At 41.1% G+C, this 144,179-nt stretch overlaps 2 protein-coding genes and 3 long non-coding RNA genes across 15 annotated transcripts in view; 2 read left to right on the forward strand and 3 right to left on the reverse strand.

Moving 5' to 3' along the window:
- Positions 1-21,348: 21,348 nt before the first annotated feature.
- Positions 21,349-80,434, reverse strand: LOC144314572 (uncharacterized). 7 transcript variants are annotated; one of them, XR_013380470.1, is made up of 7 exons: positions 68,878-80,434; positions 67,295-67,438; positions 37,462-38,090; positions 36,702-36,879; positions 35,845-35,999; positions 34,017-35,287; positions 21,349-28,436 (listed from the first exon to the last, which is right to left on the reverse strand). It is a non-coding gene; the product is annotated as an uncharacterized LOC144314572 (long non-coding RNA). The 7 variants fall into 7 exon arrangements; XR_013380469.1 differs by having other exon boundaries at positions 34,017-34,098; positions 35,223-35,999; XR_013380459.1 differs by having other exon boundaries at positions 21,349-27,856; positions 28,273-28,436; positions 34,017-35,999.
- A 14,984-nt stretch (positions 80,435-95,418) lies between these two features.
- On the reverse strand, positions 95,419-107,032 carry SOD2 (superoxide dismutase 2). The gene is made up of 5 exons (XM_077898906.1): positions 106,873-107,032; positions 106,377-106,579; positions 102,212-102,328; positions 100,303-100,482; positions 95,419-98,425 (listed from the first exon to the last, which is right to left on the reverse strand). The coding sequence occupies exons 1-5, from the start codon at positions 106,893-106,895 to the stop codon at positions 98,280-98,282; spliced, it is 669 nt and encodes a 222-aa protein (XP_077755032.1). The 5' UTR covers positions 106,896-107,032; the 3' UTR covers positions 95,419-98,279.
- A 286-nt stretch (positions 107,033-107,318) lies between these two features.
- Positions 107,319-115,683, forward strand: LOC144314638 (uncharacterized). Its single transcript, XR_013380493.1, has 3 exons — positions 107,319-107,642; positions 113,605-113,676; positions 114,535-115,683. It is a non-coding gene; the product is annotated as an uncharacterized LOC144314638 (long non-coding RNA).
- On the reverse strand, positions 113,628-127,951 carry LOC144314634 (uncharacterized). The gene is made up of 4 exons (XR_013380491.1): positions 127,480-127,951; positions 125,295-125,406; positions 115,144-115,298; positions 113,628-113,977 (listed from the first exon to the last, which is right to left on the reverse strand). It is a non-coding gene; the product is annotated as an uncharacterized LOC144314634 (long non-coding RNA).
- Positions 127,952-128,192: 241 nt separating this feature from the next.
- Positions 128,193-144,179, forward strand: part of WTAP (WT1 associated protein) — a 28,404-nt gene continuing 12,417 nt past the window's right edge. Inside the window, exons 1-4 of one of the 5 annotated variants that reach the window (XM_077898971.1) lie at positions 128,193-128,310; positions 136,078-136,115; positions 138,374-138,429; positions 142,851-142,909. In XM_077898971.1, coding sequence (XP_077755097.1) covers positions 136,086-136,115; positions 138,374-138,429; positions 142,851-142,909 — 145 coding nt within the window. In that variant the 5' untranslated portion in view covers positions 128,193-128,310; positions 136,078-136,085. Of the gene's footprint in view, positions 128,311-128,438; positions 128,610-129,651; positions 129,918-131,305; positions 131,514-136,077; positions 136,116-138,373; positions 138,430-142,850; positions 142,910-144,179 lie in introns of those variants that run through there. The other 4 variants (XM_077898979.1, XM_077898943.1, XM_077898963.1 and 1 more) reach the window with 4 other exon arrangements.

Below are 144,179 nucleotides of genomic sequence, written 5' to 3' on the forward strand. Positions count from 1 at the left end.
AACTACTATAGAAAAGAAATGACATGAGAAAACCTAACCAATCAATCCAAATGAAGATAAGAAAAGACAAGAAAAGGAATATGGAAATGGTAGAACAAGCAGAAATCACAAAATAATATAATAATATGGGAAATATAAACACTTCATTAATTACAATAAATAAACATTAATTTCCCCAGTTAAAAGACAATGATTAAGAGACATTTTAAAAAGAAATACATTAAAAATATATAGATACAGGAAATCAACATTAAATAAAAGGTTAAAAACATATATACAGGTCATTACCAGTTTATTTTTTTTTTAATTTTTTTATTTATTTATGATAGTTACAGAGAGAGAGAGAGAGGCAGAGACACAGGGAGAAGCAGGCTCCATGCACCGGGAGCCCGATGTGGGATTCGATCCCGGGTCTCCAGGATCGCGCCCTGGGCCGAAGGCAGGCGCCAAACCGCTGCGCCACCCAGGGATCCCCTCATTACCAGTTTAAAAAAAAACTATTACAATTACTTGTAGTAATTTTAGAAAAAAACTGAATTTTAAAGCAAAAAAAATTTCTTGAGGTAAAGAGGATCACTGCATAATGATAGGTTTAATTTGCTAGAAAATTAAAATAATTTTAGACTATTGTGCCCCTAATTACAAGGCTTCCAAATAGATAAAGCAAAAATAGAACATGTAAGTCTACCACCATTGTGATAGATTTTCATATAACACTTTCATAAGTTGTGAGCCCAAACTTTCAAAATATCAGCAAAGACATTGTGTTATTTGAAAATAACACAATTAAAAAAGTTTTACCTAACTGGCATAAAAACAGACACATAGATAAATAGAATAGAACAGAAAACCCATAAATAAACCCATGATTATATGGCCAATTAATCTTCAACAAAGGGGCAAGAATAACAATGGGAAAAAGTCTTTCCAACAAATGGTTTTGGGAAAACTGGACAGCTACATGCCAAAGAATGAACTTAGACCATTTTCTTACACCATACACAAAAGTAAGCTCAAAATGGATTAAAGACCTAAATGTGAAGCCTGAAACCATAAAAATCCTTGAAGAGAGCACAAGCAAAAGTCTCTCTGACATCAGCTGTAGCAACATCTTTCTAGATATGTCTCTGGAGGCAAAGGAAATAAAAGCAAAAATGGAATAAAGTGTAGGGACTTCATCAAAATAAAAAGCTTCTGCACAGCAAAGGAAACAGTCAACAAAACTAAAGGACAACCTATTGAATGGGAAAAGTTATTTGCAAATGACATATCTGATAAAAGGTTAATATCCAAAATATATAAAAGAACTGATATAACTCAATATCCAAAAAACAAATAATCCAATTAAAAAATGGGCAGAAGACATGAACAGACATTTCTCCAGTGAAGACATCCAGATGGCCAACAGGCACATGAAAAGATGCTCAACATCACTCATCACCAGGGAAACACAAATCAAAACCAACACAAGATATCACCTCACGCCTGTCAGAATGGCTAAAATTAACAACACAAGAAACAACAAAGGTTGACAAGAATATGGAAAAAAAGGAACCCTCTTATACTGTCGGTAGAAATGCAAACCGGTGCAGCCACTGTAGAAAACAGTATGGAGTTTCCTCAGAAAGTTAAAAATAAAACTGCTCTATGATCCAGTAATCACACTATTGGGTATTTACAAAAAAAAAAAAAAAAAAAAAAAAAAACACAAAAACAAAAACAAAAACACTAATTCAAAGGGATACATGCAATCCTATGCTTATTGCAGCATTATTTATAATAGCCAAACTATGGAAGCAGCCCAAGTGTCCATTGACTAATGAATGGATAAAAAAAGATGTGGTATATATACAATGGAATATTACTGAGCTGTAAAAAAAAAAAATGAGTGGAACTTTGCCATTTGCAACAACAGAGATTAAGCTAGAGAGTATAATGCTGAGAGAAATAAGTCAGTCAGAGAAGGACAAATACCATATAATCTCACTTGTAGGTAGAATTTAAGAAACAAAGCAAATGAGCAAAGGAAAAAAGAGAGAGACAAACCAAGAAACAGACTCTTTACTATAGAGGATGAACTAATGGTTATCAGAGGGGAAGTGGGGGGAAGGATGAAGGAAATAGAGGATGGGGAGTAAAGTGTACAGGGTGCCTGGGTGGCTCAGTCAGTTAAGTGTCCAACTCTTGATTTTGGCTTAGGTCATTTTCTCAGGGTCGTGAGACAGTGCTCCACACTGGGCTCCGTGCTGAGCCTGGAGCCTGCTTAAGACTCTCCCTCTCCTTCTCGCTCTGCCCCTCCCCATCTACACTATAAATAAATAGATTAATTAATTGATTAATTAATTAATTAATTAAACTTTTATCATACTGAAAAAACAAAATGATTAAAATTTTTTACCTAATGAACAGATAGAATATTGTACCCAATAGCTACTGGACTATTTATAAATACTGACCATATAGTGTGTCATACAGCAAGACAACACATTTAAAAGAACTGGTATCATACAGAACTTATTTTATAACAATGCTACCAGTAAAAATCAATAGCAAAGACATTACTGAAATTGCCATATTGTTTGAATTAAAAAACCCTTTTCAATAATGTATACATTTAAAAAAAAAAACTAAAAGTTGAAAATATATTAACTGAATGATAATGAAAATTCTAATGAAGATATACCAAAGTTTCCAGGGTGCAGTTGAAGAAGAGCTGAGATGGAAATTCATGGCCTTACACATTTAGATAAACAAGTAAAAAAGGAAGACCGAGAATGAACAATGCAAGTACACATCTCCGGAGGCAGGAAGAGAGCTCCAAAAGAAATTCATATTGGAAAAAAAAAATTCATATTGAGTAGAAAGAAGAAAACAACGAATATAATAAAACATTATGAAACTAAAGAGAAGAGCGCAAGAGAGAGCAACAAATTGAGTGCTTTGTAAAGACTAATACAATACCATTTTACTCTGAGTAAAAGTAATAAAGAAAAAAGAGAAATCATGAACACTAATAGGGACATAGCTTCAAGGACTGCCAATATTAAAAAACATAAGAGCAGATTAGCAACAATATTGAGAAACAAAATTGTACAAATAAAAATTGTAATGTGAATGAAATAGTCCAACTTCTAGAAAATTATTACCAAAACTAAATTAAGAAAAACTGGAAGAAATTCATAGGCCATTGAGCATTGAAGAAAATGGAATCAGGAGTTCAGTCAAGGAACAGCTAATTACATCTTTGCACAAACTATTCTAGAAGGTGGAAAATAAGGGAATGCCTCTGAACTCATTTTGTGAAGTCAGTAGGACATAGGCAAGTGAAAGAGAGGGCAGAAAGAGTGAGATAAGCACTATACAGTATATGATTAAGAATAAAGGGTCTGCTATAAATACAGAGAACAAACTGGTGTTTGCCAGAAGACCGGATGATGGGCAAAATGGATGAAGGGAGGTGGGGGATCCAAGCTCCTAGTTATGGAGTAAATGGCAGGAATGAAGGCAGAGCACAGGGAATAGTCAGTGGTATTGTAATGGCAGCATGTGGTGCCAGATGGGAACTACTCTTGTGCTGAGCACAGCATAATATATGGAGCTGTTGAATCACTACGTTATACACTTGAAACTAGTGTAACATTGGGGTCAACTATACACAAATTTTTAAAAAACTGAAAAGAGGAATAAGGGATCTGGAGTTATATCTACTGAGTTGGATTCTTAGGTTTGGTCAATTACAAGCCAATTTTATGTGTAAAATAAGTAGTTGTGACCAACGTACATTGGATTGAGGATTTTGAGGGGATTAAACGTGTTGTCACAAGGACTTAGAAAAACAAGCATCCAACCATATATGCTGCTGCTGTTGTTATGAATTATTACTAGCTTATTGATATGAAGTCTGCCAAGGACTATAATATGAAGAAAGAAAATTACAAGTCAATCCTAGTCATGAAAATGGATGCAAATAACCCAAACAAAAAAAAAATAGCAGAAGGAAAAGATTGTATAAATAATACAATGATCTAACTAGGTTTATTCTAGAAATTCATGGTTGATTTAACATTAGCATATCAATTAATGTAACTGGCCACATCAGCAGCTTAAAGAAGAAAATCATACATTTATCTTAATAAATGTACAAAAACCTTCTGACAATAATCAACATTCTTTCATGATTTAAAAATATCTCCCAGCAAACTTGGAACAGAGTACTTCCTTATTCTGCTGAAGAGTATCTAAAACAAAACCAACGGAATGCTCACTTTTAATGGCAAAACAGTGGAATTTCTTTAAGATCAAAAATGAGATCTAAATCCTAAGTCCACTGGGCACTTCTGGAAAATTGACCACTGCTTCACCCCATGTCACCGTGGATTCTCAGAAATGGGCCACGGTTGCTATCAGTTTCTTGCCCTGCTGGGCAAACAGGCAAGAAGCCAGACTGGCGGGTAAAAACCCTGGTGTGAGTGGAATGAGGCCCTGTGGTAGAGCCTGACAGTCTCTTCACCCCCCAACAGGCAGGATTAGCTACAGCCACGGTCTTCTGGGGACAGGAAGGCCTGCAAAGCTTGTGTCTTGTCATTTCCATCATGCCACGGTGAACATTAGCTTTAAGTGAAACGTGGAAGCAAATCACCAGGACCTGAACGTGCTTTAATTCAGATGTTAGGATGTAAAATGACTTAGTCTTTGTTGAAAAGAAACTTGAATATTTACAATGAACAAAGTAAACAAAGAATCTTGATGAGTTGATGTATCAGCTGGAGGCAGCTCCCAAGCAAGATAAAACGTGTCCATATCCTAGTCTCCATCACAATTAGGAAGGGTTTGTTTTTTTTTTTTTTTAACTTTTTCTATTGTAGTTTCCCCTTATTAAGTTGTTCTACTATAAGACACGGTGTCCACCCATCTGAAATATAAACTACCTCTACTGGAATGCACATTCAAGCTGAATAGAGAAGTGTGTTTTAAGTGATTATATGACAGTTGAAGTAGTGGAGGAAATAGAGACCATTTATAAACTGTGCTGATTGAACAATCGGACAGAGTATCCAAGTCTGTCTTGTCCCCTGGGCAGTGCTTTCAGTGAGAGCACTTCTAGACAGTTTCAAATCCTAAAACTGAACACAAATCTATGCAATTCCAAGGGGGTGTGGGAAGTTGAGGGGGTCCTCTGTTCCATACCAGCTGTCACTAAGACATCTGCATCCTCTCTACATATGGCCCCTCTGCTCTTGAGTGTCACATCTGGGACACAGTAATTTTTAACAAAGCTCAGGACACCTGTCCAGTTATACTCCAAGACCATGCCTTTCCAAGGTCCTGCCATCTTCCTCGGGCACCATCAGAAACTCAAAGATCTGCCCCTGCTTTCATTACAGGGCAACATCTACTCCTGTTTCTCCAAAATAAATTGATTCTTTCCTCAAAGCCTTTTCTTCTCTCTTGTTCTTGCCCTGGTGGATATTAACATCCTATTAAATCCAGATTCTTGGGGCGTCTGGGTGGCTTAGTCGGTTGAGCGACCGACTCTTGATTTTGGATCAGGTCTTGATCTGTAGGCCGTGAGTTCAAGCTCCACATTGGGCTCCTTGCTGGGCATGGAGCTTCGTGTAAAATAAATAAATAAATCCAGATTCTAAACCATTACTACCCAAAAAAAAAAAAAAAAAAAAAAAAAAAAACAAGTTGCTTTATCCTCAAGGGCAAAGAGAATTTAATTTTTAAAATCCCCTAGGAAGTAAAGAGAAATATTTATGTTCCATCCTTCTAGCACATCAAAGAATGAACAAACGCAAAACAAAACAAAACAAAATTGTTTCACTTCCTATTAAAACAGTCCACACATTCATTTACTGTCACACTATGGTCATGAGCATTTACTGAAATCAGCAATGAGAAGCTTCACCCCCACCCCCATCCCCGCCCCCGCCCCTGCAACTGTGCCCTCCTGCTGTTCATGGTAGAGTGAACCCAGGGAGGGTGTGGTGACACTGCTGGAGGCAGGGATGCCTCCATGTTCCGTGGCTTGTGCGCTAAGGACCCCTGGAAAGGCAAATGGGCAAGGGGGTAGTGGATTCTACAAAAATCATACTAAATAGAGTGTTGTAAGCTTGTTTCCACTTGAAATATATTGCAGACATTTTCCCATCATTAAGTAATCTTCAACATTACTTTCAGTGGCCACTTAATAATCCATCTATGTGTATATTTAATTTGTTACCAAACAAGTCCTTATTGTTAGATATTCTCACTGTTTCTTATTTCTGACTATTATAGGTAATGAATGCTTCAATGACCACCTTGTGAATAAATATCCTTGCATCCTTGGTATTTCATTTGGATGCATTCCTAGAAGTAAAATTGCCAGGCCAAAGGATACAGCATTAAAAAAAAAAAAAAAAGGAATAGAACTGGTAAACGTCACCAAAATGCCCTTCAAAGACTTGTGCCAATTTCTAATCCTACTATCAAAAGAGGATGCTAGATTGCAGTCCTCAAAAGGCAATGTCTCGGGCTCATGAACTCAGTCCTCAGTCTGACAAGACTTTCCTTGCAAGTTGATTGTTACCACAGTCTCTCATGCTTTTAGATGTCATTAGTTTCTTCATTTCCAGATTGGAAGTACTCTGCTGAAACAATTTCTCAATCTGATAAATGCTAATAAACTGATATATACGATGCACTCTCATTCAAAGGAATAATTAAAGCTAACCTGTAAGTATATCAAATACCTCATGCCAGCTCTCATTCTTAGCACTACATATGCATATATCTAAATCTTCACAACTCGGGATCCCTGGGTGGTGCAGCGGTTTGGCGCCTGCCTTTGGCCCAGGGCATGATCCTGGAGACCTGGGATCAAATCCCACATCAGGCTCCCAGTGCATGGAGCCTGCTTCTCCCTCTGCCTGTGTCTCTGCCTCTCTCTCTCTGTGACTATCATAAATAAATAAAAAAAATAAATAAATCTTCACAACTCAATCAAGTAGGTGCTATTATTATTTTTTTTTTTTTTTTTACAGATGAGGGATCTGAGACACAAAGAGACCTGAGACACAAGTAGCTGAGCTGAGAATAAAATTCAGGTGTTCTAGCTCCAGAGTCCAGAGTCTAACTGCTATATTATACTCCCCCTGTCAAAATTAGCTGTAAATTGGCCTCTTAGAAGTAACACAAATAACCTTTTTGGAAGCACCTGAGTATCTCGGTTGGTTAAGCATCTGACTCTTGATTTAGGCTCAGGTCATGATCTCAGGATGGTGGGATTGAGCCCTGCGTCAGGCTCCCCTCTCAGTGCAGAGTCTGCTTGAGTTTCTCGCCCTCTGCCCCTCCCCTCACTCTCTCTCTCTCTGTCAAAGAAATAAATAAATCTTTTTTTAAAAGGAAGAAATAACACAAATAACCTTTTTGACTGATTATTTCCTAAACATTGAGGACACAAATCTCATCCAAAGAAGAAGTATAATTTAACATCCAGATATCCCAGTCCAAAAGTTCCTCCTGCCAATGTACTCACTGGCTAGCCTCTGTCTAGATTTAAGTTTAGTGCTCTAAATTTTAAACTTTGCTTTAAATATATACTCCATTCAGATGGCTCTTAATATCAGGTAACCATAGAAGGTCTGCCCTTTCTCCAAATGTATCAGCAATGGTTTTAAATGTTGCTAGGATATATCAGCAAAGCTAAGGAAGGTAAATGTTAATCTCAAGTTATTCTAGAACATAGTTGGTCTGGTTCCTATTATATCCATGGAGGGCATTTCTCTACATATCAAAGCCAAGATTGTATCTGGAAAAGTCAGGGGGTCCTTCTCTATGGTATTTATTACAAAGTATAAATAATTGCCATCAAATAAAGCCATATTGATCAAGACTTAGCAGGCTTGGAGGATCTGATAGGTAATTGTTAGGCAGGATTCATCCTTATTCAGCCCTTAAAACATCTGACTTGGAGATTTTTAAAGGAAGGAGCAAGTTCTGCGATAAGCGCCAAGTGACTTTAAGGTAAATTCTAAGCCTTGGAGAGATAAGAGACGTGTGGTCAGAAGCATCATCTGCTTCTAAAAGTGAGAATCTTGTGAGAACCAACAGCAGAGAATCTTAGAGACACTAATGCACTAAATCCTAACAGGAGCTACTGGCCTTTGCAGGAGGTCAACTAACCATCCCTCAAAAGTAAGGAAAGAAGCTTAGGCTGGGGAAGATCAGCCCCTGCTTCCTTTTTTTTTTTTTTTTTTTAAGATTTTATTTATTTATTCATGAGAGACAGAGAGAGGCAGAGACATAAGCAGAGAGCGAAGCAAGCTCCCTGCAGGGAGCCTGATACAGGACTTGATCCCAAGACCCTGGGATCATGATCTGAGCCGAAGGCAGATGCTCAACCACTGAGCCACCCAGGTGCCCCCAGTCCCTGCTTCCAATGTCATCTTCTCTGGCCCTGCTTGGGTGCTATCACCAGATGGGAAAAGGACAAGCACAGAGATTACACAGTAGAGGCCAAGAGAAGAAACTGACCCTTAACACCATCTGGTAGAATTAGGCCCCTAAAATTTTGGGTCAGACTTGAGTAAAAATAACAAAGTGACTCCTATTTGAGATTATCCAGGAACAAGGAAATAAAGCTACAGACCATAGGTTCTGTTTTTGTGTCGGTTGCTCAGGTATCCCGATAGCATCCTCTTTCACTCTAAAGTGTCCCAGTTTGGCTGACAAATTGTACTATCAGACTTACATTTCTAGTCAAGATGTAGTAGCCTAATTCCTTGCTAGTCTTCCCTCTTACAACTCAAAACCCCTGGACATAATACAACAAACAAACATAGAAGGACTGAAAGTAGAAAGAAGAAAGAGAACTGACTAGGAACTACAAATATCTAGGTTTCTTTTAGCTTCCTATATATCTTGGATGGGTGCTAGAGGAGGCTGCAATTCAAATCTCCCAAAAGGGGCACAGAAGCTTACCCTCTAGCCAAAGGACAAGGAAAGAAGCATAATAGAAATCTTCTTTTTTTTTTAATATTTATTTATTCATGAGAGACATAGACTGAGAGAGAGAGAGAGGGGCAGAGACATAGGCAGAAGGAGAAGCAGGCTCCTCGCAGAGATCCCGGATCCCAGGATCACAAGCTGAGCCGAAGGCAGGCATCCAACTGTTGAGCCACCCAGACATCCTAGAAATCTTTTTGGTAATACCCACCCACCCAAACACCAAAGGAAAACTACCTACCACTCCTAACCAAAGGTCAACGGGGTTGAGCAGGGAACTGAAATTCTATCCACATGTGGCAGCAAACCAGAGTAAGGGTGTGAGTTGGTGCTCTGCTTTTGCAGGGCACACAGGGGTGTCAGTAGTGCCCACAGGGTTGTCAGCAGGGCCCACAGGGGAACTTTCACCATCGCACAACAGGAACAAGATCTAATGAAGCAATGCAGAGAAATCACCCACCTCAACACCAACTGGTGTCCTGCAATTTTGTTCTGGTGCTAACCACTCAGAGTTAGTAGAGACCCTGTAAGTTAAAGGGCATGGTCCTAAACAAGACTACCCTCACTCCAGATGCCAACTGCCAACTTCAGCAATCCCCAGGCCATCCACCCTTATTACCAACAAATATTAGGGGTCCCACAACCCCTCTCAGTTTGATAATTCACTACAATGACTTGCAGAACTGAGGAAAACACCATAATTATGACTAGTTTTATTATAAAGGATAAAAATTAGGATGAGCCAAATGAAGAGATACATAGGGCAAGCTCTGGAAGAACCTCAAACTCAGAGCTTCTATGCCCTCCCTCCATGGAGTCAGGGCATGTCACCCTCCAGCACGTCAATGTGGTCACCAAACAGAAAGCTCCACTGAACTGTGGTGTCCAGAGTTTTTATTGGGGTTGCCTATTCAAGATTGATTGAATCATTGGCCCCATTACTCAACTCAATCTCCAGCAGCTCTCCATTCCCAGAGGTTGAGCTGGCTCAAAGCCCCACACTCATAATCACAAGATTAGTCTTAATGGTGAATAGCCACCATCTTGAGTCACCTCAGCTTCTAGAATAAATTCAGGTGTGATCCCAGGGGCTCATGATGAACAGATGCTCCTTTTACTGAGGAATTTCCAAGGATTTAGAACTTCTTCCCAGGAACCAAGGACAAAAGCCAATCAAATTATTTAATACACAACACCTTCCTCTGCCTACTCTTCCTCCACTACACCCCTGAAGTTCAGTACAGCACTGAACTTCCATGTCCATGCGTCAGCTACAAAGCAGGGTGAAGCGAGCAAGACAGGACCCTCTGGCACTCCACTTTTGTTGGAGTGATGTCAGTGAGCCCAGGGGGACCTGAAAATCCATTCCCTTCTGGACCTGCATACTCTAAGAGGGTGACCGCCTGCAAAAGCAGAATATTAAATGAGATCCAGACTCTCACAACATACTACTCCAAGTGTCTAGAACACAATCAAAAATCACTTGCCATACCAAGAACCAGAGAAATCTCTACTTGAAAGAGGAAAGATAATCAACAGACACCAACACTAAGATGACACAGATGTTGGAAGGACTTTAATTGTGCGATCATCCTAACTACAAGCATAATCCAGGAGAATAGTTCACTTTTGGAAATAAGTGCCATGAGGAATGGTTTCTGAGCAGTGGCAGTGTCAGCCTTAGAGTTTTCCAGAATCAGAATGAAGTTGAGGGGGAAGGGAAGAAACAAAAAACAACTATGGTAGAGTTAAGATCCCTCTGTTGACCAACTGGTGGTGCAGCCAGATTTTATAACTTTTGTAGTATATGCTAAAGGCCCTGGAAGCAAAACTAAGAAGTCTGTGGAGCCAAAAATAGTCATTCTGGCACAAGGAATGACGATTTTTGACATTTCCTGTAATGTACTATAACGTGAATACACACACACACACACACACACACACACGCACACCAGGTTAGATCTCCCTAACTTCCTGATGGCAAAGATTTTGTATTCTAGCTCATAGAAAAACCACTCAAAATACCTCACTGTCACAATTTATCCTGTGCTTAGAGTCACCTCATAGATGTGGGTTGTGTTCCTGACCTCTCCTCATCCCTCACTGAACTCTCCTCTGCAGGCATCTGCCCAGTCTGCACCATCCCTGAACACTGTCTTGGCCCCATGTCACTTGCTCCTCACAGTGGTGATGCTTCCCACATCTCCAGACTGGTCTGTGCAGAATCGAGGTGCAGGTCACTCATTGCCCTTGGCCTAAGACAGTTTCAACACCTATGTCACATTGGTATTGATTTTCTTTTCTCGTTCAAGTCAAGATTTTCCTGTTTCCTGGTGTGATGAGTGATTTTTTTTTATTGTATTCTGGACACTTAAGGGTCATGGTCCCAAAAGTATGTGATCTTGGAAACTCCTGAAGGTACCTAAACTTCTACCCACACCACACTCCACTTGGAAGATCTGTCATCACTTTACCACAACACTCACAGGGACAGACCCATCAATCTTCCCATGAGAATTTCAAAGTAGGGAGATCACAAGGTAAGGATCATTTATTTTTTTTCCCTCCAATGAGTATCAAATATCATAAGGAAAAATCTAAGAAAAAATAACTTTAAATTCCCCCAAGCTTCTCAAGTTTGAAACACACATTTCTCAAAGGAAAGCCTCCCAGTTCTTGTTTCCATACCTCCAACCTATAAAGCAGAGAAAACACTGAGTTTGCCAGGCCTTCTGCTAAGAGCTATTTATTATGACAGAGCCAGTTGTCACTGTCCACATGAAGTCATCTGGGCCTTAGCATGTTAGGCGCCTGGCTTAGAAGGCCGTATCATTCCTTGAGCTATGGAATATTGTTTTGGCAAAAAGCAGCTAGCTGTATGCTCTCACCCTTAGGAAACTATCCAACGCCTCCCCTCATCCAGTTCATCATAAGCACGCCATCCCCTAAACATCCTCCCCCAGCCCTGGATGTTTTCTGCAGACACATTCTCCTTCTGGGGGGGTTGGGGGAAGTGGGGGCAATGCACCTCTTGATGGAGCAAAAAAGATATCAGACGACCCGAGCCCCAGTGAAGCTTGATGCAGGAAGGTCTACAGCCTAGACTGGCATCCCTCAGAAGCTGATGGTGAAGATAAACATGAGGTGTTCTTGGGAGCCCAGGACTCTGAAACCCTTCCCAAGTATCCGGGCCTGTGTGCATCCTGCCAGCTCGTACTTTTTCAGCTGAATCTACTTGAGAGCAAACTTGCCAGAGAAAACGGAAAAACACATCTTAGAGATAAATCAACATCAGTTCCAAGTTTTTGTTTCAGTTGTTTTGCTTCAGGGGCTGCCCTTGCTCATGATTGTGTTGCAATGACCTACTTGCTGCATGTTCTCTTAGGTCAAACAATGAGGTATACTCTAGAGAGTTAACTTTTCACCTGGGTGGTCTGTTATAAAATAGGGCTCCTATGAGAGAAACATAGGATTGTATAGTAGAAAGAAGATTAGATACCAACTATTCCAATAATTTCCCTTTATTGATGAAAAGATGAGGCCTAGAGAGGTTAAATAACTTCTGCAAGTTCACATAGCAATCAAGCTACAGAGCCAGGAATGGTGCAGGGTCTCTAGAAGGTACAGGAACCTTTCTACTTCAACATGGTAAATGCCCAGACTCTAGTTTTTAGTTGAGCTTGATTTCAAATATTTTCATTTTAGATGGAGATACCCCAAAATAACTTGAATCTCTGGGTACCTTTCTAAATTTTTCAACTTCTTTGGATCAAATAATATACCATTTTATAATATAAGCTATCAAATTTTGAAGAATGCCTAACCTAATCTTATTCAACTGAACCAAAGGGTTGCAGACTTTGAGATATTTAAAATGGTATTTCAAGTCAATTTCTGGTTTGAGTTTAGCATCATAAGTAAACATGTCATGTTTGTCATCTCCTTTGATGTATTTGGAGCCTGGAATTTATAGTCATAAACTATTCACCCAGTACGTCATCCTCATAACAGGAATCAATCAAATCATCATGGTAAAGATGGGATTGGTATGTCAGATATACTGATGACATTCTAGGCCAATAACACAAAGCCAAGAAAGCAATTACTAGATAGGACATATGTTCATATAATGTAGAACATTCTCAAACAATATACAGGCAGTACTTGATCATGTGTGTTTTGCATAAAGCAATAATTGGTCAACACCTCTACTAATAGTTTTCATATTTCTTAAAGAATATGTTCTTTAGATAAGGGCAAACTGCTCATTGAATAAAATCTTTCACTGAATTGTTTTGGAGACCCAACCTGTCCCAGACTTGCTTTTTGAGATGTTAGCATCTCTAGTTGGTTGAATACTGGCCCCCAAAAGTATGTCTACCCAGAATCTGTGTATGTGACCTTATTTGGAAAAAAAAAAAAAAAGAGTCGTTGCAGATGTGATTGAATTCAGGTTCTCAAGATGAAAAGATAATCCTGGATTATCTGGATGGGGCCTAAGTCCAATTATGTGTCTTTATGAGAAAAGAAGACACAGAGGTATGGAAGAAGACATGGAAAAGAAGCTCACAAGAAGTCTAACATGCAGTTTGGAGTCATGCAGCCACAAGTTGAGGAATGCTTGGAGCCATGAGAAGCTAAAAGAGGCAAGGAAAAGCTTCCCCTCAGAGCTAAAAGGAAATGGGGCCCTATAGACATCTTCATTTTGGATTTCAGAAGATTTCAGACTTCTGGCTTTCAGAGCTGTGAGAAAATACATTTCCTTGACTTGTGGCCATATCACTCCAATCTTTGCCCCCATATTCACAGCACCTTTTCCTCTGGATGTATGTCTAAACTTCCTCCGCTTCTCACCTATCAGGACACTTATGATGGTAGTTGGAACTCATCCAGACAATCCAGAATAATCTCCTTATCTCAAGGTTCTAAATTTAATCACACCTGCAAAAACCCTTTTTTCCAATTACAGGTTCCAGAGATTAGAACCTAATATCTTGGGAGAGGGCCATTAGTCCACCTACTACTCTCCCAAGTCTCATTGGTTTAACACAGTAAAGACTAACATGAAAAAGTGGCCGTCTCCATCTTGTGGTATGCCATTGAGAACATGTGGCTGTCAAGGGCATAGTAGCAAAGAAAGAAAAGAGATGGGAAAGGAACCCAGGCACTTGTCCTTTGCCAAGGTGGTACAGTGCAATTCTAACTACTCAGAGTCAGGTCAAAGTTTCTAGGTTAAGAGCACAGTCTTGTAACCATCACCCTCAGCTCAGAAGTCAGCTGCAAGTTGGAGGTCTTGACTGCTACAAATTCAAGGATTCCCACCATCTCTTCAGGTTTGATAATTCATAGAATGATTCACAGAACTTGGGAAAACACTATACAGCTTTATTATAGTACAAAAATACCAATCAATACCAGCCAAATAGACACACAAGACAATATCTGAAAGGGTTCCAAATACAAAACCCCCATGTCCTCAGGTTGTGTCACTCTCCCAGAACACTGATGTACTATAATTACCAGAGTTTTTACTGGGGTTTCATCCTGTAGGTATGATTGATTGATGGGGTCATTGGCCTTGTGATTGAACCGTCTCCATCCACCTTTCCTCCGCAGGAAGTCAGGCTGATACTGTCTGGATCACAGCCCCAACTCTTTAACCCCATGGTTGGCCTTTCTGGCATGGCCAGCGCCTGTCCTGAAACTATTTAGGGGATGACCATGAGTCACCTCACTAATATAAACTCAGGTGTGGTCTTAGAAATCCACATTTAATTACAAAGACACTCCTATCACTTGGGAAATTCCAAGAGGTTAGAGGCTTTCTTTCAGGAACCATGGACAAAGGCCAGCCAAATTCAGCATATAACAGCTGGAATGATAAAAGTCTGTCTGCTACTAGGTTTCTTCCTCCCCATTCATTCCTTCTGTCCACCCCCATCACCTACCACATAGAGGAAAAGCCTTGTAATAAGAGTTGGTTATAATAAAAACCAACACAAAGAGAGAAGATGAGATGAGAGATGGGGAGTGAGAACAAGCCCTGACAACATCGTTTGATTCCTTCAGTGCAGCCTTCTCTTTCCCAAGTACAGTAGTCAGTAAATCTCAGCTCTTGCTTAAGCTACATGGATTTGAATTACTATCACTTGGCACCCAAATAAGCTAATATCCCTGCCCTCCAGAAGCATACTATTTAATTGAGGGATGAGACATACAAATGAAAAATTAAATAACATTTGCCAGGCAATAATTTAAAAATAATCACATTTAAGCAGGTACCAAAAGTGGAAGACAGTGATATTCTTCCCAAGGAAGTGTCCAGAGCTAGGACACTTGCTTAGGTTCCTGTTCCCATTTATTTACTCAACAATATGCCAGAACTTGAGATGTCAGGACAAAATTACTAGGAAACATATCTAAGAGCAGAAAGAACACAGGAAGAGAGTTGGATCTTATTTTATACCTTAAGGGGTTTCCCATTTTCTTCAAGGGAGGGACAGTCAGCTGGAAGAACAAGTGGAGGGCAGCCCAGGTGGCTCAGTGGTTTAGCACTGCCTTCAGCCCAGGGTGTGATCCTGGAGACCCGGGATGGAGTCCCACGTCAGGCTCCCTCCATGGAGCCTGCTTCTCCCTCTGCCTGTGTCTCTGCCTCTCTCTGTGTCTCTCTCATGAATAAAGTCTTAAAAAAGGGGGGGAGGGGGAGAACAAGTGGAGTCACAAAATTCTAAAAAACTGTGTTGATTTTAAAACTGAAAACCACCATTAAGTGTCAACCACTTTTTCAAAATATTAGTTATAATATTTATAATTCCCAAACTAGACTGAAAGGTGTATTTCAGTGAATTAAAGGTGGAGAATGATTACGGCAAATCACACAAAGTAACAACTTCCACTTCTCAAAACACTGGAAATCACTACTTCATACAAGAGGTGTCTTTCTGAGAATCTCTGTGACAATCCATGATTCAGGTCCTATTTTAGTATTGACTACCATGACTGTCTCAGAGCAACAGTCTGCCCCACTCAACCTGGCAATCAGCTGTATGTGATCTCCCCACCAGCCTCTACTGGGCCAGCGAGTAAAGCAAAAGCAAGTATTATTAAACTAGCATAGCTTCTCCAAAAAGTATGTTTAGTAGCACCCACTGAGTCCTGTCTGTTGTGGGTGTGGCCCATGTAGACAGCCTGGCAGGCCTGTGTTGAGCTCATCTCATCTCCTTAATGTACAGAAAGCTTCCTTTCGTGGAGGTAAACCATAAGCTTCAGTGTGAGTTGGCAGGGATCAGAGACAGGCTTCACCTCCTGTAACAGTTCACAGAGCTTTGACAAGGAGCTTTAGTTCTAAGGGTCCTTCAACCTGAGAGACTGGACAGGCTCTGAAAACCCCTGAGGGCAAGTGGGAGTGGGATTGACAGCTGACAGGCTCAGAGACCAACAACTTTTAGCATCTGGCAAATTTATCTGTTGAATGAACTCTCCAAACACACTGGGATATCCTTTTGTGGTGCAAAGAATCCTTTTGCTAAAATGACATCACCCCCATATGCCTGTGATTTTGGTAAATTCTGAATCCTGGGAATAATATACCTCACATCTACCCAAGCTAATGTTTCAATAAGTCAGAAACAAGTTTCCATGGAGATGATGTGCTTCCAACACTAGGTTTAGAAAACTGGAGCTTCAGAACATTGCCAACAGCACCTGGGAATGCCAGCCAAGGACAGTCTAACCAGTGGTGGGGCCAGGCAACTTGAGAAATAAGGATAATAACTACCATTGATTTGTGCCCACAATGTGCCAGCTCCTGTGTTAAGAATTGTGTAAATATCATCTCATTAATTCTCACAGTGGCCTTACATGCTAAATACTGTTACCCCCATTTCACTGATGAGAAACTAAGGCTCAGAGATGTTACCCACTGATTAGTGGGACTAGAATGCAAGGCCTGTCTAGCTCAAACCCCATATTCCAAACACCTGCAAACACTGTTGATTGTCTTCTAACTGCCATTCCCCAATTCGTCAATATTTGCAGTACCCCAATTTTATATGAATGAGCACCCCTTCTCTGCCATGCGTCAAGTAAAACATTATTGGTCTAAGCCAGCACTGTGCAAGAGAAACTGAATGTGAGCCACAAATGCAAGCTACACATGTAATTTCAAATTTTCTAGTAGGCACAGTGAAAAAGATAAATGAAACTATTATATTAGGTTTTACTTAACCCAACATATTCAAAATATTATCCTTTTAATATGCAATCAATTTTTAAAATTCGAAATGAAACCCTATAAAATTATCCATGTAAGGACAATAAAGAAAAGTAAACAAAGCATATGGATGGAGAGTGATGGTGAGGAGGGTGGTCAGCACTAACTTTGAGCAGATGCAAGAGGGAAGCGAGGAGTGAGCTATGTGAATATCTGGGATAAGCATCTGAAGCCGAGAGAAAAGCAAGTACCAAGATCTTGGGGGCAGGGGAGGGTGGTGAGGGAAGAGGGATGACTGGGGAATAGCAAGGAGGTGGACACAGCCTGAAAGAAGTAAGTGGAGGGAATGAAGTAAGGGCTGTGGTCAGAGGCAGATGGGAATATGGTAGGGCCTCCAGTCTGCTGTAAGGACTCTGGCTGTGGATCTGAGCAAGGCCAGAAGCCACTGGAGGGCTTTGAGAGGGAAAAAAGCACACATTGCCGTTACATTTTAACAATCTCACTGCTGAAGAAGAGCAAGAGTAGAATCACAGAAGCTAGGTAGGAGGTCACAGCCACATCCCAGGTGAGAACAGGTAATGGCTTGAACTAGGCTGGTCAGAAGCTGTCAGGATCTAGATATAATTTGAAGATTTGTGGGTGCTTGGGGAGATGTTGGAGAAAGAGTCAAGAAGAACTCCCAGGTTTGAGGGCAGAAGAAATGAAAGAATGGAGTTGCCATTCACAGAGATGGGACAACTGGAGGAAGAGTGCTTTGAGGCAAAGAAGAAATCAGGACTTGGTTTTGATGCTTTAAGTTTAAGATGCCAATTGGACATTCCATACCCAAGTGGGATGGATTTGTGGATTTATGAGTCTAGAGTTTGGTGGAGAGTCCCAAGTTGGAGATCTAAACTTGGAAGTCATTAGCACATAAGTGACATTTAGAGCCAGGAGATAAAATGAGATCACCAAGAGAGAGAACATGGGTAGAGAAGAAAGATCTGAGGACTGATCCAGTTTATGTCAATGCTTGAGGTCCAGAAAACCAGAAGAACCCCAAAAAGAGACTAAGAAGAATATCAGTGCTATAGAAAGGGAACAAAAGCCAAGTAAAAAGTATTTCAAAGCAAAAAAGAGAGATCGGTTATGTCAAATGCTGAGGAGTCAAGAAAAGAACATTATTTGCTCAATCTGTCAACATTTCTGGGACTTTGATGAGAGTAGATTCAGAGTAAAGGGCATGAAATCCTGATTATGCTCAACACCACTACTCACCAGGGAAACGCACATCAGCACCGTAATGGGACATCACGTATACTGGTTAGTATGGCTAGAATCAAAAAGGCAAAAAATAAGTTTTAAGGAGAATGAAGAGAAAAAATGAGCCATTGCACACCGTTGGCGGGAATGTGATTGGTGCAGCCACTATGAAAAACAGTATGAAGGGGCAGCCCGGGTGACTCGGGGGTTTGGCGCCGCCTTCAGCCCAGGGCCTAATCCTGGAGACCCCGGATCGAGTCCCGCCTCGGGCTCCCTGCGTGGAGCCTGCTTCTCCCTCTGCCTCTCTCTCTCTCTGTCTCTCGTGAATAAATAAATAAAATTTTTAAAAAAACAGTATGAAGGTTCCTCCAAAAATTAAAAATAGAACTATCATATGACCCATCAATTTTACTTCTGGCTATTTACTCAAAGAAAATGAAAACACTAACTCAAAAAGATATATATACATCATGTTCATTGCAGAATTGTTTATAATAGCCAAGAGATGGAAGCAACCCAAATGTCCATCATCAGATGCATGGATAAAGAAAATGTGGTATTTATATTCGATAGAATATTATCCAACCATAAAAAAAGGAAATCCTGCCATTTTTCATGATATGGATAGACCTTGAGAACATTATGCTAAATGAAATAAGTCAGACATAGATAAATACTCTATGATCTCACTTATATGTGAAGTTTAAAAAAAAAAAAACTCAGAAACAGAGAACAGATTGATGGTTGCCAGAGGCAGGGAGTCGGGAGTGGACAAAATGAGTGAAGTTAGTCAAACATCAATTATAAAATAAATAGGGAAATAAATAAATAAATAAATAAATAAATAAATAAAATAGGGGTGCATGGGTGGCTCAGTCAAGTGTCTAACTCAAGGTCATGAGATCAGGCCCCACGACAAGCTCTGTGTTCAGTGCAGAGTCTGCTTCAGATTCTCTCTCCTCCCTCTGCCCCTCACACTTGTGCTCCTTGCTCGCTCACTCTCTCTCAAATCAATCAATAAGTCACAAAGATAAAATGTACAGCAAGGCAACCATAGTTAATACCGTATTGCATATTTGAAAGTTGCTAGGAGAGTAAACCTTAAGAGTTCTCGTCACAAGAAAAAAAAATTGTATGTATGTGTGGTGCTGAACGCTAACTAGACTTATTGTGGTGATCCTTTCCCAGTATATGTAAATATTGAATCATTGTGTTGTACACCTGTAACTAATATGCTATATGTTAATTATACCTCAATTTTTTTTTGAAAGGCTGGTTGGAGAAGATTCCAAACAAACTTGAAGGAAGTCAATGAGTAGGGACAACCATTTGAAGGAGTTTTGCTGTACGGAAATAAGAGAAATAGGACATCTGGGTGGCTCAGTGGTTGAGCCTTTGGCTCAGGGTGTGATCCCGGGGTCCTGGGATCCTGGGATCAAGTCCTACACTGGGACCTGGGATCAAGTCCTACACTGGGCTCCCCACGGGGAGCCTGCTTTGCCCTCTGCCTGTGTCTCTGTCTCTCTGTCTCTCTGTCTGTCTCCCTCATGAATAAACAAATAAAATCTTTAAAAAAGAGAGAGAGAGAAATTGTGTTTCTAGGATGAGGGAGGTTTCAGGGCTTTTGTATGTGCTCCCCTGTGTGTGTGTTGCTCAGGAGAAGGAAAACATGATTTTGAAGCAGACAGGTGATAGCAGCACACGTGAGATCCTTAGATGGGCAAGGTGGGAGGACACCAAGCCATGCTTGCAAGAGTGGGATTTAAGCAGGAACACAAACAGCTCCCCCATGGCCTTTTGTTATGAAAGGGGATAAATCTTAATGTTTAAGCCATTTTGTTCAGGTTTTCTGCTGTCTACACGTGAAACAACATTCTAACAAATACACTTCACTAGGATACCCTAAAGGATTATACCCAGTGACTTACATGATCAATCAAGATGTAGGCTTTGAAACAAATAGACCAACCGCCAATGCAGATTCAGACCTTTAGAGCAATGACTCTCAGCTGTCATAGATTGCAACCGGATTGAAGCTCAAAGCAAGAGGGTTTCATATGCTTTAAGAATTTCTGATTTAGGGGATCCCTGGGTGGTTTAGTGCCTGCCTTTGGCCCAGGGCGTAATCCTGGAGTCCTGGGATTGAGTCCCACATCGGGCTCCCTGCATGGAGCCTGCTTCTCCCTCTCCCTTTGCCTCTCTCTCTCTCTCTCTCTCTATCATGAATAAATTAAAAAAAGAATTTCTGATTTAACTGTTACCCATTTTTCCTATCCTAATAAATCTCTCATTAAAAACAAAGGGCTGAACCTCTCCAGCACACTCATGCTATTCTGAGATAATTTCCCTTGAGTAAGAAGCTCCCCTGGAATTAGATGTCCTGTTTGGCAGGAGAGAGCAAGGAGTCATCCCACATTCCTGTTAATAAAAGTCCCCTGTCTCCTGCTTAAGCTCCATGGGACTTCCCATAGTTAGTAGAGGCAGGTCAGTTTTAAGGATAGGGAAATGAGATGGCATGAGGAAATTAAGGGCTCTGAACCCACGGTTTTAAGGGCTCTTCCAACATGTAGGGTGCAGTTCTCCCTTTACCACTAAGCAATGCTCCAAGACACTAGTTAGGTGTCCCACCATTCAACTCAAATTTGACACTATCTACCACTATGTACCTGGAGACAGCATCAGATTCCACAGGTAAAGTGTTCAGTCCTACCAGGCTGCCCTCCACTTGAGACACCAGTCACAAGCCCGGCTTGTTGCGTGTGCTTCTGAACAACTGCCTATAAATTCCCATGAACCCCAACTTGGTTCAATTAATTTGCTAGAGTGGCTCACAGAACTCAGAAAACACATTTACTCACTAGATTACCCACTTATAAAATGATATTGAAGGATACAAATCAACAGTAAAGACAGTAAAAAGTATTTTACTGGTGAACAGATTTTATTTATATTCTGAAGTAATAATAGTACTCCAAACAATCATCTGAACTAACAAGTACAAAGCAAATAGTAGAGATTTAATTTAATTTAAAAAATTTTCCTCCAACATACATATATAGACTGTAACATAAATATATAAATATGGTAATATATAAATCATTTTTTCTTGGACCCCTTTTAGCCAATAACCACACATATTGGTAATCTCTCAATCTAATATCTGCTTTTCTAATTTTTTTCTCTAAATTTATACTGATCTCCTAAGCATTATAGACTATGTGGCAAACAAGTTCCTGTGCTAGTTGAGCTTACCTTCTTGAATTACATACACTTAACACTTATAAACATGTACTATGTACATATACTGTGAAGATATTTCTAATTCGTCATTTTCTCACTCATTACTATCAGGTCCACTGGTACATTTCCCTTCACTCTCTTTCATGCTTGTATAATACTTCAATCTATCCCATAAACTGTTTGACTACTTCCCTGATAGTAAATATTCCTTTTGTTTCCTTTTTTTTTTTTTTATCACTATTGACATCCTTACACATGTGTTATTACTTCCCAGTGTTTTTATTTCTATAGACTCAGTTCCTAGAAGTACAACTGTCAGGTCTGGATGTACATATTTATATCCAGAGTATACAAAGATTTGTTAAGGGAAAAGAGCCATGATAAAGGAAGGACACTAAACAGGCAGACATGCAGGAACCATGATAGGAATATCAAGGAGATGAATGATCAGCTGTGTCACATGTGAAGTCCACAGCAGAGCTGACTCTTTCCTAATTCTTTCTGCCTAGAGGCACTTAGAAAAATATTTTTCCTTCTATTCTTAGAATTCTGTATTGTTACTAGAAAATGCCTGGACATGTGCTTCTTCTCAACAAATTGGCCTCAAACCTGGCTAACTCTTTTAAAAAGGCAGACTTTCAAGAAAATGAGAAGACAAGCCACAGACTGGGAGAAAACATTTGCAAAAGACATATCTGATAAAAGACTGTTATCAAAAATATACAAAGAAATTTCAAACTCACCACTAAAAAAACAAACAACTCAATTTTAAAATAGGCCAAAGAAAAAAAAATAAATAAAATAGGCCAAAGATCTGAAAAGATATTTCACCAAAGAAGATTATCCAAATGGCAAACAAGCTGGGACACCTGGGTGGCTCAGAGGCTGAGTGTCTGCCTTTGGCTCAGGGTGGGATCCCAGGGTCCTGGGATCGAGTCCTGTTTCAGGCTCCCTGCAGGGAACCTGCTTCTGCCTCTGCCTATGTCTCTGCCTTTCTCTCTCTCTCTCTGTGTCTCTCATGAATAAGTAAATAAATCTTTTTTTAAAAAGTGGCAAACATGCATATGAAAAAATGCTCCACATTGAATGTCATTAGAGAGATACAACTTAAAACAATGATGAGATACCACTACATACCTACTAGAATGGGCAAAATCTGGAACACTGACAATAATAAATGCTGGCGAGGATATGGAGCAACACAAGCTCTCATTCACTGCTGGTGGGCATGCAACACAGTGCAACCACTTTGGAAGACTCTTTGGCAATTTCTTCCAAAACTAAGCATACTCTTATCATACATACAATCTAACAATTGCACTCCTTAATATTTACCCCAGTGAACTGAAAACTTATCTCCTCATTTAAAAAACCCACGTTCAGATATCTATGTAACTTTGTTCATAATTGTCAAAACTTGGAAACAACTAAGATGTTGCTCAGGTAGGTGAAGAGATATACAAACATGGTATGTCCAGGCAATGGAATATTATTCAGGAATTAAAATACAGGAGACACTGAGCCATGAAAAAACATAGAAGAACCTTAAATGCATGTTACTAAGTGAAAAAAAAAAACAATCTGAAAAAGCTACAGACTATTTAATTCCAACTATATGATATTTTGGAGAAGGCAAAACTATGGAGGCAGTAAAAAGTACCAGGAGTTGGTAGAGGATGAAAAGATGGAATACAGGGGATTTGTAGGGCAATGAAGCTACTCTATATGATACTGTAATGATGGATATGAGTCATTGTGCATTTGTCCAAACTCACGGAATGCACACCACAAGTGAAGCCCAATGTGAACTATGGACTTTGGTTGATGATAAGATCAGTGTAGGTTCGAACACTTAATGGGGCATGTTGATGGTCAGGGAAGTTCTGGGGTGGTAAGGAGTGAGTCTCTGGGAACTCTCTGTGCCATCTGTTCAATTTTGCTGTAAACCTAAAACTATTCTAAAAAATAAAATCTATTAAAATTTTTAAAAAGAAAGAAAGAAACAGGCCCAAGTTTGCTTCAGTTCAGAGAAGTCTTCTGTTATCGTTAGTATAATAGTTGTCCCTCCTCTGTTGCTCCTTTCCCTCTTTCTGCTCCCACTACTCACAGTCCACAGTTTTAGGATCTATCTTCCAGGCTTCTTATCCTTTCCTACTTGTGTTCTATCTCTTCTTATCTTTGCTCTATGTCAAGATATTTCTTGCCTTCAATTTTCCTAGGATGTTAATTCAGATCGCCTGGTGATCTTCCTCTCCCTTAATTAATCTCTTGAATTGTATTGGCTAGGAATTTATGATTTTTAGCTTCAGAAAGTCTTTTTGTGCTATATTTAAATCTCCTTCAATATGCAAGTTTTTTAAAAATTCAAGTTGCCTTGCAACAGCTGTTTGTTTTGCTGTGTCTTCCTCTCTCTAAAGCAAGTCCCTGAGAAGAGATATTGTTTTTCATTGTTGGCTCCTGGTTTCATGTGCCCTGATGGCAGCTGCACTCTCACCTGTGTGGTCCAGGTCACAAAAAGAAAGGTGCTCAGTCTCTGCTGAGGCCAAAGCCTCCATGTCCAGGGTCAAAGGCAGGAAAGACTCAACCCACCCATTCAGTTGCCCCTTGGCCTCCTTAGGGCCAGATAACTCAGGCACACTAGTGACTATTCCCCACTAATAGTCATTTGCCTCAGAATAAGGGCAGGGAGACTGGAATGGCAACAGAAGGTCGGGAGCTCTCTGTTCATGGGGGTCTTCCCAGAGTCCCAGCATGAACTCTCAGACAAATAATGACTTCAAATGCAAGTCCAAGCAGCATCAGGAAGCCCCCAAGCATTCCAGTAGTACAAACTGTTCTCTCTCTACAGTTGATAGTGTTTTTCTGGGAACAGTTGAGAAAATGGAGCCAATGAAACCTGGAAGAACAGGGAAGTGAGAATGGTCAGATACACTGAAACAAATGCTTGAAAAACAAAGGTCTTTAACACACAGCTAATATCATCCTCAGAAACACAACAGGGATGTCCACTCTAACCACTGTTGTTCAACATAGTACTAGAAGTCCTAGCCTCAGCAATCAGACAACAAAAAGAAATAAAAGGCATACAAACTGGCAAAGAAGAAATCAAACTTTCTCTCTTCGCCAATGACATGATACTCTATGTAGAAAATCCACAAGACTCCACAAAAAAAATTGCTCGAACTGATACAGGAATTCAGCAAAGTTGCAGGATATAAAAATCAAGGCACAGAATTCTGCTGCATTTCTATATACTAACATGAAGCAGAAGAAAGAGAAATCAAGGAATCAATCCCATTTACAATTGCACCAAAAACCATAAGATACCTAGGAATATACCTAACAAAAAAAATAAAAGATCTGTGCTCTGAAAACTATAGAACCTTATGAAAGAAACTGAGGAAGACATAAAGAAATAGAAAAATATTCCATGTTCATGCATCTGAAGAACAAATATTGTTAAAATGTCTATGCTACTCAAAGTAATCTATGCATTCAATGCAATACCTGTGAAAATACTACCAGCATTTTTTTTAAAGAGCTAGAACAAACAATCCTAAAATTTGTATGAAAACAGAAAAGACTCCAAATAGCCAAGGTAATGTTGGAAAAGAAAACCAAAGCTGAAGGCATCATAATTTCAGACTTCAAGCTATATTACAAAGCTGTAATTATCAAGACAGTATGGTACCGGCACAAAAACAGACACCTAGATCAATGGAACAGAAGAGAGAACCCAGAAATGGGCTGTCATGGTCAACCAAGTTTTGACAAAGCAGGAAAGAATATCCAGTGGAAAAAAAAGACAATCTCTTCAACAAATGGTGTTGGACAAATTGTACAGCCACATATAGAAGAATGAAACTATGAAACTGCGCCGCTTTCTTACACCATACACAAAAATAAACTCAAAATGGATGAGAGACCTAAACATGAGACAGGAATCCATCAAAATCCTAGAGGACAACATAGGTAGCAACCTCTTTGACCTCAGCCACAGCAACTTCTTGCTAGACCTGTCTCCAAAGGCAAGGGAAACAAAAGCAGAAATGAATTATTAGGACTTCATCAGGATAAAGCTTTTGCACAGCAAAGGAAACAATCACCAAATTAAAAGGCAACCTACTGAATGGGAGAAAATATTTGCAGATGACATATCAGATAAAGGTCTAGTATCCAAAATCTATAAAGGTCTTATCAAACTCAACACCCAAAAACCAAAAAAATCCAGTCACAAGATGGGCAGAAGACATGAATAGACATTTCTCCAGAGAAGAAATCCAGATGGCCAACAGACACATGAAAAGATGCTCAACATCACTCATCATCAGGGAAATGCAGATCAAAACTGCAATGAGGTATCACCTCACACCTGTCAGAATGGCTAAAATTAACAACTCAGGAAACAACAGATGATGGCAAAGATGTGGAGAAAGAGAAACCCTTTTACACTGTCAGTGGGAATGCAAACTGTTGCAGCCACTCTGGAAAACAGTATGAAGTTTCCTCAAAAAGTTAAAAATAGAACTACCCTACAACCCAGCAATTGCACTAGAAGGTATTTATCCAAAGTATACAAAAATAGTCATAGCAGCAATGTCCACAATAGCCAAACTATGGAAGGAGTCCAGATGTCCACTGACAGATGAATGGATGATGTAGATGTGATATACATATATATATACATATATATACATATATATAGTGGGATATTTTTCATTCATCAAAAAGAATGAAATCTTGCATTTGCAACGATGGATAGAACTAGAGAGTATTATGCTAAGCAAAACAAGTCAGTCAGAGAAAGACAAATACCATATGATTTCACTCCTATGTGGAATTTAAGAAACAAAACAGATGACCATAAGGGAAGGAAGAGAAAAATAAAATAAGATAAAAACAGAGAAGGAAACAAACCACAAGAGACTCAACTCTAGGGAACAAACTGAGGGCTTCTGGAGGGGAGATAAGTGGGGAGATGGGTAACTGGATGATGGGCAGTAAGGAGGGCATATGATGTAATGAGCACTGGGTGTTATACGCAATGATGAATCACTAAATTCTACCCTTGACACTAATAATACAGTATATGTTAACTAAATTGAATTTAAATTATTAAAAAAATCTTTAAAAGGAATTCTCAGAATGTGACTACCTGGTTCAATTGTACTTAGCTGGTCAGATTGATGTGTTGCTTGGGCTGCTTTAACAAAATAACAGACTGGGAAGCTTAAAGAACAAACATTTAGGACAGCCCAGGTGGCTCAGCAGTTTAGCGCCCTCTCTCTCTCTCTCTCTCTCTCTCTCTCTCTCCCTCCCTCCTCTCATGAATAAATAAATAAAAATAAAATAAAATAAAAAAGAGCAAACATTTATTTCCCAAAGTTCTAGAGGCTGGGAAGCAAAAATCAAGGTGCCAGCCAATTCAGCCCCGGTGAAAGCTGTCTTGCTATCTTGCAGACAATTGCCTTCTCACTGTGTGCTCACGTGGCAGACAGAGAAATCTTTCTCTCCTCCTTTTCTTATAAACTGCTAATGCCATCATGAGAGCCCCAACCTTATGACCTCAAACCTAATCCTAATTACTGCCAAAGGGCCTCATCTCCAAATGCCATTCCACAGGTGTTAGGGCTTCATAGATGAATGGGGGAACCACAGTTCAGTGCACAGCAGAGTATTGCAGCTACCTGCTAGAAAACGAACTCCCAACTTCCAGTGCCTTAATATTATAGAAGCTGGGGATCCCTGGGTGGGTCAGTGGTTTAGCATCTGCCTTCGGCCTGGGGTATGATCCTGGAGTCCCATGCATCGGGCTTCGTGCATGGAGCCTGCTTCTCCCTCTGCTGTGTCTCTGTCTGTCTGTCTCCCTCATGAATAAATTTTAAAAATCTAAAAAATATTTATGTATTACAGAAGCTCATTTCTCGTGTATATGAAATCCAGCTGGAAGTGAGGTCTGGTTCAAGTAGATGTTTAGGGTCTGAGCTGAAAGTCTCTGTCATCTTCGACAGCTGGTTCCCCAGGGCTTTTGAGGACGCAACATCCAGTCAGCAGGAAGGAGGAAAGATCAGGCTCCAGCATGGGAAGGTTTTCTGGACCAGTCCTGGTAATTATCCACATTAATTCCATCCATATTCCATTGCTATAACTCAGTCATGTGGCCTTACCTAACTGCAAGAGAGATTTGGAATTTAGTCTGACTGTGCACCCGGGAGAAATGTAGTCTACCTGCAACCAAGTTCAAGGTTTGTGAGCATCTGGTACATCCTCCCAAAAAGCCCTATTCATGAAGGTAATTGCTAAGATTCACTTCCCCAAACTGTATTAATTACCCAGACCTCCAAAATTAGCATATAATTACTCAGATTTGGACTTTAACAGAGCACATATGTTTTATAAGTTTCATCATTGTTGTCAACCTCAAGGTAAGTCTTGAATTTATAAAGTTAATGTAATGAAAATCCTAAATAATAAATTTTTTCAACAAGTATACTATTATCTTTGGGACTTATTATTAAAAGTTTAATAATGTACAGTGGGCCTTTGGCTATATTACATCACTATAAAAAGGAAGAAAATTAGATCACCAGAGCAGTAGTTCAAGCACCCAACTTTTCCCAGAAAATGGAACAGGACTATCCTCATCAGAGAAGGTAGACCAAAGGCGTAGACTTATGTCACAGCCAGCAGGTGAACAGCCTTGTTGTCTTCTGACCCCAGGTGCATAAGGACAGCATTTCAGGGCCCCTGTCTGGGAGATAAGCTGGTAGATGTACATGCAAAGACTGTATGCCAGGGAGGCAGCCCTCAGATCATCCCTTTCAATGGGGGCCAGTAGGTGTCTGGACCTATATCCCTCATCTCTAGATTTTATCAAAATCACTCCAACACACCTCTTCTCCCCATCTCTTCCCCCCACCATCTTCATCCCAGCAGCCATCAGCTCACGTCTCACCTAGACCTCAGGTAGGCCTTCTAAATAGTCCCCCTATGTTCATTCTGCCTTCTTCCCACCCATTCCGTGCCCCTAATTAAAATACTGCTGCTCTTTCCCATTGCTCTTACAAAGCAAAACTCTCAACAGGGCCTATCAGCGCCCACGTGGCTCCTTCCTACCTGTGGCCCCGTCCCCCTACCCAGTCCACTGGGCTCCAGCCACACTGGTCCTTTCTGTCCCACATTCTCTTCTCTGCACCTAGCACAGTTCTCCCTCCATCCCACCTCCTGACCTCTGCTTCAACCTCATTTGCTGGCATCGCCTGCCTAACATCTTTGAGTAAGTGTAGGGGATCAAAATATGCCACCCCCAGATAGGTATCTTTGGCATAAGGATTATTTTAAGCTGATTGTTTTTAAGAAATTGTAAACACAAGAGAAGCTGTGAAAACCAAGTCAAAATTACCCTTTTATAAGGGACATTTATGTGTCTAAGGGGAATCTCCCTCCTGTACCAGGAACAGGGAGATGACTCTAAGCCCCTAGAAACTCTTATCCATGGAGAAGACAGCAACTTAAATCTGCATAACAACCTTACCTTTGTTTACTGTGCTTTTCCTGGGCACCTAGTCACCTCCCCTAACAACTCCTACCCCACCCCCAATACACACACACACACACACACACACACATCTTTTGTCTTTCACTGAAGGTAATATTTAAAGTGATGGCTTTAAAAAATAAAAAAATAAAAAAAAAATAAAGTGATGGCTTTGGCCATTTTGCAGAGTTTTTCTCTTCCTCTACTCTTCAAAGTTTTCCAACTGACCTAAAAATTAAATTTTACATGAGATGTGCTAACAAGAGGGAAAAAAAACAAAGTTTTATTACATGCACATGAAGGCCCAATGAAATTGAGATCTAAAGAAAGGACCAAGGCAGGTAGTTTTTATACATTTTGAACAGAAACAATAAATTTGTGAATAATTAACAGAATAAAGAAAAGAGGTATTTGGGAGCTTTAATTAGTAGGGAATTCTAAGCAGATTTAGGCTAAAGTAATAGATTAAAAAGAAATGAGATTTATTTCTACAGCTTTCTTGGGATATCTTTTCCCTTCTTAGTATAGGGAGGGTATTTTTCATATAAGAAATTTGTTTCTTGCTTTCAGGGGGACAGAGGAGGGTCTGAGTGCAACTAGCTGTTTCTTAAGTAACTTTATTTAAAATAATAAAAAAAAATTAAATAATCAATGTGCCAAGAGGGGCATATTTTGGGGCAACCTGACCTTGGTGCCTACATACACGTTACTAAACTTTTGTTTTTCTCCTTAATCTGTTAATCTGTCTTGCATAAATTTAATTACTAGACCAGTTGAAGAACCTGGAAGGGAAGAAGAGAAAACTTCCACCCCAATATGTAACCTATAGTCTCCCTCATAGGCTCTATTACATGGTGCATGTCTCCTTTGCCACTCACATTGATTTGGGTCATATTGGGTAGATATTATGATTTCCACTAGGGCTATGGAGAGTAAGTTCCCAGCAGGCATGCCCCCCATACCCAAGCAAGCTATCTGGCACTGAGCAGATAGGTAGTAAGTATGTGCTGGAAAAATGAAAGAAGGACAGAAGTGCATACGAATAGTTCTCTGTCATTTACAAAGTGCTTTTGTACAAAGTATGACATGTGACCTTCACAACTTCACTTTCAAGTTGATTTTAGCACTTCCTTTCTTCAGAGGAGAAAGCTTAGTTTCATTCTACTCCCCTGTGGGTTTTTAAAATGCTATTTTATTATTCCTAGTCTTACCTTTATTAATTGTCTTTATCTTTTTTGGGATTTACTCTATTGTTCCTTTCCTTCTTAAGTTGAAACTCAGCTCATTGATCTACGAAACTTTTTTTATGTGTACATTTAAAGCCAAAAATTTCCCTGTATACAGATTGCTTCAGCTACATTCCACAATTTTTGGTAGTGGTTTTATTGTTATTCAGTTCAAAATATTTAAATACTCCATTATGATATTTTCTTTGACCTATGAATCATTTAGAAGTATTTGTTTAATTTTTTAAATACTTATACCACACATTTTGGATGTCTTTTGAGTTGTCACTCTCAAATTTTGTTATATTTTGGTCAGTTTTTTAATTACTGATGATGCCAAAACTTTGGTTTTGTTGAGATTTCCCTTATGGTCAAGTATGTAAGTAGCTTTTTGTGTTTTTTAAAGATTTTATTTATTTATTCATGAGAGACAGAGGCAGAGGCAGAGGGAGAAGTAGGTTCCCTGTGGGGAGCCCAATGCCAGACTCAATCCCAGGACTGCAGGATCATGCCCTGAGCCTAAGGCAGATGTTCAACCACTGAGCCACCCAGGCATCCAGCTTTTTTTTTTTTTAAGTATTATTTATTTTAGAGAGGCAGGCAGAGGGAGAGAGAGAAACTTTAAGCAGGCTCCCTGCCAAGCATGGAGACCACCTCGGGGCTCAATCCCAGGACCCTGAGATCATTACCTGAGCCGAAACCAAAAGCCAGAGGCTTAACCAACTGTGCCACCCAGGCACCAAGTGACTAGCTATTTTTAAATGTCCCTGGAGTGCTTGGAGCCTGAAAATTATATCTGGGAAGGCCCAGGTTGACAGTAGCAACATGGGGGAAGGGACCACTGAGCCACCTTCGAGGGTCTGCTTCAAGCAGGGCAGTGAGGTGGGGCTGCAGGAGTAAAGGATCCTCAGGGCATCTAAAATGTCATCTAGAGACAAAATTACCCATCCCACTGTGTCATTACTATTGTTTCTAATTAATTCCATGAAACCATCAGGGTCTTTGAGGTTACTTTGAAAGGAAGCATTGGAGAAGTGGGTGTTTTTCTCCTTTCATTGTTGGGTGACTAATGGAGCAATCTTGTTTTGTTTTCTGGCTTGAGATCCTGTGAATATTTTAAGAAAGAATAGAGACCTTTTCATAAAACCCAGAGCCTGTTTTTAAGCTCCTCAGGAGCTCCCAGGAGGAAAGCATCTCCTCAGCTCTCTTCCACTCAAACAAGAAAAACAAGATTTCCACATGTGAGACACACACCCCCACATAAAATAGAGATGTTAAGTTCATTCATGATTTTTAAAGCATGATCTCAAAAATCCTCAGAAAATGAAGCTAATGGCCTATGTGTTTACCTTTGTCATTGGAAGACCAAAAAGGAGCATCTTTTGATGAAATTCAACCCTTTGGGTTCTAGTGGCTTCACACACGGCGGGGGGGGGGGGTGGGGGGTGGGGGGGCTCATGTGGTGGATTCTGCAATGGGAGCTGCCATGAGTCCAGAGACTCAGTCACCAAAGTTAGGAGGAAAATCCAGGAGAGAGGAAGGTGAAGTACTGCCCAAATAAATTGGCACCAGGCTGGGTGGGCTTTCAGGTGCCAAGCAATGACTGAAGAAGGATTGCCAGAGTTCCCAGAATCTCACTCACCCTCATGATTGGGGGCACAAAACAATTTGTGAGTCTGGAAGGATACATATGCTCATATCACAGTGAGAATTATGTTTAATCACTCAGAGCTATAATGACCTCATGATTACTAAAAACAGGGTTCAAATTAAATGAACCCACTTTTGTAGAAACCATATCTTCTGGCTGAAATATTCAGTTGTCAATTTTTAGTTTATCATTACTTCTTCCCAAAATCATGCAAGTTGAAAGTTTGATTGCAACCAATCAGTTATTTCCAAAGGAATAATGGCCTTAATGCCCTTATTTTCCAAAAATGCCACAACACGCCCAACGTGTCATTCAATCAACAAACATTTTTGCATGCATCTACTTTACTTAGGCGACTGAGCCAAGAATGGAGTAATGTAAACAAAACATAAGCACATGAAAATGTTAGCAACAATGCCAAACATTGAATACTGGAGGTGCATTAAGAAATCTGTTTAATTTGCAAATAGAGCTGGAAAAGATACAGGCTTGAGTTCAGAGCAGAATGTCAGCAATTTTGCCTAGAGGGGTCAAAAGTCTTATGAGACAGATGAGTCTTGATATGAGCCCTAAAAAAAGAGAGAAGTTGGAAAATCAGATAGTCCAGTAGAAGACATTCCAAGACAGACAAAATGATGTGAATAAAGTCAAGAAATCTGAACCGTGTCGATAAAGTTTCTTAAAGGTAAATTTCATTACCTGAGATCAGGGCCAACTGGTGATGGAATTAATACATAAGAAGAATTGATCTGCTGCCCTACTTCCTCTCCTCTCTGCTTAACTGCCCTAGGTTCCCAGCATGCAAGGCCAGCTACAGAATTTGCAGAACCCAATGCCAGATGAAAATCAGAATACCAGTGGAGAGCGTAAGTGGGCCTCCCCCTTCCCTTGGGCTCCTGGCCCCAATCCTCAGGGAAATGGGTGACTCCAAAGGATTGCAACCTTCATGCAAGAATGCACTGGGTCCCTGGACCAAGTAGCAAGGACCCCACTCAAGTTGAGCATGGCCAGCCCAGGGAAGGACAGCCACTGCCTTGCCCAATCTGAGAGGCTGAAGCTGTGGAGGGCAGCAGCAGAACCTGGACCTCCCCAACCAATGCCCCAGGATAGAGAGTAACATGGGTTTGAAGCAAGGATGGGGATAGAGCCCTGGGCAGGATCCAGGTTCCAAGAGTCAGAGTGCAGGCTACTGCAAACGTGTCCCAGGGAGGCAGTGGGAGGCTCCTGACCATGCTGCATCATCCTCCTGGACTTCACTTACAAAACATAAACTCAGATAAAACTATTAAGAATTTCAAGATGGAGGGACACTTGAGTGGCTCAGTGGTTGAGCTTCTGCCGTTGGCTCAGGTTGTGATCCTGGGGTCCCGGGATCGAGTCCTGCATTGGGGAGTCCAATTGGGAGAGTCTGGTTGTGTCTCTCCCTCTGGTTGTGTCTCTGCCTGTCTCTGTGTGTCTCTCATAAATAAATAAATAAATAAATAAATAAATAAATAAATAAATAAATAAAATCTTCAAAAAAAAAAAAAAGAATTTCAAGATGGCAACCAAAGGACAAGGATCTCTAAGGGCCGGGCCCCATGTGACAGCACAAGTCTCTGGTCGATGAAGCCAGCCCTACTGGCATCCCACAAGGATCTGCCCTCCCTAGACATCTCCCCATCTTGCAGAACTTTCTCTACACTCACCACCCAAAGTTATATTACAGTCACATTCTAAACTAGTCTGAAAAACTCCTGCTAATCCTTTATGAGCAGAGGTCCTACCTATGTTAAGCTACATTCACCATGAGTCAGACCTGACCAAGTGTGTCTGCAAAACCAGAAGCAAGTCAGCCCAGACTCTTTCCCAGAGAGAATGAGGAACCTGCTAGATAGGAAGGTTTCCGGAGGAGCTGGTAGTCCAGCATTAACTCACCCAGTCCTGTAAAGAGAGATCCTCAGGCAATGGATTTGCCTACAGCATCCACAATGACCAGTGAAGATAGAGATGGTTATTCCTGTGCAAACATAAGTCACCCTTGAAGATTCCAAGCAGCTGGGTGACACTCTGAAAGGAGCTGGAGTTTTGACAAGTTCACTGGTAGCTTCCAGGGTCAGAGAAATACAGTTGGTGAAATGATGACCTCACTCTCACTTTTTTGGTTCAAGTGTCCAGGGGTTTCTGGAGTTCTAGCAAACCCACCTGCCCTTTAACACTGGCTTTCTGGAGGCAAACATTTTCTAACACAGAGGGACAACCATGTATGAGATCTCAAGGCATTATTACATTTTGGAAAGAAGGATCATTTTTTTATGTTTATTTTATTTTATTTTATTTAAGAGAGAGAGAACAAAAGAGAGAGCACCAGCAGGGGTGGAAGGGGCAGAGGGAGAGGGAGGAGCAGACTCCCCGCTGAGCAGCCAGCCCAAAGCAGGCCCACTCCCAGGACCCTGGGATCATGACCTGAGCCAAAAAGCAGATGCTTAACTGACTGAGCCACCCAGGGCCCCAGAAGGATCAATTTTTAAAATAAACTTTTATACTCCACCATATTATAGCAGAATTCCTAGTCCCATTGCTCCAAGGACAGAAATGTTGATGCTATGTGACACAGAGAGACATCATAACCCAAGTTTAATTTCTCTCTTCGAGAAATTACAGGACACTACAGGACAGTCAGGCAAAAATGGTGGAGGGTCAAGCTGTCCTTTCAATACACAACATAAATGGGTTCTGGTCACTCCAGGGACAACCAGAACAGTAACTCTTTCTACCCAGCTGGCCATATCCTGTGCTTTGTAAGAAATAAACATCTACCAGTTAAGAGATGATGAGTAAAATTAAGTTCTCTTCATATATCATCAAGCAATTTAATGTGTAAAGCCCATATGATAATATTAAATCTCAACTCGATCTGTCACTGTTGAAGTAACTTTGAGAATTTTCCCATTTTTGTGCCTCTCCTTTTGTGTATCCTACCAAGACAAAAAGCCAACTATCATATTTGGAACAGAGTCCTTGAGAAAATGAGGATACATCTTTCTGAGCAATTTCTTTCATCTCATCCGATTATTGGTGGATTCCTTAATTTTTATGCAATTTAATGTCTCCCAAAAAAATGTTAATTTTTTTCCATCATACCTGAGAGAATTCTAGAATTTATGTTTCAGCTGTCCAGACAGGAGAACAGGAGACCCAGTAGCTTCCTAAAAGTGAGACAGAGTCCTGATTCTTGAGTCTGGGATCACCTGACTCAGCTCCAGGAGGAGTACCTAGATATACACCTAAAGCTCCCCAGAGCTAGGTCCTCCTTGAGAGACTCTGATGGCTGAGGTCCCTTTGGAGACAAGTACCATTCACTCATGTATTTTAACTATACTTTGAGTTTTCCACAGCAGGAGAAAGACAACTGTGACATGCAAATTTTGCCCTGGTTTGTTGCAAAGACCTCTGACTCACCTTAAAAATATATAAAATATACACATGGGCCCAGAAATGCATCGTATTCATGAATTAACCAAATAGTCCACAGTCAATTCTCTACTCCAAACCTGCCTGTAGTCTTAAAACAGAAATTTTTTCTAAAGGCAATTTTAAATCATACAGTATATTTTTTGGCTAATTTTTTTCCAACTCTTTATTTTGAAAATGTTCAAGCCTAGAGTCAAATGACAGAATGATGCACTGAGAACCTTTATACCCTTCACCTACAAGTACTGACTGTTAACACTTGGTCACATTTTTTTGACTGAGCAGTATTTACCTTTGTTGCCAGCATGGCATGGCCCTTGGAAAGGGTGAAATGAGCCTCTCTTAGACCGAGACACTCTTGTTTCGTGTCAGAGCAGGTATTTGCCTAGACACCAGGTGTGGTGAGATGTCTCTGGGCCTCCCCCCAGTGAGGTTTGACTGCTTTTTCTGAATTAAGAAACAAGGGAGATTGGTTGAAGAAAAGCATGAATTGCACTTATGTATGCATACTTAAGAAAATGTCAATAAATTCGGTAAATATAAAGTTTTGTTTCATTTACTGGTGTCCATTATAAAAGCAAAACCCTTCTCTAAACATTGTCTCGGATCATACATCCATTCACCAAACATGCAGGAAACGCCTGCTCTGGGAGTGCAGGGCGCTGTTCTGGATGCTGGAGACAGAGCCCTGCACAGACAAGGCTGACATCTCACGAGCTCCCCCTAGAGGGGCGAGGACCAACAATGAACTAGCACAGAACTGTCACATGGGGACAGGTGCCCTGAACAAAATGAAACAGGGTAATATGCAGGGTGGGGTTAGTGACTCCAGCTGATTCTTTTGGGGTCACAGGACCAGCAAGTAAAGAGACCCCACATTAGCAAGTGAGATTCCAGAAGCAAACAGGCTGCTGGAGCTGAAAATAACAGCAGAGGAAGGGGTAAGGGATGAGGTCAGAGATAATGGGGCCAGATGTGCCAGGCCTCAGGTCACCCAGGTCACCCAGGTCACCACTGGACATGTAAATCCGGGAATAAGCACCATATGGATCCTCATATGAAATTGAATTTCCTAATAGGGCCGTTGAGACTTTGAACGAGAAAATCATTTTGAAATCATTGATAAAGACTGTTTTGATCATTTCTTACATTTCCAGAGAGTCACAACTTGAGGCTTCACGATGACAGGAGTGCGGGGATGTCACCTGCTGGCACCTTAGTTCACGTGGGGCGTCTGAGGAAGTGAGGTGGGCTGTGCTGCTGGCTTTGTTGCCCGTGGACTTCCAAATGCTCGACTCATTATCAGTTAAGGACAGGTAAATCTTGTCTGAGGTGACAAAATGTTTCTGTAGTTTGAACAATTGTGCTTAAAGCCAAAATAAACTTATAATAAAAAGTATGGCTCCCCTTTTTGATGGTCCTGACAGCCTTTAAGCCTCAGCCTCCCACTCTGCCTCCATCCACACCTGAGCAAGCTGAGAAGGCCCCAGGGCTCCCTCCTCCACCCGCATGGGAGAGTCCAACACTCCAGCCTCTCCCTGGGCTTGGGAACCCTCACCCCAGCGGTCCCCTTAACCGTCCTGAGCCCCCAAGCCAAGGCCCTCCCTTCTTCTCTCCATATCTGTGTGATCCACTTCTCATATACCCTCTTGGTGTGAGTGTGGGTGGCATCAGCCCTCTCCACATCCAAGTCAAATTTGGGGGGCGGGGGGGATCCCTCTTCTTCAAAATGGTTAAAACAAAACCCAGGAATCAATCATAAAGTCCTGTTTCTAGCAGAAAAGAAAGGCTTGGCACTACAATCAAAAAGAGGAAAAGCAGTTTGGGGACTGAGGAACAGTGACCCATACAGAGCTGATCCTGGACAAAGGCACCCACCACCTTCCCGGGGTGGGGGGGGGGGTGTCACACAGAGCAGGGCGGGCAAAGCCTGGCCGGAGGCAGGCCTGGAGCTGGCGCCACTCCTCGGGCAATTGTCTTCCACCACCACTCTTACCACTCGGAGGCTACACTGGAAAGAGGGATGTTAGTAAATTCTAGAAACTCGCTTCCTGCGCAGGGGCCCAAGGGCCGGCAGGGAGGAGAGGGGACGGAGGAAGGGCGTGAGGCGCGGCCGGTGGAAGGTCCAAGGCCACACGCTCCGCTCGCCCGGGAAGCCGGCGCGGCCGGGTGTGCAGAGCGGCTGCTCCTGACCTCGCGCCGTTCGGGTCCTCGGGGTCCCAAACCCAGGCTGTCCCGCCCCCACGCCCTGCTTTGTCCTTGGGCGGGAGGAAGCTCCTGGGCCCGTGGGAAGGCCTGGTGCGTGCATCTCCTCTGCGCAGGTGCAGGGGTGGGGGCAGGTGCAGCTCCGGGGGACTCCGCAGGTGGGCGGGGGGCGGGCGCAGCCCTTGGCCATCGCTGATCGTGGGAGACTCGTCTAACATCTCGCCTCCTCGGGTTGTCCTCCAAGAACCAGCGAGGGTAGGTGGATGGTGGCCGGGGTCTGAAATCACCCTGGTGTGAATTCCGTCTCTAAGTCCCAGACTGCGGGCTCTCCGTCTGTAATTAGAAAGGGGGCAGGGAGGGCACGTGGCCACTCAATTCCCCACCAGCATGATTTTTGTTCTTTAAACCTGTGAACCCATCCCAGTGAGATTCCAAGTCTCCCACCCTACAAGATCCCCCAGTAAATCCTGGGGTGGGGGGCAGCAGCCACTGTTACTTCCAGGGCTGGCATCCAGGGGGCCCACACCCCTTTGGAAAACAGCAGTCAGGAGGCAGCTGGGCAGTGACTTGATCCTTCCAGTCCCGGGGACGTTGCTCAGGGTTTCTCCACGTGGGCTGCCAAAGGCACTGAGCCCCGTTCCCACAGGTTCGCATGGCTGCTCCCCACGGAAGGGGGACCGAACAGGACAAGACAGGCTGCAAGGCCGGGCCCAGAGGCCGCTGAAGCCCAAGCCAGCCCCCGAGATGTGCACCAGGAAAGCGCTGCTTTCCTCTCCCCCTGTAAGGGGTGCAGGCAGCTGCTGAGAACTGAGCAGTAAAGCTAAGCAGACTTTGGAGAATATGTATTTCAGTGTTTTTTACATTATGCCATTGACTAACAAGCCACCTGGAACATCTGTTTCTAGCTCTGAAATCGTTTGCAGAAAACATTCTGGCAAATGCTCTGCTCCTAGAGCTCTCCTCTGCCCTCAAGCCACCCACGCCCCCCACCTCTGGGACCACAGGAAAACCAAGGCAAAGGTGACCCACCTATTCCTGAAGATTAACTGAGCAAGGTTCCATTGACTAAGTGTAACGACTGTAGAAGTTACCATTAATTCACACCTAAGCGGAATGCAATCATACCAGGAAATAGATTTAAGTTTGCCTCCTTGACATTATGGGTTTCTCTCCTTTATGCAGAATATCATACATCTTGTACGAGAGCCATACTTTCCTCCCTAGCCGTGGATATATTGCTATGGCATTAGCTTTTCCCCTCGTCTTTGCAAATAGAGAGGTCTCTCCCCCCTCCAGTTTTTTTTTTTAATTTTTATTTATTTATGATAGTCACACAGAGAGAGAGAGAGAGAGAGAGAGAGAGAGGCAGAGACACAGGCAGAGGGAGAAGCAGGCTCCATGCACCGGGAGCCCGATGTAGGATTCGATCCCGGGTCTCCAGGATCGCGCCCTGGGCCAAAGGCAGGCGCCAAACCGCTGCGCCACCCAGGGATCCCACCCCCCTCCAGTTTTTAAGCCCTTTTATCCCTTCTTGTTGAGAAGGTCATCATCTACCTCGAATAGGGTGACAGGCCTGGGACCATGCCTGGCTAAGAGAGAAATAACACTTTCACTTCCAGTTGCAAAGTATACCTATAGGATTAATATTTCCCTCATGCTATTTACATATTGGTATGAAAGAATCAAATTTACAAAGGGTGCTCTGTCTATGGGAGGCTGGAAGGGTGAGAGATGTCTCTCTGGCTTAAGAGGAGCCCACGGTTAGCAAACCACCTCTGATAAGTTCCCCTTCCAACATGATTGGCACCCTAAAAGACACACACACACACACACACACACACACCACTTTCACGTGCATCAGTCAGAAAAACGAGTTGACAACTTGCATTTGAATGATAGCATCAGAACATTCAGTAACAAACAATAGTAGCTACTCCCATTTGCTTTGGGTATTGTCAGGTTGTTGTATTGTTTTCCACTGTGGTTCCAGATTCTTCACCTTGGCCCATATCTTCACTGCCCCTCCATATGTCCTTCCCCAAGCCCTGAGACCCATACCCAGAAGTTCCTTCTGATGGATAATCAACGCATTTCTATTTAAGAAAAAAAAAAACAGGTAGTATAACTGAGTGTCCCAATATTTGGGCTAACAATTTTTTTCTAGGAAAACATTGGTCATCCCAAGAACAAGAACAAAAACTGATGAACAATCCCATATAGACATGCAAATGAGTGATGACCTTAGCTTTTGCAGAGTCTTCAAGTCATGTCAAAATATAGAGTAATGTAATTCTTTTTTATTTTATTTTATTTATTTATTTGAGAGAGAGAAAGCACAAGCAGAGGAAGAGGCAGAGGAAGAGGGAGAAGTAGACTCCCCGCTAAGCGGGGTCCCTGATGCAGGGCTCGATCCTAGGACCCTGGGATCATGACCTGAGCCAAAGGCAGAGGCTTAACCGACTGAGCCACTGAGGCACCCCAGTAATGTAATTCTTTAACCATTACCATCTATAACCATTACCATTCCCATTTCGAGGATGGGAATACGAAGACAATAGTGAATATAGCTGTTTTGTATAGCTCCAAAGATCTGTCAAGTGTGAGTGTATGCCTATATTCTTGTCATCCAAGTTCCTACACCTGTAAAACAGTACACCACAGAGGCTGATGGCATTGGTCAGATGTTGTCTGTCTAACCCACACATCTAAGAAGAGAGAATTTTAGTGTCATAAAAGAAAAATTTTTATTTGTTGAAGAACTGGAGCCAGAATTCTCCTTAGGGAGGAAAGTACCCTGGTATGTTGCCTCAACATGGGAGGGCTCAGCAGTGCTTTGCTCCTGTCCAAGAGAGGAGAGACAATGAAGAAGGGAGGAAGGCAGGAGCTGGTGAAGGGGTTGAGGCAAGCGGGCATGGAGCATTGCAGTGAGAAACCCCCACCACTGGTGGCTGAATGGGCTCTAATGATAAATACGTCCAACATGATTTTTAGGTTCTTTGCTGTAGTAGTAGGGTTCAAATTTACACAGATGTTTGAAATGTTATTTCTTTTCTTTCTTATAGCAGATCTCACCTGGCTTCTAATCCCACTCACCCTTGATAGTGTACACTTGAATTTGACAAATAAAGTAGCTCTATCTTTCCCGGTATAAATCTTAGTCTGAAAAAAAAAAAAAAAAAAAAAAAAAAACTTAGTCTGTTTCACATTATAATCATCTCTTTACAAATCCTTTCTCAACCCCTTTTCTCTTCACCTTCTCCCTAGTGGCATCTCAGGCATGTGTGTTTCTGTATATGAGTGTGAGTGTATGTGTGTGTGTTTTCAGAGTTTTGTGTTTGATGCACATCATGAAATCTCACACTTGGCAGGGGCACTACTGGGCTTGTTCATCCAGTTCTCTCTTCTTTAATCTGGCTAACAAACCTCTTTGGAAGTCTTATATCACCTCCAGAATCATGAAAGGCCACAAATGAAGACAAACAATAGGTTAAATACCAGCCCTGGCAAAACTAACTCCAAATCGTTCTCTGTCACTAAGTGCAGTATAATAGCCAGTATAATACTGGCAAGGGATGAATGTGAAGGCATATAAATGACTAACAGGTCTTGGTGTAACTGTGTCTGTGCAGCTGAGCCCTGAAGTACAGGTGGTGCCTTCTATCTTGAACACTTTAGAGCTTGGAAGTTGTCCTCACTGTTGAGTTCTAAAAACACTTATCTCAGCAGATTAAGGTCCCATGTGTTCCACCCTAAAATGTAACCATAGCTAGAAACCTGAGCTTGAATATCCATCACTCCGCAAGCCCAGAATGAGACTATTGCCAAAACATTGGTCGAGTTTTCCAGAGAGAGCCCATTTGAAGATTTGGGGATGGCTCATCTTCTTTCAAAAAAAAAAAAAAAGTTTATTTATTTGAGAGAAAGCGTGTGCAAGAGCAGGTGCAGGGTGAGTAGCAGAGGGAGAGGAAGAGGGACAAGCAGACTCCACACTGAGCACAGAGCCCAATGCAGGGCTCAATCCCAGGACCTAGGATCATGACCTGAGCTAAAACCAAGAGTCAGACTCAACCAACTGAGCCACCCAGGCGCCCCTCATCTTTTCTGATCACCTCCTAGCCTCTTCTCCATTCCACTCTATTCCACCAGGTCCTTCCCAAAAGGAGTAAATGACCAGATCAAGCCTACTGATGATGGCTTACCCAGAGCAGACCTGGAGTAAATATTTGTGGCTAATAAGCGTGCTGAAACCTGCCACCCTGGACCAATCTCGCCCTTCTAAGAACCAGGTGAAGAAAATGGAGAAGGTTCTTTTTTTTTTTTTTTAAAGATTTATTTATTTATTTATGACAGACATAGAGAGAGAGAGAGGCAGAGACACAGGAGGAGGGAGAAGCAGGCTCCATGCTGGGAGCAAATGGGAACAGAGAATTTTGTATAAACTTCTTTATCAAATTGAGGAAGTTTCCTCCTGTTCCTACTTAACTGAGAGAGCTTATCATAAAGGGATATTGAATTTGGCAAATGCTCTTGACAATATGGTTTAGTTTTTGGTGTGCATGTGTGCTATGTGTTTTAGTTTGTTAACATGGGCAATTACATATGCTAATTTTCAAATTTTAAACCAATTTTGCATTCCTGGGATAAATATATTCTATTCCTGGCCACAATATATTATTCTGCCTATATATTGTATACAATTTGCTATATAAGTTTGTTAAGAATTTTTACAACTATTCCCATGGTGACATTAGTCTGGAATTTTCTTTCCTTATAATGTCTTTGTTTGTTTGTTTGTTTGTTTTGTCCATTTATCATTTATTAACAGGTAATGTTAACCTCAAAAAATGACTTACAAAGTATCCCCTTTTCTTCAATTGTCCACAAGAATTTAGATAAATTGATATAAGTTTTTCCTTACATGTTTGGTATGATTCATCAATAAAGGCATTTGTGCCAGAAATGTTCTTTGTGGGAAGATTTAAAACTATAAATTCAGGGTCTTTAATAGGACTACTTAGGTCTTCTACCTCTTTTTGAATGAGTTTTAGTAGCTTCTATCTTTCAAGGAATGTGTCCATTTCATCGAAGTTGTCAAATTTATTAGAATAAAATTTGTTCAGAATAGTCCCTTATTATCCCTTAATATCTGTAGGATCTGTAATGACATTATGTCTCTTATTTTTATGTTGTGTCTCTTTCTTCCTGATCAGTATGGCTAAGGCTTATCAGTTTTATTGACTTTCTTTTTTAAAAAAGCAGTTTTTGGCTTGTTAATGTTCTCTATTGTTTTTCATTTATAGTCCATTAAGTTTGTTATTATTTCTTTTTTCTGTTTATTTTGAATTTAGTTTGCTCTTTTCTTATTGTTGGTTTCCTAATTAGTAAGCTGAAATCATTGAGACCTTTCTTCTTTTCTAATATAAGCGTTTAGTGCCCTAAATTTCCCACTAAATACCAATATAGTGTCCTGTCACAAACTTTTATATATTGTATTTTCATTTTAATTCAGTTCAATACACGTTTTATCTTTTGGATTCTTCTTTGATCCATGAACTTTTTAGAAGTATGTTGTTTAATTGTCAAAGATATGGGAAGTTTACAGAAATCTTTAGGTTATTGAGATTTCATTTAATTCCATTATGATCAGATAGCATGTATTGTACAACTAGAATTCTCTTCAAAGTATTAAGACTTCTTTTATTGCCCAATAGTTGGTCTATCTTAGTAAATGTTCTATGTGCATTTGAAAAGAAGGTGTGTACTGCTATTGTTAATTGTAGTGTTCTGTAAATGTCAATTAGGTCAAGTTGGTTAGTGGTGTTGTTCAGGATTTCTATATCTTTGTCAATTTTTCTGTCTACTTATTTTATTCATTATTGAAAGAGAGATATTGAAAAATCTGACATGATTATGGCTTGGCTATTTCTCCTTGTAGTTCTACCAATTTTTGCATTATGCATTTTGAAGCTCTGTTACTAGGTGCATAAAAATTTTTTATTGTTATGACCTCCTGATGAATTGACCCCTTTATCATTATAAATTGACGTTATTTATTTCTATTAACTTATTTTGTTCTGACATCTACTTTGTCCAATATTAATGAAGCTACCCCAGCTTTCTTTTGATTAGTGTTAGCATGGTATATCTTTTTCTATAGTTTTACTTTATCTTTATACTTTTCCTATACTTAACTTGTATCTTTACACTTAAAATATGTTTCTTGCAGACAGCATAAAGTTGGGTCTCACTTTTAATCCAATCCAACCTCTTCCACTTAATTGATATATTAATTTTCTAGGACTGCTGTAATAAAGTACCACAAACTAGGCTTATGTAACAGAAATCTACCATCTCACAATTCTGGAGGCTAGAAGTCCCAAAATCAAGGTGTCAGGTGAGGTTGGTTCTTTCTAAAGACTGTGAGATTAAGATCTGTTCCAGGCTTCTCTCTTCCACTGGTAGATGGCTATCTTCTTATGACTTTACAGTGTCTTGTCTCTATGCATATCTATCTCTGCACCCAAATTTGCCCTTTCTATAAAGACACCAATCATATTTGATTAGAGTCCACTCTAATGAACATATTTTAAATTGACTGCCTCTATAAAGACCCTATCCCCAGAAAGGTCATATTCTAAGGAACTGGGGGTTAGGACTCTAACATATCTCTTCCAGGAAGACACGATTCAACCTATAACAAGGTGTTTAGACCATTTACATTTAATGTGGTTATTGATACAATTAGATTTAAGACCATTATCTTATTTTCTATGTGTCCCACATGTTCTTTATTCTTTTTCTCCTATTGCTTTGGAGTAATCCAATATTTTTCATGGTTCCACTTTCATCACTTGTTGACTTACTAGTTATAGCATTTTGTTATTTTCATAATATCTTGGAGCTTATAGTATACACCTTTAATTTATCACAATTTAACTTCAAGCAATATTATAGCACTCCACATATTAAGTGAGAACTTTACAAGATTACTCATTTCTCCACCACTGCTTTTGCAGTTTTTGTCACACATTTTACTTTTTTTTTTAGTACGGTTGACACACAATGTTATATTAGTTTCAGGTGTACAATTTAGTGATTTGACAAGCTTATACATTATGCTGTACTTTTACAAATGTTTCAAACCCCATGCCACATTGTTTTTGTTTATTTGTTTAATTATATTTTGAGGGAATTTAAATAGTAAGAAAAAAATGCTTTTACGCTATCCACATAGTTACCATTTCTAGCGCTCCTCATTCTTTTGTTTAGAGCCATATTTTCCTCTGATATCATTCTTCTTCTGTCTGGAAAACTTTCTTTAAAATTTCTTATAATGGGGATCCCTGGGTGGCTCAGTGGTTTAGCGCCTGCCTTCCGCTCAGGGGGTGATCCTGGAGTCCCGGGATCGAGTCCCGCGTTGGGCTCCTTGCATGGAGCCTGCTTCTCCCCTTGCCTGTGTCTCTGCCTCTTTCTCTCTCTCTCTGTGTCTCTCATGAATGAATAAATAAAATCTTTTAAAAAATTTATTATCATGTAGGTCTGGTGAATTCTTTCAGCATCTGTGGGTCTAAAAAAGTCTTTATTTCATTTTCATTTTTGAAAGATATTTTTCCTAAGTATATAATTCTAGGTTTACAAAGGTTTTGTTGTTGTTGGGATTTTTTTTTTCAGTCAGTAGTGCTTTAAAGATGCTGCTCCACAATGCTCTTGCCCACACTGTTTCTGTAGACATCTGCCATCATCCTTAACATTGTTCCTCTGTACAAACGTATATTTTCCCCACTGGCTGCTTTTGGCATTTTCTCCTTATCACTGATTTTGAGTAACTTGAGATGTGCTTTTTATAGTTTTTTGTATGTGTTTCTTCTCTTTGGGGTTCATTTTGCTCCTTGGATCTATGAGTGTGTAGTTGGCATCATATTGGGTAACTATCAGTCATTATTTCATCAAATAATTTTTTCTGACCCTTTCTCAGGGCACTCCAATTCCATATATATCATACTGCTTTATAGTTGTCCCACAGATCACTAGGACTCTGTTTCATCATTATAGTTTTACTATTGTTATTGTTTTATTCTTGTTTCTATATTGGTTTAATTTTGCATGATTTCTATTTCTCTGTCTTCAATTTTTTCATTAATTTTTTTTCTTGTGTAATGTCTTATCTGCTTTCAATTCCATCCATTGTATGTTTATCTGAGACACTGTCGTCTTCATCCATAGAAGCTATATTGGGGTCTTTTATAACTTCCATTTCTCTACTTGACTTTCAAGCATATAGGACATAGTTTTAATCTTTTAATGTCTTTGCCTGCTAATTTTAATATTTGTCAGCTCTGGGTTGTCTTAAATTTTGGCTTTTCTCCTCATTATGAACCATGTTTTCCTTGCATGCCTGGCAATTTTTTATCATACATCAGATATTTTGAATTTTCATTTATTAGGTATTATGTATTTCTGTATATCCATTAATATTCTCGAACTTTGTCCTGGAGATGTAAAGTTTTTTAGAACCAGTTTGATGCTTTCATGTCTTGCTTTTAAGTCTTGTTAGGAAAAACTAAAACTGTTTGGTCTAGAGCTAATTATATCCCAATACAGTGACCAGACCCTTCAGTGTACTCTACCTGATTTTGCATGAGTTATGGAGCTTTTTGGTCTGACTGATGAGAACAGGCATTATTGCTGGCCTTGTATGGACACGGGTGCTATTCCCTCTAATCCTTTTAGAGAGTGCCTTCCTGGTCCCAAGTACTCTTCTCATACATGTGCTGAACAGCACTCTGATGAATACTCAAGAGGTGCCCTCCGCAAATCTCCAGAGTTCTCTTTCTGTGTAGTTCTCTCCTCTCCAGAACTCAGTCCTATGAACTCTAGCCAGTTTGGTTCTCTCCCCTCAACCTGGGCTCCACATGGGTTCCTCTCTCTTTGCTGCAGCCTAGAAACTGTTAAAGCAGTAAACCAGGGTAATCACAAGACTCCATCTTTGTTTTCCATATCTCATGAATTACTTCATTATCCAATGCTTAGTGTTTTGAAAACCATTGTTTCACATATTTTGTCTGATTTTCTTTTTTTAAAGATTTATCTATTGGGATGCCTCAGTAGCTCAGTGGTTAAGCGTCTGCCTTTGGCTCATGGTATGATCCTGGGGTCCCAGGAGTGAGTCCTGCACTGGGCTCCCTGCAAGGAGCCTGCTTCTCCATCTGCCTATGTCTCTGCCTCTCTGTGTGTGTCTCTCATGAATGAATAAATAAAATCTTTAAAATAAATAAATAAATAATTATAAATTAAAAAAGAGGAAGAGGGAGAGAATCTTCAAACACACTCCACACTGGATGTGGAGCCCAATATAAAGCACATTCCCCACTGGATGTGGAGCCCAATATAAAGCTCTATCTCAGGATCCATGAGATCATGACCTGAGCCAAAACCAAAAGCCACTTAACCAACTGAGCCACACAGGCACCCCTGGTGTTTGTTTGTTTGTTTGTTTGTTTGTTTGTTTGTTTCAAGCACAAGAATAAATCTGGTCCTTGTTACTCCAAGTTGGCCAGAATTAGAAATCTTCTCCTCCAGATTCCTTTCCTTTTTTTCCTTTCTTAGACTCTGATCCTCAGAGACAAATTGGCATTGCCCATCCCTAGGATATGTAGGATATGTGGGATACTATAAAGGCAAGAAGACCCCTCAGGCTCTTCCCAGCCTCATAAACCTTTGTGTCTGTTGGCTTGTGGGCCTTGTATCACTCCATAAGTAGAGAGATTCCCCTGCCATAATTAGAACATCTGACCTATGAACCCCACCCAACCTCTATCCTGTTCACTTCTGGGTCCTCATCTGGACAAATCCCTCTCACTTCACTGTTTGGTCCCATTCTTCCAATGATGATGGAGTGACTAATTGGGCAGGACCCAAGGGTGGGAATGGGGTGGGGTCCCTCTTGTTTGAAGCTGGCTGAAAATCAGAAGAGAAGTTCAGCTGTGAGCAGAACCAAGTCTAAATGAGTAAACTGGTTCAGAGCAACATGAGAAAGGAAGCGGAGTTTAGTGAGGTAGGGAGGCTAGTGAGGAAGACATAGGGACCAAAGTGCCCCTGAAGACAGTGAGTTAATAACCACAAACATTTATCTTTCAATACTGAGGAAGCTAAAAGTACCCTCCAGAAGTAAATACTCTATGGATGCTGCCATTAGGCAGCCCTTGACCTGGACCTCTCACCAACCGTTCATCAGCAGTGGGAATACAGCACTCTTGAGACCATGACTCCAGACCTTCTTTCTCTCACTGAAGCTCACTTTCCACCTCACCTACTTCTACCAATATCTGGATTGCTACTATGTCATAGAAAATATATATATTGATCTCTGCCACCAATTCCTGGCACAGAATTCCTAAAACTTTTGGTATTTCTTAAGTGATGAGAACACTAGAGTACCTCTTGTTCTAATATTTGTCTTTGACACCCTCCCTGACATAGATCTCCTAAAATCCTTATAAATTCTTAAGTGATAAGAGCACAAACAGCATTTTTTGTTCCAGTGAAGTGACTCCAGTGGGCTTCTGGATGGGGACTGTTCACCACAAAGACCAAGCCAATGGAATCTCCAGCCCTACCTTTCATCCTTCAAAGAGGAAAGAAAAGCTAAAAATGTAGTTAATAATTGATCATGCCTACTTGAGGAAGCCTCCCTAAAATCCCAATAGTAAAGGATTCAGGGAGCTTCCAGGTTTTGAACACATCCATAACAAAAGGGTGATGCCCCCCCAACTCCATGGGAATAGAAGCTTCTGTACTCAGGACCCTCCCAGACCTTGCCCTATGTAGCTCTTCATCTAGCTACTCATCTGCGTCCTTTATCACATCCTTTAATAAACTGGTAAAGGGAAATAAGTGTTTTCCTGAGTCATGTGAACTGCTCTAGCAAACCAATAGAAACTGAACCCCCAATTTGTAGCCAAACTGGACAGAAGTTTTGGATAACCTGAGGGCCTACTACTTGCATTTGGCACCTGAAGTAAGGGACCACCTTGTGCAGCTGAGCCTTCACTTATAGAATCTGATGTTTTCTCCAGGCTAATAGTGTCAGAACTGAGTTAAACTATAGGATATCCAGCCAGTGTCACAGATAATTGGTTGGTGTGGGGAAAAGCCTTGACACACTTGATAACCAAAAATGTCTGAAGTGAGGTGTGCTGCGTGGGTGGTAAAGGAGCCATGCAGGAAAGCAACACATAGAGGGCAAAACTGAATTTTTCCCTGTGCCCTACAGTCTTTGACTCCATCTTGAAGTGGGGTCCCACACTCCCTTCCCCATTTCAATTAGGGTAAATAGAGATGGAATAAACCCTATTCTCCCACCCCAATCTACCCCAACAGGAGACTCTACTGTTTCTGTAAGACTCTACTGCCTGCTAACTTTTCAGACCAGCGTCACTCTGCAGACCAGATGTTGCCCTGGGCCCAGCCTCGCCTTCAGAGATATTTATTGGACCACATACTATATTTACATCTTTCATTTCCAAAACTTTAAAAATCTGGAGATTTTTACATTAAAAATATTAATTCCCAGCCTATCTTGAAAAATCAGAAGCTGTGGCGACACTGCATTGGCCTTTCTCAATGACAGCTCTGTTCAGATGAGCACTTGTGTCCAGGTGGACACAGCCTCCACCTTCTGGCTTCACTCCCATAATGTGAATTACTGCTTGGTCCACATAGGTATTTGATATTGCCACAGATGGGAACTTGTGCAAGATAAACATGGGCAGATGCTTTTTCTCCTCTTTGTGGAAGTCACAAACATAATGTCCAGATATAAGAGTCATCTTCAAAAAAGCAAGAGCATAAAACATTTGTGCCAAATTATGAACTGTAATGACTTTGCATTGAGAAACACTCCTCTAAGCCTTTTCCTTTAGGCTCCTCACCTGCCTCCATTCTCAGAACTGTGATTCAGTCTTCTGTTCATTTGTCAGGATTTTTACTCTTAAAAGATTTGTTTTAAAACACTTATATACTGACATACAAGTTTTTGGCCACAGTATTGTCATTCTCTGCTTTTAAATCAAAATGGTATGGAAAGTACATCACAAGGAAATTTTGAACCTTAAGAAAATGCATATTTTAGCACATGTTTTCAATTACACTGGAATGACTTTGAAGCTATGGAGACCCAGCTTGGCACAGTGAACAACTGGCCTGGTGACCATCCCCACAACTTTCATCATGTGATATGCATAAGCCTTCCAAACAGAGTCTTCTGAGGTCAGCTTCCAAGTGTCATCTGGCCCAACCTTTTACGAAAAGAGGAAAATATGTATTATCCACCACTCAAGCTCTTACACCAGTGAGTAAATCAGGACACAAGATTCCAAAATTTCATTCGTCCTGAACACTGCATCTCAGAGGCACCAGCCTACCTTCCCACTGTCTTCCATTCAAAACAGAAAAGACAATTAGGGTAAAATTTTGTTTTCTCCATATGTTGGCTTAAAAAAATGGTTTGCACTGAACATCCACCTACGTTGAGTGAGTCTTTCATGTGTCAAAATTGGCACAGTATTTTTTATGGCCAAATGTCATATTATTTTTACCATATTATAGGCAGGAGAGTTCTGGGGGTCCGCTAGGTTTCAGGGATACTTGGTTAGTCCACTAGGAGTCAAATTCACATGACTGGATAGATTCCAAAAAGTCATTCTTTTCAATGAACAGCCTCCCAACCATTCTTTAAGAGGCTGGCAGTTCTGCAGAAGTGCTTATGTGCTGCCTCAAGGATGAAAAACCAAGAGTGAAGGCTCAACTGCCAACCCAGTTTTCAACTAAGGCACTTCTATTTCATCTGTCTTAGTATTAGCTTATTTAGAGTAATATTTCACTTAAAGAAAAATCTAATGTGTAAAAAGTTTGAAAACCATTGCATAAGGACAGATAACATTCAGGCAACCTAAACATTACCCTCAAAAAAAGAGTGTTACAAAAAAGAGTATTAGTATTTACACAGAGTTTTGTTTTGTTTTAATAAGTAGTACACATGACATAACTATTCCTCACTATCCAGAGTTATTTGCTTCCTGAACTTAGTAACAGAAATCTAGATAGACACACGAGCTTCTTCTATTGAGTGACTACAATGAAGCTTGTATTGGCAAGTTCGTGGTGAATCTTCATTTAATGGTATAATTTTGAGCTTTTCATATTTTAATCACTAAACCTCAACCTATGAAGCTTAGGAAGGATGAAGCTTTCTCTGACATCAGAGAAAGGATGTGACCAGACTCTACACAACACACTCATGTTCAAGTCACGTCTAATGCTCGAATCCCCTCAAATTATCATTCTAAGAAAGAAAATATTAACAAAATTCACATTTGGATTTCTGATCATATCTGTGGCCCACAGTTAAAAACACAGAAACACTTGGTTACGTCTGAGTTGAGAAATTGGCTTACCTGTTATAAATGTGAATCCAATAAGCAATTCTTGACCACTAGCGCCATAGGTAACATGGCTCAGCAAAAACCTGAGCTTGTGTCCTGGGGAATGGGAATCTCAGGGCAATGGGACCCCACTGTAAGCCTATATCCATATTTCCCAAGACTAAAACTAGAACTCATGATCAAATTCAACTATGCTTTGGGGAACATTTACACTGAATCTCTAAAACCACTTGCAATGTTTTGATTATACATTTGTCAAAAGCCCTGAGTTCCTATGGGAAGTGTGGAAGCCAGAAGAGAAAGCTGGAAGGAGGGGCCCAGGAGCTGGGCAGGCACACACTTGGCCTGCTTCACCATTTGTTCATTGTGAGCCTTGAGCTTCACAGCTATTTCTCACAGGTGGTGAAACCAAAGCCCAAGAGGTTACTGGACAGGAGTTGGCTAGGTTGGAAGAGTACCCTGGGTTGCTCAGGAACACAGGCAGGAACTTGGGTTTGGAGTCAGTTTCTAAAACTATTTCACAACTTCCAAAACTCTATGTGGTTTTCCTTTAGAAACAAAAACAATATTTCTCATTTCATTTTCTTTTTTGCCAAACATATAGGTTTCATTCAAACATTTACAATCTGACCCAACCCCACTTAATCCTGTAAATATTTTCAGATCAACTTTAGCAGGCATTCTCCATGCACCAACATGAAGCAATAATCTGCACATGAGGTGGATTGAGAGGAGGAGCTAATTCATAAGAGCACAGGATAAACTGAAAACCGGAGGGTGACCATGCCAAGGTGACAGTGGCTAGATGTAAAGGTCATGGGCAAAGGAAATTCCTTCCACCAATCACTAATTTCAATTTATGTTTAAGGTTATTTGTGCTTTCATTATCATAAAAGATGAGTGAGGAAAGATTACATCCTTGATGCCTGTTAAATGCACCCTCAATGATCAATTTCTCCATCTAGGAGTGGACACAAACATCTTAACGCCCACTACTGGAACTGTGGGGTAGATGTCTGCATTTAACTAGACCATAGTCATGTAGCGTGACTTTCTTAAGTCATTACATAGAATCATCAAGACTTTGGCACTAAAGAAACTATGATTTTGGTGAAAGTCCAAGTGAGAAAAAGTATCAAAATGTAAAAATTGCATTTTTTCCTTTATTCTCCCATTTTATGAAATGACTTGTTTTCTTTATTCTTGTCTTTCACTTAGTGATCATTTATTTAATCACCATGTCCCCCCTTGGGGAGGCCAGAAAACTTCAGACTCTAGCACGAGGGTGGGAGTTGACATATAATTTCCAGACATCCATGCTAGATCCAAAAGAGCTGCCAAGTTGTCTAATTGCCCCATAAGTCACATTTATGAAGCCCTGAATCCTTATTTCCCATATCCAGAAAATGATTTTTGTCAAGAAAGTCTTTCCAATACTATCATTAAGTTCCTTCTCTAGTTTAGCCAAACATTAGACTCACAAGGTGAAGGGCTGAGTCTCAGGGGCTGGTGGTGACTGAAGAAAAGAAGTTGAAAATTGGTAGAGACCAAGCAGTCCCCTTCTCAATGGCCCCAGGCTCTCAGGCACAGACCCAGTGAGTCACAAAGGGACACAGCTGAGTGTTGTTAATGGTCAAAGGGAAAACAGAGCAGAGGAAATGAAATTAAAGAAACCGAAGTATTATCACCGTATTTTATCACATCAAACTTAGGGAAATATGCTCTCCTTCCTGATTTTGTTAAATGAAGTGTTTCTGTAGCTAATGCTGCATTTGCTTTCTTCATTTTCTTTTTCTTATTGGTATTCTCTAGATTAATGTAGTGGTGCTAGACCAGTGCTGTGGAGCCAAATAAGCATGTGTACTGGATGCCAGAAAAGGTTAAATATTAGTTCATGTCTTCATAAATATTAGCATCCTAATTTTTAAAATATGAAAGGTAGAGAAAGAGAAAAGCACATCAGAGGCTTCCCCTAGTTCCAGAAGAAAAATCAGGGAAAAAGGATGGGGATGAGGCTATGGACAGCTGGGTACAGGGACAAGCTCCAGGACATGTTGTTCTCCGTGCATCACCCAGCTGCTGGCAAGCAGCCACTGCTCCCTCCCTGGGATCCTCGATCTGCCCAGGCAAGGCCAGTGCATTTTATCCTGAGTAGCATCTTCTCTCAGGAAGTGCAAATAATTAAGCCATGATTGCTTATCCTTTCAAAGCACGGACAAAGAAAACTACAGAGTGGAAATGGAGACTTTGCAAATGAAAGCCAAATTTCTGCATCTTTGGCTAAGACTTTTTAAAAAATGATATGATCTCAATGTTATACATTAATGAGCACTTGGTTATACATTAATGAGCACTTGGCTATCAGTATTATTTCCATTCTTATAATCTAACACTAGCTCCAAGCCTTTGAGCCTCTGATCCCAGTAGGCCTGTGGAGTTATTACCTCCAGACAGGAAATCTTTGTGTCTACAGATTAAATAATAAATAAATAGATTGATATGCATACCACTTTTTCAAGTGTTTGTAAATGCCTTTATAAATGATAAAATACAAATTTATGAAAGCATTACTAAATTCAGGTCACCTTTTATATTTATATATTTGTCAACGATTTCACATAAAAATATAACTATCGGGCAGCCCAGGTGGTTCAGCGGTTTAGCGCCCGCCTTCAGCCCAGGGCGTGATCCTGGAGACCTGGGATCGAGTCCTACGTAGGGCTCCCTGCACGGAGCCTGCTTCTCCCTCTGCCTGTGTCTCTGCCGCTCTGCGTGTGTATGTGTGTGTGTGTGTGTGTGTGTGTGTGTGTGTGTGATGAATAAATAAAGAAAATCTTTTAAAAAAATAACTATCATATAGCAGGTTCACTGGGAGTCTTATCTTTCTTTACTTTCTTTCAACTTCATTCCAATTCTGAGTTTCCATCCTTCTGGACAAGCCAGAAATTCAATCTGGTTTTCTCTAGATTCCCCTCACCCACATGTGAGGCTAGTCTTACATCATTCATTCTGCCCAGTCGTTATGTTGAGTATGGAAATCTTCAATGGGCCTGGATGTCGGCAACTTGGGACCCAATTCCACTGGACGCAACCAGCAGCTTCTGAGGCCTGTCACCTGTCAGGACCAAGACATAGACTCCTCCAACTCTAGGCTTCAAATAAGAAGGGAGTAAAATATATAAGGGAACAAACTCAGTATTTCTATTGATTATGCTACTATCATCTTGTATTAGTCATGGTCTAGTTAGGAGACAGAAACCACACAATAATTTTAATAGGGAGACTTTAATATAAAGAATTATTAACCATAACAGGGGGTTGACTATCAAGGGATAAAGAGAACTCTAATGAATACCCAAGAGATGAAGGAGAATGCCCAATGAAAGAACAAACTTGAAAAGGAGAGCACTCCCCCTTCCAAGGCTAGGATTCAGATCTCACTAAAAGGTGTGATTGAAGCCCATTGGGTGGTGGAGAAACTCTCTGGATTGACCTGAGCCAGAGCTGGTCCACAGTGTCTAGCAAAGGTTGGAAGGCAGGGTAACATGGGCTGGGACTGGCCAGCGGGAAACACCCCACCAAGGTGAAAGAGGATCACAGCTGAGAACCCAACATCTCGAGTGCCTGTTAGACCCACTGAGAATCTACCAGCACAGATGCTACTGAAACTTGGCGGGGGAGGGGTGCACCACTAGATGTCCACCACTTGTGCCACTGACTACCACAGTAAGACTTAAAAAAAATCACACCAGTACAGTAAGTAATGCCCATCCTCCTCTACTTGCTGCAGTGCCCTGCCTTAGCTATATTTGCTATGGCCAAATTGCTCTAAGGCAAAATGAAGCCAAATGCTTCACCACCCACTGGAGTTCATGTGGCCAAGATTACTTGAGAGATTCCATGGTTCTCCATTCTGTAAGAGATCATTAATAAAGCAGCTTCTAGAACCCAGACATTTAACCAAGGAGACAAATCACAGCATGCTTGATGAAACTTGGAAATGCTTCTACCCTCCCGTGATGGAAAGTTCCCAGGCTTGCCTGGCCCTTCTGAAACTTGGGCAAAAGCCCCCAGCCTCTCCCGTCACCAGTTTGCCAACATGCCCAACTTCCAGCATAGTCACAGTTCTATACCAGAAGGTTCCTCATCAGTAGGGGTTCCATGAAGGGGCTGAAAAGAGGGCCTTCCTTCCCTCACCCCACCCCATCATTGTTACCAACAGCCCTCTTCCACATTCTTTGGTGAATAAAGGAAAGATTTTTTCCATCTTGTATAAAGTACTGTGCAAATGCAGCTACTGGTCATGTCCCCAGCCCTATGCCCTTCTAGCTTGATAGCCAACCTATGGACAAGCTCTGCAGGTTCATCCTATAGAAAATTCTGGCATCTCTGCCACCAAGAATTCCCACCTTCACCCCCACCAGAGAGGCTTCAGTGGGGTCCACCCAACTCAGGTGATAGATTTGGAAGGATACATCTCAGTCCTCACTGATTTGAACTGGGAGCTGGATGTCCCACCATCCCACTACCAGCCACTTTCTGAGCAAGAGGGAGGCCAGAAAGCAGCAGCCTCCCAAACTCACTACTCTTCTCACTCTTTCCAAGGTAAGCCAATTCTTCTCTAATGAGAAGAATTTTATGACAATAAAGAACTGGAAAATTGTGAATATTTAAAGAATAAGAATTTTAAAAGAGTTGCTCGTATCTGAATTTCCATTTGGCATGTTCAGAGATGTACCCCCTCTTTAGAGCAAGAATTCAGGAAAAAAAAAAAAAAAGTTGTTTGGCTTTGATCCCAAATGAGGAACTGGTTATTTTGGAGAGGCTTTTTTTATTCAATTTGAGGGGGTTTGGGTTGGTTTGTTCATTTTTTTAGGGAGTGGGTTTTTTGGTTCATTGGTTGGTTGGCATTTTAAATCCATGGACACTAGTTCAGTTTTGAAAGACAACTTTGCCCACAGGTACTGACTTAAAAATACAAACTCAGTGACTCAGAACTCAGAGACCAGAAAGAAAAAGGAAACTTCCAGCCATCTCTCAGTGTTCTTGCATACATGTTAAGGGATTATTTTCCCTTGAAGTAGTCTGAATGGAAGAAAGAAAGAAAGAAAGAAAGAAAGAAAGAAAGAAAGAAAGAAAAAAGAAAGGAAGGAAGGAAGGAAGGAAGGAAGGAAGGAAGGAAGGAAGGAAGGAAGGAAAAGAGAAAGAAAGAAGAAAGAAAGAAAGAAAGAAAGAAAGAAAGAAAGAAAGAAAGAAAGAAAGAAAAAAGAAAGGAAGGAAGGAAGGAAGGAAGGAAGGAAGGAAGGAAGGAAGGAAGGAAGGAAGAGAGAAAGAAAGAAGAAAGAAAGAAAGAAAGAAAGAAAGAAAGAAAGAAAGAAAGAAAGAAAGAAAGAAAGAAGAAGAGAAAGAGAAGGAAGAAGGAAGGAAATAAAGGAAAAAAAGGAAATAAAAATATTGGTTCTTGGAGTTTCTTTTTTGGACTGGGGTAGAAAGACTTCTTAAAATACTATTATATTCCAAAATATTAAGAATTTAGCAATTTACTGTTATAAAACTTAAGCCCTATGGAGATCACTCCTTTAAAAAAAAGAAATATATAAAGAAAGAAATAGGGAGTTGGGTTTAAATTTGGAATATACAATTCGGTAGTATGGCCAGAACATTAAGGTGCAGGTAAAGCTTTTTCTAAACACAGAGAAAAAGCTTAGCATTGTAGAATTACAGTCAGCAAGGAAATAAGAGCACAGCTGTTAACATTCAGATTTGAAACATATGACTGCTTTGGGATTTATTCTTTATTGGAATTCACAAATTGCTAAAACGAGGACCAATAACCATTCTCCTTGGCAACGATTTTCTTCTGTTCTTAGAACACCCCCCCTGTGAGAGCGGTACTGAGCAGCCACTTCTGACCCTAGAGAAGCCTCAACAAAACAGTCAACTTCTGGAAGTGGGGAACAGCTTCACTGGCCCCAAGGACAATACAGTGGACTAAGTATTTAACTAAGAAATCAAGTTTCTTTGTCCAAATTCTTCTACTGATGCTGAGTAAAATGGGAAAATAACAGTACCTCCCTTCTATGGTTGTCATGAGAATTAAATGGGTTGACAGTTGTACAGCACACAGCTCTGTGCCTGGCACACAGTAGGCACTTACTTGGTGTTTGCTCTGACCTCACTTCATATGCCTGGCCACTCTACTTTAAAACTCTGCAAAATCATTCTCTGCATTTTCCAATGTGTGCATTTTCTACAAATGTATGCAATTCTAGCAACCAGAGGCTACAAAAATTCCATTATTCTGCAACATTACATATCCCCTTTGAAAGTGAGACATCTGGGAGTGACTTAATCTTTCTCCTCTTTGTGAACAGTCATCTTAATTAATCTAAAATAGTGGAAAAATCAGAGGACCTCTCATCTTGAGCTATAGGGAGGCCCTGAGGTCTGGATACAGAGGAAAATTAACATCGTAAATAATATATTACATATTGATATTACATTACAGTCCACCACATGTAAAATGGTATCACGTGTTATATTCAGTATAACTTCTCTTAATGCAATGCACAGGTAAATTGCAACGGACACAGTACATTAGGGCAGCATCTCCTCCTGCCCCTATGCCTGCTTCAGCGATGCATTGCCTCAGATGACCTGTGTCTCTGATTTTCATTGACTAAACGTGTAATCAAGGGCATTCAGATCTAGCAAGCATGTTGCCTTCTCCCATTGGCCACATTATCTACTCTGATTTGGGAAATTAATCATCTAATCACTTTGGTGTAATGGGGTGACATGTTTTTCTGCTGGAATGACTCAGTGACCTTCCTCAACAGCCTTCAAGTGCATGCATTCATTATCGACCACATAAAAGTCAAATATGTCAGACAATTGTCTGTGTTAGCAAACTTTATGGGTCCCTGTCTATGGACCCAAGTATTCTGATATATCTGGACATGGCCTGAGGACTCTTTCAGGTGTCTCTTTGCTTTAAAGGTCAGAAGCCTTCTGCCAAAAGATTCATCTTCAAGAAGAAAGGAACAGGTGCTTCAAAGATTGGACCAAGAAAAACTCTTTTCAGTTAAAGAGAGGGATAATTATGAGTACCTCTCTGTTCCCCAAGGGGCCCCCCAAGAGCAGGCTTTGCTGAGCCCTGCAGAGACCAGTTTGACCAAATTGACCAAGTTTTTATCCTGGAAAGATATTGTGACCCAGCCATGCTATCTTAAGATCATGTAGCGAGACCCATTACCCCGTTAGCTATGGCCCCAAACATCCTAAAGTCATGAAAACTTAAAAACACAAAGACCACTTGATGGGCAGAACCTTAAGAGAATCATCTTATGAGTGTCAAGAAATATCTTGAGAATGTTCCTCCTACATAATCTGTCAACTCCAAAATTACAACTTCCTATCCCTTCTCACTATTCCATGCTCGGTTCAATGTACATGGTGGCCCCATGATAACTGGCAGTAAAAGGGAGAGGAATGAATGTTACAGACCACATGATCATATAATTTATTTTCAAAATCAGGAAACTTCTGGGGTTATAAAGGAGTACTATCAAATTCATGCCAGGGCTGTTCTAGGCAAACCAGCATCTGATCACCCTATGAGTCTGAAAATTGTAGGAGAGAACATTTGTCTCTCTAACATTAGCCTTTTGTCCTAATCAACTTTTTATCCCATCACATAGTCTTGCTCTTTTAGATACATCGTTAGCCATTCAAAGCAAAAATCCAAGCTTTCTAGACATTTTGATGAATTCTGACAAAACTAGAAAATCCTAAATAATAATCCTATATGTTTATCCTGGACCTTTCTCACTTGCATTCTTACTTCACAGAGATTTAGAGAGACATACTTCGGGATCCCTGGGTGGCGCAGTGGTTTGGCGCCTGCCTTTGGCCCAGGGCGCGATCCTGGAGACCCGGGATCGAATCCCACGTCGGGCTCCCGGTGCATGGAGCCTGCTTCTCCCTCTGCCTGTGTCTCTGCCTCTCTCTCTCTCTCTCTCTCTCTGTGACTATCATAAAATAAATAAATAAAAATTTAAAAAAAAAAAAGAGAGACCTACTTCCAACAAAAAAGATGCAAGTGGTTATCCATTCAAAACAATCTTACCTTAGAGAGCTGCCTCTTATTCATCCAAAACAAAAACAAACAAAAAAACACAGTTATGAAATGCCAGACATGCTTCTAGGTATTGGGTGACACAGCTTTTAAAAACACAAGACTATCACCCAGCTCAGGGAATTTTACATGCAGTGAGGGAAGCAGCTAATGAATAAGCAAATAGATCACTGTGGGATTAGCCGATGGAGTTGTCACCCCAAGATGGATGGAGGGAGAGTCTACTGTAGTAACAGAGGTCTAGGAAGACATCTCTGAGAAGTGACATTTGATCTGAGTGCAGGACGGACACTGGCCAGTGTAACAAGGCCCTTTCACAGATCACATCAATTTCAATTCCAGCCCTACACCAACTTTTCTTGTTTCCTCCTAGTTTGGGAAGATCAGGGACTCCTCTATGATTTTCTCTGAAATGGAATGAATACAGATGAAAAGCAAAAGGAGTTTCCACTGCACACTTGAGGAATCATGGGAAATAGAACTATCACCATCAGTCAGCCTAAAGCAGCCATGGGGTGCCTGAATGACCCACTACTGAGTGTGATTTTCATCAGCCACAAGGGCCTGTGCACTTTTAGCATTCCTGGGGGTGGGCATCAGTCAGTGGAGTCTGTACCCAGAGAAGTCCTGAGGACAGGCAGTGCTTGCTGGGCTTGGCTAACCACAGTATTTTCTCAGGGCAACTTTGAGCCCATGTCTATGCCAAAGTCAGCCTGAAAGGCAGTTTTCTGGACCCATCATGTTCCTGGCATCTTTCCTAGCCTCTGGTGGCCGCTGGTCCCACTGACCTATCCACTCTTGTGTTTAGGTTACTCCTGCATTCAATGTCTATTTCCCCTGCTGGCAGTGTCACATTGTGACTTCTGATCCCGATGTCCTTGACTAATCAGAGTAATCGAAGCCTCTCTCTTCCAAACCTGAGCCACAAGTCACTGTCAGCATAGAGCTGGTCTGGGCGCTGCTTATTGTAAGCTTTCTGTACCTCTCTTGCTTTCCAAACTCTGGGTCAGGATCCCTACACTCCTCTCCACAGTCTGTAACATGTGATTTTTGGAAATGTAACCAAAAGAAAAGTCTGAATAGAGCCCAGCAAGAGCCAAAAGAAATGGAATAATGAAGTATGTCCTGCTATTCAGCCTGGGTCTGTTACTGTGCCCAAATGTGGCTTTGCCTTCTACAGTATTTAGATCATACTGTTGACTCATGTTCCATAAGGACAGATTCGATTTATCCATGTAGCCTCTTCTACTCCACACTGACATTCATTCTCATCCTCCCTTCCTTTGCCTCCGGGAACCTCCTGCCCAAAGGCAGTTTTTGTAACAGCACATTTGATTGGACTATTGTTCACAGTTAATTCATCCAATTGTTCTTTATTAACTCTCCTTTGATTGCTTTCAGATGTTTTTCTACTTGTTGAGATAGGTAATAGGGTTTTTGTTCCTCTGTTACATATTATAATATGGTTATTTGCCATAACATTTGGATCCTCAATAGATCTTTTTTCAGGTATTCTTACCACTTGACATCAGGTAATGTCCAGTAACTATAGCAAACTGATAAATAGCACTTACTATATTCCAGGCACTGTTCTAAGGACCTTACGTTCATTAACTCATCAAATCCTCAAAACTCTAACACGTAGGTATTATTATAACAATTTACAGATGAAGAAACTGAACCACAGAGAAGTTAAGTAACACAGCCTCACATAGCTAATAGTGCTGAACTCATAGTATTTTTTCCTTGGCACTCAAACTCAATAGTAAAATTTCACATTATTTTTGTTCATGTTTAATTACCATCAAATCCCTATCTATTTTCTAAAACAGGAGAAAAAGATCAGACCAAAATAATCATAAACATAGTCAAAATGATACCAATCATCCCCTTTAGATTGAGTGATTAAGTTGAATTGTTTGTACCTCTGTTCTCTTCAGAGAACAAGTAGTTCCCTTCTAGAGAAATGACTCAGATACATTAGCTTCTCCAGGATGCTACGCTATGATTGAACTTATCAACGTTTAGGAGATTTTTTTTTTTTGAGATTTTTTTTTTGATCCAAGTTCTATAGCTTGGCATATCCAACTTTCCACTATCTGTGTCCAGCTTCCTTCTTCCTAGTCTTATCTCTTGCTCCTCCCCCACCCCTTTACCCCTTCCAGGAGGCTCCTTCTCAAAACTATGTCCATTCCATTGGCCCAGAATGCTCTACCCATCTCTCCACCAATTTTTCTCTCACTCTTGGTTAATTTGTGGTTCTCTCAAAATTATACATGTAACTTTCTTAAAAATAGTTCTATAAATCTTACAGTAAAGAAAAACAATCATCCTCTGCCCAATTTTTCCACACCCCCAAGTCTTAACTATGTTCAACTCTTTGAACTGTGTCTTCTCTATATTCTAAACAATGTTCATTAAATGGATTAGGATTATGTTCATTTGCAAGTAACAGAAAACCTTTCTAGAGTGACTTAAACAAGCAAGGAATTCATTTATTTCATATAAAAAGAAGCCCACAGGGCAGCCCCGGTGGCACAGCGGTTTAGCACCACCTTCAGCCCAGGGTGTGATCCTGGAGACCCTGGATCGAGTCCCACGGCAGGCTCCCTGCATGGAGCCTACTTCTCCCTCTGACTGTGTCACTGCCTCTCTCTCTCTCTCTCTCTCTCCCTGTCTCTCATGAATAAATAAATAAAATCTTAAAAAAAAAAAAAAAAAGAAGAAGAAGAAGCCCACAAATAGACATTCCAAGGCAGGCATGAGTCTCAACAGGTTCTTCAGAAACCAGGCTCTTTTTACCTTTCTATTCCACCTTCTTTGCTTGTGACATCATCACAAGATGGTGGCTCTTACCTCCAGGCGCTGTGCCCACATTCCAGGAAAAAAAAAAAGAATAGAGAAGGACAGAGATATCTTTCCTAGTAAGACTTTGCCTTTTACTTGAAAAGGAATATCCTCTGCAAGAACTTCTGCCTATGTTTTGTCTAGTCTTTTCAAAGTTATCTGTTGGGGGCAGGATGGAAGACTGGGAGTGGGGAGAGTTCTGCTTCTCAAATTGTCTTTTTCCTCTTCCTTTTTTTATTTGTGTTTGTCATTTGTTTGTTATTGATCTGCCTTTTAATGTTGGAAACTTTCCCCTAAGTCTCAAGATCTTTGTGTCTGCTCAATCATATTTAAGAGTAAATCTCAGATAAACTGTTTAGAATTCTGTGTGCATGGTAGGACTTGTGGACAGGGGGTTACATGGTGAGGAAATTGGGATGTAGTTTTCACTGGACATGCACAGTTGTTAGTATATAAAGGCCTTTTCTCTCAGGTTGCTTAGTTTCCCCAGAAGAGAACTCCAGCATTCTGCTTGGGGTATGTGAGTATGGTTGCCAGTACCCCGAACAAGACTGGGGAAGGTTCTAGTGTGTCTCACTATCCAATGTGTAGCCTCCAGCCTTAACTGAGCCTGATGCCCCTCAGGATATCTTCACAGAGTAACCATACACTCTTCTGCTCAGCAGAGGAGGTGTAGCTGCTTAATGGTATGGGATGGAGGGGAACCCTAAACGCTTCTCTGCAGACTTTCAACCTGTCTTCCCATCCCAGCTGCACCTGCATCTTCAGAGATACTTGCAGCTCCAGATCCTGAGCCATTCTGGCAGCTGCACAGAGCAGCAGCATCCTGGCTCTTCCTTCTCCTGCTTGTGTATCCAGTGTACCTGCTCTGCTAGGTCAGTTCTAATTTATCCAGATATTATTCGGCCTCAAAAATAGATCCCATTCATCTCTACTCCTGATTTATCATTTACAATTTAAAAACAAAATTTAAATCACCATATGGTTGTTTGAATGGGGATTCCAGAGGAAGCAGGGGTTAATCCACCAAATTCATCCAGAACTCAGATTGGGGGTATCAGAATGCAGTCATCCCTCAAGGCCAAGTGCAAATGTCTGCTCCTCTGCAAAGCTGTCCCCACTTCTTCTCCACTCTCCACCCTATAAATTAATGTCTTCCTTTCTATAGTGCTCAGTATACCCTTCCATTACCCCTCTTATCACTCAATGTCACAATGAGGGCTTCCCACAGCTCTCCTCTGCTAGACAGCAAGCCCTACAAAGACAGAGATGGTTTAATGTTCATCTTCATATTCTTACTTCCTGGCTCTCTGCTTGCCTAAGTAAGTTCTTTATATTTTTTGACAGATTAATGAAGCCTGATTTTAAAAATAATGGACTAAGAGACAGGCGTTCAGTATTCCGATCTGAGCTATAGTGCTGAAATAGTTATCACCTTATGTGTATGTCTTAGTCAGCTAGGGCTACTACAATGAAATACCATAGACTATATAGATACAGACATTTATTTCTCACAGTTCTGGATTCTGGAAGCCCAAGACCAAGGGGCTGGCAGACTCAGCTCCTGGCAAGAGCCCTCTTCCTGGTTTGCAGACAGCCACCTTCCCACTGTGTGTGCAATGGGACAGGGAGCTAGAGCAAACTCTGATCTCGTGGTTTCATCCTCTCCATGTAAGGGCCCTAACCACATTACTGGGGGCCCCACTCTCATGACCTCATATAAACCTGATTACTCCTCAAAGTCCCTACCTCCAAATACCACTAGATTGGAGGTTAGGGTGTCAACATATGAATTTGGGGAGGGTCAAATGGGTGGAAGAAGATGCAAGCATTCAGTACAAAATAGTTTATTTTTCTAGTTGAAAAACAGTGCTCAATAATTGGTGGTTATTTTTATTGTCAGTATCTCTAAATGGTGAGAATATTCACATCTCACTTTAGAAGGCAAACAATATGCTTTACTGAGGGAGGGAAGTTCAAGATTAGGAGGACACAGTAGGTGGCTATGCGCCAGACTGCCTCAAGTATAGAGTGGGAAATATTCTGGCATTAAAGGTAGTTCAGCCACTGAGATGGCCAGTTGTTTTTATTTTTCAGTGTCTTTCTGTGCTGTAAAGTAAAAACAGTATTTACTCTTAATCAGTAAGTTTGCACTTTGCCTAAAGTTGCCTTCATTAAAAATGTTAGCAAGCCTTCCTTAAAATTCTTACCAGTTAGTGACTTTGGTCATGTGAAATTTCTACCTAGCTATTCTGATGACACACTAATGCTGTGGGTGCCTTTATTTTACAGAAAAAGAAATACATGTGAAAGGCTAAAATGATATATAGGTGGCTAAGATATATGTAACTACACATAGCTTGCCTCTAAATTCAAATTCCTTCCTCAAGGTGCTACTGGGATACAAGTGCATTCCAGGATCTACATCTCCTGTATTTAATAATAGTATTCAGAAATACTATTAAAGACCATAGGCCCAAAATGGAGTTACATATGCTAAGCCCCGCATCACCATGAGACTTAATGACAATTTCAGCTCTCATAGAAATGGACTCTTAAACCAGTCATCAGGAATCACCAGATCAGTATTAGGTAATCTGCCTGATTTACCCTTCCATCACTTAAAGTAAAATAACTTCACAATAACCAATCTGCTTTTTGGCCGAGTACCACTTCTTTGTCCCTACTCCCTTCTGCCTATAAAATCTCTTGCCTTGTATAGCTCTTCAGAGCTCCCATCTGCTAGATTGGATGCTGCCTGATTCGTGAATTGCTGAATAAAGCCAATAAGATGTTTATATTTCATTGAGTTGAATTTTGTTTTCTGACAGTACTTACTATTAAACTGAATTATCACATTTCATTTGTGGATGGTGAGGACAAGAACTAATATCTTCTAATTAAATATTGTCCTTGTTCCTAAAAACCATCCAGAAAAACTATGAATTGATGTGAGAATCACTGATTCCAGTCTTAAATCTCACAATACTCTCACTTGTATCCATTATAATTGAGCTCACATACTCAAATAAAGAAGGAAGAACTAAGCCACAGAGATTGCAACTCTTCCATGGAAATGTCCCTACACACAACAAAGCCACAAATCATGTCTGATTGGTTAGCCATTTCATGGAACTTTCTCTGCACACAACAAAGCCTCTGATGTCTAATTGCTTAGCCAAAGTTTTCTCTCAGAAAAATACTTTGGTTTCTGCTAGAGATTCCCTCCCTTTCATGCTTCCTGCTTTGAACACACAGAAACCTGGACACTATAAGAAAGACAAGGAAGGAACCTGCACAAAGAGAAAAAGCTCAGGTTGCAAATGAGGAAGCAGAGATACAGGTGGATGCCCTTCTGTGAGCACCTAACACCTGGAGCTGCTGTGGAGATGGAGAGCCAGTGCTGTGACCATGACCATGACCACATTCAGAGCAGAGCCTGGCCCACCAAGAGTAATCACAGCTCTTACTTCAGCAAGAAAAACATTTAGCCCAGAAAGGAAAAGAACACTTGAAGCAATGATGACCTCGCACAAACACAACAAAAGACTTGAAGAATCTAAAAAAAACCCCCCTCTCTCAAAATAAAGACAACAACTCACTTTTAGACTACAAAGGTGGGACTAAAACAATACACAACAATGGAAGATGGCAAGTGAGTTTATTAATTAATTTGTTTGTTTGTTTACTTATTTATTTTAAGTAGGCTCCTTGACCAATTTGGGGCTCAAACTCACATCCCTGAGATTAAGAGTCACATGTTCTGTCAACTGAGACAGCCAGGAGGCCCAGATGACAACTGTATTTAAAGAGAAGTCAAGCATTCTAAGGTCACTGTCTTTTCAAAAGTAGGAAAGAGATATTTATTAACTTTAGATATTGTTAGAAATATATATACATATATAAACAGAAACAATGCATAATTTCCAAATGAGTAAAAGAACAAAATGGAAACTATTAAAAGAGAGAGTGAGAGAAGAAAGGAAAAAAGAAAAATATGTATCTTTTACTTCAAAGGAATGCAGTAAAGAAAAAATAAGAACCAAAGAAAAACACAGTAGTTACAAAATGAAATGATAGAAGTCTACATATGTAGTAACTACAATAAATATAAATGTATTTGATCTACCAATTAAAAGACAAACTCCCAGATTTATTTCTTTATTTTTTGACTATCTAGTCTTTCGCTTAAAAATTTGACATTAAGGGGAACCTGGGTGACTTAGTCAGTTGAACATCTAACTCTTGATCTCGGCTCAGGTCTTGAACTCATGGTCATGAGTTCAAGCCCTGCACTGGGCTCCATGCTGCATGTGGAGCCTATTTATAAACAAATGGGACATTAAAAAGTCGAAAATAAAGACAGTTTAGCAGTATTAATTTAACAACAACAATGAAAGAACTACATATGAACATTTATCAGATGCAGTTAAAACAGGAAGCATATTTTTAAAAAACAAAATGCACAGGGATGCCTGGGTGGCTCAGTGGTTGAGTGTCTGCCTTTGGCTTGGGTTGTGATCCCAGGGTCCTGGGATCAAGTCCTACATCAGGCTTGCCTCATGGAGCCTGCTTCTACCTCTGTCTCTGTCTCTGCCTTTCTCTATATATGTCTCTCATAAATAAATAAATAAAATATTTTTAAGAAAAGCACAAATTAATGAGATAAATATTCAGTTCAAGAAGCTAGAGCCTATAAATACAGAGAACAAACCAGTGGTTGCCAGAGGAGAGGGGAGTGAGAGGATGGGCAAAATGGGTGAAGGGGAGTGGAAGTAACAGGCTCCCAGTTATGGGAGGAAAAGTCACAGGAATAAAAAAAAAGTCACAGGAATAATAGACACAACATGGGGGATATAGTCAATAATATTGTAACACTGATGCACGGTGACAGATGGTAGCTAGCTAGCTACACATTTGTGGTGAGCACAGTAATGTATAAACTTGTTGAATCACTGTGTCATACACCTGGAACTAATGTAATGTTCTGTCTTCACTATACTCAAATAAAAATAAACAAATAAATAAATTTTAAATCAATGCAAAAAAAAAAACTAGAATATATAAATATAGAGAGCTCATGGAATTAAAAACTAAATATATTGGGATACCTGGGTGGCGCAGTGGTTTAGCGCCTGCCTTTGGCCCAGGGCGTGATCCTGGAGACTCGGGATCGAATCCCACGTCGGGCTCCCGGTGCATGGAGCCTGCTTCTTCCTCTGCCTGTGTCTCTGCCTGTCTCTCTCACTGTGTGCCTATCATAAATAAATTAAATTAAAATAAAATAAAATAAAAAAATAAAAACTAAATATATTAAGCATATTGTATGTTAATTATATCTCAATAAAACTATTTTTAAAAGTTTAGTGTTGGTACAAGAATTGACAAAAAATTCCATGAATCAGAAAGAGAGCCCAGAAATTGACCTGTATATATGTGGTAACTTGGTATATGATAGGATGGAAGTACCAACCAGTGGAGAACTGAAGAGCCTCCCAATAAATAGTATTAGGGCAGTTGAGTTTCCATATTGAAAATTTAAATTAGTACACTTATTGTGATGAGCACTGAGTCATACATAGAATTGTTGGATCACTATACTGTACATCTGACACTAAGATAACATTGTATATTAATTATACTTCAATAAAAAAGAAAAATTAAATTAGATGCATACCTCTAAAATCAGTATCAGATTGATCCAAGACCCAAATGGGAAAGAAGAAAAATATCTTAAATTATTAGTAAAAAGTATAAGAATATATTTATGACTTTGGAGTAGTGAGGTTCTTTTATCCAGGACACAAAAAGCATGAATGATAAAAGAGAATGTTTGACTCTGTCAAATGTAAAACTTCAATTTTTCAAAAGATGCCATAAACAGAATTAAGAGAGAAGTCACAGCCTGGAAAAAGTCTTTGCCTTACACAGAACAAACTATGGATTCATATCCCAATGTATATATTTTTATACAACTTACAAATCAATAAGAAAACAGAAAAAAAAAACATGCAAAGTGCCGACTATACAGTTCTCAGAGGAAGGAATGCAAACAGACAATACACTAATGGGAAAAAAGTTCAATGGAAAAAAAATGCTCAACTCCATTTGTAATTAGAAAAATCCAAAAAAAAAAAAAAAAAAAGGAAAGAAAGAAAAATCCAAATCAAGGTAGAGATAGCACTTTTCACCCATAAGACTAGCAAAAATTTAGGATGTGGAAGTATCAAGAGTAGGCAAGGATTGCTTTGGAAAGCAAGTTGGCATCCACTATATAATAAAATTGAAAATGTTTTTATCTTACAACCCAACAATTTTATTGGGGAGGAGGCAGTGATGACGTCTAGTCAGTTTGTACCATCTGTGTTCCCCGAAAGATCTAGACTGTGTGCACAAGCTCTTATTTACGGATAACTTGTGCCACCATGGCAAGAGAGGAGATAACAATAGCATGGGGTCATGCAGGAGAGAATGAAAGCACAAACCCACTTTGTCATTGTTCCAACAGCCACCACTTGCTCCTCCATGGTGCCTGTTTGGAAGCTGGAAGCCACTTGTTCCTCTCTTCCTGCCACACTCTGCCCTCTGAGTGACTGGGCCTGCTCACTCCATGTTTGCTGCTATTGCCACCATGCTGCCCACCCTTGTCAGACAATAGTAAAACTGAGCACATGATATTAACAACAGGGGGCACCTGGGTATTTCCGTCAGTTGAGCATCCAACTCTTGTTCTTGACTCAGGTCATGATCTCATGGGTTGTGGTTTTGAGCCACACACGCATCTCCACACTCAGCAAGAAGTCTGCTTGAAGATTCTCTCCCATTGCCCTTCCCCCCACTCTTGTTTTCTCTCTCTCTCAAAGAAATAAGTAAAGCTTAAAAAAAAAAAAAAAAAAGATGTTAACAACAGGCCTGGCAGCATGTCTGATTGGGTGAAACTAAGGGAGACAGTCTTCATCCTCACCCACAGAACTAAACAGCCTTTCCATAGAAAAATAAACAATCTAACTTTTCCATATTTGTAGAAAACAGCAAAGAAGCTCTATGTGTTTGTGGTATGGAGCATGTCAGTCTCATGTGCAAATTACCTCACTGACCCACCCACATTATAGCCAAGGGTTGGAAATGTTCCCTAGTCAGCATACCCACAAGGACACCGGATAGCCCTTGGTGTGGCTTGATGCGGGGTTGGAATGGAGCAGAGCCCACAGCCCTGACCTCACCCGTGCCCTGCCACGGCCCCTGGAGCCAATCAGCCCCAGACAACCCCCTATCTCAAGGAGAGGGGTGCCAACGCTTGCACCATCTTGTAGTTCATGATACAAAATGACAACCATCTGTGTGCACCCAGCACTGCCTAACTGATAGTCTTTCACTGTGTGTTTGACACTTATTTACTGATATTCTATCAATAAAACTGTATATACAAACAGACTTTTTACCAATGTATTACCACAGGCCAACCCAGAGCCAAAGTTTTAGAGGAAAAATAAACTGGCAATTTCCCCACTTTTCTGCAGTTTTTTTTTTTTTTTTCTCTATTTGGTTTTCCTTTGGGCCTTTCAAGATAAGAGGATTCCAAAAGGCAAACAAAAGGGTTTTAATTTAGGATAGCAGAATCGGTTCCCAGTAATAGAATGGTTCATGCACCAGCACTCCTGCTGGCCTTGACTTTCAGCTGATAGAGCAGCCCCACATCACAAAAGCCCAGGGATGGCTGGTGTTTCCGGGGCGGGGGGAGGGGGGGGGTTTGCTCCAATCCCACACCACCACTTTGCTCCAGGGCACTTTCCCCCTGGAGAGCAGAATCAACATGTCTCCAGCTATAAAATGACTTATCTGTCCTTAAAATGACCCACATTCCTGCTTCACTCTAGCGATGGTGCAGTGCTCTCTGTCAATCAAATCACTGCCCAGCTAACCTGCCCATAATTTAATTCTTATTTTAGTCTGAACCATCCAACACTGCCAGCTCAGGATCAAGCATGAGCAGGAAGGACTGTCAGATTGAGGACCTCCAGAGCTATACAGGTTGCCATGTGCAAAAGTGAAAGTTCCCTGTGGGGGACAAGGCTCAGGGCCACCCCACAGAGTAGCTGAGCTCAGCTCCATTCACCCCTCAGCAGGGCAGCTTTGAGTTGTGCAGAAACTCACCATTCTTCAGGGTATCTCTGGCCAGAATCCCTTCCTTGGCTTGAAGACCATCTATCAGTCTAGCTTTTCCCAACCTTCTTATCATTACCATCCTTTTCCCCAGAAGCCATATTAGGCATAAAATTTTAATGCCACAGATATACTGTGCATCTCTGTAGATTGAGGCCATTCGGGAGACCATAGACCAATTCAATATCTAAGACTTTTTTTTTTGCCTTCCAAGGACAGTGTTGGAGACACCTCCCCTCCCACCCCCATTACTGAGAATGCATGTGTTAGCTGTGACTGCAGTAGGGTCTACCCTCTATCACCAGAGAAATCCACCTGCCCAGGGAGGGTAGGACCAGCTCCCAACCAGAGCTAAAATGACTGATTCCTTATACCAGTCCCAGGCACCTTCCCCTCCAGGATGCCCTGGCTGGGGCACAGACCTTCATTCCTGACCCTGTGCCCTCACTAATCTCTGCTCTTCATCCGGTTTCATTTTCTTTCCACATGCTGCTTCCTGGTGTGTAGGAGACAGATTCGGCCCACAAGGAAATTTCATAATCCTTGAATACTCAGTAAATCAAAAACCCCTAAGTCTCTAAGTTAGGCAAGTTGATAATGTAGCAAATGTATTCATTTATTTATATGTTGTTTCAGTTAATCAAGTAACATAAGGAAAGGGCTTTGTGTGCTGGGTGAACAAGAAGCAGCCATGAAGCACAGGACATAGAGGGCTAGGAGTACATAGTGACTTCTAGAAAGAGCTGATGCTTGGCCAGTCCTTGAGAAGCAAACACAATCTAGTTTGGAGAGCTGGAGGGACATCTGTGCAAAGACCAAGAGGACAGATGGAGTGTGAACAATAGGCTTGGGAAACTGTGCTGGAGGGCAGACAAAAGAACACTGAACCCCAGGTGAGCAAGGAAGGCAGAGAAGGGGCTGAGAGAGGTATTATCAAGTCAGTCTGTGCTCTTGCACGGATATAGAAAAGACACGTGTGTCTCCTGGGGAAAAGTGACATCTCAGGCTATGCCCACACAAGGGATTGTGGGAGTTGAGGAGGGTCTAACAGCGGAGAGAGATGGGAGAAGAGAGAGGAAGGGAGGGAAAGAGATAGCCCATCAGGTTCAGATGGAGCAGGATGAGCTGAACAGGAGAGAAGAATCAGAATCCACACAGACCCATGGGAAGAATGAAGGCTGAGGTTCTAGGCATAAACACACTCTTTAATTTAAATTATTTCCGGAAGTCACAAAGACATATGCGGGTTTGAAACTAAAATATAAACCCACCAAAAATTAAGAAAGGAAGACACGACTACCCTAGCCAAAGGTCTAAGTTGAATCTAAAACATCTCATAGACCCCTAACTCTGGGAAACGAACAAGGGGTGGTGGAAAGGGAGGTGGGTGGGGGGTTGGGGTGACTGGGTGATGGGCACTGAGGGGGTCACTTGATGGGATGAGCACTGGATGATATGGTATATGTTGGCAAATTGAACTCCAATAAAAAAAATTTTTAAATAAGGAATTTCAGGGGTTACAAGAAAAAAAATCTCATAATATGCTTATTACCGTGCAGGAAATTGGCAGAATTCAGATGGACAATCCAACCTCAAGCCTAGAACACAGCCAGCAACAAGAATTACTAGATAGTAATCTCATGAGCTTCTGACCTACACTTTTCTGCATCTTCCTCATTAGACACAGGACTGTCCAGGCATCTGTGACAGGGTCAGCCTACAGCCAGGGGCCAGGTGGATGCAGATTCCCAGGTTAAGAAGGGAGCTAGGCAGAACTGTAGCAGGAAAGAAAAATATCAGTGCAGACAGACTAACTTACTTCTGACCTGAACACATTCATTTCATGTTCATGACCTGAACATGCCCATTTCAAAGCATATAATCCCTTCCCAACAGTTCTCTAATCCTGGAGTTATCACTAAAGGATCCCAACTAATGAGATGTTGACCAAAGGAACTGATTCTAATTTAAGAAGAGCAACCACGTTGAAGGAACATCCACCCCAGCTGAGGTAGTGAGAAAGAACACAGTTCACAGTAGATGGAGAAGGAAAACTCAACCACTTGAGAGTGAACACTGATAGTAACAAAAGCATATGGTAAACTCTTGAGTGATCTGAAGAATGGAGAAGAAGGTCACAGATTAACCCAGATTAGTCACACTGTGGTTCAAATACAGATAAATGTAACAAGTTATTATTCAGAATTAAATTCTTAAAATTATTTATTTATTTATTTAATTCATCACAAAAATTAACTCAAAATAGGTCCTAGCCTAAATGTAAAATACAAAAGCTACAAAACTTATAGAGGAAAATATAGAATAAAATGTATGTGACCTTTGATTTGGCAATGACTCTGGACACAATACCAAAAGCACAATCCATGAAATAAAAATCAGTAATTTAAACTTCCTTGAAATTTAAAGACATTTGGTCTAGGAAAGACACTGTTCAAAGAATGAGAAGAGCAGTCACAGGCCAAAGAGAAAATATTTGCAAAACACGTATCTGATAAAGAACTTAAACTCAAAATGTATAAAGAAGTTTTAGGGATCCCTGGGTGGTGCAGCAGTTTGGCGCCTGCCTTTGGCCCAGGGCGCGATCCTGGAGACCCGGGATCGAATCCCACGTCGGGCTTCCGGTGCATGGAGCCTGCTTCTCCCTCTGCTTGTGTCTCTGCCTCTCTCTCTCTGTGTGTGTGTGACTATCATAAATAAATAAAAATTTTTTTAAAAAATGAGAAGTTTTAAAACTCAACTTAAGAAAGCAAACAGTCCAATTGGAAAACTGTGCAAAAGATCTGAACAGACACTTCATTAGACATACAGATGGAACATCCAGATGAGCATATTCTAGTCAAAGAAAAATTGTCGTATTCAGGCCAGAGGTGATTCATTCTGTTTGCACTGATGTTTTTCATTCCTGATGTGGTGATGGCATAGGAAAAGATGCTTGACGTCGCTGGTAATTAAGGAATTGAAAATTAAAACAATAGAAAAATAAGATACCACTACCCTTAATAAAATGGTCAAAATCTGGGATGCATGGGTGGCTCAGTCAGTTAAGGATCTCTCGATTTCGGCTCAGGTCACGATCTCAGAGTCATGAGATCGAGCCCTGTGTCAGGCTCTGCACTAGGAATGGAGTCTGCTTAGGATTCTCTTTCTCCCTCTCTCTCTGCCCTTCCCCTATGCTCTCTAATTCTCTCTCTTAAAAAAAATTAATAGATAAACAACACCAAGCGCATGTAAGTATGTGGAGCAACAAGAATTCTCATTCATTGTTGGTGGGCAGGCAAAATGGTGCAGTGACTTTGGAAGACAACTTGACAGTTTCTGATAAAGCTAAATGTAGTCTTACCACAGGATCCAGCAATAACACTCCTAGATATTTACCTAATTGATTTGAAAATGTGAGTCCAGAAAAAAGCCTGGAAATGACTGTTTATAGAAGTTTTATGCAACCAAGATGTGCTTCAATAGGCAAATGGATAAACAAACTTTGGCACATCCATACAATAGAATATTATTCAGCAGTGAAAAGAAATGAGCTATCAAGCCACAAAATGACACAAAGAAAATTTAAATGCATACTGCAAAGTGAAAGAAACCAGGCTGGAAAGACTACATACTATATGACTCCAATTATATGGCATTCTGGAAAAGACAAATACATAGAGACAGTTAAAAGAGTAGTGGTTACCAAGGGCTCAGGTGGAGAGGTGGGGTTGAAAAGATGGAGAACAGGAGTGTTTAGGGTGGTGAAATTATTCTACATGATACTATCATGGTGGGTATGTGAAACTGTGCATTTGTCAAAGTCCAAAACACTTCACAGCACAAAGATTGAGGCTTGATGCATGCACTTATAAAAAATCATTTAGGAAGTAAGAAAATCCCAGGAAGGAAGGTAGACTATGACAAAGGATCTAGCTGTAGGACAAATGTATGTTGCAATTTCACTGAAGGGTGTTGGGGAAAGGTGCTAAACTAAGTAACTTTGGAAATGAATGGAATCTATAAGATTAAAGGCAGAAAGGCACTGCACACAGGCACCACATTCTAGTTGATGAAATTGTTTCCCATGGGTGTACAGCTCAACAGTTGGGATGCTGCTATATTGTATACTGGAATTAAACAATGAGGTAACATATAGCAGAAGGTCAAGCAGGCGCTGATGGAAAGAGAATTTACAAGTAAGCAAGAAGGCCAGGATGATCTATGTAGTGATAAGTTAGGATTGGAGCCATCAGCCCGGAGTCACATTTAGCTTAATGGAACTACAGACGGTTACATGTAGAAATATTCCCAGCATGGGGCCTGGGTCTGGGCAGAGAAGCCTTGGCTGCACTTTCTACCCCTTTTTGGTGGGCCATTCTCTCTTTGGAGGTCATGGCTCCAGGGCCCATCTGGGGAGGGATCCTTTTAAGAAGGCCCCAAGCCAGCTTCCTTTTAGTACACTCCACTTCTCATTCCCTCAAATCCACACGTTGGCCCCACCATTGATTTAGGAACAGCCAAATCAGCCAGTACCCTCCTCACTGCTTCCTGACTGGCAGGAGCAACAGCCACATCTTCTCACCTTTATACTTTTCTTACAAAGAATTAGACACTTATTCATGTGCCCAAATCTCCAGGGTCCTTGAGTTCTCCAAGGGTCCTCTTGGAGCCCCCTCTTGTGGGTTGAATTGCTTCCCCCAAAAAGTTATGTTGAAGCCCTAATCCCAGAATGTGATCTGGAAATAGCATCATTGTGGATCGTAATCAAGTTAACAAGCAGTCCTATTATGTAGAGTAGGTTCTAAATCCAATCTGACCAGTGTCTTTAGAAGAAGAGAAGAGACAGACATACAGCAAGAAGATGGCCATGTTATGACAGAGGTAGAGATTGGCATGATGCTACCACAAGACAAGGAGTGCCAGAGATCGCCAGGTACCACCAGAAGCTGGAAGAGACAGAAGAGCATCTTCTCTTAGAGCCTTCAGAGGGAGCCTGGCTGGCCCTTGATTTCAGACTTTAAGGCTCCAGAGCTGTGAGACAATAAATACTTGTTGCTTTAAGCCACTCATTTTGTGATACTGTGTTATGACTACCCGGGAACCTAGTATACCCCCTCTGTCACCTGGCTTGAGATGAGGGACATACCTCCACCCTTCCTGCTAGAGAAGGAGAAATGTCTCAGCATGATGACAGCTCTTTATCAATCCCTCCTCTTCCTCACCTCTTGGACCTCTTGGACCTCAATGCTCTTCTAGGCTAGAGGTAGGTCCACCTCTTGGACCTCAATGCCCTTCTAGGCTAGAGGTAGGTAGTTCATTAACATGCAATTCACCTGGGGCCATTCCCACTGCAAGTCCTACACAACTGAAGTGCTCCTCACTTCAGAACATGGGGGCACACAGCACCTGGGCTTTGCTTTTGGTTCTGGGGACCTCTGCTGAAACTGAAGTTTTTAAAGCACCATTTTAACATCCTGCTGCATATCATACACAATTCAATGTGTCCTATTAGCTGGATTTCTTCTTTGCCTCTTAATTCAATCAGAATATTTGGGTCAGAATACACCACATATTTCCTGCTCAGAGTCATGCTGAGGCCGGCTCCCTAACTTCTGCATCTGAAGCCACATAAGCCCCATCAGTACTCACAGTCCCAGCTCCAAACCCCATTCCAGAGAAAGACAGCAAGATCTAAAGAGCTATGGTGAAATAGCCCATCTGTTCCACAGTAAGTTGGTTTTCTCATTCATTCTTGGTATCCTCAGGGTTCTGAAACCGAGATTTAAGACGTCCTACATCCCACTTCCTTCTTTCCTCAGCACCTTCAGAGACAAAATTCCTCCCCTAGCACACAGGCTCTCCTAGCCACAATGACTACATTCTTGGCTCTGAACCTCAGCCCCATGAGATTAGGTTTTAACCATCTCTGTTCAATCCTTGACTCACCTTGAAGAGAAAGCCTGGCTATTGGATCAGGGCTGTACCTTTTGCTAAGGAATAGCATTCATGTCTCACCTACCTTTCTGCCTTCCCTCTCCATCCATTGTGGTTGACTTCAGAGAACCACAGGACACCAGACTTCCCTCCCACTGGAAGTGAATGGACAAGTTTGAAGCCCAACTGTGCTGCTGACCAAACCACAACTCCTTAGAAAACAAGCCTTTGCTTGAAGTTGATATTATGGATGTCAGAGCAGACAGACAGAAAATGTGATCTTTGAAGACCACATGAGCCATTAGATCAACCAGCCCTGAAGTTCACCACATCCTCAGACTTTTGTTACTTGAGCCATTTAGTGTTCTCATTAGTTAAGCCAGTGTGAGTTGGGATTCTCTTTCTTTGCAATGAAAAATCTCAATTTGGGCCAATGGTCAGGCTCATGGCTCCACATGCTTGTCACCAGATGTTCAACTGAGTGTGCATGTTTGTCTACACTTCTGTATAAACACCTTGAAAACCAAAAAAATGCAAATTAAAACTTGTAACATGATTTTTTGTGTTTTCATACTCTACAATGTGTCAGCAAATTAAATAGTGACAGACACAATAAATATGCATAGCTGCCAACATACACATGCACACACACACAAATACGGCTTACTTGGCATAATCTTAACTAGAGGGGAAAAAATCAGTGATTTATGTCAAAAATAATGACACTTTACCAAAATGACTTTAATGGCAACCCCCTCTGGCAGTAAAACTTAAATGCTTTGTTGTAAAGTTTTAGGATGGGATTTTAAAAGCTATCCTAATAACCATTAGAATCCTAACAAAAATAATGAGCAAGTCTTGTGGTAAGCAGACACGACACTGAGGCTATCACAATGGCCAACATTCGATACAAGTAAATATGTCTATTGGCTACACTATGCAATGGCCAGGCCTAAGTAATGCCCAACATCTGACTGCAAACTAAAAATGATCAAATTACAATGGGTGTCTCCACAGTTATGAATTTAGACTGTGAAATAGAATTTTACAAGTTAATATTTTTATTCTATGATATGAATGTAATACAACTTTGCTCTTTATCAAAGTCAGAATTAAATTTAAACACTGAATTTTTGGGATGCCTGGGTTGCTCAGTGGTTAAGCATCTGCCTTCAGCTCAGGACCTGATCCCAGGGTCCTGGGGTTGAGTCCTGCATTGGACTCCCCACAGGAGCCTGCTTCTCCCTCAACCGGTGTCTCTGCCTCTCTCTCTGTGTCTCTCATGAATAAATAAATAAAATCTTTTTAAAAATAAATAAACACTGAATTTTAACATTTGTGTATTTCACTACTTAAGAGCTAATGTATTTTCTTTGTAAACCACTAGAATTGCTTCACACATAGAACTAGAAAGTAAGACATGAAATTAAATCTGAAGTCCTTGCACTTTTTGTTATATGGTCATCTCAATATTGAAATTCTCATGCATGTTCAAGATGGTGATTCCACACAAATGTCACAATTTGGATTTGAAACAAATGTATTTCAAATGTTCACAGATGTTAGAGTTCAAAAACTTGCATTTAAGGCATATACTTTCTTTGGCAATAGTAAAGTATATACTATACTTCTGAAGAATTCACAGAACACTCCAGAAAACATTTGTATAAAGAAAAAAAGTAACTTGACATTTTAACTGAAGTCAGCCTCATGACAATTACAAAAGGCTAAAAACAGATAATTAATCCATTTATTATGATCCAAATAAACACCAGTAAGTTTTAGATAAACTATCTAATGAACAATCTAAAACATAACGCAATGGTGAACATCATCTCCAAATAAAATTTTAAAACATTTTACTTAAGTGGAAAATAAAAGCAATAGTCTTGGCATTGGCCCAAGACATGCATTCTCAAATTCATGTATTTGTTTACTAGAACTGTATAGTATCTTTCATCTCAAGAATTCCAACTTAGTGTTAAGAATCTTGAAAATAACCAGAGGCAAGCATACTGCTTGATTGTCCTCAAAGATCTCCATAGGAAATTATATACCCATCCAAATTTAAGGACTAGCCTAAAATAAACAAGTACATTTCAAGAATAACTTCTCTCTCATTCCTTCCCTCTCTCTCCCTCTGTCTCACACACACACAAATGCACACACAGAGAAAATACACACACATGCACACACAGAGAAAGAAAAACCAAATCAATTATTTGGGTCTGAATAGGCAATAAGTAACTATTTACCCTGATGTTTTTAAGGCACAGTCCTCTAAACTATAGTTGGTCACTCTCAATTTTTTTCTATACAAAGAAGTTTATCATTAATTATTTTTCATTTCAGTTGTAATGCATAAAATTTTAATTTAAGCATTTTCTAGGCTATCAGAACATCTGCTTTATGTCTAAGGAGACTTCATTTGCAGCGGGGCTTACTGATTAAATAGTCATCGAGTAATACCACTTTAAGTTTGACAAACTAGGCAGAAATGGAGTTAGTAAATAAATGAGGCATTTTTAACCCAGTGGAGGTAAAAGGTAAATTGCGTTGCAGATGGCAGAAGAAATATGTATTTTGCAATATTTTGAGTGAGAGGAATGTTGGGAGAAGTTCATTGCCGTAGGGAATAATGTGCAAACCTGCCAAGGGAAACAGGCATGGGGGGCAGGCAGGGCAGGGTTTGCACGGGAGACACAGTCAGGTTCACTGATGTGCTTCCTTTGAATTATATCACTTTCATAATTGTGTTCCTTAATATTAAATGATTTATAGTTGTATAAGATCCATTAAAGAAAAGATTTTTATATAGGTTTGTATTTTTACATATTCATATTAATTTAAGAATCATTTAAGTTAGTGGCACCTGGGTATCTCAGTCGGTTGGGTGTCTGACTCCTGGTTTTGGCTCAGGTCATGATCTCAGGATCATGGGATCAGTATGGAGTCTGCTTGTCCCTCTCCAACCCTCTCTGCTCCTCACCATCTGCCCCACCCCCAGCTCATACACAGGCATGTGCCCTCTCGCTCTCTCTCTCTCTCTCTCATAAAAAAATAAATAAATCTTTTTTTAAAAAAGAATAATTTACATTAAAAAAAAACAAACTGAGTCTCTCCTGAATTCTTTCATTTACACACATACACACACACACACAAATGCGTTTTCTTATCAAATCTTACCATTCCTCTGAAATCTTCTTGTCTGACTTACCAACAAATTGGCAGAGAGGTAACATTTCAGACAGTTGCTAAATCATGACAAAAGCAGGGTTCTCTAGCCCACATCTTGTTGGCACAAAGTGCAGTCTTGCATTGTGTTTTTAACCAGATAGATTTTATCCAATAACATAATTGCCTATGGCTCTGTGAACACAGGTTCCATGTGTGGCTCTAGCTTTATGCAGCAAAGAAAATAGAAATTATCTCACTGATCCAATGTATTTCCTCATTCAACCAATATTTATAAGTGTACAGGACTGCATAGTTGGTTCCAGGGACACAATGCTGATTTTGAGTATATGTACTGCTGAAGTGAGCACTCAATGCTGATTTTTAAAACAGCTCCATGACCTTTGCCTTCATGGAGCTCATGGTCTAGTGCAGTAAACCACTACTAACCAAACGATCAAGCCAAGACAGTAAAAACCAGTGATGGTACATGTTCTGAAGTCGCCTACTGCTATGCGGAAGCTGTGCAGGTAACCAACCACGTCAGGTTTCATCAACCTAACATTCTGTTACTAAAGGGGGCCCTTGCTTTAACCTGAAACTGAATGTAGACTAGCACTCCAGCTCTCAACAAAGGGACACAGCCTTGGAAGTCACAGTTTTCATAATCTTATCTGAGAAACAAGTTGAACAACATATCCCTCACCCACACCCTCCAATGGCTCCAATTTTATTCAGGGCAAAAACCCATGTCCCTCCAGAGGCCAACAGGCCTAAGTGAACAAGGCCCCTAACCCTACCTCAACCTCATTACCCACTGCAACCTCCTTGGTCTCCAGCCACATTGTTCTCCTGGCCATTCCTGGAACACACCGGAAACTCACTCCCATGCCAAGGCTTTAGTGGGGTGCCCTTCCCCTTAAGCATCTGTGCCCCTCACCCCTACTTCCTTCAAGTATTCATTCAAACGACACCTTCCCATTGAGGCTCACCATGACCACATTCTTAAATGTACCCTCTTCCCCCGCTTTCTTGTTCTGTGGAACTCTTGCTTTCTAACATATTAAATAATGTACTTATTTTTTATACTGATTGCCTCCCACCCCTGACCAGCAACTAGAATATAAGCTTCTCGGGGGTAGAGATTATTTAACATTTTGTTCATTGTTCCATCACCAGCAATATGAATTGTGCCTCGCAATAATAGTCAACAAACACTTGTTAAGTAAATGAATGAATGAACATCTTTGCAAACCTCTACTATGCCATCACAAGGGAACTCTGTCATAACCTTAACCCCATGAATGCCAATGATAGTTCACCTTTGTGCAGTTAATAATTATCAAAAGTTTTAAGTAGTTTTTAAATATATGCCCTGAACACTTATGATCAGCCAAGCACTGTGCCACATGCCGCAGGTGAATTATTTCATCATTGCCACAACCCTATCAGAGGTATTCGTACCCTATGTTACAGATGAAGGAACTGACACTTAGAGAGATCAGGTCATTTGCCAATGGTTACATGGGTAGCAAGAGGAAGAGCCAGGGTTAGAGCAGGATTCAAGTCAGAGCATCTGTATCTGATGCCCAAGCTCTCAACCACTGTTGGTACTGCTCACCTCTTCACCAAAGAAGGTCTACAGAAAATAAATGCAGTACACGTGAGCAGCAATCCAAAGGTCTGCTGAATCCACGAATGATTTTATTTATTTATTCATGAGAGACACAGAGAGAGAGAGGCAGAGACACAGGCAGAGGGAGAAGCAGGCTGCCTCCAGGGAGCCCGATATGGGACTCAATCCCAGGACCCCAACATCACAACCTAAGCCAAAGGCAGATGCTCAACCACTGAGCCACCCAGGTGTCCCTCCACGAATGATTTTTAGCAGATCTAACCAAATCTGGAGAACAGGTGGACTGTATCACTTTTGTCATAATTATCATCATCATAACCACAAGGAGGAGGAAGCAGGTGATGGCAAAGGATCAGAGCCCATCATTCATGAATGATCTCCATGTGATGTACTAAGTAGTTATGCTTCCTATAAATGTATATAAATGTATATAAATATTATTTCTTGAATTTTACAAATATTGGCCAGGAGAGAGTTTGGAGTTTTACTCTGACAACTATCTAAAGTGCAAACTGTGTACTGCAAAATATGGGCAGGTCCACACCCCTTCATTGTCCACTAGGTTGAGGTAGGATTTGTAGAATAAACTACAGAGTGCATGAACAGAAGGCGGTTCAGTCCACAGGAGGCAGCCCAGGGCCATCTCCTTCTCCACAGACAGTTTCTGGGTCTGCTTCAACACACAGATACATGGACCCTTGAAGTCTGACTTCTGACATTAAGGATATCCACAATAATTTTCATCAAGCAAGAGTTTTTAAATGAATCTTACCAAATGCTATTTGTAGCCATTGTTTAAAAAAAAGCTAGTAAAGGGCCAGAAATGTCTTAAAGCATTCTAACCTTGGGGATCCCTGGGTGGCTCAGCAGTTTAGCACCTGCCTTTGGCCCAGAACACGATCCTGGAGTCCCGGGATCGAGTCCTGTGTCGGGCTCCCTGCATGGAGCCTGCTTCTTCTTTTGCCTGTGTCTCTGCCTCTCTCTCTCTATGTTTATCATGAATGAATAAATAAAATGTTTTGAAAAAATTAAAAAAAAACATTCTAATCTCCCCAAAATTTAATGAATTGGGTAGACTATTGTAGAGTGGTTAGCAATGAGCCTTTAAAATGAAGATTTGAGTTTTCTTTTTTTTTTTTTTAAGGTTTTATTTATTCATGAGAGATAGAGAGAGAGAGGCAGAGACATAGGAAGAGGGAGAAGCAGGCTCCCTCGGGGGAGCCCAATGTAGGACTTGATCCTGGACCCCAGAATTGTGCCCTGAGCTGAAGACAGACGCTCAACTGCTGAGCCACCCAGGTGTCCCAACAGTTTGGGTTTTCAAAGAGATTCTTAATGTTCTGCTCACTGACAATAATAAGATGTCCATTAAGACAACTTCTAGTTATTGAAAATAAAGCCATGTCATCAAGTGTATGGGATAATGCTCTCTATTCCATTTTCCACAACCAAAAACATATGCCAGGTAAATTGAGGAAAATGCCAGACTGAAATGTGAGAAGAAACCAGCTAAAGGGAAAAGCTGTTGAGGGCATCCCTTTTTACATAGGCTGACCACAAGCCAGGGGTCAAGCCCTGTGAGAAGCTTTAGGGATGCAAAATGAATAAAGACCAATTCCCACTCTGGAGAAACTTGAAGCCTCTTGGAGAACATGGATCTAGAAGGCAATTATTATTATGTAATATGTAATAATACATACCAGAACAGAGATGGGAGTAGACAGGGTACAAAGGACTGACCAGTTTGGCCTGGAGCATCAAAAAAGGCACCATTACACCAAATCTTGAAGAATAAGTGGATTTTTTCAGGAAAAGAAAGAGGTAGAAGGAACAAGGGGAATATTTAAAGAAATAGGAATTGAGAATTATGATCACCTTCTTGAGGGAAGAAACTCCTTGGCAAAAAGTGGGGGACATACAACCAGTGGGCAACATCATGGCTGACACCCACACATGGTTTCCCTTGACTTCAGTTGGGCTCTCCTTAAAATGTCTGAAAACTAAGGATGGCCTCTTGTAACCTAAACAGAACAAAAGATTTGGGGGGAAAAGAATGATACAGGAGCTTGTGCCTAAAGGAAATTTTTTTTTCAGGGGGTGAGAAAGATGTGAAAAGAAGCCCGTGAATTCAAATGGCATACCACAGAAACTCACCGCAGGCGAAGTCGGAAGCTTCCTGTTCAGCCTTTACAAGACTGTGCATGTAGGCTAATGACCCTGTCCAAGGGCATTGAAGTACAAACCAATGCAAAGGGTGTTTTCCCCCACTATGACTGTTTGCACAGGGTCCATGATGTGGGGGCCTTCTAAAGACACTCACGGAAGCCTCTGAGGCAGGTTTTCTGGATCATCAGATGCCAGAGCCAAGGCCAGCCTTCTGATCTCATGACCTGTGCAGACCAGTGGGCACCTACACTTAGAAGAGCCCCTCCCTCGCTTTGTTTCATACTCAACTGTCACATTCTTAAAATTCTTTTTTTTTTTTTAAGATTTTATTTGTTTATTTGACAGAGAGAAGAGAGAGAGCACAAGCAGGGGGAGGCGGTGGGGGAAGGAAAGGGAGAAGCAGGCTGCCCACTGAGCAGAGAGCCCACTGCAGGGCTCCATCCCAGGACCCTGGGATCACAACCTGAGCTGAAGGCAGACATTTAACCGATTGAGCCACCCAGATGCCCCAACCTTCTTGAAATTCTAAATAATTTGGTTTTTGAACTTGTGCTTTGAAAATGAAGTCTAAAAAACAACAGAGCCTAGAGTAAACCAAGGAGACACACGCGATAAATGTCTGTCATGCCCTGACATCCCCTTCACATGGGGCATCCACCCTGTGCCATGACCACAGGTTCTCATTCCCATGCACCCACTGAGAGTTCAGTGAGACTCAAAGCCAGGACATGGGAAATGTGCTCCATCTGTGACTGACAGCTCTGAGAATCATGCTTTCCATTTGGACTAGAACCTTCTTCCAACCCAAAGAAAACAATGATGTTCTAAGAAAAACAGAAGGCTATATTCCTTCTTACTCCTGTTCTATTGTATGAGCCAACCAACTTTGCTGGATTAATGGACCTAGAAGGAAAAGGAAAGATATGGCTGATTGTCAGGGAGGAAGAAATATTCTTCTGTCCAAGATTATTCTGGTTGGACTAAGAATTTAACTGACATAAGACAGATCAACAGAAGAAAAAAAAAAAGTTGATTACATGCACACCAAGGCCCAGGAATGAAATGGAGATGAAAGAAGTGGCCCCGACAGTTTTTATACTTTTTAGGCAGAGACAATAAATCTGTAAAGAATTGACAGGACAAAGGAAACAACTTTTAGAGCTTCAGGTGGTAAAGAATTCTCAGCAGAATTCAGGCTGGACTTAGCAATTAATAGAAGTTACAAGAGTATAGGTGGCCTTCTGGGCACTAACTTCCCCATCTCTAGTGACAGGATGTCTCTCCCTCCTGCTCCAGGGAAGGCACCTCTCACATGGGAGACTTACTTCCTGCTGTCAGGGGGACAGGAGGGTCTGAATGTCCTCCCACTAGCAGTCTCTCATGTATTTGTATTTAAAATAATCTCTATGACCCAGTGGCTTCTCTAGGGGCGGTCTGACAGGGCTCCCCCATAATTTATAACTCCTTTCCTAACGTCCCTCCTTACCCATCAGTGAGCCTGAGCTGAGCAGTGTTGGTAGAACATGTGCATATCAAGAAGGGAAATAAAAAGTTAAGTCAGTTTCATGTGGTGTTCCAGTTGTTCTGGTAAAACAAAATATGTGTGCCTGTACAAAATATGTATTATTCTAGGTGATTCCACATACAAATTAAAGGCTTTTATATTTTCACTGAAAACTGGCATTGCACAATACAAAGATGAATAGTAAAGTTCATGCTAATAATTTAAACTTTTAATTATCCCTTTAGTGAGTGACATTAAATAGCAAATTAAAAAATCATAATGAGTTGAGAAAGACTGGAAAATGGGAAAAAGCTTCATATTTCAATACCTTAAATAGCACTTTTTTCTGTTTTTTGAATAAGAGACATCACATTTTCCTTTTGTAATGGGACCCACAAATTATGTAATCAGCTCTGATGTGAACTCAGCTTTCAGTATATACAGATACAGAAAAAATTGTAGATGTAATTGTCTGATAAATATGTAGGTATTTTCATATATGTGTGTGTTCATGTGTTTATCTATGTGTGTGCACATATATATGGGTGTGTATACAGGAGTTTATTGTGTGTTTATCTATGTGTGTATGTATGCGTATGTGTATTTATGTGTGTACACCTATGTGCATGTATGTGTACCCATGTGTATCTGTGTGTATCTGTGCATCTACATGTGTATCTATATGTGTATATATGTCTTCATGTGTGTGTGTGTACACATACATGCATATTCATATATTCCTTAGAACTCTGCTCAACAAAAGACCTAGGAGCAAGAATGCTCCAAAAACAATGAACTCATCTAGCTCCTAGATCTGGTTTCTAAATACCATTTTCCACTAAAAGAACCCAGAACTCGGGCAGCCTGGGTGGCTCAGCGGTTTAGTACCACCTTCGACTCAGGTCGTGATCCTGGGGTCCAGGAATGAGTCCCACATCGGGCTCCCTGCGTGGAGCCTGCTTCTCCCTCTGCCTGTGTCTCTGCCTCTCTCTCTCTCTGTCTGTCATGAATAAATAAATAAAATCTTTAAAAAAAAAAAAAAAAAGAACCCAGAACTCTTAAAGAAATGGCAGATGAGAGAGCAAGGAAAGTACAATGAACTTTGCACGTGTTGTGCCAAAAATTAATGATGGAGTATGTCAAAAGGGTGTAGAAGAAAGACACCTCAAAGAGGCTCTCACTGACTAAATCTCAAACAGCCCACTGAATAAAACTGCAATTCATCAGTCCATTCTGGTATGAATAAATGAGTAATTCAAAAATTTGATGATAGACATGCTATTCGCATATTCTCCAAAGTATCTCTTCATTAAGATTAGTCTTATTAGTTACAAAGAGAGTAGGATGTCTGTATGATGGACCTGGCTGCCAGGCACCATGGCAACCAAGTGGTCAGAGTAGCAGCAGCTCACCAGCCACAGAACAAACTGGAAGCCTGTGCCATCTGATAGGATCTAGTGAAAAGAACACTTCTGTGATAATCCTGCCAAAGATGCACAAGCTGAATCTCATAGAAGGACACAGATACACCGAGGGACATTCTACAAAATCACACCCATAATCTCAAAAGTATCAAGGTTATGAACACAAGGGAAGACTGTGGAACATCCTCAGCTTGAAGGATATTAGGAGATACGATGACTACAGTGGTGATTCTGGACTGGGTCTCTGTGCTCTAAAGAGCATAATGGGGACAAGGGGTGAAATTTAGATGGTATTTGAGAATCACAGAATGGTAACTCACGGTTGTTGATTCCCTGACTTGGAAGGCTCTCTAGTGGCGATGTAGAAGAATGTCCTTGTTTGCAGGAACTATGGGTAAAAGGACTTTGTGGTGATGGGACATCATGTTGGCAACTTACTTTCAGAAGATTCTCTAAAAAACAAGGTTCTTGAATTATCATTGCAATTGATATTTTATGCAATTGATATCATTGCAATTGAAATTTTATGTAAATTTGAGATTGTTTCAAAAGAAAAGGAAAAATGAAAACGAGGTAAAAGATTATCTGTTCTCAAATGAACAAAACTAAAAAAGTCTTGTGCCTTTGGAGGCCTCCTCTAATACTATCTCAACACCCTGAACCCACTCGGCTTTTACATAAATCCTGTGTTAAGGAGAGTACGTAGGAAAGAGAAAAGTGTGGGAATACTGCCACCTACTGGCGTAGGGCAAATATATTTAGGGTAATGGGGATGCCAGAGAGGAGACAATCCTGAGGTGTCCTCTGCGCTGGGAGGAATAGAGCTTTTAATGGGGATTGACCTTTAGAGCTGTCAGAGAGCAGGGAAAACTGGTCATTTAACATGAGGCTTGCCCAAGAATTCATTTTTTTCTTTAATTTTTTTATTTATTTATGATAGTCACAGAGAGAGAGAGAGAGAGAGAGAGAGGCAGAGACACAGGCAGAGGGAGAAGCAGGCTCCACGCATCGGGAGCCCGACGTGGGACTCGATCCATCGTCTCCAGGATCGCGCCCTGGGCCAAAGGCAGGCGCCAAACCGCTGCGCCACCCAGGGATCCCCTTGCCCAAGAATTCAATCAAACACTCGGAGCTGGTGGAGATGGCTGTTTGGGCTTCAGATGAGCCCAGGGCATACTCTAGAATGAGGAGTTTAAGAGAAAGGGATACATTTACGGGGTACGAAAAAAACACAAAATTTTTCCATCCCCAACCCCATCCCCAGCAGCCTTGGAGAAGACAAACTCCCTGGGAAAGAGAAGAAATGACAGTACTGGCCCAGGGACGTGTGGGTGGTTCAGCGGTTTAGCGTCTGCCTTTCACCCAGGGTGTGATCCTGGGGTCCCAGGATCAAGTCCCACATCGGGCTCCCTGCATGGAGCCTGCTTCTCCCTCTGCCTGTGTCTCTGCCTCTCTGTCTCTGTGTCTCTCATGAATGAATAAATAAATAAATAAATAAATAAATAAATAAATAAATAAATAAATAAGATTTTTTTTTAAATTAAAAAAGAGAGAGAGAGAGAGTACTGGCTCAGACAAGGTGTCAGGCCAGGACCCAAGGAGAGAGAAAACAGCTAGCAAGATCTAAGCCAGCTCACAGAGCAGCCTTGTGGGAGTTGAGAGGTTCAGCTTCACACCAGGGCAGGAGGAGGCTGGATCTCAGCCCACACTCCTCCTGGCCCAATCCTTGCAGGGCATACACAGCTTACCTATCTTACACAGAGGCCCTGGCCACTGGTAAATCTCCCTGCACAGTGGAGTGAACATTTAATCACCTAAAAATTATTTGTTAGTTTTTTGAAATTCCATTTCTACAAAACTAAACATAGTATCACTATATGATCTGGCAACCACTTTCCTTGATATTTACCCAAATGGGTTGAAAACTTATACTCACACAAAAACCTATTATAGCAACTTTGTTCATGACTGCCAAAATCTACAAGCAACCAAGATAAATTGTGGTCTATCCACACAATGTAATATTATTCAGCACTTAGAAAGAAATGATCATTCAAGACTTGAAAAGACATGGAGGAACCTTAAATCCATATTACTAAATGAAAGAAGCCAATGGGAAAAGGTTACATTCTGTATGATGCCAAGCATATGATATTCTGGGAAAGGAAAAACTATGGAGACAGTGAAAAAAAATCAGCAGTTGCCAAAGGCTTGTGGGGATGGAAATATGACAAGTGGAGCATGGAGGACTCTCAAACCAATGAATCTATTTTGTATGATATGATAATGGTGTATGCACGTCATCATATATTTATCAAAACCCAGGTGATTATGATTTGTCAATATAAGTTCATTGAATATAACAAATGTATCTTTCTGGTGAGGAATGTTAGTAGTGAGGGAGGCTATATAAGGCCCGGGGGCGGGATCCCTGGGTGGTGCAGCGGTTTGGCGCCAGCCTTTGGCCCAGGGCGCGATCCTGGAGACTCGGGATCGAATCCCACGTCGGGCTCCCGGTGCATGGAGCCTGCTTCTCCCTCTGCCTATGTCTCTGCCTCTCTCTCTCTCTCTCTCTCTCTGTGACTATGATAAACAAATAAAAAAAAAAAAAAGGCCCAGGGGCAAATGGGAAATCTCTGTACTTTCTGCTCTGTTTTGCTATTAATCTAAAACTGCTCCAAAACATAAAGCTTAGGGGCACCTGTGTGGCTCAGTTGGTTAAGCATCCAACTTTTGTTCTCAGTTCAGGTCTTAATCTCAGGGTCATGAGTTCAAGCCCTGAGTTCAAGCCCCTGTCCAGCATGGAGCCTTCCTTAAAAAAAAAAAAAAAAAAAAAAAAAGATGAGGTATATGTATACAGTGGAATATTACTCAGCCATAAAAAAGAATGAGATCTTGCCATTTACAGCAATGTGGATGGAACTAGAGAGTATAACACTAAGTGAAGTAAGTCAGAGAAAGACAAATACCATATGGTTTCACTCACATGTGGTGTTTCAGAAACAAAACAAATGAACAAAGGAAAAAAAGAGAGACAAACTAAGAAACAGACTGTTAACTATAGAGAACACATTGATGGTTATCAGAGGGGAGGTGTGGGGGAGGGATGGGTGAACTATGTGAAGGGGGAATTAAGAGGACATTTATCCTGATAAGCAGTGAATAATGTATAGAATTGTTGAATCGCTGTATTATACCCCTGAAGCTCATATAACACTGTATGTGAAGCATATGAACCATACTGGAATTAAAAATTAAAATAATTAAAGTAATTAATTAAAAAATACACACTATGGCTAAGCCAGAACTTGACCAAAATATACCACTTTTTTCTGAAAAAATTTCAACATCCCCCTCCAAAAAAAATATATCAATTTGTTTACAAGGACATGTAAGGAATCTTACGCCTTTACTATTTGATGGCTAAGTCTAAGACAGAAAGAAAAGAAAGGAAGGGAGGAGCAGGGTGAAGGGAGAGAGATTAAAGCCTTTCCCATCTGCTGTCTTTGCAGTGATAGGTATATTCACTTTTGCTTATTCCAGGCCTTCTCACAGAAAGGCTTAGCCAAATAAAAATATGTTTTTAAGGGAAAAAAGGCTTTGTCATCTTCCTTCAGCTCAGATCATGATCTAGGGTCCTGGGATTGAGCCCCGTGTCATGTCGGGTTCCCTGCTCAGCGGGGAGTCTGCTTGCTGCCTCCCCTGCCCATCCCTGCCTCCGCTTGTGTTCACACACTCTCTATCGCTCAAATAAAAAATTATTTTTTAATGCTTTGTAAACAATTACAGATTTTGGTGCAGGTGAGGAAATGAACATAATCCTTGAAACATGCATACAGAAAAGTAAATCAAACACATCAGCAGAATTACTTTATTAAATCGGGAGATGAGAGTTTTTTCCTAAATGAAGCAGCTCTGTTCCCCCGACTTAGAAGGTACATGTAAAAGGCATCCTTTCAGAATACCATGCAGTTCTATGGAATGAACACAAAAGCTAGCACAGGTTCCCAGAGCTGGCAGTTGAGCCGGGCCGGGGATTTCTGTCTCTGTCCGAGTCTGCATCTTCCGTGCCTTGGCTGACGTGGCTGAGTCAGGCCACGGGGAAATTGGGAAGCCACGTTGAACTGTATTGCATGTCACACACCAGACACTGTTCTAAGAACCTCACATGTATTAAGGAATCTGAAATTTATAACATCCCATTATCAACAGCTGAGGACACTGGGACACAGAAAGGTCAAATAAACCTGGTCACAGCAGCAGAGCTAAACTGTATGTCCCAGCCTGCCTCCCAGGGAGGGACGGGGCAGTCACCAATGAAACAGGAGCAGGAGCATATGCACCATCACCAGGCCTGGCCCATTAAAACCTCAAACTCACCATTGTCGTGCTTGCTGACACCACCAGCTCAATGGAGATGACAAGAACTACCTTGCATGACACTTACTGAGATGGCAAAGCCGTAAGACCTAAAGAGCCTGGATCTTGGAAGCTCTTCTTGGAGGAAAGCCCCTGCTAACCAGAAACCTTCATTGTGGACTTTGCATGAGTAAAAAAAGTCTATTGTCCTTGAGCCATTGCATATTAAGGGTTTGTTATCAAAGCAGGAATTTGTTACCCAAGTTAAGTCAAAAATTCAGACCTATTAGTGGGTACTGCCCCAGCCAAAAAAAAAAAAAAAAAAAAAGCTATGTGAAAGTAGGTAACACATTGTCTTAGTGAGTGGTAAGAAAATGGGAATCAGAAGCTGAGGAGATGGAAAGCCATGTAACACAGTGGCAAATCATGCAGCAAAGCCATTTCCTGCAGTAACATGGAGGGCAAGGCCATGGTAGCTCTAGATATGTTTGCAAAGAACCAAACTGATGCTGCAATGTTGGCTCTTATCTTCCCCTTTTGCAAGGTATTGCTGGTGCGCTCAGGAAAGAACTGGTCTATCTGCAAGCAGAAATGAAAGGGGGGAAAAAAGAAATGAAGAGGATGTAGTTTGGAAATTTGGGACTTCAAAGTCTGGAAAGCTGGGGTTTTCTTCTTCTTTTTAAAGATTTATTTATTTATTCATGAGACACAGAGAGAGAGAGAGAAGCAGAGACATAGGCAGAGGGAGAAGCAGCAGGATCCCTGCCAGGAGCTTGAGCAGGACTTGATCCCGGATCCTGGGATCACACCCTGAGCTGAAGGCAGAAGCTCAACTGCTGAGCCACCCAGGCATTCCAAGCTATTTCTAAATCTCAAACAGTAAGACACTTAAGACTGGAAAAGGCTCTGAGCAACGAAGGCTCCAGACTCAACCCCAAAGCAAAGATGAAGGATATGGGCTTTCCATGTGAGCCTGTTGTTTTAACTGACTCAATGTAGCTGCTATTAGGGCATCTGGGTGGCTCAGTTAAGCATCTGCCTTCAGCTCAGGTCATGATCCTGGGGTCCTGGGTCAAGTACCATGTCCGGCTCCCCACTCAGTGGGAAGACTGCTTCTCCCTCTCACACTGCTGCTTCCCCTGTGTGTGCTCTCGGTCTCTCTTTTAAAATATTAAAAAAAAAAAAGTAGCACTATTACATTGATGGGGTGAAGAAGCAAGGATATAAATCAATCTTCAGAGGTCTGTCTAGTAAAAAATTGTAGAAGTGGGTCCTGGCACATGAATTGGCAACAAGTAGAAATGAAGTGTTTAAGGGGATCGTATCGCCAAGGAAACAATGGAGTCAAACTAAAAAGTCAGCATTTGAGTTTTAAAATAACTTTCAGACCTCCCAAACTTGCATGGACAGAAACCAGGCCAGGAAAGCTATACGTCCTCTGAGTAGAAGGAATTGCCCATCACCTACCCCCAATGAATCATGGAGGATGCACAAATGAGAACCTCCAGAGGGTAGAACCAGTTGTCAGAATGCCGCACAGGGAGCAAACCCAGGTCTAATCAGGAAACTGCTCTCACCCATCACAATGCTACCATGGACCAGTGGGTGCTGAGTTATCTTCCCCCCCTTCTCAACAAGACTTGTTACTGTCATTTTCTGTGCATGCACCTCCATGTACATCAGGTTGGGATGGGACAGTCGGGCAGACACCGTGACTTTTTGGTTCATAGGTCACCAGACCATGAGGGGCCACAAACAAACCTAGTGGACAGGACTGTGTATCTCTTGGAGTTGGGACTTTGGGGATAGATGTTCTGACAATGAGAAACACTGACTGAGAAAGGTGACCCATAGACAAGATCGCACCAGTGTCCCTTACCATTTGGAACATGACTCAATTCTAGCCAGTGAAATGTAAGCAGAAGTGATGTGTGCCAGACCATACAAGCTCCCCAGGAGCAAATCCCCCATGCTCTCTCCACTTCTGCTAGCTCAATGCCAACAAGAACAGGAACCCTGGATGCCACATATCGAAGGTGGTGGGGCATGGTGGAAGCATGGGTATGTCAATCACTAATAGGAGAGTGATCGCCTAGAGGAAGCACCTGGAGCCTTATATAGAATAGAAATAAACATTTATAGCTTATTCAAGCAGGGGTTCTCAGTACAGCAACCAGAAAAACAGTGATGTAGCCAGACTGTAAACTCAGGCAACCTGGTTCCACAATCTGTGCTATGCTACTCCCTGTGAAAAAACAGGAGATATTATTACGAGCCATTTTCTTTTTCTTTTTTCTCTAATAAAAAAATTGTAATGTCTAATCTGTAGTAGTCTCTAAATCTAGTGGGTGCCAGGGTTTATTGTATCTTACTTTCCGTAAGGGTTATTTCCCCCCAGATCTCTCCTCTTTTTTCAAGACTCTTTGCCAGAAATTTAACAGTTCACTGAGAATTTCACAAGTCAATGGCATACAAGATGTCTCTGAAAAAGGCAATAAAGAAATAACATACTCCAAATCAATAACAGATTAGTCACACAATTACTCCAGGCCAAAGGAGATAAAAGGAATAAAGTCCGAATTTAGTTAAGGTGTAATTTAATACAAGTTGGTACTCAGGAGACAGCTTAGCCAACTGAACACTCCTTTTTGATATTGCTTAAATGCTGGTGGGGATAAGAAACTAAAAGACTCGTTTGTTTTTTTTCTTCCTGGCATCCTTCTCAAGCCCCAGTGAAAGATGGAGTCACTATGAGCAACACCAGCAAGTCTTCTATTGGAATACTTAATAATAAGCTGGACGGTTGCCTTTTGTAAGTGACATGACCATTTCGTATAATCAGTATTCATTTATCCACCACAATTTTAGTCAATACACAGATAAATCCATAAAATGCTGGGAGTTGGCAGGTAAGATGCTCTCTCCAAATCTATCCTTCTAAATTAAAGGGATGGGACCTGAAACATGCATGCTGACCATATCACACAGCTGCTGAGTGAAAGCACCAGGACCAGAACCCAGCCCTGCCAGTGTGGAATTCATGGTTTCTTCCTGTGACGGGTACAAATGCCGGCAGCAGGGAGAGTAGCAAGCATGAGGGCTTCAGTCACAGCATCTCTGTGGGTTTTGGGAGGTGAACTGAACCTTGCAAACATGTATTTACAATGAAGATTGAATTAATGACACCATTTAATATAAATATTTGAGTATGGGCCTAGAACAGTGTACTCAGTCCCAAAGACACAAATGAACAAGCTTTTGTCCCGGGCCTTCCCAGAGCTCGTGTTTGAGTGGGGACTGACACAAACACAGATTTGCCTCTGTGTTGAGAGGCACCAAACGTGACAATGGCACACTGAACATAAAAGACTAGCAGAAAGCAGGGATTCAGAGGCACTCCTTTGCCTTCCTTTTCACAATTTAAATTGAGAGGTCTTATTTTTTTGTAAAATGTTCCGGAAGAATCTTGAGAATAGCACCCATTACCATTTTTTAAAGATTTTAAGGATTTTATTTATTCATGAGACAGAGGCAGAGATGCAAACAGAGGGAGAAGCAGGCTCCCTGCGGGGACCCTGATGCAGGACTCGATCCCAGGACCCCGGGATCATGACCTGAGCCAAAGGCAGACACTCAACCACTGAGCCACCCAGGTGCCTCAGCACCCATTACCATTATAAGCATGAGTGGAAGAGCATGCAGCATGACTTCACCAAACACGGGTGCACCTTACTTCCCTTTCTAAAACTGTTATATGTATAGTCCAGGGGAAGATGTATGAGGTGAGCTCATACTTCTGAGTGGATAAAGTATCACCAGCCCAGAACTTTTTGGAAAAAAAGAAGTAAACAGCCTTTTATCACAAGATGTGCTACCTATAGTTAAGGCAATTTTCTTTATATATATATATATATATTTATATTTATATTTTATTCATTTATTTGAGAGAGAGAGCACACACACAGGGGGAGGGGCCAAGGGAGAAGGAGTGAGAATCTCAAGCAGACTCCCCACTGAGCATGGAGCCCAGCATGGCCCTCAAACCTACAACTCCAACATCATGACCTGAGCCGAAACCAAGAGTTGGACACCTAACCAACCAAGCCACCCAGGCACTCAAAGGCAATAGTTTACATCTGGTTAGTGTTTGAAGATGTTATAACGGGCAGCCCCAGTGGCACAGCGGTTTGGCGTCGCCTGCAGCCCAGGGTGTGATCCTGGAGACCCTGGATCGAGTCCCACGTCAGGCTCTCTGTATGATGCCTGCTTCTCCCTCTGCCTGTGTCTCTGCCTCTCTCTCTGCCTCTATGAATGAATAAATAAAATCTTTAAAAAAAAAAAGATGTTATAACTTTATAATTTAGTACATAAAATACTATGCTATTACATTATCAGATGTTACTACAGATATGAAGAGACTTCATATGCCTTCTGAGTTTTAATAGTAAAATAATTTCAACTACCTATTTATTATCCCTTTCCAATAGAAAAGCAGTAAAAATGACAAAGCATTACAGGAATATTAATGTTTGCACACACATGCATAATACAAGACCTCTTTTGATAGTTGATTCTTTTATTAACAATCAAAAAACTTCACACTTAAAATAGGAAAATAAATGTTTCTCTAATGGATAATTAAATGAAAACTATCCAGGACCTTATAGGATTTTTACTGTATCCCAGGTTTGATGTGTACCTTGGAAGACAGGACATCAGCTTGTCCAGTCATTAAATATGACTGAAAATGAGAAACAGTGATTTATAAAACATTTCCCCAATAGCTTTCCCAAATAGTAGCTCCCCTGAAATTAAAACAGGAAATAAAAGTTGTATTTAGATGTAGTTTTAGATATGAGTAACACCACACATCAATCCTAATTTTATCATTTTAATGTTACTTTTTCAGAAACTCCAATCTCATTTTAGTATCATGTATTTGAGGAGTACAATAAAACTGTAATTTCTCAACATCAAAGTTTAATTATTACACAACAGTTCAAGCAGCAGATTCTATTTTGGACAGTATTTGTCCTGGGTCTTGTTTTCAGCACTAATCACGCTATGGTGTTTGAAGCAAAGCTAACAAAGAGCAGGCACTGCTGATTCAGTCACAAAAACCCCTCTTGGATGAACAGTGCTTGGTTCATTTCAGAAGAAATGGCTTTTATTTTTTCTCTTTCTTTTCTATTATGAAAAACCGGGCTAAACAAAACCTTGAAGTCTCATTCTCCACTCGTTGATTAAAATCTTTATCTGTAAATTATCTTAGTCTCTTAAAATCTATCCAATGGGGAGGAAAAAACAAAACCTTAGGGAAGAACAGTGTGCTTTCCCTTGTTCCCTCAACATAAAATCAAAGCAAAAATAGAGCCCCATAGAAATTTCAACATTGATTTTTTTTTTAAATCGTAAAGCTTAATAAAAGTCAAAGAGCTTTATATGAATCTGTAATCTCTACGTACGTGCTAGTTCAATACAAACCATGATCTAGCAGATTACTTGTATTCAAAAGCCCGCCTTTCAAAAACGTTCTACTTTGGTAAGTGGTCTGTTTAAACAGAGTTCTCTACCATGTTTATACATATATATCTGCATACATACGAACATATGTGCCCGTGTGTGTATATATATACATATGTATATATACAACAGATATCTGTGTGTATATATGTAAGCAGTAATCACATGACCCTCATTTGCCCTCCATGAAAGTCACTTTACCGTGGTATAGGTAAGGATGGCAATCCTAGTCTCCAAAGTGTCTTCAATCCACAAGCACACACACAGTTATCACTAATATCATCAACACTACTGACAATTCAGAAAGCCTAAATACTTTCTAATTGAATTCTGAAAGAAAAGTGCCTTAAATTTAATTTTTTTTAAACTTCAGTCTTCAATATTGAAACTGCTAAGTTACTCCATTTTCCTGTGCAAAAAAAAAAAAAAAAATAGAATAAACTTGGGAGAAAAATAATATACTAACTTGGGAAAACATCTTGTTACTAAATAGGTTTAAGAGGAAACCTATATAGAAAAATTATTTTAATAGAAATTAAAATCTAGGCAGCCCAAGTGGCTTAGCGGTTTGGCACCACCTTCAGCCCCGGACGTGATCCTAGAGACCCGGGATTGAGACCCATGTCGGGCTCCCTGCATGGAGCCTCCTTCTCCCTCTGCCTGTGTCTCTGCCTTTCTCTCTCAATCTCTCTCTCTGTCTCTCATGAATAAATAAAATATTTTTTAAAATTAAAAAAAAATAAGGTAAAATCTATGTAGGTTGCTCACCACAGCATTATTTGAATAACAATTAGAAACCAATGAAATATTCAGTAACAGAACTGTAAAATAAATTAGGAAGTGTCCAATTGATAAATTATACAGCCACCAAAAATAAGGAAAATGATGAAACATGGAACATGTGACAATGTTAAGCCAAATTAGAAAAGGATCCTGCGGGGATCCCTGGGTGGCTCAGTGGTTTGGCGCCTGCCTTTGGCCCAGGGCACGATCCTGGAGACCCAGGATCGAGTCCTGTGTCGGGCTCCCATTGTGGAGCCTGCTTCTCCCTCTGCCTGTGTCTCTGCCTCTCTCTCTCTGTGTCTATCATAAATAAATAAATAAATCTTTAAAAAGAAAAGAAAATAAAAGGATCCTGCTAGAGTTAAACAATTCCAACTGCAAACACAAAACAGCAACACAATCTGACATGCTGCGTCACTGGATTATGGGTATTGTTTTCCTCTATTTAAAGGACTATACAGTATAAAGCTACTATCATGACTGCACATTTTTTAAAAGAAAACAAGATCAATAATGATAGAATAATTCAAAGACAAGTGTTTGAAAAGCGGTGTTCCCGGACAATTCCTCCCCATTTTGCCACTCTGGAAAGGCAGCACCCCACCCAGGCTGCTGCTGTGCAGAGTGGTACTCGTGAACAGGGCAGGGAAGGGGGCAGGTGCCTGGCCAGAATGGTCTCTGGCCTCATTCCCAACGTTCATTTTATCAATAAGGCCCAGATTTGTCTGCCTTAAGCCTGTACCCAACACACACATCTATGTTTGATGACAAAATTTCACATGAAAGTCTTTTTATTTCTCCCAACAGAAACATTCAAAGGCAGAACCATTTCCTTTTCATAATAAAGCAATTCTCAATTAGCAATCAAGTTATATTTTTTTTAAGCCAAAATGGTGTTAACCCTATGGAAAATGTGACCAAAAATAATTAAAGGCCCATGGGTGATATCTACAAGTACTACTACTAGACAGAAGATTACTTACAAAAAGAGCAATTTTCATTAGAAAAACTGAACATTTCCCTTGGGAAACAAATTTAATCTTTTATCGTTAAACAAGTGGGGCAAAGGACCAGATTTTCTACAAGTGCAATAGAACTGAGGCAAAAGGCTTCCCTGGAGGCCTGAAGAGGACAAGGATGAGATCTTTTTGATGGTTTTATGATGGCAATTATAACCTGCTAGCTATCTGAACTCTATGAAAAAGATGTTCAATGAAAAGACTATATCACACAAACCACTTACTTTTTTCAGTTGCCCAACAACAAAATTTGAAAACAAGAAATCCATAGCATTGAATCATGTTCATAAAACGCTTGAACAAGCTACATTAAGAAATGCTACAATAGAGCAGCTTACTGGTTTACTATGGTACTCTGCACTACTACAAAAATAGTTGTGAAAACCTTATTTTGCTCAATGTAATGATGTTTTACTTTTTGCAAGCCATGTATCTCTCGGTTACATTCTCCCAGTTGATTACATTCCAAATAGCTTTTAGATAATCCGGTCTGACATTTTTATACTGAAGGTAATAAGCATGCTCCCACACATCGATCCCCAGTAGTGGAATAAGACCTATTGGAGAGAAGGGGGGAAAAAAGCAAAACCTGTGAATTTCAATCTAAAACCTGACTGCATATTCTCAATTTAAACTTTATCCTATGCACACAAAATTACCCTTCACAACCTTGCCATCCATTTTCTGTTTCTTTTACAAATAGGAAGTTTGCCTAAGAACAAATACCCTATAAAAAACTTTCAAACTTTACTCTTTGGAAGAAAATATGATAAATAGTAAGAAGTCTAAAATAGACTTCGGAAAATTATGTACGGTATTTTAACGGCTGTTCTTAAAATACCAACAAGTCCATCCACAAGCCAATTCTTGGGGAGATCAGTAAGGTTACCATGTTTATGGGGGTGGTTGAGGAACTTCTGAAGCTGTCAAGAGGGTTTTAGGAGAACCACTCTGCTCCCAAGGCTAATATTGTTAGTCTCAAAGAATACAGAGCATTTATGAGACACTAAGAATGAATAAGTTAACAAGGAAAACTGAAAAGGAAAAAAAAAAAAGAGCCACTGTTCTCAGAAATTAAATACTGCGAAGAAAGAATTACTTATACAACACTCATTTTCAAAAACTCTCAAACTAAATGATAGCTCTCCTGTCCAACAAGTCCCAACCAGTAGGTCATCAGTGGGGAGCTAGTCACTAATCATGTATTATAAATAATTAAGGTAACAAACTTCATAAATGATTTTTCCCCTAAATAAACTGCCATGACTTTTTCACTGATTTTCATTCCAATGGGCTTTCCTCAAGTGGAAGAGAAACAGGTGTGGCCAGGGTTTACCTGGAAATCACAGCCTTTTCTGTCACGCCTTAAAAGATAGACCTGACTATAGCATTCTCTAGTATCTCACTTTCCCCAAAAGAGCCATTTAGATTCTGGCTAAATCTGAACATATCCAGGGAAGTGAAGCATGTAAGAAAGTCTGCTGACATGTATGAAAAATGTTGGAAAATGTAGCTGAGGGACTCCTGGGTGGCTCAGCAGTTGAGTATCTATCTGTCTTTGGCTCAGCGTGTGACCCCAGGGTCCTGAGATCAAGTCCCACATCGGCTCCCTGTGAGGCACCTGCTTCTCCCTCTCCCTGTATCTCTGCCTTCTCTGTCTCTCATGAATAAATAAATAACATCTTTAGAAAAGAAAAGAAGAGGAGAGGAGAGGAGAAGAGAGAGAAGAGAAGAGAAGAGAAGAGAAAAGAAAAGAAGAGAAGAGAAAAGAAGAGAAAAGAAGAGAGAAAAGGTGGCTGAGAACTGGTGACTGAGGTTGAGACGTCACCACAGGTCTATTACACTGCAGATCAAAGTTCTAACTAACTGCTGGCTGCCTTATGACTATCTCCTAAAGACATTCTAATTCAACCTGGCTCAACATGGAAAAGGGTTTGGTGAACCCAGCCTGCAGCTACTAATCCAAATATTTTCCTATACCAAAACCAAAACCCCCAAAAAGCAAGTCTGGAAATCTGAGCTCCAGTGCCAAGTTTGACCACAGGGAGTCGCCAGACGGGCTGAGAGTCCAAGGTCTAGGTCAGACTCAGCTTACAGGTCTTTTCCTCCTTTGTGGTGTTTATCTAATTTCAGTGCATGTAATTATGTAAGCTGATAGGAATTCTCTGTTAAATGAAGTAGAGTTTATGTTCAAAACATTTTTTGTTAACGTAGCTGTAAAATTACATGTACTAATTTTACAAAATATCAAGGGCTTTTAAAGCATTTTTGCTTGACTCAGTATTATCAGCTTATTATCAGCTGTTAAGATTTACTCACATGAGTACGTGTTCTTAATAGCTTCAATCATTGCTAGCATTCCTTATTTCAAGGTAAATGCTTTACAGTGAACCACCTCCCACTAACCAAATGTGAAACCATTTTCAAATCTAACCTGTTGTTCCTTGCAGGGGATCCTGGTTAAAACAAGCAGCAATCTGCAAGCGTCCCTGCTCCTTATTGAAACCAAGCCAACCCCAACCTGAGCCTTGGACACCGATGGATACAGTGGTCAACTTCTCCTTAAATTTGTCGAAGGAACCAAAATCACGTTTGATGGCTTCCAGCAATTCCCCTATTTAGAAGAATCCAAAAACACCCACAAATGAACAGATTGCAACAACTGCAATAAAAAAAGTCATTACATATTTAAAATAAGCTTGTCATATGGCACAAGATACAACTAGGCAACATATGAAGACATAACCTAACCCTGTGAGCCCAGATAGCACCAAGTTGCTCTTGCCCTGACACCAGCGTCATAAGGTCTCATTTTAATTCATGTGTTTGTTACTGAATCACGTTAGAGAGATTTCTTCCCTCACTGTGCTATTTCCATCAGAAAAGAAATAATATTTTCCATTAGCTTTCTTTTTTCCCTTCAACAGAAAATTTTACTTTGACTTCTACCCTACCTGCTACTCTGTCTCAATCTAGGAATAAAATTTTATGGTTGATATTTGGTTCTTCCCCAAGGTGGCCTAGATCTTTTCTTTCACAATTACATAATTTTAAAAAGAATGATTTTGTCTTTTATTACTGAACAAAGGGTACACTATAAGAGCTACAGTCCTTTTATTCTGTAGCAATGTAGAATATAATTCTAGATTGACTACATCAACCAAATCAAATGGGCCAAAAATATCACTTCTCTGATTCCAATGGTTTCAAAGTAGTTATCTATTTTAAGCACAAATAGAATAAAGTGGTACAGGGGATCCCTGGGTGGCTCAGCGGTTCGGCGCCTGCCTTTGGCCCGGGGTGCGATCCTGGAGTCCCGGGATTGAGTTCCGCGTCGGGCTCCCGGCATGGAGCCTGCTTCTCCCTCTGCCTGTGTCTCTGCCTCTCTCTCTCTCTCTGTCTATCATGAATAAATAAATAAAATCTTAAAAAAAAAAAAAAAAAAAAAGAATAAAGTGGTACAGATAACCCAAAGTGTCAGAGTACCAAGATCTTTGGCTGAATATGGGCACATCTGACATTCTACTAACTGTCAAAAGTACTAAGTCACCATCTGCAGACCTAATGCATAAAAAGACATGTCCAGCTTCCCATAGTTACTCTCCCGTTCATCTTTACTTACAAATGAAATTGCTTATTGCAAGTACCAAAGATGCCTTCCACAAAACAAAAACAAACTCACCCACAGAAACTGAAGTTGCCCAGAGACAGGGAGAGCTCTACTTATGCCCCATACCTTCCCTGGAGTGAGGAAGAGAATTCAAGTTGTCTGGGCCTCCACACGTCGCACAAGAGATCAAGTAAACGAACCGCAGTGAACAAGACCATTGGCTCTGTAGTCCCCTCATTAATCTGCAGGTGTCCTGCAAAACCTCATTTTCTCGGACAACTGACTTTTTATCAGGAAGAGTAATAATAGCAAAAGACACTATTCTAAGCATTTTAACGCTTGATAACTTATATAATTTTCAAAACAGCTCTATTATTATGCCCGTATCATAGAGATGAAGAAAGTATGTACAGAAGGATTAAGTATCTTACCCACTCCTGGGTTCCTCAATTCTTCTAAAAACTGTTTACCAGTCTTATTCTAACGTAAACACAGTACATTTCAACCAGAAGTTGATACCATATCTGACACCGTGTGTGTGTATTAAGGTGATGACATAACTCCCTGAACACACTCTCCATTCCTACACATGTCCCTTTCCAAGTTACAATTTCATTGTACTCCTTGCTATGAAAAATATGCCACTATGATACCTCAGAATTAACATAAGAAAAGCACCAGTCATTCCTATTGTATACAACATTTAGCTAAGACTACATCAATATCTACCAACCTTTTGGTTCTCCACCACCCTTAGGGCTAAGGTTTGTCCAGAAGATGGAATGATTGATATGACCTCCTCCATTGAACTTGAGCCCAGGCTGAAGAGCTATCTGAGCTGTAATGTCACCTGTAAAGAGGCAAACAGACTTTTTATAATTCTTACTTTTCAATCCTTCTATACACCATTTTTTTTTCTGTAAAATGTCATATAATAGGACTAGCTTATCTACAACATTCCTATAGGTCCTAAAATTCCACAATTCTGGGATTCTACAAAAAAAAAATTTTTTTTCCTTAAAATTCTTTGTCCTGGGATGCCTGGGTGGCTCAGTGGTTAAGCATCTGCCTTCGGCTCAGGGTGTGAACCTGAAGTTCCAGGATCGAGTCCCACATCAGGCTCCCTGCATGGAGCCTGCTTCTCCTTCTGCCTGTGTGTCTCTGCCTCTCTCTTTCTGTGTCTCTCATGAATAAATAAATAAAATCCTTAAAAAAAAATTATTTGTCCCAGTGGATTTTCAGTTCAATTAATAACACGCTGAACAACTAATGAGAGGCCCAGTAGGGGGTACAAAGCATGCAGAAAATTCTTTCCTGAGCTTCAAAGAACTCAAAGTTTTCTACAATATTAAAGATTTCAGCAACAGGGATGACTGGGTGGCTCAGTGGTTGAGCATCTGCCTTTGGCTCAGGGCATGATCCCGGGTTTAGGGATTGAGTCCCACATCAGGCTCCCTGCAAGGAGCTTGCTGCTCTTTCTATGTCTCTGCCCCTCTCTCTCTCTCTCTCTCTCTCATGAATAAATAAACCTTTAACAAAAAACAAAAAAAAGGAAGATTTCAGCAACGATGAGAACAGACACAAAACAGTGACACACTGACATGTGTGGTTCCATAAACAGACTAAATGATAAATTTTCAGGGGTGCTTGTGTGGCTCAGTCAGTAGAGCATGAGACTCTTGGTCTTCAGGTGCTGAGTCCGAGCCCCATAAGGGAGGTGGAGTTTACTAAAAATAAATAAAAGTTTTTAAAAATAGATTTTCAGCTCTCATTTTCTACAATTTATCAGAAAATAGTTCAACATTACAATAACAAAAAAATTCATCATATTCAAAACTGAAACTCTAGATTTTCAAACCCAAACTTACTCTCCAATGGCCTTCCCCATCCCACGAAGTGCCAGCTGTTTTCTCAGGACATTTCTGATAACTTAGTCATTTCTTACTCCTTTTCTCTCACACACCACATTCAATCCAACATACCCACCGGCAAAGCCAGCTCTACCTTCAAAAAAGACTCAGCACCTGATCCCATCTTCCTACCTCTGGTGCAGACCAGCAACATTACCTACCTGCATCCATGCCACCATCCCACACTGGTCTCCTGCTTCCACATGTGCCCCTTACACTGTTCTCAACACAGTGACCAGAGGGCTCCTCTAGACCCCAAAGTGACTATGGCATTCCTCTAGTCAAACCCCTCCAAAGGCTGCTCCTCTCACTCAGAGTGATCCCCTACAATCGGCTTCAAAGATGCACGTCATCTGGTCATCTGACCCTCTGCAGGGCCTCGCTGCCCCAGCTCCAGGCACAATGGCCTCCCTTGCACTTACAAGACAGCAGCTCAGTCTGCTCCCAGTTTAGTTTCCACTGACTGTTGTTGCCTGTACTAGGATACTCTTCCTGCAGATAGCCTCATGACTCGTTCCCACATTTCTCCGTCAAGTCTCCACTGACATGTCAACTTCGTCAGCGAAGCCTTCTCAAACCACAATATACAATGGGCTATTCCCCGCCACTTCCCCTATTCCTTTTTCTTGATAGGACTTAAAACCCCTGGCATACTATTTACTTGTTCATCTGTCTCCCCACTAGAACCAAAGTTCCAATAATAACAAGGACTTCTGGGCATTCTGAGTTCCAAGGGCCAATATACTGCCTCTGACATATCAGGCACTCGACAATGTTTGCTAGCTAGATAAATGAATATATTAAGCGTAATTTTTATGGAAAAAAATTCTGACAGCTATACACAAAGTCACATTTGAAGACTTTTTTTTTTCTATCTTGTAGGCAAAATATTCTTTTCCAAGTCTTCAAGAAACTAACCTTAACTATTAACAAAAATGGCAATTCCCTTGTTCAATCAAGTCCCAAATGTTCATTATTCACAAAATACTAAGGGGCAAAGTGAAAGACACAAAGTACCACTGAGAGCTCAGTGTTTAGGGAGTTTACATAATAGAAGTTCTCTAATCTGCTCTTAGGGCATACCTCAGAGAAGTGAGGGCCAAGTGATCTCAGAATACACAGACCTTCTGTGAGAGCGGTTTTAAGATGCCACCTTCTTGTTATGTTTACAAAACAATTTTCTTGGGCAGTCCCAGTGGCTCAGTGGTTTAGCCTGATCCTGGAGACCCTGGATTGTGTCCTACGTGGGGCTCCCTGCATGGAGCCTGCTTCTCCCTCTGCCTGTGTCTCTGCCTCTCTCTCTATGTCTCTCATGAATAAATAAATAAAATCTTTAAAAAAAAAAAAAAATTTTCTTGCTGACCACTGTCTCTCTTAGTAATTATTCTAAGGAAGTCACTCTAAAAGTTTCATATTGGTTTTTAATAAGTCAACAGTAATTAATACTTCCCAATTGTAAAGAAACATGCTTATTGAAAATTGCTTAATGATCTCAATCTCTTAAAGTTTACTTCGTCATTTTTAAATTTTAATATAAAATTGAGGGGGCACCTGGCTGGTTCAGTTGGTACAGCATATGACTCTTGATCTCGGGTTGTAAGTTTGAGCCCCACAACAGATGTACAGCTTATATTTCAAAAAAATAATATTAATAATAAGAGAAATTTGGGCAGGGCCTTACTATTTGCTTTTAAAAATATTTTTCTTGGGACTCCTGGGTGGCTCAGAGGTTGACCATCTGTCTTTGGCTCAGGGTGGGATCTAGTCCTGCATCAGGCTCCCCACAGGGAGCTTACTTCTCCCTTGGCCTAGGTCTCTGTCTCTGTGTCTCTCATGAATAAATAAAATCTTTAAAAAATAATAAAAACTTTTCTTAAGTTCAACATTTTCTTTGGTTTCAATTTTTTTCCTGTTAAATACAATAAAAGTTAAATACTTTTGTGTGAAACTTATTTATATACTTGTCATGAGATTGATGACGTTATTTCACTTAATACTTTTGCCCCAAATTTTCAAACATGAAAATCTAATTCTTCAATAGTCTTTAAAATATATATATATTTTTAAATAAAAGAAAACTCTGCAGGTACTCATGATAGTCAACAAAACACAACATAATGCAAAGTTGTTTTTTTTTTTTTTGTCAGCAGCTTTCATGAAACAAGTAAAGGTATGATTGCACAATGGCTGAAATGAAGTTGTTTTTAAAATATTGAAGAGAATGGCTTGCCTTGTCAGATGTTGTCATCCAGGAAACAATTTCACAACTGGGATATTCCCACCTTGTCATCATTACCACATCTTTACCAAATTTGTTATTCTCTAAAACCCTTTTCCCGTTCAAATCACCCCACCTTTTTCCCAGTACTCAAGGTTTCTGTCACAAATCTTCCAGAATGTGGCAACTTCCTTTTGTTTTTGTTTAGCCAATTACCACATACAATCAGGCTGAAATACTGCATTTTCCCACTAGATGCCCCCAGTCAACAAGATGTCACCGTCTGAAATTTACTCAACAAATTTCAGGGGCTCTAAAGTCAATAAAAAGAAAGGGAAAGCACTTTTTAAAAAAAACTATGCAGCTTATTAAGCAATACGTAGAGTGAATTATTTTTCTAGTACTTTCTGATTTCTCAGTGCACTGATTTTTTTCAATGCCACTGATTAACAGGCTGAGAAGTGTAACACGGTTCTGTATGGAGACATGAAAACACAGATTCTGGAACACACGCCCGCAGGCACACAAAAGTCCACACGTTACTGTTCTGTCACCTGAGCTCTTTAGGGGAAACAAACAAAAAAAAGTGTAAGTGTCTATTATATGGTAATACTGAATTCTACGTATTAGTAGATAGGCACAGGCCTGTTCCAATTTCCCACAAAGCGAGTGCTGTCCTCGTGAGTGCTGGCGCCAGGTCAACCCGGGGGCAGGCGACGCGGCCCCGCCGACCCGCCCGCCCGCCCGCCCGCCCGCGGCCCGGCACCCACCCTTCTCCAGCGCCTCCAGATACTTCTCCTCGATGGTGTTCAGGTTGTTCACGTAGGCGGCGTGGTGCTTGCTGTGGTGCAGCTGCATGATCTGGGCGTTGATGTGAGGCTCCAGGGCGCCATAATCGTACGGCAGGTCGGGGAGGCTGTGCTTCTGCCGGGACCCCAGACACCCCAGCGCCGGCACCAGCGTCCTGCTCGTGCTGGAACCGGAGCAGACACACACCGATTCGTTCACGCGTCCACGCAGACCCAGCGCCGCCGGGGCCTTTCCCCCGCCCGCGCGCCCGCCCGCCCGCGCGCCCTCCCGGTTCCCTGAGGCGTGACACCTGCCCCTCAGGCAGCGCCGCCGCCGCGTCCCCGGGACGCCGGGACCCCGCAGGGGCGCTGGAGCCGGGGCTCGCAGGGAGCGGGCCGGATGGAGGCGGCCGCCCGTGCCCCTCGCCCTCGGGGCCCTGACCCGTGTGCGCGGCGCCGCGCGGCCCCGACGCCTCACCTGAGCGCCGCCCGGGACAACATGGTGAGCGCGCCTGCCAGTCCGCGTTCGGAGACGGAGGGTCGCGCCGACCGCCCGGCGTCCACTGACGCACGTCTCGGCGGCGCCGCAAGGACACCGCCGTCCTCCACGGGCTCCGCCCCCTGCGCCCGCCGCTCCCACGCCGGGGGGTGCACGCCCCGGGGTCCGCCCTGCCAGAGCCAGCCCGCGCCCTTGGCCCAGGGAACCCGACAAGGGGGGACTTGAGGTACCTGCCCCAGGGGGTCCGGGGACCGGCGGCGCCCACCCGCCCGTTTCTGGGCGTGTAACCATAGGGAAGGCCGCGCTCTACCCCCCACCCTGGTGGAAGATGGTACGGCCCGCGGCCCCGCCCCCGGGGGCCTGTGGCCCCGCCCCTCCGCCGGCGCGGCCCCGCCCCTTGGCTCTCGCTGCCGCCGGGCAGCCGCGGCGTCGGGCGACCTCCCACGAGCGGAGGCTGCGGCTTCCCGGAGCCGCTGGGGTGCGCCCTAGCGGGCTGCTGAGGTCTCTCCGGAACCTGGGTTCCTCAGGGTGCCAGTGAGGTGCCTCAGGCTCCTGGGCATGAGTAAGGTGTAAGAGCCAGTGCCTCTCCAACCGCTGCGCGGAGTGACCTTTCTTTCCGAGTGAATTTGACCTTGGGACAGGAGCCAGGCCCGCGGCGGCCTGATGATAGTGTTACTGGACGCCTACAGGGCTGTGCCAGGGACTACGCTGCAGGGCTTAGATGCATTTATCTCTACGTCGCTCCTAGGGTAGGTACCGTTGATTCCAGACCACACGAATGAGCTCACTGAAGTTAAGCAGGTTGCCTTGGTCACACCGTTAATAAGTAAAAGACTGGACTAGAAATGAAAGTTCCTACTTTCTTGATCACTAAGCCTTACCAGTCAGGACCTAGCGTTTGTTCTGAGTGACTTCCATAAACCAAAAGCTCGGGAGAATATTTAAAAGTACAACTGAGGATTCTTTGCTACTCTGTCTTATGAGTAGCATCTAATGAGCTGCATCTAATGCTTTCCCAACAATTAGAAGAACAATCCTGAACTGTGTGAATCCTCCCTGTATAGAAGTTAGGAGAGCCTTGCACTATTATTGGAAGAGTTGGGTCCTTATTGATTAGAATAATTTAAGAGGAAGTAGAGAGTAGGTGCTGAATAGTTTCAGCTACTCTCTTCCACGCCCATCTCCACCCCCTTCCCTCCCCAGGGATGACTAGGATTTGGGTTGGGGAATAGCTAAGGGGAACCACTGAGCTGGCTTCTCGGCCAGAGGGCTGGGGCTTGCTGACAGTTGGGAAACTAACCAAGAATGTATGACTGGGTAAAGGAGGAAAATCAGGTTGAGGAAAGGTCAGACATGTGCCTCAAAAGGTTGGTTACAGGAAATCAAGCATTTTAGCAGAACTGAGTGAGACACGGTAGTTTTTCAGTCAAGGTACTCTGTCATTGATATGGTGAAGGGCAAGCTAGTTAGAAAGCTGTTGTGTGAATCCTAGCTGAGGTCCTAAGAACCAGTTTTAGGGTATTATATATGAGAACTGGAAAAAAAAAAAAAAAAAGGACATTTTAAAGGATGAAATGACAGAATTCAGCAGCAGATCAGTCACTGATAAAAAGGCTTATTCTAGTGAGAACAAAATATCACTGTAAGGAGATTGAGCCCAGTTAGGCGGCATGGGATGTACTCCTAGTTTGTACAGATGATGATATTTTAATACTTAAATTGACTCCCTCAGGAGACACCCTTTTGAACAAGCAACAATTGCGAGTTAGTGACAGTAACAGTCTGGTAGAAGTGTCTCTAACATCATATCTGTAACAGCTACATCCCTCCAGAAGACAACCCCGACTGTGAGAGTATCTGGATTGAGACCAAGGATTTGGGGAATGCTGGAGTTAAGGAGATTTTTTTTTTTTTTTTTTGGAGATTTTTTACCTTCTTTGTTGGCCACACCCAATGAACAGGTCTCTTTTTCTTTTTTGCTAGCCACTATATGAAGTACTCATTCAGTATTGGCCCAAGAGTTAAATGCAGTTGACTGGGGTCTGTCCCAAAGTCTTCCAGCCAGCTCAGGGTCTCATCTGCGACATCTGGCATCATAATTGTGCATTTCCCTTGCATAAACTTCCCAAGGCCACTTCACAGCCATCTTCAGACCTAACACAGTTAAACCAACATATTGGCTGGAGGAGGCAAAATATGGGTTGGGATGAAATCCTTTTGAGCCAGTTATTAATTGCATTCATGTTCTAGTGACTGAGTGTCTCAAACACAGAAGAGCATATTCATTCCCTCACATAAAAGCGATCTGAAGTAGGTAGTCCAAGGCTGGGATGACAGTGCCATGAAATTATCAAGGACCCAGGCTCCTCTGTCCTCAGAGTTTCTTCATGATCCACAATAGCTTCTAGAGCACCAGCCATCTCACCTCCTTCCCATGAAGAGGGGAGGACAAAAAGTTAGGCCCCAGTTGTCTCCCTTTTAAGGATTCTTTGTGGTGGATTCACTCAGCAGATTCCACTCAGAAATGAGGCACACTCAAAGAACACATTAAATACCAGAAAAGGAAAGAGGGAGCTTGGTTCATAATGAAAGTGTTTTATTGAACAAGACATATAGGGAGTTAATTGTATCTATAAAGGAAGAAGGGAACCAGTGTTACTGAGCAGCCCCTCATATGTGCTAGGTACTAGCTCAAATGCTCTATATCACCTCTTAATTTTACACATCTCTCTGCAGTGGCTTATCATTCTTCCTTTGCATGAAGACAGTAGACTTGCCCATGGTCACACACACAGCTTGTAGGTAGTAGAGCTGAGCTTTGAATGTAGGGTGCTTCCTCTGTTAACACTGACGTAACCCTGTGCTTTTAAACAGCTGCCACTCCCTCTCCCACATTCCTTGCACCAATAAAATTGAGCTCAATCTTATCTTGTTTGTGTATAGCTCAAGTATTGAAACTCCCCCATGTTTCTTTTTTTTTAAGAGTTTATTTTTGTTTAATTGACAGAGAAAAAGCACAAGCAGGGGAGCAGCAGGCAGAGGGAGACAGAGAAGCAGGCAACCCACTGAGTAGGGAGATGCCACCTGAGCTGAAGGCAGATGCTTAACCAATTGAGCCACCCAGGCAACCCTCCCCTCCCATGTCTCTTCCTGACATGTTCCTATCTTCTCAGCTCCTGACTGATCTCCAGACTCATCCTTTGCATATGATTCAAGTCATAATTCTTGGACCTGAAACTTGATATTGCTCCTCTGTTTTCATGCTGGGTTGTGTCTTCAATCACATTAGCTTCTTAGCCTCAGTGAAAACCCAGCTTCCTAGAGCTGCCTTTGGCACTGGGTCGCCTGACTCTTCCCAGCCTTGTGGGCCATAAACCTGAGACTCCAGAATGGAGGAGGGTAAAAAGAAAGATCACTCTATATTTAGAGTCCAACAGATCCCTCCATAAAGGCTATGCAATATCTATCCTTTAAGGGGAATGGATAACCCACCATCATAACTACTCCCATGTGTATTAGAGTTGCCCCGAGAAACAGAATTGATATGATTTGTATATATGGAGAAAAAGAGATGTATTAAGAAACAGAATTGAGGGACAACTGCATGGTTCAGTTGGTTAAGTGCCCGACTCTTGATTTCTGCTCAGGTCATGCATAATCTCAGGGTCATGAGATTGAGCCTGGCATTGGGATCCATGCTCAGCACAGAGCCTGCTTGGGATTCTCTCTCTCCCTCTCCCTGTCCCCCCCCCACCACCATGTGCTCTCGCTCTCTCTCCAACATAAATAAATAAATCTTAAAAGAAAAAGAAACAGAATCGATATTTGTATATACACAGATAAAGAGATGTATTTATTAAAGGAAATGACTCATGGATTATGGAGGCTGGCAAGTCCAAAATCTACAGTGTAAACTGACAGGCTAGAGACTCAGGACAGCCAATGGTATGAATCCAGTGCAAAGGCAATCTAAGGGAGACTTCCTCCTGCTTGAGGAGGTCAGTTTTTGCTCAGCTGATTGAATGAGACCCACCCACATTATGGAAGGCAATCTGCTTTACCACAAATTCACCAATTTAAATGTTAATTTCATTCAAAAACACCCTCCAAACTGACACATAAAATTAACCATCACCTAGGTGAAAAAAAAAAAAAAAAAAAAAAAACCAGCATGGCCAATGCATTCTGTGTGAGAAGTGGCTTGGTCTATTAATACCCCAAGATTATTGTGGAGTAAAATTGAATTCATGGGCACAGTTCTAAGAATGATTCTCAAGAGCTATTCAAGATGAATACACTCACATCCCTGAGGGCAATGACCTCAGGCTGGTTACATCTCCTGGCCAGCGTGTGCCAGGGGTTACACCCCACACCAAGGAACCAGAGTAGGTGTGCAGGAGGCTTGGCCTCATACACCACAGAGAGGTTCATGCCAGGACTTGATCCACTGGGAATAGTATGAACTTTGGATCCATCTCAGGCATGTCCCAGAACACTAGCCATCCTGGTCTACATTCCCCTGTTCTGGTGCTAGCTTATATCTTCACTGGCCCATTTGTGGAGAAATAGAATGAAATCATGTGAAATAAGCCTAGAAGTGCTTTCACCCTAAGAATATTAATTTAGTTTAAGGAACTAGTCAGCTATATATTGGTACAAGATATTCTGGTTGACTAGCTGATCAATCACTCTTTTATGGGGTTTGAAGAGTATCCTCTCAGCAATGTATAAACCAGAACTCTCTAATCTCAACATTGACCCTGAACATTCAACTCTTCCTTGAGCAGACATCTCTTAGTTTTGTCCCAGACCAGCCTAGTACTTAATCCAGTTGTTACGGACTATATTGTGTTCCCACAAACTTGTATGTTGAAGGCCTAACCCCTAGTACCTTAGAATGTACCTGTATTTGGAGATAAGGCCTTTAAAAGGTGTTTAAATTAAAATGACAGTTTCACACCAGTGTGACAGGTGTCCTTATAAGAAGAGATAAAGTCACACACAGGCTGAGAGGTGACCTTCTGCAAACCAAGGAGAGAGACTTGAGGAGACATCAAGCCTGCTGACAGCTTGATCTCAGACTTCCAGTCTCCAGAACTGTAAGAATATAGATTTCTGTTGCATAAGCCACACAGTCTATGGTATTTTGCTTTACAACTCAAGCAAACTAATACAGCAGTTCACAGCTTTCCGTAATCCAATCTGGTTATTAAACTGTCAGCCACTGTTGAGTTTATAATCACAATCACTGGAGCTTCTTCTGGCCTGGGACTCCCCCACTACACTCTGCTCCACTCTCCTCCTTGCTCTCTTTCTTTAGAGGGCTTGCTGGCACTCACCTGCAGGAAGGGAAAGGAGACTTTGTATCCTGGAGGGATGGCCTTTGTGAACTGGCTCTTGCTTTGGTGTCATCTGACCCCATGTGTCAGTTCCAGCCAGTCAGGGGCTGAGAGAGAAGAGGTGTGTTCTATCTTGGTCTGGTTCAACTTCATTTTAATGGCCACAATATGTCCAAGCATTTTTGTACAGGTGACATATCTGGCTCAGCTTCACCCCCACCTGGCTCTCTGTCAGGTAGACCCCCTGCCCTGCCCAGGTGCGGCCATGCCTCTGTTTGGCTCCCCTGTCCCTTTTCCGGGTGAATGTTCCTTTGATCAACATGTAGCCACCAGGGCAGCCTGGTACATGCTTCCTTGCCATACTCCCTTTAAGACTGGTTGGTGCCTTCCACCTTCAGAAATATCCTGACAAAAAGTGGGTACCAGTGTCCAAGTTCACCCCCGATGTTCAGGGTGCATAGGTTACATGACCCCCTTTCTCCTAGGGCATACGTGGAGAGCAAAATCGGAAAGGATCAAGCCCAACACTCGGTTAAAACCCAGAACAGCTCTTCCTTTCAATCACCCTTCTGTATTTCCCAGTGGAAAAAGCTGCCAAACCTGCACAGCCTGTCCACAACATAAGCTTTTCCACCTCTGATCCAGGCTTTAGGGAATTCATAATCCTGCTTTTGATAGCAGCTGACTCCATTACTTGGAGTTGGAGAGTGCATGGGAAAGAATTTCAACTGGTGCTTTAACCTTCTTCTGTTATTATTTAAACAATAATATACCTACTATTGTCTGGATGCTAAGTTTGTTAGGAGTTGTGTATAGAACCAGCCATGGTCCTTATCCCCAGGAGCTTTGTCCCAGACCTGGGGAGCCTGTCACTCAGAAAGGATAGTGGCATCTGAGAGTGTTGATGGAAGGCCATCCAAACACTGGAGTCTGGGGTTGAGGCCAGAACTCAGAGAGCAGGGTCTCTCAACCCGGCACTGTTGACATTTTGGACCAATGACTTTGTTACGGGAGTTGCCCTGAGTATTATAGGATATTTATCCACCCCCCTGCCACCACCCATTAGATGCCAGTAGCACTCACCCACCTCCAGTTTTGACAACCAAAAATGTCTCAAACTTTGTCAAATGTCCCCTGGGGGCCAAATCATCTCCAATTGAGGACCACTGTCGTAGAGCTAAAACTATTACAAAAATGTCAAACCAAGTGAGTTAGTCAACAAAGGATGCCAGACCATGGAAGGCTAGTCGAGAAGCCCATGCTTTTCTATCATACCATGCTGTTTCAGGCAGAATAAATATAGTAGAAGCTTTTATACATAGCCACCTCAACAGCTTTCCAGATTAACAGTCATATTTCCATTTCTTTGTAGGGCATAGTGACAGATGCCCATAGTGCCTGAATGCTCAGAGCCAGACCACTCACTCTGGCCCCAACAGCTGAGGTGGATGCCTACCAAGAGTTTGTATATGTTCCCCAAACAGATTTATGCCTAGTTTTATTTATTGACCAGTTATTGAAATTATGTGATTTAATCAAGTACTATGTAAATTGATAAGATGTGAGAAAGGAAGTTATTTTAATGAATACTTTCTAAGGTTTCGATAAAGGTGAGCCACTAAAAATAATCACTGTTTGATTAGATGTGCTTAAAGCAAATAATAGAAGATTGGGAAGATCACTGAACAGTGAAAAGATCAGGTTACTTTGCAGGTGTCTTCAAGTTCCCATTCCACTCTGGAGAACTGCAAACATAGACAATGCATTATTAGTGTGGTCATGGGAAGCTTCAACAATTTTCTGGTTCTTCATCTGAAAAGTATTGAATGGATATGCATTTGCATGTTTTAAGTTACAATGCAGTGCTTAAGATTAAGTACGTGACATTTTTTTCTGACTCCAACTTTTTTGACCACATGGAATAAGATGTCTCTTAATGCTAAATAAAGAACAAATATCCCTTGGTTCGCACTTTGGAAGTTGTGTTTAAATAACTGGTCTTTGGACATAACATCTATTTTTGTTAAAATTTGACTTTCTGCTGGCCTACTTTTCTTTCAGGTTCAGTATAAAGCAGAGATTTTTTTTTTCTTATGCTTCCCTGGAACACAATGCAGTCTCTTAGCTTTTTGACTAAGTTCAGGCCGAGAAATCCTCAGTGACAGGTGGTCTCCAAAACCACAACAGTCAGTATCAAAATAGCCAGACAAGACAATAGTAGTCAAGGAAGATTCCCCCACAAGCCCCTCCCTCCCCACACCACTAACATGAACCATAACCCCACACCTCCTCTCTCTTGCAGCTCAATCCCTGGAAAGTTGGAAAACAAGGTTAGCATGCTAAGAAAGGAGGAGCAGAACTAGGCAGGAAGGCCCAAAACTGGAAGAGCCAACAAGTTACTGCCTCCTTCTCCCACTGCAGGCTGCTGGCTAGAAGCCTGCACTAAAGGACAAGTCTCAACTTTTAGTCCACGTCAGAGATTTCTACATAGGACCAGGCATTTAAGACTGAGCTTGTGTTTCAACTTAAAGTGATTATATGATTTTTTAAATCACCTACATTTTTTTAAAAAAAAGGTCCTGGAACCAGCATTTTGGTCCAAGAGCAAAGAAAAAACCGAGTTCAGCTTCCAATGTAATGACACAGTGGAGTCATTATACCATCACCTCCCACAGGTCATTGCTACCCAATGTGACAGTGACACATCAAGACTACGTCTACTAGAGGGGCATCTGGGTGGTTCAGTTAGCTAAGCGTTCAACTCTTGGTTTCTGCCCAGATCATGATCTCAGGGTCCTGGGATCGAGCCCTGTGTGGGGAGTCCACTTGAGGATTCTCTCTCTCCCTCTACCTCAGGCCCTCCCCACTACTCTCTCAATTAAAAAAGAAAAGAAAAAAAGACTATATTTACCAGAAATTGTCTCAGATTTCTCATCTTTGAGTAGCACTTCAGATTTCATGAGTTTATCCCATGGGTTCTTTCAGTAGATTTTAGAGGCGAGCCTATTCCCATACCACCACCTTGTCCAGGGGCACCCACCTCTAATCAGAAATATGACTTTAAATCTAGAAAATAGTGTGAAAAGTTACAACTTAGTTTCCTCAAGACATGTTATGGCATTCTGAATTGTTTTCAAATGTTTCTTGAAATTCTTTTAGAAAAGTTGAGGTGCCTAGTTGCTCAATTAAGTGCCTGACTCTGGATTTCAGCTCAGGTCATGATCTCAGTGTTGTGAGAGATCAAGCCTGGGCAGCCTCAGTGACACAGCGGTTTAGCGCCGCCTGCAGCCCAGGGCGTGATCCTGGAGACCCTGGATCGTCCCACGTTGGGCTCTCTGCATGGAGCCTGCTTCTCTCTCTATTTCTCTCTCTTTGCATCTCTATGAATAAATAAATAAAAATCTTATTAAAAAAAAAAAAGAGAGATCAAGCCTGGACTAAGGTGGCAGGGGAGGGGGGCCTCCATGCTCAGTGGGGAGTCTACTTGAGATTCTGTCCCTCTGCCCCTCCGATTGCCCCTCCCCTTCCCTCTCTAAAAAAATAAAAAATAAAAAATAAAATATTTAGCAGTAGTTTGAATTTAACCAATTTTCTATTTTTATTTTTTTTAAGATTTTATTTATTTATTAAAGACAGAGAGAGAGGGATCCCTGGGTGGCGCAGCGGTTTGGCGCCTGCCTTTGGCCCAGGGCACAATCCTGGAGACCCAGGATCGAATCCCACATCGGGCTCCCGGTTCATGGAGCCTGCTTCTCCCTCTGCCTGTGTCTCTGCCTCTCTCTCTCTGTCCGTGACTATCATAAAAAAAAAAAAATAAAAAATAAAAAAATAAAAAAAATAAAAAAAAAAAAAGATAGAGAGAGAGAGAGGACACAAGCAAGGGGGGAGTGGCAGAAGGAGAGGGAGAGGCAAGCTTCCCACTGAGCAGGGAGCCCAATGCAGAGTTTGATCCTAGGACCCCAGGATCATGACCTGAGCTGAAGGCAGACGTTAGACACCCAGGCACCCCTAATTTTTTCTATTTTAATTTTCTTCTATGCACTACTCAGTGTTCATCATAGTAAGTGTACTTTTAATTTCTTCTCTTACCCATGCCCCACCTCAGCTGTGGTAATTTCTTCTCTGGCATCAAAGGAAAATACAACAGTATTTAACTTAATTTTAAATATTTGATATAACAATTTCTTAGTATGTCAACTGCTATATTACTTCTGAGGTTACTGCTGTGCCTCCTAATAACTGTCATTGTCAGTGGATGTATATGTGTGTCCTTATTATTGCAAGTGTCAAATCTTGTAATACTTGATGGTATTGGGTATTGGGAAGGTTCATTTTAATAATGAATTTTATGTATAAAAGTCATTTTTTAACAATTTTATTTATCTGAGAGAGAGAGAGCATGACCAGGGATGGGCAGAGGGAGAGGGAGAAGAAGACTCCCCACCCAGCATGGTGTCCTACATGGTGCTCCATCCCAGGACCCTCAGATCATGAACAAAGGTCATGAGCCAAAGTCAAACACTTAACCGACTGAGCCACCCAAGCACCCCTGTGCAAAAGTAATTATTAAGAACACCTTAAAAAAAAACCTAAAAAGCTAAATACATTTGAAGATAGTTTAAAGTTAATGAGAATGTTAAATATTATGTAGATAACTTTAGGAAGACCATGATATTCTTTTGAGTCAATAAATACTTATAAGGATTTGAATGATATTAAGCAGAAAAGATGTATTCAGCTCTTTTAAAGTTTTTGTGAGGGCACCTGGGTGGCTCAGTGGTTGAGCATTTACCTTTGGTTCAGGTCATGATTCCGGGGTCCTGGGATTGAATCCCATATCAGGGTCCCCACGGGGAGTCTGCTTCTCCTTCTGCCTTTGTCTCTGCCTCTCTCTCTGTCTCTCATGAATAAATGAATAAAATCTTAAAATTTGTAAAAAAGTTTTTGTGTAATGAATATACATTTATGCAACTGATAGAATTTCAGTGAACACAAAATCCAAGAAGATGTTTACTACATGCTATATTTATCTATTGAAAATCATCTGAACAGTGCGCCTTGATCCCATGAGTGATGTTGTCGCCCCAGTTGAATATGACAGTAACTGAAGCTGTTACACAATCTCTTGTCTAGCACAAGGCTAGGGATGGTCTAAATGACAACTAAGTGAGCACTTGTTTCCAGCTTTCCAAAGGCCAAGGCTGAAGCCACATATACAGGGGGTTTGGGAAAAATACCTAGGCCAAAGCCACACCACGGTTTATGCTTTAAAAATCTATTAAATAAGAGTGTCTGGGCAGCTTAGTCAGTTAAGTGTCTGGCTTTGATTCAGGTCATGATCTCAGGGTCCTGGGATCAAGCCCTGAGTTGGGCTCCCTGCTCAGTAGGGAGCCTGTTTCTCCCTCTTGCTCTGTTCTCTCTCTCTCAAGTAATTAAATAAAATCTTTAAAAACTTATTAAATATTTATTATCTTTATAATGCCTTATAGTAAGATTCCTATACAAAACAAGAACATTTATCTGCTGTGATTTATTCTGTATATTTTACTCATTCCCCATTTTCAATGTCTGAGGCCCACGAACATGTCCTGGCCCTTGCCAGTCCCTTCTTCTAGGGCCTGGATCCCCGTCTCTGCATCTGGGCTCCTGCTTGGGCTCCCACTTGGATTATAATGAGCAGTGCTGCTACAGCTCTAAGATCACCTTCTACCCGTAGGACCCTCACTGCTGAGCCCTGCTCAGAGAATGGACCTCTGGAAACATTTGTCTGCCTAAACACACCTATGTTTTCCGTGCCTTCTGGATATGGCCTTATACAGCTTGGTTGTCCTTCTTAAGAAAGACCCTGTGGCCACTGCAGCTGCTTTCAGACTGCCTCCTACCCAAATCTGCCCTCATTATCATCTGGCTGTTCCTCTCTCTGGGGCAGAAGCACTACTCAGACTTATTGGACAGTTTGGCTATATTAGGCACTTATTTTCTAAGGAATGAGAACCAAATCCCCTCCACTGTGCCTAAACTTTCTCCTAATGACAGGGGTCTTGTTCTTCAGCTCAAGGGTCTACAGGCATAAAAAAGGATGTCCCAAAGAGGGACCCTTACTTTTATAATATCAGGCTGAGGAGAGTAAACATAGTTTAAAGTCACATTCTCTGCAGTAGTTGTACCTTTACTTTGCCAAAGGTTTCTCTTTTGGCATATATTCCTGAGGGAAGCCTGTTGTGTATGTTTAAGGGAGTAATCAGCTTAACTTTATCTAAGTTGAGGCGCTCTCTCTCTCTCTCTCTCTCTCTCCTTTTTTAAAGATTTTATTTACTTATTTATTTGAGAGAGAGAGAGAGAGAGGGAGGGAGGGAGGGAGAGCGAGCAGGGAGGAGTAGTAGAAGGAGGAGAAGCAGGCTCCCCACTGAGCAGCAGGGAGCCAGACGTGGGGCTCTATCCCAGGAACCTGGGACCATGATTTGAGCCAAAGTTAGGTGCTTCACCGACTGAGCCACCCAGGTGCCCTAGGCTTTAGCTCTTCTTATCGGTACTGTTACTGAACCTCTCTGGGCCTCAGCCGTCTGCCAAAGGGGACTAATACAGGATCTCACTTCCCTGGAAGTCCGCTTGTGAGAACTAATGACACAATGTATGTAAAACATTCAGCTAAGTGCATCATTTTCCTTCTCCCTTTCTTTCTATAACTTTCCCAATATGCCTTTTCCTGTCCAGAAACCCAGGACCTCAGATACCCTGAATCCCTCAGGGTGTGACACATGTCATATAGAATTTTCCCTCCTCTGGAGGGATGAGCCCAGCTTTGTTCTGGAACATTGGGCTTCTCCAGACTGTGCACCACCTGCTGGGGAGTCAGCCTCTAAGAGTCTACGTTGACTTGGATTTGATCAAGGGCTTAGAGGCACAGCCTTTAGATTGTTTCCTTTTATTTCATCACAAGGTGGTGCTCTTTCCCAGAGTACTATAAAGCACTTCCTGTGTTGCCATTTGTTGAAAAGGGTAACAAATAACTCTGATTGGAGTGCCTGGGTTGTGAGATGCTCCTGGCCAGGTGTTGTCTCCCCAATGAACCACATCCTGGCTCACCCATGCTTTTGATCAGTAACCCGTGGGGTAGGGGTGGAGATGTTGGCTGGAGAGAGTGGTCACTGTCCCAAGATTTTCTCTCTTGCTGGGCTGCCTCTTCCCTGGTCCTTTGGTTATAGGGAGCAGGCTTTTTTGGGGGGGAGAGAGGGCATGTTTTGTCTGTGCCTGTTGGTATTTCCAGATTGCTTGCTTCTGAGGTGTAAGAAGCAAAAAGAAAGCCCACGGAATGCGGGGCAACCTTTGTGTTGTCCTCTGGTCCTTATGCCCCTAGGCAGTGTGCTTTTCTCGTGTTTGTTTTCATAGGTTAACGTGCAGGATTTTGTGTTGTGCTTCGTGAGAGAAACATGGAGTGGTATGTCTGCTCCATTATCCCAACAGTGGAAATCTCCCAGAATTGCTGTGTGGAAGATGGTTTTGATGAGTGGCAGAGGAGGCTGTTGGAGTTTTCCATGAGAAAAGATAAAGATCTGGCTGTGGCCAGTAGCCCTAAACACAGATGAGTGAGACAGAGAAAAGAGGTTAAAAAAGGCAGGAAAGAGCAATGAAAATAAATTATGTTGTTGCTAACAGATGTCTGTAGCAGGTGGTCAGCATGGTGACTGGGACAACCGCTTTTCTCTGGCAGAAGTACAGATTTTCAATGATCAGGAGTGAGTCAGGCACATGGTTTTTGGATGGACTGTCTCCTGTTCTTTAACTTGTGGGGAATAGAAGGCTGTCCTTTTTAAAAATTAGAAGAGGTGGGGCACCTGGGTGGTTCAGTGTTTGTGCGTCTGCCTTCAACCCAGAGTCCTGGGATCGAAGTTCTGCATCAGGCTCCCTATGGGAGCCTTAATCTTAAAAAATAATAATTTAAAAAAGAAGAGGTTTCATTTATTTAAGAGAGACACAGAGAGAGGCAGAGACAGGCAGAGGAAGAAGCAGGCTCCCTGCAGGGAGCCCCATGTGGGACTCATCCAGGAACTCTGGGACTCAACGCTGAGCCACCCAGGTGTCCCTCTTCCCATTTTCTTTCTTTCTTTCTTTCTTTCTTTCTTTCTTTCTTTCTTTCTTTCTTTCTTTCTTTCTTTCTTTCTTTCTTTCTTTTCTTTCTTTCTAAGATTTTGTTTATTTATTCATGAGAGACACACACAGAGAGAGGCCGAGACATAGACCGAAGGAGAGGCAGGCTCCTCGCTGGGGGCCCGATGTGGGACTCAATCCCGGAACTCCAGGATCACGCCCTGAGCCAAAGGCAGACACTCAGCTGCTGAGCCACCCAGGCGTCCCTCTTCCCATTTTCTTTAACTTGTTTATCATGTAAATACTCTCTTTCCTTAACCAGGTAAGTCAAAACGTGTTTGGTGATGTTTTAACAGGCACCCTGATGGACAGTGATTTAAAATATAAGTACAGGCAGCCCCGGTGGCGTAGCAGTTTGGTGCCACATGCAGCCTGGGGTGTGATCCTGGAGACTTGGGATCAAGTCCCACATTGGGCTCCCTGCATGGAGCCGCTTCTCCCTCTGCCTGTGTCTCTGCCTCTCTCTCTCTCTCTGTGTCTATGAATAAATAAATAAAATCTTTAAAAAAATAAAATATAAGTACATTTCTATTTTCATAAAAAGCCCAACAGTTGACAGTACCTGGGTTCATCTGGAAGCTTAACAATGTCATCCAGGATCCAAGGACTTTTTACTCCCTACTCTGTATTCTCAGCAGTCTGGTCTTTCTTTCTTTTCTTTCTTTTCTTTCTTTCTTTCTTTCTTTCTTTCTTTCTTTCTTTCTTTCTTTCTTTCTTTCTTTCTTTCTTTCTTTCTTTCAAGATTTTGTTTATTTATTCATGAGAGACACAGAGAGAGAGAGAGCAGACATAGGCAGAGGGAGAAGCAGGCCCCATGCAGGGAGCCTGACATGGGACTCTGATCCTGGATTCTGGGATCATGCCCTGAGCCAAAGGCAGATGCTCAACTGCTGATCCACCCAGGCGTCCCTGGTCTCTGTTTTCCCATTTGATACTTCCTGATCAGGAGATGGTTCTTATAGGTGCAAGCATCATAATCACAGTCTCTCCCAGACTGTTAAGAGGAAGGGAGGGGGGGAAAGCACATCTCTCTTATCAGAAAGAAAAGCCTTTCTTTGAAGTCCCAGGAGATTTCCTCTGGTCCTGGGCAAAACTGGTCAATTGGCCAATTCTGCCCACTGGAAGACGAGGTGTCATGATTTGGGTCAAGAAGATCTCAATTCCTTAATCAACTAAGGTTCTCATCAGGTGAATCCTGCCCATACGAGGTATTTGAAATATAGAGGGGGCACTTTCAGGTGTCACACAGAGAGATACTATTGGCGTTTAGTGGGTTTGTATTGGGATGCATAATGTTCTAAAATGCACAGAATACTTTTACACACACACACACAAATTCATTCTACCCAGAATATCAGTAGCACTCCTGTTAAGAAACATTGGCTCATACTGGCCATAATTCATTCCCTGGGCTGAAGATATTATGACTCAAACAACCATCAGGAAACCATCAGCAAGAAGAGGAACATGGCTCCCAGCAGTGTGTGCCATGGTACCCTGGTGGAAGCTGGAAGGAGTACAGTGATGCTTAGTCATGTTGGCACACTGAATCCTTTTCAGAAAGCAGTTATTTGCACTGAATGGTAACAAGGACAGAGATCGTGATAGGGAAATTATCTTGGTCTGCCTTTTTTAAATTTTATTTTAATTTATTTTATTTTATAATAAAGGGATTTTCCAGGAACTAGACAAGCCTGTTTCCAAGAACAAGTGATTCTAAGTTCCCCACACCTCTATTATCTCTGCTCCCTGCCCCCACCAAGGATTCAGAATGATTGAAACTTCACTGTATAGCCACTGTTAAGGGATAAAATTTCATTTGTTCTTAGTACAGTGTGACAGGTATTTAATCAATGTTTCATGGGTATATAACAAATACACTGATTCAAAACAGTACAAGAAGGGGCACCTGGGTGGCTTAGTCGGTTAAGCATATGCCTTCGCTCAGGTCATGATCCCGGAGTCCTGGGATTGAGCCCTGCATTGGGCTCCCTGCTCAGTGGGGAGTCTGCTTCTTCCACCCCCTTACCCCTCCCTGCCTCGTGCTGTCACTCTCTCAAATAAATAAATAAAATCCTAAAAAAAAAAAAAAAAAAAAAAAACAACCTGGCAGCTCCGGTGGTGCAGCGATTTGGCACCACCTGCAGCCTAGGGTGTGATCCTGGAGACCTGGGATCGAGTCCCACGTCGGGTTCCCTGCATGGAGCCTGCTTCTTCCTCTGCCTGTGTCTCTGCCTCTGTGTGTGTGTCTCTCATGAATAAATAAATAAAATCTTAAAAAAAAAAAAAACAACCAAACAAGGAAACAAAGCCTGGAAATTGTTCAGAATTATATTCAAGGAGATTGGTACAGTGAAATAGCATTTTTTTAAATTTTTTTATTTATTTATGACAGTCACACACACACACACACACACACACAGAGAGAGAGGCAGAGACACAGGCAGAGGGAGAAGCAGGCTCCATGCACCGGGAGCCTGACGTGGGATTTGATCCCGGGTCTCCAGGATCATGCCCTGGGCCAAAGGCAGGTGCCAAACCGCTGCACCACCCAGGGATCCCCTGAAATAGCATTTTTAAAATAGTACTGGTAGAAATTATTATATAAATATAATATTTTTTTAAAAAATTGTTTAAAGAGTACCAATGGAGTTCTTTGTGGTCTGCAAAGACTAAACATCATTAGCTTTACAGTTAAAAAATGTAAACTAAACCTGAAAAAATAGATACATTTGGTTAGTATATTGCATTGAGGTTCAAAGAAAAACTTTATAAGAAAGTACTTGTAAAACCCACTAGGTTAAAAAGAGAAAATTGTCTAGAAAGCTTTGTTTAACAGCCATATATGTAAAACTACAAATCTCTATGACTGACACATAATCGGCTAAAGAATGCCTCTAAAGCTAATTACTAATGTGTAACAGGAGATAACCTGGTAAGGAAGAGTCGAAAGAGCAAGGCAGACAGAAAGAATGGACCAAGCAAAAGTTAATGACTCATGGAAAAACTTGACATGCTCAGGGTCATGGTCATGCCATCTCTGAGCTCAGAACTCTGTGAATCACTGCCAACTTCTTTAAATGCCAATTCTGCCCATCTCCAGGTTCCCTGGACTTCTTATATGCCAACGACAAAGGCTAGACTTACTGTGAATGCCTTTTTTTTTTCTTCTTCCTCTCTTTTTTCCTATTCACATTTTATTAGATGATGCCTAAGTCAAAGTAGTAGCATTATTGGTTATAGGCTAACTACTAGGTTGACGGGAAAGAAGTGGCCAATTTACTTCACTCAACAGCATGTGCTATTTAAAACAGCCAAACATGGGAAGCCTGGGTGGCTCAGTGGATAAGTGCTTGCCTTTGGCCCAGGGTGTGATCCTGGAGTCCTGAGATTGAGTCCTACATCAGGCTCCTTGCATGGAGCCTGCCTCTCTCTCTACCTATGTCTCTGTGTCTCTCATGAATAAATATTTAAAAATAAATAAATAAAAAAGTCAAATGTAGTAACTTTCAGCACACTTTGGTAACTCTTTTGAAATTGCAGCTTAAAGTTGGGTGGATATTGATATTGAGGACTGTGCTAGACCTAACTCAGGTGCTCAATAAATATTTATTGCTTACAGTTTCATTAAATTTTGGGGAGAATATTTTTGCTAGTGCCATAACTTTTTTTTTTTTTTACTATTTTCTGTAAATTGGAGGTTTTTCCACTATTACAGATTCTAAATTTGTTCATATTGTTCAGATGGTGACCACCAGATGACTCCACTATACAAATATATTCTCTTCACAATTAGATAATAACCTGAGAAATGTTATTTTGGTTTCAAATGTATGCTCCCATTTCCCAACAATCTGTCATCTAAAGGTTTTAAAGTCCATAAATGATCCTTGACTTATTTAAGATTTGCATACTAGTTATTTGCTAATTACATTATTTATTCTACATTTATTTGCTAGCATTCTATTGTAAAGAAGAGGTTTTCCTTATTAAACCAGGAGTGAACCACAATTCTCTTTTTCAATAAACAAACAAAAGGGAGGGCAAATACTATGTTACCGTGAATAGCTCATTATCAGAGTGATTTGATGTAACAGTCATTTCCAATGATGGAAAATTGTTCTCCACCCTGTCTTTCATCAAGTTTAACTGTAGGGTCATAGATTTTCATCTATTCAGTATTTACAATTAATTGTTGCCATTTCCTTTTTATGTTAAAATTGCGCTGAATGTGGCCTGTGGCAGATGCTTCAAGTTGGTTCCTGTGTCCTTTAAAAATTTACTTTTTGAAGACTGGATATACAAATGGATATGACCAGACTATAGATAAAAATAGAATTTTGGGGGCGCCTGGGTGGCTCAGTCAGTTAAGCGTGGGGCTTTGGATCAGTTCATGATCCCAGGGTCCTGGGATGGAGCCCCATGTGGGGCACCCTGCTCAGCAGGAAGCTTGCTTCTGCTCTACTCATGCTTTCTCTCTCTCAAATAAATAAAATCTTTAAAAATATGTAATTCTGACCCACAACCTGCAGCAACCTGCCCCTTATGTACACTAATGAGTGAGGAAGCCAGCTAGCTTCCTGTAATACTAACTTGGAGAGGAAGTCAGATTGCCATTGCAAGTAAGAATTCAGGCAGATAAACAAGAACTTAGTTCTAAGTTCTAAAGAACTTTTCTTTTCTCCTTAGCCCCAAATGGCCAGGACTTGATTAAAATTTCACAGTTTCTCTAATTTTCATCCCCACTTCCACCACAGATTTAATCAGAGAAAGTCAAATCTGCACTCCTGGTCAATCACATAGGATGCCCTGCTCCTAGTCACCTTCAGCTTTTCCATGCCTATTGCTTCCAACAGGGCCCACCTGAAGCCATTCCTTTTTTCCTCTGTGAAGCTTTCCCACTCCCATGCCTACCTTTGAGTCTCTGCCAAAATGCAAGTGATGGTGGCTGACTCTCGTATCATGGCAGGCTCCGAATAAATAGCCTTTGCTTTTCTCTTTTGGCTGGTCTTCATTTATTTCCACACTATTGAAGTATAATTTACATACACATGGGAGTTAATTCATATTAAGTACATGAAAGTAATATATATAACTTATATGAGGTAAAGTTGACATTAAGTGGACCCATTTTAGTGGTGTAGTGATGACTGTTGATATATATATATATATATACATATACATATATACACACATATATATGTGGGTAAGCACCATCTTAATCATGATGTAGAATATTTTCATAACCCCCCAAAGTTCCTTATTTTCCTTTCCAGTCGTGTCATGCTCCCCTCTCCCCACCAGCCAATGATTGATTTGACTTCTATTCCTATAGATCAGTTTTGCCTGTTTTCCTAAGTCCTGTTGACATATCTTTATTAGCTTAAGCACTTTCTCTGCATTTAGGCACAAAATGTCTGACTCATCCTGTACTTTCTCTGCCCCAGACTGGAATCAGCCAATTTTCCAAAGAGCTTTGGATCTATTTATTATGGAATGGAATTTAGAAACCAGATCTGGATGGCAAGTATGCTCATTGTTCCTGAAGGTGACCAACCACCCTGGGTTGCCTCTGACAGTTCCAGGTTTAACACTGAAATTGCAGCATCCTGGGAAACCCTCTGGGACAGTTTGTCACCCCAGTGCTATTTCAGTGGACAGGACTAGGAAATTTATTTTTAAAATCATTTGCTCAAATTGATACTTATAATTTAAATGTATTACAGGCTTTTTCTGAACTCCCTTGGTCTTTATATTTGTTTTTTTTTTTTAATTTTTATTTATTTATTCATGATAGTCACAGAGAGAGAGAGAGAGAGAGGCAGAGACACAGGCAGAGGGAGAAGCAGGCTCCATGCACCGGGGGCCCGATGTGGGATTCGATCCCGGGTCTCCAGGATTGCGCCCTGGGCCAAAGGCAGGCGCCAAACCGCTGCGCCACCCAAGGATCCCGGTCTTTATATTTGAACCTCATTTTCTCCTCCCCCTAAAAGTTAGAATTATTAGTTGTTATCCTATTATATATCTACATATATATACATATATAGTTTAAAAACCACAGCAATAGTATTGCCATTAATTGTAAACATTGAGAAAAACCTAAGATTCCTTTGCAGTCCTTTTTCATCTTTAGAATATATCTCACCATAGATGTCACCTGAGTACTATGTTCAAAAGCCCTGGAGGAATAATTCTTTTCTATGGGTAACAATATTAGTTACCAATTTGACTCACAGTTAAGTTTGTTTGTTTCAATATGCTTCCAACATTGGATTTATTTTGTTTCCTTTATTTACTTTTTGGCTATGTAAAAGTCTAGAAGTTCAAAATTAGATGTCTTGCTTCTACTTCTTTCCCCTGCATGCTTTCCACAATCCTCTGTAGGTAACCGTTTGTTTCTGGGATATCCTTCCAATTTTCCATATAACCTGGGACTCATTCCAAAGCAACCCAATTCTTTTCTTATGGCTGCTTTGTATTCCATTGTACCGTTTTATCATGTCCAACTAGCTCCCTATTAATGGATACTCGGGTTATTTCCAAACTTTTGTTATGAAAATGACACTGCAACAAATAACCTTGCCTACATGTTGTTTCTATTTGTGGTAGTGTATTTTCAGAATAAGGTTAGGGTCAGAAGTAGAATTGCAAGATACAAGAATAGATGCAAATGTAATTTTGGTACTCCATAGGGCTTGAACCATTTTTCCCCACTGACACCAAGAAATTTATGAGCACTGCTTCTCCAGGGCCTTGTAATTTTAATGTGACTTCCATTATAAGTGAGGACAAACCGCCTTTTATGTTTAAGGACTACTGCTATTCTTTTCTGTGAATTGTCTGCTCACGTTCTTTCCCAAAAATTCTCTTCGGATCTTGGTCTTCTTCTTTTTTTTTTTTTTTTTTTTCTTTCCGTTTTTAAGATTCCCTGTGATGTAAGTTGCAAATATTTTCTCCATTATCACTTGCTGGGAACATACCAGATGTGTATCTGGAGTCCACTTTAATCTTATCCGTATAAATCACCTCATTTCAGGACAGCTCCTCCAGGGGTAAACACTCTTAGCAAAGTCGGATAAGGGAAGATCAGAAGAATTACCTGAACCCGCGTAGGAAGTGTAAGAGACTGTTTCACGTTTAGCAGGTAACACCATCGTTCTTATGCAATGGCCCGGGTGACACAAGGTCTTGCATAAGGGAGTATATCCAAATTATAAATCGTGTTTTATAGGGTTCATTAAAAACTCAAGGGCTCGCCTTCCCCGCGCTTCTGGGTTTGCGGGGTGCTAGAGCAGCTGACCCGGGCACAACCCCCACCCGCTAGACAATAGCCCCGCCGTCTAGCCGCGAGATGTCAAGGCGCGGACGCCCCGAGCGCCCGGCGGGGCGCCGCGCTCCACGGGAAGGCCGGTTTCCAAGTCCTCCAACGGCAAGGCTAAGCCAAGCCTCCGCGGCCCGTCCTCCCACCCACGGCCTAGCTCCTGGGGTTGCACCTGGCCCGCCAGCGCGCGGAAGCATCACCGGCGGGCGCTGCACCACACCGCGGCCAATCGCGCGCCGCCCGGCCCGGATTCCTCCGCCGGAGGCCGCGCCGCAGCCGCAGGTGGCCCGGCGAGCGCGCCCGCCCCGCGCCGCCAATCGCGACCCCCGCCGCCCTTCCCGTGATGCCCCGCGGCTGACCTCCGACCTCGCCGCCCACCCCTCCCCGCGGCCCGCTCCCCCCCGCCCGCCGGCGCCCCCGCCCCCGCCGCCCCCGCCGCCGCCGCCGAGTTCGCAGCGCTCCGAGGCCGCGCCGCGTGCCAGCAAGCGCAGCTCCTCGCTCCTCGCTTAGCGCTTGGGGGCTCGGGCGGACGCCGCGCCCTGGCCTTTCCTCCCTGCGGCGGGGCCCAGCGACGGGCCGTGGCCGCGGCCGCGCCCGCGAGGCGACTCGGTGAGTGGGCCGCCGCGAACATGGCGGGGCGGCGACCGGGGCGGGCGGAGGCTGCGGCGGGGCGGGGCGGGGCGCGGCGGCGGGAGGAGCGGGAAGGGGGTGGGGCCTCGGGGCCTCGCGTCCTCCCTCAGCGCCATTTTGTGGCAGCGAGACCCGCAAATAAAGGGGAGCGCCGGGGCTGCGGCGAGAGGAGGAGCGCGGGGGCCGGGGCGGTGCGGTGTGGCGGCCTGGGCGGCGAGCGGGCGGCGGAGCCTCGGCCTATGTGACTGGCGGCGCCGGCGCGGCCTCCGTCCGGAGAGGTAGGTGCGGGCCGCCGGCGGGAGCGGCCGCGAGGACCTCCGGGTCCCGAGGGCTGAGGCGCGGCCGCCCGGGAAGGGGCGGGCAGAGCGCGCGGGGCGAGCCGGGGCGAGCCGGGGCTCCCGGGCCCGCCGGCCTCCCGTTAGCGGCGCCTGCTTCCCGCCGCGGGGACACTTCCGCCTCCCCGAGGCCATTTTGCCTCCGCTCTGCGTCCCGGGGGCGACCGTGGAGGCCGCCCCCTCGGTGCGCGGCGCGTCCCCCCCTCGGTGTCGCCCCCTCCCGCCGCTCTCCGCCGGAGCCCGGGGGTCGGCGGCACGGACGGGCTCGAGGACCACCCTGCACGTCGCGCAGTAGCCTGTGACTGCAGCTGCGTCCTCCCGGAGACTTCCATTTTTAAATGATTGCATGCATTCTGAACAGAGAAAGCAGTCTGTCAATTCAGTAGAAGGGAGGCTTGGGGGAAATTTCTTAAGTCTCGTCTCGAGTCTCTCTCAGGCTGTTATTACCTGTTTTCTATGTTTTTCTTTTTTTTTCCTCCGAAACACCACATTGCATCGGTCAGAGGATCCATGGGAAAAAATGTCCCAAATTCTTGTTTTGATCTCAAAAGACTGTGTTAAAAATCCTCAATAATGGTGTTTCTAAAGTAAAAAGACGGTTCTTTGGCCCTGAGTGGCAGCGGGTTTCCGTGAGTGTATTTACAGCCGTGAGCTGTGTCCGCCTGGTTGTGGGTCTCCTAGAATTTAGTTAATTCCATCACTGAGGAGGAGAAGTACAAGTCACAGATTTATCAAGAGTTCTCGTTTTTTAATTCTTCAGTTCTGACCATTGAGTTTCCTACGATAGGTGCATGTATTGTCGACATTCAAACATCCGGTAAGAAAAAAAAAACAAAAACAAAAAACAACGATGTGGGGAAATATTTTCAAGGTACCTACATTTTTCTTAACTCCTGTCGTTCAGTAGCATCGAATGAGGCAAGCCGGGGAGGGAAATTGCGGTCCGCCAGGTGGCATGTGATGAGGATGAAGTTAAATTTTAAGGGCTTGGGTGGGTGTGGGTGTATTTTGGGAGTTACAAAATGTAAGATGTTAGATCTTAACCTTACTCTAAACAAATGGCTATAGCCAAGTGGTCAGTATTTTCATCTCTCAGGGGTAGAACTGAAGCATAAATTTCTAAGACCCGTAGGAGGAAGGTAATAATTAGAAGTGTGTCCCAGGCACTGCTGTTTGACTTCAGCTCATCAGAACCTAACGTCTGGATTTCCTGATTCAATTTTGAGGATGCCTGCTCAAAATATTAGAAAGGTTAGAAATGAGTTACTGTATATGACATAGAAAATCTGTAGTAGCTGTACGATGTAGATAGAGACAAGAGCTGTAATAATTGTATTTGTGCAGGACGTTAAAGCTTTCAAAAGTCCCTTCTATGCTTGTATGTATGTAGTATAGAATTCCTGTACTTGGCAGTCTTTTCATATAATTTATGTTACCTTGCTTTAAAAAAATTTTTTTTTTAAGAATACAAAATTTTACTCTTAAAATTTTTATGTTGATGGGTCTTTTACCAAAACAAGATCTAGGTACTGTTTGGTTTTATGCTCGTTCGTATTTTTTTTTTATCTTCTATTTGTTTACCTCTAAACGTTTTCTGATATTCAGCTTCTCGGAAAAACTTTTCAGTATTCCCATAACCGTATATCCCATTGGATTATTAAACTGGTCCATCAGGTTAGAAGTGGGTCTATAAATAAATATTCTCCACTCTTGAAAATGTAGTTGGTGAAATTTAGTTTAATTTTTTTAGTGCACATTAAAATTATCTTTTGATGTTGATATTTTCTTTTTTTTTTTTTTAATTTTTATTTATTTATGATAGTCACAGAGAGAGAGAGAGAGGCGCAGAGACACAGGCAGAGGGAGAAGCAGGCTCCATGCACCGGGAGCCCGATGTGGGATTCGATCCTGGGTCTCCAGGATCGTGCCCTGGGCCAAAGGCAGGCGCCAAACCGCTGCGCCACCCAGGGATCCCTGATGTTGATATTTTCTATGAAAAATCTTTTTGTGTAACATTTTTGTGGCACTTGAGCATTGAGATTTGCAACACTGTGAGGCAGGTAAAATTGGTTTCTCTCTCTTTCTCTCTCACTGATTTGGAGACTGCAGTTCAGAGTTAAGTGACTTGCTCAAGATCCGTGACTGATCAGAGTTAGGAAGAAGTGGTCATCCAGCTCCTAACTATGGTACCCTTTTTACTAGAGCCAGGGTTGTATGCTGTCAGGTTATTAGTTTCTTGAGTTCAGTTATGATTAGTTTCTCAAACTAATGTTTCTCAAATTGTACATGGTTTCTCAAATTGTGTTGGCTGGTGTTCGCCTAAGAGAGAACTGCATTGCATAATTTAGGATCGTAATGCTAAAAGCCAGTGAAGTACTGGGATCTGGGATGCTAGGCACCTAGCCAACCAAAACTGAACTCTCCATCATAAAGTGTTTCTCAGTGTAAAGGCATCAAGAGTATGTGGTGGTTCTTGAGGTCTGGATTTTAAGAAATTATCCCTGGATTAATCCATGTGAATAACCGAAACGTTTACATAATTTTAAGATTGGTTGTAACCAATCTTAAACATTCTAAAAGGCAGCCAAATTGACCAAGTTTGTTTTTTCTCTTTTGCTTTTCTGTGTTGTTTCGTGAAGCTTATTCATTGTTGAGGATGGGAGAGTGGAAGAATAATCCATCTTCATCAGTTACCAACTTTTGAGAGGTGCCGCATTTGGAATCCTAACCCCCAGTTTATTGATTAATACCTGTTTTGACCAGAGTTAATCACCTAGTGACTCATAATCATGTTCATCATCTGGAAAATGGAGGCTAATTTCAACTTTGAAAAGTTGTGATTATTAGGTGTGTGACTCACATCCATGAGTATATATTCATCTATCTACCCCCCCCCCCCCAAGATTCAAGATTCAGCTCCAGATATTTTAGTTATTCCATTTTTCTGATACAAAAATAGATGGTTCCAAGAACCTGGGATATATATTATCTTTATTAATCTAGAATTGTTTTAGATGACTATTATGCTTGCCAGTTGTAATTTAAAAATTTTCTTGGGGAATAATAATTTTCTTAGTATATTCATGCAATGTGAAAGTTAAGTTTGAGAACCAAGTTCTATTTTGGCTAAATAGTTGAATGTTGATACTTTTAAATTTAAACTTGTTCCAGGGCAGTGCCCGTAACGCAGCGCCGCCTGCAGCCCGGGGTGTGATCCTGGAGACCCCAGATCAAGTCACACATCAGGCTCCCTGCATGGAGCCTGCTTCTCCCTCTGCCTGTGTCTCTGCCTCTCTCTCTCTGAATAAATAAATAAATAAATATTAAAAAAAAAAAAAAGACTTGTTCTAATTTGCCTTTTGCCAGGCTGCTTAACTCTTGTGGCCTATTATGGACTCTGAAGGAAAGATTGACATTTTTTTTTTTTAAGATTGACATTTAAAAAAAAATTTATTCATGAGAGACACAGGGAGAGAGGCAGAGACATAGGCAGAGGGAGAAGCAGGCTTCATGCAGGAAGCCCAATGTGGGACTGGATCCCAGGACTCCAGGATCATGCCCTGAACCAAAGGCAGATGGTCAAACGCTGAGCCTCCCAGGCGTCCCAAGATGGACTTTTCAATAGCTAAAAATTAGGAATTTTTTTTCAAAATGCTTATGCTTTGAATTCCCAAATCATATATCCTGTAACATTGGAATGATACATGACTCTGAGAGTCAACACGAAACACAGGCCTTTATACAAAAACTGCATTTGTCTTTGACATATGTCACAAATTAATAAACTTATATTTTTGAAGAAAATATACACATTCTTTAAGCGATGTGTAATTAAAATTTGTCCACCATCAGACTTTTTAGAAAAGAACATAAACCAGTGTTAAAAAATTTAAAAACTTCCCGTTTAGAGTTTTAAAAATTGGAGATCACCAAGAATTCTGCAATGGGACTTAGAAATAGAAACAAAGACAGGAGCATGTTTTCATTGTTCTCAACCTCTGAATTATCCCTTCAGTTTCTTGGAGAAGTAGTGATTGAGTTTTTGTTTTTGTTTTTTTTTTGAAGGGGAGAAGGAAACATAATTGCTTATTTTGTGCTAGTCACCATGCTAAAGATTAATGTTTATCTTTAGAAGTAGGTTAATAATTTGGAACCTTGGTGGTTGGTGATCATCCTTTTTGGGATGAGGAAACAGGCTCAAATTCTGCAGCATTTTTTTTGTTTTCAAAGTTTGCCACCCTCTTACGGAAAAGTAGGGTTATTAGAACTTCTTTAATGTTTCTCCTAGTCCTTTAAGTGCCCTTTAAAAACAGTGTAGCTTATTTGTTGCTAATTAAGCTTGGCAATTAATTTTACTTTAATGGAATAATATGAATATGTATTAAGAATGAACAAATAAACCTGGGGAAAGTGTCATGTTGCAGAGGCATTTAAAGCTGGAATTTATATTGAGTAACATCCATAATGCTTACGTTTTATAACTAAAATTCTGAGTAGCTGTAGTGCCCATTAGTTAACAGGTAGACTGCCTATCCACAGTGATAAATTTAACTGTTTTTAAACTGTCACTAAGCAGGCTTATCACGATATCTGTTACATTAGGTTTCACGTTTATTCTCAGAATTTTACAGTGGGTCATTTTGGTTATTTTGGGGAAAAATTAGATTGGCTTATTTAGCTATTATGATTTCAGTATTAATTGAAGCGAATTCATTTGTTCATACTTCCATTCAGCATACGTTTGAGTGCCTACTGTGGCATCGGCAGTGAATGAAAAGTTCTCATGGAGCCTATTCTATAATTGAGAGAAACAGATAAGTATGTACAATATCAGATCATGATAAGAACAGTGCAGAAGGGCAGCCCAGGTGGCTCAGTGGTTTAACGCTACCTTCGGCCCAGGGCATGATCCTGGAGTCCTGGGATCGAGTCCCACGTGGGGCTCCCTCCATGGAGCCTGCTTCTCCCTCTGCCTGTGTCTCTGCCTCTTTCTCTGTATCTCTCATGAATAAATAAAGGAAAAAAAGAAAAACGATGCAGAAAAATAAAGCTTGATGTGAGATCACAGCAGGGATTGGCATGCACTATTTTGAGTGAGATGGGGAGCCTTTAGAAGGATTTAATCAGATTAGTGGCATGTATAGGTATACCTATACTAGTTAAATATAGCTAAAATCAATGTTTGCCTATTATGTCTTGCTCAGAGAAAGGGAAATTCCAAGGAAATGCCAGGCTTGATTTCTGGGTTCCAATAGGTTGCAGTCAAGTAGAGTGAATATACTTTAAACATACTAAAATAGAAGTAGACCTCTGTGGGGATAAACATGGTGAAGTTTTGTTTTCCAAATGATTGGAATCACTGGTATCGTGTTAGAGTCACCAAGCAGCTGTCTGTTAACTTCCAACAGAGTATAAACTGGGCAACAAGAGGTCTAAAGTAAACAGGGACCAATTTAAAGGAAAAAAAAAATAGAAAAATATACAGACCTTAAATCATAAAGATATGGTTATATCTTCATAGATATTGGTCAAAGATTTGATCAACTTCAGTAATTCAGAAAAAAATGACATTACTCAGGTTTTTGCTTGCTGCATCCAATGATAAGATTATTAAAGAGGGAAGAATTAAGCCAGTAATATATGATCGATTTATGATTTTTTTTTCCCTAAAATGTGCTGAATTCTGTAACACATTGTATCTGGTCTGAAAATGAGGTTTTAATGGCAGTCCATGATTTAGTATATCTGATTTATAGAGTGGGAATTCTATGCAACAAAAAAAATGGCATTGGAAGATTATGTCCTTCTGAGGAATTTCAAATAATATGAGAAGTCAAGTGGCTTTTAAAAGTTCAGTTTTACACTATAAATTCTTTGGCTAATTTTTTGAAAATTGAGATATAATTGACACGTAACAGTTTCAGGTACACATTATCGGATATTTGTGTATATTATGAAATGCTCACCACAAGTAAGCCTAGTTACCATCTGTTACCACATAATTAGAAAAATATTTTTCCTTTTTTCCTTGTGAAGACCTTCAAGATTTATTCTCTTAGCAACTTTCAAACATGCAATACAGTATAATTAGTTACCTTGCTGCACATCTCCATGACTTCTTTCTGTTTGGTTAAGTGTTTAATAGCTTGGGGTGTAAGAAGTATGGGTAAATAAAATAAATATAAAGGAAGTGTAAAATATAAGGGGAAAATTCATGACAGTGCTGTTGAAAATAAAACCTAGGAAAAAATTTAAATTAGCTTGTCACCTTATTTGAATATTAGGAAGTAACAGAAGTGTTTTCAAAAAGCATAAGAAGGGGATCCCTGGGTGGCTCAGCGGTTTGGTGCCTGCCTTTGGCCCAGGGCGCGATCCTGGAGTCCCGGGATCGAGTCCCCCGTCAGGCTCCTGGCATGGAGCCTGCTTCTCCTTCCTCCTGTTGTCTCCGCCTCTCTCTCTCTCTCTCTCTCATAAATAAATAAAAATAAATCTTAAAAAAAATAAGAAAGTTAATGAGAGTTCTATTGTAATCTATGGCTTGCAATAGAGTGAAATTTTGTAAAAATGTATTAAAACAAAAATTTATTAAAGCCAATTTGAGATACATATCCTGGGGCATGAAATTATACCTTAATAAAAAATTCCTATTTAAATATATATCCCGTATTAAGCATTGCACAATAGCGAATTATCACGATGATAGAATTTATCTACTGGGTTGCCTGGGTGGTTCAGTTGGTTAAGCATCTATCTTCAGCTCAGGTCATGATCCCATCCTGGGATTGGGTCCTGCATTGAGCCCATACAGGGCTCATTGCTCAGTAGGGAGTCTGCTTCTCCCTCACTGCCACTCCCCCTGCTTGTGCTTTCTCTATCAAATGATTACAATAAAATCTTTAAAAAAAAGATTCTGTCTACCTTATTGTAACAACGCTGTAAAAGGAAAGGCTTAGCAACTGGTACTACACTTCATACGCTTTCAGCGAGATGCCTGGGATACTGCCTGAGGTCAGTGTCTGACTTTAGCACAACGATGTCACTTCTGTAAGATCTCTCTCATGGGGGAGCTGTAAGAATGCATAGAAAAGTTGTATTTCTATCAATCCTTTATGGGAAGATCAATAGGAACGATATACTTTTTTACAAAGGATTTTTTTTTTTTTTTTTTTTTTTTTTGGTAACTTAAAAGCAGTAGTAATATAAGAAGTTAACAAAGGAGAAGGTGGATACAGAGTACATGGGAACACGGTAATATTTTTGTAACGTTTCTGTAATCTAAAATTATTGCTAGGTAATCTAATGGTTTAGTCAAAACTGAGTTCCCAAATAAATTTGGAAAAGTCAGTATTTCTTGTTGCTACCTTAACTGGAAGAACATCAATTGAATCTGTTCTCTGCCCCTTTTTTCTAGGATTCAAGATGACCAACGAGGAACCTCTTCCCAAAAAGGTATGTTTTTTTCCCACAGGTTTTTTAAGTCCTTTGAGGGGGCAGCAATTAATAGAGTTGAAAGGACATCTTTATTTGCTTATTTTTCACTCTGCCTTATAACACTACTAGCATTGTGGGTGTATAATGTACCAGACATTGTATCTTGTACGCAATGTATTTTTAGAATATTTTCAGTTTTTTTGGAAAACTTGCATTATAATTATCTCTGTGGTCTACTCTTAATCTTTACTATACAAATACTTCCACCTACATAACAAAATTTTTTCACAAGTTCACAAGTTACTACTTTTTTTTTTTTTGGTACTTTTTAAATGCCTTTGTAAGGTAAAACCACTTTATTTTTCAACAAAAGGTTACAGGTAGTACTTAGATTCTTTCTACCTTTTCTTCTGAAGTTGTTTTCTAGTCTCATTTTCCCCCTCTTCTCTTTCCCTAACTTAATTCAGTTTAGTTACTATTGTACACACAGTTACAAAATAACATGGTTTCTAAAAGTAATTCATAATTCTTTTTTTTTTTAAGATTATTTATTTATTCATGAGAGACACAGAGGCAGAGAGAGAAGCAGGCTTCATGCTGGGAGCCTGATGTGGGACTTGATCCTGGGACTCCAGGATCCTGGGCTGAAGGCAGATGCTTAACCACTGAGCCACCCAGGCATCCCACAATTTATAATTCAAAAGGGAAAGCAGGGTATGAGCTTATTAACCAGTGAATATTTAAATCAACAATTTAGATGATAAAGGATTATGGAAATTTGTCTTAAGTTTTGAAGTCAAATTGTTCATGAAATACGGAATTGTACTGTGTTTTAATCATCAAAATTAACTGTGTGCTTTTTGTTAGACTTCTAATACATATATATTTTTTGGTACAATGATTTTTCCCTCTTCTATAATAGTATGCTATGTTACTGTTTTGAAACATTTTTCTTATGGAGGAAACTGATAAAGCATTAATTTTATATTAATGCAGAAGAGGTACCTCACCTTTACAATCTTTATTTGGTATAGAGAAACACTTAATATTTCTTAATTCATAAAGCAGTTTCAGCTAGCTAGAGTATTGTTTAATTTTTTTAACAATTTTTTTAAACTTCTTATTCTGAAATAATTACTAATACACCAGAAGTTGCAAAGCAATGTCAGGGAGGTTTTGTGCACTCTTCATCCAGCTTTCTTCAGTGTTAATCTTGCATAACCATCAGAAATCTTGCATAACAGTATGAAAACCAGGAACTTGACATTCGTACAATACACAGAGCTTATACATGTATTGTGTGTGTAGTTGTGTAGTTTCATCACAATGTAACTTACTATAAGCACTACCACAAACAAAATAGTTAACTGAACCACTACCACAAGCTTCCATTTTGTCATTTTATAGCCCCATCCATCCCAAACCCTTGGCAACTGCAAATTGGTTCTCCATTTCAGTAATTATGCTATTTCACAAATGTACAAATGAAATCATGCAGTATATATAACTTTCTGAGATATTTTTTTCCCACCCAGTATAATTTCCTGGAGGCTTATCCAAGTTGATCCATAGGCTGTTTCTTTTTAATGGTGTGAATATAGTATTCCAGGGGAAGGGATGTGTCATAGTTTAATCATTCACCTGTTAAAGGACATTTGGGTGGTTTGCAGTTTGGGGGCTGATACAAATAAAGCTGTGAACATTCATAGACCGATTTCTGTTGGAAAGTAAAGTTTTATTTCTTTGAGATGTATGCTGGGTTGGTTGTGTGGCACATCCATTTTTAGTTTCAAAAGGAATTGCCAAACGATTCTCCAGAATAGCTGGACCGGCATTCTCACCAGCAAAATGTGAAAGTTTGGTTTCTCTACATCTTCCTCCAGCATTTGGTGTTACTACTATTTTTTAAGCCATTCTAATAAGTGTGTAGTGATAGTTTATTAGAGTTTTAATTTGTATTTCCTTAAGAATGATGCCTGTATTAAACAGTTTACCTTTTAAAAACAATAATACAAGTTTTTAAAAAACCAATAATATGTACTGAGCCATTTAATCTGAGCCTCTGGAGAGATTTTCTATGTTTCACCACAGAGCTCCTTTGGGAAGGATTTTATGTGTCTCCAGTAATAAGGGTGTTTCTAATAACAGAAAGGAGCAATTGGTGGATTAAAATGTTAAGATCCTATCTTTATGAAGAATATAAAAGTCATTGGCATTTAATATTTTAAAGCTTTAGGAAGAACAAGTCCGTTCATATTTTAATTTTCTTTATATAGGTTCGACTGAGTGAAACAGACTTCAAAGTTATGGCACGAGATGAGTTAATTCTAAGGTAAAATGTTCTTTTATCAAAAATATAAAATACTTTCTATAGAACATTGGGGTTCTAGGCTATAATTAATTATTTTCAAGTTAGATATATATTTTTATTTTTATTTTTATTTATTTATTTTTAAAGATTTTACTTATTCTTGAAAGACACACACACACACACACACACACACACACACAGAGGCAGAGACACAGGCAGAGGGAGAAGCAGGCACCATGCAGGGAGCCTGATACGGGATTCGATCCCGGGACTCCAGGATCACGCCCTGGGCTGAAGGCAGTCACTAAGCTGCTGAGCCACCCAGGGATCCCCTATTTTCATTATTATTTTTTAAAGATTTTATTTATTTATTCATGATAGTCACAGAGAGAGAGAGAGAGAGAGGCAGAGACACAGGCAGAGGGAGAAGCAGGCTCCATGCAGGGAGCCCGACGTGGGATTCGATCCTGGGTCTCCAGGATCGCGCCCTGGGCCAAAGGCAGGCGCCAAACCGCTGCGCACCCGGGGATCCCCAGATATATATATTTTTAGATTATTTATTTATTTATTCATGAGAGACACGGGGGTGGGCGGGGGGCAGAGACCCAGGTAGAGGGAGAAGTAGGCTCTGTTCAGGGAGCCTGACGCAGGACTCGATCCTGGGTCTCCAGGATCACGCTCTTGGCCAAAGGCGGTGCTAAACTGCTGAGCCACCTGGGCTACCCAATTGTTTTGTTTTTAACGTTAATGTATCCTGAAGTCATTTAATGTACTGTTTGTACATACTTTCTATAGTCTGTTTCTTTCTCTTTCCCTCCCTCCCTCCCTCCCTCCCTCCCTCCCTTCCTTCCTTCCTTCCTTCCTTCCTTCCTTCCTTCCTTCCTTTTTCTTTCTTTCTCTCTCTCCTTTCTTTTTTTCTTTCTTTCTTTTTTTATTCATTCATTCATTCATTCATTCATTCATTTTATTTATTTTTGAGAGACACAGAGAGAGATAGGCAGAGGGAGAAGCAGGCTTCATGCAGGGAGCCCGATGTGGGACTCGATCCCAGGACTGCGGGATCATGCCCTGAGCTGAAGGCAGATGCTCAACTGCTGAGCCACCCAGGCATCCCTGGTCTGTTTCTTCATTATGTAAACATTGAGGAAAGCATAACACTTTAGAGAACTGTAGTACTAGCTTGGATAACTTCTAGATTGCTAGGTAATGTTTTTCTTGCAGAGGGAAGATCTCAGAATTTTAACTTGTAGCATTTGTACTTCATTTGTAGAACCTGCTACAGGAAAGACCTTCTTCTCAGAAAGCTTTCAATTTAACATATATAGACTTTTTTTGAGGTCATTATTTAATCCTTTTCTGTTTAACATGTGAGAAAGTTAATAGTCCTAAAGGATGATGTGTTTAGTTTCGGAAGAAATTATTATTATTTTTAGATTTTTAAAATTTATTTATTCATGAGAGACACAGAGAGCTAGAGACATAGAGGTAGAAGCAGGCTCCCAGCAGTGAGCCTAACGTGGGACTCGATCCCAGGACCCTGGGATCACGCTCTGAGCCAGAGGCAGATGCTCAACTGCTGAGCCACCCACGGGTCCCTGGAAGAAATTATTTACTGATAAGCAAAGTTACTCTTTTCTCATTAGCTATGACCTTGGTCAGTTCCTATAACTTTATATTCATTTTCCCATCTGCAAGTTAAAGGAGTTGAATTATTTTCAAAGGTTATTCCAAGTTCTGAATTTTTGTGGTTGTCTTATAAATGTCTTTGAAGAGCCGATCGTCAAGAATAGCATTAAGGGTATTTATTTTTTTAATATAAAATGAAATCAACACGTTTTGTGCTGTGTAACTTAAATGTGTTCTGTATTTTATTACTTTGGGTGATGAATTTTTTTATATGATAACTTAGGTACAAAGAAAGTATTTTTCAAAAAAAAAATTTTTTCAGGGCAACCTTTGCCAAATCATTGAACTTTTTTTCTATAGAAATATCAAGGGACTTTTACTTGAATAACTAAGTAAATTTAACAGGCTGGAAGCAGGGGAGCAAAAAGTGTTTTATGAGATAGGCATGCACAGATGACCTGTTCCATTGTTAACTAGAGTCTGATAATTTCTCACCTTCCTTAGCTACTCATCTTGTGGACAAACTTTTTATCTTCTTCATGCAAAGGACAGATTTTTCGTTGCGTACATCTATTTTCCTGAACATGAAATTTAAATCCTTAGTAGTCTAAAGCACTCTTGTCCTCTCCTGCTGAAGTACACCCTTGCTTGTGATAATACTGCCACTCAACTGTTGATATTCTCTTAGTACCTCTGGTTAGTATGTGTAGTCTTTTTCTTGATTTATTCATAGGGGGAAAAATCAGTAATATAATCTTAATAGAAATTCATGTCAGGGATCCCTGGGTGGCGCAGCGGTTTGGCGTCTGCCTTTGGCCCAGGGCGCGATCCTGGAGACCCGGGATCGAATCCCACATCGGGCTCCTGGTGCGTGGAGCCTGCTTCTTTCTCCCTCTGCTTGTGTCTCTGCCTCTCTCTCTCTCTCTGTGACTATCATAAAGAAAGAGAGAGAGAGAGAGAGAGAGAGAGAGAAAGAAAGAAAGAAAGAAAGAAAGAAAGAAAGAAAAGAAGAAAGAAAGAAAGAAAAAGAAAGAAAGAAAGAAAGAAAGAAAGAAAGAAAGAAAGAAAAAGAAATTCATGTCAGCAATTTCTTATGTTGTTACTTTTAAGGTTTATATTGTTGAGGTCGGTTTAACCTCTATGGAATTATCATGTCTGACTTTTAAGTTAGTTTTTCCTCATTAATTCTCTTGGTGATTTTAAATTAAGTGCTACTTAATTTAACCATGCTGTGTGTTCTGTCATCTTGATAAAGGATGTTTCTGGTTAAACCTTTATATTTTTCTGTTCCTCTAATTTTTAAGACTTATTTGTTTTTTAGAGTGCATGCAAGCAAGAGCAAGCATTAGTAGGGAGAGAGGCAAAGGGAGAGAGAGAATCCCAAGTAGACTCCCTGCTGAGCAGAGCCTGGCACAGGGCTCGATCCCAGGACCCATGAGGTTCTGACCTGAGCTGAATCAAGAATCAGATGCGTAACTGAGCCATCCAGGCCCCCTCTAAAATTGATTGTTCTTATATAGGCTGCATAAAAGGCCTTTATTCATCCCCAAACACTGAGTGGTGAAACTCCTGTTTGTGTCCTAGGTTGTAGACACCATAAAAATAAGCACCCTTTGACTGAACAGGAGTGTTTTTGGAAAATATGGATTTGTTTAGTATGGAATTTTTTTTGTTCATTATGCATTAATATTAATATATCTCCTAGCAAACCTGTCAAAGTTTTTGAGGTTTTATAGAAAGATTTTCTAAAATCAAAGGTCTGATTGACCTTTAACACAGGTTTGTACTGTGTGGGTCCACTTATGTGCAGATTTTGTACAGTATAGTACTTTAAATGTTTTTTTTTGTTGTTTTCTTAATATTTCCTTTTTCTAGCTATTTCAAGAATATAGCGCATAATACATATACAAAACAGCGTTAACTAAGTGTTTATACTATCGGTAAGGCTTCCATCCAGTCAACAGTAGGCTATTGGTAATTGAGCTTTTTGGGGAGTCAAAAGTTACACATGGATTTTTGACTCTGCAGGGTTTGTCACCCCTAAATCCCTACCCTGCATTGGTCAAAGATCAACTAAATTTTGATAAGCTGTAACTGAAGAGCAGCTTAAAAACAAAGCTCTTTGGTAATCAGGATAGCAGACAGGGTAGGTTACTTTTTGTTAGTTGCTTAAACATAAGACTCAGGACCTGTTTTCAACAATAATTGCCAAGCTAGCATAGCCTATATTTTGAAGGTAGAGGAATATAACAAGGAAGAAAAGTTCCCTCATTCTCCGATAGTCTGTCATTTATGCAGATTGTTTCTGCCAAGTAGGGATGTTTTAAAGAATAGTCCTGGAAAATAGTATATTCTCTTTTCCTTTTTTTTACAGGCAAAAATAAATACTACTTTGAACTGCTGCTTTGGTTGTATGTTATTTTCCGAAAAGAGCTAAGATAAGGAACCTTCAGTTCCTTATAATTAGGCACATTTCTTACGTGAACAGCATTTCTTAGGTGAACAGCACATTTCTTAGGTGAACCTATATGACTGAAAGTAGTAAGTTTTTTATTTAGTTTAAGGCAAATGAACTGACTCAAAGGAGCATACTTGGTGTATTCTCAGCAGAGAACTTTTTTCTGTATTTTCTTTTACCTAGTTAATGTAAATTGAGAAGGAATAATGAAGTGACTAATTTTATTATTGGTTAAAAATTACGTAGTGAAATTCTTGGCATTACTTAAATTTATAAATTTATGGGTGTGATTTTCTAGTATATTTAATAAAAGGAATATCAACATGACAACTAATACATGGACTTACTTTTGTACTAGGTGGAAACAATATGAAGCATATGTCCAAGCTTTGGAGGGCAAGTACACAGATCTTAATTGTAAGTTTGAGTTTTAGCTTCCTGAAGATTATGTGAATATCTCCTTTTAGATTTTTGTAATAGACACAAGATAATTGGTTTTTCTAAGCAATTGTAATTTTTAAGTTTTTATTTAAGTAATCTCTACATCTGATGTGGGGCTCAAATTCATGACCCCGAGATCAAGAGTTGCACACTGTCTTCCAGCTGAGCCATCCAGGTGCCCCTAAGCCATTGTAATTTTCATTCAAGCATTTTGTTAAAGAACTTTCTCAAGCACTCACTGTATTGCTGCTACGAAATAGATGAATGAACCATGATCCTTCTTCTTGAGGAATTCCTACCCAGTCACTTGGAGAAGACCCGACATATAATAGCATGGCCGTTTTAGTAGAATTACATATAAGTGAGAGTAGGGAAATTCACAATTACTTGAAACTTTCCTTGATGCGTCCCTGATTCCTTCCACAGAAGAATTGGAAGTGAAGCATGAATTACTAGTCTTAGAAAGGAGGTACATAAGAAGTAGCACCTGATAAACTTGTAAGAGCTTGAAGTGTAACAGTAGGATATAGTACAGATTTACAGGGTTTTCAAAACCTGAAAAATAATACCAACAAAGTGTATTAATTTTAAGACCATTTTAGTTTTGTCGCTTTTCATTGTTAGGAATAACATACTATTTGTTAGTATACAAAGCAATTTTGTTTTCCAGGTCCAGAAAGCTTGATACCCTGAAATTTCAATTACTATATGACTGTATAATAATTCTTAGGCATTAATATTGTGAAAGCTTTTTTTTTTTTTTTTTTTTTTTTTAAGATTTCATGTATTTTAGATAGCACATGCATGCACTGCATGTGCGGGAGTTAGGGGGAGGCACAGAAGGAGATGGAGAGAATCTCAAGTAGATACTGAGCAGAGCACCATGAGGGTCTCAGTCTCATGACCCTGAGATCATGACTTGAGCCGAAACCAAGAGTCAGATATGCTCAACTGACTTAGCCACCCAGTGCCCCAATATTGTGAAAGCTTTAAGTGATAATTGTGCAGTTATTGGCATGTTTACATTGGATAGGTTAAAAATAGTATAGTCAGGACTTCGTGGATATGCTATAAGATGCAGATAATGAAGTTGCCCATGTTCTGTTGGAGGTAAATTGGACAATAATAACAATTCCATGTAGTATTAGGTAGTATTAGTACACCACTACCTTCTAAAAAGTGCACTCATGATCAAGAACAAATTTCTTTGTTAGTAAAGTAGTTAGGATAGAAACTAAAGATTTGG

The sequence above is a fragment of the Canis aureus genome, chromosome 1 (genome assembly GCF_053574225.1).
Source record: "Canis aureus isolate CA01 chromosome 1, VMU_Caureus_v.1.0, whole genome shotgun sequence".
Lineage (NCBI taxonomy): Eukaryota > Metazoa > Chordata > Mammalia > Carnivora > Canidae > Canis > Canis aureus.

Bases quoted from the DNA above. Each gene is read 5' to 3' on its own strand.
- SOD2 (XM_077898906.1), bottom strand. From the start codon at position 106,895: ATGTTGTCCCGGGCGGCGCTCAG. The intron at 106,580-106,872 runs GTGAGGCGTCGG...CTCCGGTTCCAG, and splicing joins TTGTCCCGGGCGGCGCTCAG to CACGAGCAGGACGCTGGTGC. The intron at 98,426-100,302 runs GTTAGATTTGAA...TCTCTCCAATAG, and splicing joins TCCCCTGCAAGGAACAACAG to GTCTTATTCCACTACTGGGG.